Here is a 141,131-nt window from a genome sequence, read left to right as displayed (position 1 = left end):
TGAAACTTCTATTAATAAAAATTTTAAAAAGTAAAAGTCATTTACATAAACATTACTTCCATTAAAAATATTATATATACCCCTTCTCGATACGATGTAAAAGAAAATTTGCAAATTATTCATATAAATAAATTTATAAAATTTTAACCCCTTTTCCATTGAAGGTCTGTTACATTGCATTGATCAATGCAATGGTTTTGAAGACGTAACACTTTGAAAAATGCAGAGTTTAGTTCGCAGAGTGGTGGTGGAACAGCACCCCCATGGTCACGCCAAATCTCATAGTATCTTCCACACCTTCTCCTCTATTCTCAAACCTTCACAACCCCATTTGCATCAACGCAACCACATTCCCTCTTCCTTCCTCACTCACCAATCTCTTCACTTTCACTCATGTCGCTCATTTTCCTCCAAACTCCGCCCCTTTCTCTCCCGACCTATGATCTCGCGTTGCTTCGCCTTCAACTCTCTCCTCGGAGTGCGCGCCAGAAGCCTCTTACTAGATCACAGGTCAATTTTTCACTATTTTCGTCGGCACAACTTCAATTTCAACTACAATAGTGAATTCTCCCGGCGTTCCTGGTAATTATCGCTTCGTCTTTTCTTGTTCCAGTGGCCTGGGTTTAATAGTTTTTTTTTTGTGTCATTTTCTTCTTATGTTTTCTTAAACAAAGTATATATTCCTTGCCTGATTGTACCGCGAGGTTGCATGCTCATTGGGGTCATCATACTGAGTTATTCTTTGATTAACTAGACGGTATACTGATGAATTGAGCATCACATTCTAGTTAAAATTAACTCTTATGCTTGAGCTTTTAAAAGTTAAGTTCAACCATCCTTCTAAATGGTTGGTTAACGAGTTACTTGACCTAGACGTGAAGAAACCAAAAAATGAAGATATTTTATCATTGGAGAGATTCTACATGACACAATCTTAACTTCAAGGAAAGTTTCTTGTCAGTTTCTTTAACATCACTGTTTCTTATATAACAAACTATTTTTTTTCCCCTAAACTAAACAATTTCCAAGTAGAATATATTTTTTTGAAATCTCTTACTCATGGAGCAAGATTGTTTATGAATTTCTTAAAATTAATGTGGTACTATAAGAATCCCGGAAAGTAGTGCCGACCACAAAAAGTGGTTTAAAAAATTCTTGTAAGAAATCTCTCTATTAGAGAAAGAACTTTGAATTTAGCCAATGAAATGAATTTAATTCATTTTACCTTTTTATTGTCTTCTTCTCTATAAGTACTTGAGGCCCAAAACTGCCTAACTTTTTAAACATTAATTTCATTTCGAGAACATGACATTTTTAGCATATAATTTAGAAAGGTCAGGGTGTCTAAACTGTAGTACACTTGTTTAGTCTGTTTGCAATTTTACATATAATATGGTCATTTCAGTAATAAATTTGATCCTGTTTGCAGGAGATCATGGCTCCGTGGGCTAACATCTAATGACGTGGTTTTGGGCTTGATTATAGCTAATGTTGGTATTTTTTTATTGTGGAGGATAGCAGATGAGAAGTTTATGATGAACAATTTTACCGTGAGTTTCTTGATTTACAACTTGATTTTGCCACTAGTAGAAATAATTTCCTGAGATTTGCTTTGGCTCACCTGTGTTGGTCAATCACTTGTTTCTTAGCCAACCTTCATCATAAGATTGTGCTATAGTGGCATAATATATCACTAATGTCTTTGCAGCTTTATCAACGCAACTTTTTTTATCAAGGACAGAAAGGGAAAATCCTAGAGTTTTGAAGCTTTAATTAATTCCTGACAACCATTACATCCTCATTTTGAAGTCGAAGTTTATTTTTTAGAGATACTATGGGATGCTTGAAGCAAATTCACACCTGATGTATATATATTAGTATGTGTGAAGATTGATTCAGTAAGGTCTTGTTAAGGTTCCTAGACCGTTTAACTATAATAGACCCTCCAACAAAAGATATGCAACTTCTAGCCTATGTGGTGGATAGTCTCACTAGAACTTCTGTCTGAAGAAGCTGCCTAAATTGACGTTTCAAATTAGTAGGAGGAAGTACTCTTCGTGTGTCTTCTCTCATTAGTTCAAGCATGTTTCACTAAAGTTAGTTATGGTTGTTATGTTGAATAAATAGGAACCTGTACCTACAATTATTGTTAACTGAGAGTTGTTGTCCAAGTATATTAACAAGAAACCGTGAGAGTTGAGCTAGAATTCACTGAGAGAAATTTCAAGTTGTAATCTCTATTCATAGCAGATTGTGTCGTTGATGTACATTGAAGTTTGTTAACACTTCAATTGAACCATGTTATTTTTGTGTAGATTCTTTCCTGTCCTTCCTTAGTTTAAATTTTCGGATTCTCTGTTATTTGTGTATCATTTACGTGGTAAACACTTTTGGAATGAGTTTGATTTAAGCTGTTTCATGACAATATGGATTTTGTTAGCACATGCAAAAATATCTCATCATATCTTAGATTATCCTCTACGCATGATTATTTTCCTTATTTCCTTGTTTCCTTATTAGCTCTTTGAATTAGGTATTGCATTTCATCTTATCATAAATTGTTTCCCTAATTATAGGATTTTGATTAATATATACTATAAATAAAGATTAGTGTGTAGGTTTTACAAAATATAAATCACACTAGTATATTAATATCATTATGTGTTTCAATCCCATTTATCTTTCTCCGCCACTTTATACCTAAACCTTGGATAATTTCAAATGATATAATCAAACATCAAAGAGTGTTGCACTTTATCCGCTGTTGAATGATGGAATTGAGAAATGTATTGTTTCAACCTTCAATGTTATTGTCTGTATGGATTAAACACCATCTAGACTTCTAATTACGTCTTGTGAACAGATCTCTTTGGACAATATTAAGAGTGGACGTTTGCACACTCTGATTACCAATGCATTTAGTCACGTAGATACCTGGCATATAGTTTCCAATATGGTTGGACTCTACTTCTTTGGATTGAATGTAAGTGGCTACTTTTGTATCATTATTTTTCACTAGTTTTTGTCTTCATTTAATGCTTGTTTTTTTTTTTTTAAATTCTATTGTCGTATTAATAGGTGTATCTCTTCCTTTTTGTTGCCAATATGTGTGTTAGGAGTTAAATTACTACTATATGTTAGAACTTGGAGTTAACCTTTGGATCAATAAGATTTGAAGCCATGATTTAAAAACAAGAAGGATATTATTCTCATTGAAAATACACAATAAATTGATTTAATTATTATTGGCAGATGTACTCTACTATATGGGCCTAGATCAATCTCTATTTAAATAATGTGCATTTTATATACTGGTGGAAACACTAACCACTAACGCAATAGCGTATTTGTCCACATTAGGTAAGATAACTGAAAATAGTTATCGTAACATAAAAGTAATTACCAAAACTGTAACATTTAAAAAATTTTAAACTTAAACAAAAAACCTTTACATGAACCAGAGAAAACTGACACCAATCTTCCTATTTTACGCTTTAGCTCCACCGTTTCCTAGCACCTGCTCACCACTGACATCCCCCAAAGCTTACACTATTAAGGTGATCATTACAAAAGAGAAGACAAAACACACAAACAAACAACACAAAAGTAAGGGTAAGTTAATATTAAAAGAAACAAACACAGGATATCAAAATTCATCATACATAAAGTTCATACCAAATTAAACAAACATCCTAGGCATACCATGAACCATTACTGCTCTACAGAGCCATTACCAATGGGTTTCACCGTACCATATTCACAAGGTTAGTCTGTACTACGTCTTAGGCCATACTCGAAGCACCTAGATTAAGACCTCCTGCTACTCTTATCACATGTATCACTTCTCTCTAATTGAGAATGAATAATCATTAGAGTGTCAGGATAACTCCTAGGACTGAGCTCCCTACATTCATACCAACAACACTGTAATACAACCATTAAGAATTCTCCTTAGAACTCTTACAAACCTCTCATCCATCCAATCATATGTTCCAAACCATACCACAAATCATAAAATTAACCATCATACCATTTAAAACTATGCACATAAGAGAAAGGAAGTTAAAACAACCAATCAGACTCAAACCCACTCGCCCAGCGCTAGAAACAGAATTCCCAACGAGCACAGGCTCGCCCAACGAACCAAACCACTTGCCCAACGAGAATAGAGGCAGAGGGCTTCTCCATCCCAACGAGTTGATTCGCCTAGCCTCTTAAACTCACTACCAAAAACCCCAACAATTGTCTAGCGAGCAATATCCACTCGCCCAACAAGAGCCAAAACAGTGAGCTCCACAAGCTCAGTGAACTGGCTCGTCTAGCCATTGAAACTCACTGCCAGAACCCTCGTATACTCGTGCAGCGAACCCCTTTTGCTCGCTTAGCCACTCTGCATAATTCTGCAGCACCAAAGTCTGTAGAATTTGCAACCCTCAACCCCTCATGACCTATCCTAATCACTTTTACCAACTTCTACCACTTCTACATAGAATTCTAAGCTACAATTGACCTAACCAAAAGTGTATGAACCAAATTAAACTAGTTTTAAACTAAGTTTACAACAAGATTCCAACTCAAATTAACCAAAACCTCTCTTGAGAGACCATAATTCAGTTCTACAAGTTTTAGCTCATGACTAAACCACTTAGGGGTCTGAACAAGTCATAAATGACTCAAAGACAGACCTCAAATACTCAAACATGCCTGAAACCTACCAAAACAAAATCTCATTCTCCAAAACCCCTAAATTAATTCTAAAAACCTTCCTAAACCACCCTATTGACTCATACTCATTTCCGTATCAGATTTTTAGCCACTCAAGCTACCAACAAGTCTCAATTGTCCCTACAACATGTCCTAGATTACAATTTCTCTCCTTAGACCCTTACTTCTAAAACTCACCTATCAAAACCTCCATTTTAACCCAAAACAAATGACCTATAACTCAATCTAACTCCTTTCTCTTCAACATTCAAGTCCAAACAAAAACATCAAAGTCCATAAACAATCATTCAACCAATTACATGCATCCAAACACACTTAATACTAAAAACCATCATTTCAGGTATAATAATCAACATACATTAATTCCACGTACAATTAACTATCAGTTCATGCTTCATAATACAAATTAAAGACAAACAAATTAGCTTCCCTTACCTTTTAGAAGACCAACTGCTCTAGAGAACCCTATTCCGCTCACACAGCTCAAGGAGCTCTATCTGTATCCACAGACAACAAAAATACGATCAGGGTATACTGTTAATATCACTGATCAATAGAGAGTCTTATAGAAGACTCGAACATTACATGCAAAATGAGCAGCCCACATGGAACAGAAGAAAGAAAGGATTTTTACTTACTCAAACAGAGAAACTGATTGATCTAAATTGAAGAACTCGTCGTCAAGATCACTCCTACGGTCTCAGTTCTTCAATCAGATGAATAGAGAAGAACTCCTAGAGAGAAATTAGAAAATTCTAAAAAAGTGGTTTTTAGAGAGATAGTGTGTTTTAAAATAATGAAACTTGTTTATAACTGTTAGAAGTGGACTTTAAGCCTAACTCAACCCCACAAAACCGGCTTGTAGGGTGAGGTTTGCACCCACTTATAAACTATGAATTGGCCTTATCTCTAGTCGATGTGGGACTTCCAACAATAACAATTCCATTTATATTAAAACCTTTTAATATTAAAACAATCGAGTCTCACTATTTTTAAACCACTACCGTTTCTAAAACAATTTTCTAGGTCTTTACAAAAACAAGTGTAAAATTGTACTACAAAATGTATATATGAAAAACAGATATCAAAATTAGTTACAGAAATATAGAAATAGAAAACAATTATCTATAGAAGTAGTTACCCAAACAATAAAGGTAAATTGTACAATGAAATGTGTATACAAGAAGCAGGTATCAGAATTGGTATCCTCTTTATCTATTAGCATAGATAACAAAGTCATTTGTTGTGCTTGAGACATAGGGGTTCCATCATTTGACTTTCTATCATTTATTCCTACATGATATCTTGAGCCTAGTTGAATTTGTGCCCTCTTGGTAGACCCATTGCTTATCGATGCCATTTTTTCTTCAAATATCATGTTTCTTTCCAATTTTTGGTATCCTTTCTTTGTTGTGCCTTCTTTTTCCAGCCATTTTTTGCCGTTTTCCACTGCCACTATCCATTGTCGTCATCTCCAGCTTTCCAACCAATGACCCCACATTAGAATCGCCCTACCCAAATGACCATTGTGCTGCCAAAGTTGGTGACACCATAAGGCCTCATACTCGCCTAGAAGCAAGCAACTTTTTTCTTTTTCCCTCACTGAAAGTCACCTGTGGTGGGGCATTTGGCATCGTTTCAGCCAACCTCACTAGTGCCAAACTCATTTGTGATAACCAAGGTTTTCTTAATATTGCCTCAAATCCAATATTCCACAAGAGAACCAAACATATTGAAATAGATTGTTTCTTCGTGCATGAAGAGATTGTATTTGGAAATACTACTACTTAGTTTGTTAACTCCAATGATTAGTTGGAAGATATCTTTACCAAATCACTGTGGGGTCCTAAAATTAATTATATTTGTAACAAAGTTTGGTGCATATGCTAGCCTGAGGGGAGTGCTAGATGTATTTTACCATATGGACCTAGGCCTCTATGTAATACAATGTACATTCTATATATAGTAGGCTTTTTCGTGCTTGAGACACACAGGGATTCCATCATGTAGCTCTATCATTTATTCCTACAATTGTTCTTGTAGCATATAGCTTGGTTAGTTGGCTTGTTAAAAAAATCAGTTTAATTTAGATGCCATCACTTTGTTGATAAGCTTTTATCCTGCTTTTCTTCAATAAATACTGTGTTTTAAGCATCTATTACTCTTTAACCATTCCCATTGGGTTTTGGGCAGGTTGGAAGAAATTTTGGACCCGAATTTCTGCTGAAGCTGTATCTTTCAGGGGCAGTTGTTGGAGCTGTTTTTTACTTAATACACCAGGCCTTTAAAGCGCAAACATCAAAGGTCCCATGATTACAATTTGAATGCAATGCCTCTTGAGCTATTCTATTATTCTTTCTTTCCTTTTTCAGAGCAAATAAATCAACAAAAAAATTGATTTCTGCCTACTTCATAAACTACTTGAAATCACAACCTTTCCCAATATAATTTATATATTTTACTTTCATTTTGATTTACGTACATGTAAGGTTGTAAGTTTTGAAACTCATGAACTTAAAACTTTTCTTGAAATGTTTTGTGCATTTAATTTAGATCAAAATTCTATAAATGATTTTCCAATAAGTTGTTTTACTATAGTATGCAATGGCAAATTGATAAACATATTTATGCCTAGGTGGTGATTACTGGCTAGCAAATAATTTCATCATATGAGCAAAAGTGAATACTTTATCTCTTATTGAATTTCAAAGTTGCTCTGCTTTCTGTTTGCAACAGGACTTGGCAGCTATGATTGCGACAAGGGAATTAGCATTGGTAAGCTTTTAGAAACTATATAATGGGTTCCTCTTCTTTAAGGAATATAGGACGTGCTTTGTGCTTAAAGACGTTTTTGGTTTGACTTACCAGCTATGTTTTCATCGAATTATGTTTTACCTTTTACTTTTAAACTTTGTTGATTTCTTGAAATAATTTCTATTCAGAATCCAATAAAGAGGATATTGCTACATAAATTTAATTTTGCATGGGTGCTAAGTAAGACAGGGCAGAAAAATTCTCTGGTTACATTCAATGTAGTTAATGATTTCTTTCCATCTCGTGCTCTACCCTTTTTTTAGTACATTATGGCATTCATCAATGTGTACGAGAGTTGGCATTTCGTACCAGCATTGATCTACTTTGTGTGTCCATTGCTCTCAATTGCGTTCTCCTAGTTGAAGGAAATGTCATTTTTAATGTTCTCTTAAATCTTAAATTGTTCCTATCATTATAACTAGAATATCAAGTTATTTAAGTATAGACATAGAAAATTACCGTTTTTGTATAGCTTAAGACATTAGTTAAAATCATTGCCTGTGATTAATTGAACTAGAACTTGGCAATCGTTAGGGGGCAAGTGGAGCTGTGAATGCTATTATGCTACTTGACATATTTCTCTTTCCAAAAGCAACCCTCTACCTCGACTTCTTTATACCAGTTCCTGCGATCTTGCTGGTATGTTCTTCTCAACCTTTTATCATGTTAAGCCAAGATTGTGAAGTTTATGATGCAGATACTTACATATCCTTTTCTTGTCTTATGACTTCTTGTTAATTAAGGGCATCTTTTTTATTGGGAGAGATATGCTCAGGATACTAGAGGTATGGTGAACTCCAAGGCTTACTCTCGCTCATAATATTTTCCATCTTGAGTATTTTTGTTGTAGAGATGATCAAATGCTAGAGTTGTAACTAGTTCAATGACATCAGCATAATTTTTGCAGAATAAGTCACTAGGATTGGGTTGGTGCCTTAGTTGTAATGGCTTTGGGTAGTTTAGACGAGATTCACGGCTCTAAACTTATTGTCACTATTCTACTAAAAAGTACAATTTGTTTCAAGATTGAATAGGTGTTGTCCTGTCTATGGTAGACAAGTAGGTCTTTTTGTTACAATCTAGTTGCCTTAACATAATGGTTAATCACAAATAGCCAAGCCAATTAAGGTTTAGAAACAATGAAAAAATAGCCTTATACATATATATCATACAAATGATGTTTAACTCCTAATGCGATAGTTTTAAACTATGAATTGTCAAAACAACTTCATCATCAGTCACATGGTGGTCATTGGGTTGATCATAAACCTAATTCTTAAGAGTATTTACAATGAGATCCCGTGTGATGTACTCTCCTCACTGGTTTTCTTTGAGCACGTCCAAACCATTTTAATGAATTTTCTTTGATCATGGTTTCCCAAGAAGCTGCCATGTTAATATCATTTTGTAGTTTGTCCTTTCTTGTGTAACCACACATATTTTTTAACACTATCTAAAGCTGATACTTTAAAAACGCATTGCACATAAGTAATCACATGATATTATTTGAACTACAGTTGTCGTTTATCAATTATGGCAGAATACTAAAGAGTGTTGTTGATTGTCAAATTGCAGGGAGACAGTCGAGTATCAGGATCTGTTCATTTGGGGGGTGCTGTGGTTGCAGCCATAGCTTGGGCAGGTGTTCGGAAAGGAAGATTCTAAATCCCTTTTCAAAACTTGCAAAACTGTGTGTATCTTTCCTTTCAGGTTTACTACTTTTCTTTTCAGGTTTGAATGATATATTATTAATGTTAAACACTTTAGTCTTCTAAACTGAAAAAGAGAATGTTATCCCATTTATCATCATCCAAAGAAACATGTTTCCTCCTCAATATTTTTGCCTACGTTAGACATTTAAATTTACATTCTTTAACTAAAGTAGTTTTTAGGGGTTATTCACGTAGTTATTTCTCTTATATCAAGTTTTGAATTTGATTTTTTTTAAATGTTATCCTTACTTTTAATTCCAATTTGATTTCAAAATTAAATTTTGATATTATCATATTGATGGTATTTTATTTTCATTTTAGATGAGTTAAATAATCATCTTAATTAATTTAATTACAAACCAATTAATTTTGATATTTATTAACAAAAGTATCAAATAATTTGATTTTTAATTTTGTTCTCTCTTTAAATATGTTTAATGTAATATTGTAAAACATTGATTAGTCCTTATTAAACAATACCGCTTTTCATTAATTGCAATTTAATTTTTATAGAATTTAGTTAAATTTCAAAATTGTCAAAGGTGTCCCAAAAATTGTCAATGGTTTTTTTTTAAAACTATTTCTAGGTTAGAGTTTTGAATAGATGATTATCAATAAAAGTAAGGTTGTGTGATGAAGAAAAATAGGTTTTGGTCTACATTAAACTTTAAAAGTTTAATCCACTTTTAAGAGCTTTTGATCGGACTATTAGATTTTAAAATTTCAAATTCTAGAATTAAATATTAATTTTATATTTGGATTAGAATTGAAATAAAAGGAAATAAAATAAAAAACGTGTTATTTTAATTAATAGAAATAAAATGAAAGAAATGAAAAAAAAATCCTTTCAGTTCTTTAGATGAGTGAAAACGTAGAAAAAAATAAATAAGCCCATCAAAAATATTCTCATACTAATTAAAAATAATTTTTTACCCAACTATTTTTTCTTAACATAAGATTATTTATTATTTTTAATGATAATTTATCCTGAAAAAAAAAACTTATTTATAAGAGTATAAAATAAATTGTGCAAAAGTAAATAAACATTTACATATTTCACTCTTAGTAAAAAAAAATATTGTAAAAAAACTTTAATTATGTTAGTTTTGATTGAATTTGGAAATACTCGTGTTAAAAAGAAAAGGTTTAATACCTCTTTTGGTCCCTCTTTAGGGGGTAATGTTCAAGTTCGTTCTACCTTTTTTAAAAAGTTCAATGTGGTCCCAACTTGTGAAAAAAGTGTGCAATTAAATCCTTTTTGGTTACGGTGTTAATGTTTTAACGGTTCAAGTGCCTTCCTGGACAAAACATAATGAGGTGTCCACTTTTTGTGATTGCGTGGCACTGGAAAGTTAAATGACATGTTCAGCGAGAGAGAGGAATCTGTGCGAGAAGAGGGAGACTGTGAGGCTAACGAGCTCTTCGACGAAGTGAAGAACGCGTTCGGCAGCTGTTGCGAAGAGACGAAGGAGCTCGTTCCGAGTGGTGATGCGCTGTGTGTCATCTCTGACGATGGCAGTGGAATGGATAGCGGCCCAAATCTTGCAATTTGGGATTAGGGTTTTCGAATTTGGGTTTTTGTTTGATTTGAGTTTGGGTTCCTTTGAGAGCTAGAATCCCGGCTGTAGAGCTACGATCATTGGGGCAGGTGGCTACGGTGTCGTAGGCCCTGACGGCTTCCTCTACGATGAAGCAACCCCAAAGACGCTAGCGGACGCCTCTGAAATGGGCCTCTTTGGGTGGCGGCGGAGCATGGGTGAGCAATCTATCCCATTCTGAAGAAACACGATTAGAAGCACATGTCCAAACTCAACACTTTTGCATCCAATTGTTTGTTGTTGCTAGTGTTGCCATGAAGGAGTTTCCTTCTTGTTTTGGAGAAAATGGGGTTCAGGTTGCTGACTCATCCTCATCAAGCACCACAAGAGCGGCTCAAAATGTTGTCATGTGTGTGTACCAGTGCAAATTAAGACGCCGTTCATGTCTGATCATGGTCTCCTGGACCAAAACTCTGATGGGTCAAGGCTTGACCGTGGGAATTGATGATTTGGGAAATCATTGTCTCTCCAAGGTTGAGATAAAGCCATCGTTATTCTCAAAGAGAAAAGGGTCCAAGAATTTGGAAGTCCAATCTGGTAAAATTGATATCTTTTAAGATTTGAGTTGTGCCGAGTTTGGTTTTGGGCCTGAGCCGTTGGAAGGGTTCTACTTAGCGGTGGTGTTCAACAAGGAGCTGGTGTTGCTGCTTGGGGATCTGAAAAAGGAGGCATGCAAGAAGATGGATAGTGATTGTGCTTTTTCCCACAATGGTACCGTTTTCATTGCAGCGGAAAGCCGCATGGCCACCGACAGGCTTGATTCGAAGGCCGCTATGGAGAGCGAGAGATTTTCCATGGCGGAGTTACCATAAAGCTTTGATCCATGGCAAAGTTATCATAAAGCTGATGTGTGACAAGTAAATTGTTCTTTTAAAATTCAAAATTAACATATTATATTCCACGTATGAGAAAAATAGGACAGCTTATTAAGTGTTGGCCAACTAGGCAGCTCTACGGTTAAAATTTTGACGCCGTAACCAAAAAAGATTAATTTAATCTGATTTTTCACAAGTTGGGATCACATTGAACTTTTTAAAAAATGTACGGACGGACTTGAACGTTACCCCTGGAGGATAAAAAAAGTATTAAGTCAAAAGAAAATTAAGAAATCAACCAAATAAAAAAAAATAACAACAATGTTTTCCTATATTCCTTCGTGTTTGTTCCTGGCAAAGCCTAAACCTTATCCCTCCAAAACCCCAATTTTCCTCTGCACCAAGCAATTATCTTTCATCTTCCAGCTTCAAATTCACTCTCACCTCCTTCTTCCTCTTCTCCTTCTTCTCTTCACTCTGCACCCTCTCTCAGAGCAGCGACATGTTCACTTCTTCAACCCCCACTTCCCTCCGCACCCCAATCCTTCATCACCCACTTCCCTCCTCACCCTTCCGTACCAACTTCTCCCCTCTCACCCTCCCACCTTTCCACCGCACCCTCTCCTTCCTTCCCCCTCCGCCGCTCCTCCCGGAGGTTCCCGCCATCTCGACCGCCGCGAAGGCGGACAAGTCCGGCGAGCAGAAGTGGGTCCACGAGGGCCTTATCATGGAGTCCCTCCCCAACGGCATGTTCCGTGTTCGCCTCGACAACGAGGACCTCATCCTTGGCTACATCTCCGGCAAAATCCGAAAAAATTACGTTCGAATCCTCCCCGGTGACAGGGTTAAGGTGGAGGTCAGCCGCTACGACTCCTCCAAAGGACGCATCGTTTATAGGCTTCGCTCCAGCACCCCCTCCTAATACACCCACAACCTGTTTCAAAAATTCACCAACACAACGAGTACGCATAGTCATTGCTGTATAAAAAAGTTGCAAAAAAGAAAATAATGATAATGCTTCGTTCTGTGATTTGCTGCTATTAATTTCGTTTTAGTTTCTTCTTTTGAGTCACTCTTGTCTTGTTGGTTGTCATTATAGTGGGCAGTATTTTCGATTCCCAATCCTTGACGCTGCGGGAAATTACAGAAAATTACAGACCAATGTGATAACATTGTGGAGGCCCCGAAAACACTGTCAGTGCCATAAGATATTGCGGTTCCAGACCGTTTTTTTTAACCTCCAGTGATGTGTTTGTGGTGAAATTGGGTTTCTTTGCATTAATTGAAGCTTCTGTTTTAGTGTTTAAAACCGTAAAGGTTAATCATTTTAGTCTATATCATCGTTTTAGCTTCTGACTTGGAAAAGGTTCATTCATTGTTACAAGATTTTCTGATAGGAGGCAATATGTAAAACTTTAAGTTAGTTTGTTAGCTACCCTTAGCTTCGTTTTCTGATTATGCTGCACTTCAATTTAAATCTTTATTAGGTGAATTAGTGAGAGGAGATTTCAGTAGTGTGCCTTGATAGAATGAAAAAGAAAAGGAAAAGGGATCTTTTGATGCAGAATTGCCTTGCTGAATGTGTAGCAGTAGGGTGTACCTTTATGATAAACTTGAAAGGGTCAGTTTTTCTTCTACTGCTACCTTCGGTTTTTAATAAGTAGTACGATGTAAAAGAGGTTTTGCGAATTTATATTGACATAAAGAGGAAGAGTAGCTATGTGTGGTTTTCTTGAGAACTGAATATGTAAGTACCCTTATCCAATGATCTATATAAATCAGGAAGCATACAATTTATTATTGCTACATGCATCAACTCTTTACCTTTTCCAATTTTGGCTCAGAAACATAAAAAACATGTGAATCACTCAGTGTATGCATTAAATTTCAACCTTTGAAGAAAACCAGCATGAAAAATATGTAACAGTTAATAAATTCAGAGCTTGCCAAGACAACCGATATTACCCAAACTGCACTTAGATACAGGCTAAATGAGCATAAGAGAATCTTCATCGAGTTCATAGTTCAGAGCTCAGAGCTCTGACTTTTGACCCAAACTGCACTTAGATACAGACTAAATGAGCATAAGAGAATCTTCATCGAGTGCATAGCTCATAGTTCAGAGCTCTGACTTTTGAAACACGAGAATAAGAGAAACAGTGAGTTTGATAAGAATATATTTTCAGAGAAATGTTCATCATAAAAGTTGCTAAAATTACTGGTACATGAGAGTGTGGTTCGGCAGGTTTATATTCAGTAGAGTTGAAGTGAAGCTCAAGTCAAAATTAGTAAGCACCTATACAAAACAGAGTTGACTTCTGTAGCACAAATTGTTATGTGGAAAACTCTGGTTTTAAAAGTGCAAGTCTGGTCTTTTTGAACTCATAGAAAAAGATTTTTGTTGGTATTTTATAAGAAAGCATAATTCTTTTAACAGGGAAGGGAACAATAATGAACAGAAACTAATAGGAAAAAATATTGAAGAAGAATGAAAACTTGTTTTATTAAATTAGAAAATATTACAATTTATAAAACTTTAAAAAAATGCATTCCTTCAAACTAGGAAAATAATTACAATTAAAAAAATAAAATAAAATAAAAACAGAATTAAAAAGTGGAAGAACATGTTTCCTTGAAGTATTTTGGTTTAATACGTATTTTGGTCCCTCTTTTTGTAGGGTCTGTTCAAAGTGGTCCTCCTTTTTTTCAAAAGTTCACTAACATCCTACTTTTCGCAAAAACGATGCACGTTAGTCCTTTTTGGTTACGGCGTTAAAAAGACTAACGGCACAGCTGCCCAGCTGGCACAAAACTGATGAGCTGTACATTTTTCGTTGAGGTGGCACTGTGAATTGGTGATTCATCCTGAAAGCAAAGGATTCATGGTTGTTTTTCCCAAATTAAAAATCAAAGTTAGGGTTGTTGGTGATAAACTCCACCTAAAATCAGTCGTCACTCTCCATCGAGCTCTCTCCACCGCCATCGCGCCACCATCACTGTCTTCATCTCTACTAGAGCGTGTGGGGATTTCTCTTTCCCCAGTTTCTTTGGCGCCTTCCACCATTTTTATGTGCCAATATCACCAATTCAGCACTGTTCAAGCACCGTCAACGCCGCCGCCAGAGGTCTGTGAACACTTCTGTCGTCGTTCCTCTCGTCTCTACTCGAGTCTAATCATTTTCTACGAATGCGACACCAAACCTTTGCTTGGGTTTTTCTTTTTGCAGCGTCGCTGCCATTGGCGCACCTGGTCAGCACCGGGATTGCAACTGGAAACATCACTAGGAACCACCATTGACAAAGCCGCTGAGTCTATTGCTTCATTTGCCCTTTCAATCTTATTGACCGTACTTCACTAGTTTGAATTTGGTTTTGTATGGTATTGGTTGACGGATCGGTGCGAGGGAGAAAAGTGGTGATGATGGAGGCAGATGTGTTCTCCACTAGAAGAAGATGGGAGATGGAAGATGCAAATTATATGTTCTGGATCCAATGATTTGTGTAGGCCAAGAATTGGTGAAAAAATGAGAATAGAAGAAAAAGAAGAAGGAGTTTTCTTAAGGTGCTGGAGATGATTTCCAGTGTAGGACGAATGAGGTTGGTGAGGGTGAATACGAGTTGTGTGTGATGGAGGAAAAATAGGTTATTGGTGTTGATAGAGAATGGAGAGGGATTGGGCGGAGAAGGTTATCCAGTAAGTGAGTGGGTTCCCCCTGTGAGAGTTTGGCTTGGCGATTGGAAAATGGTAAGAATGAGCGATGAAGGTTGGGGTTCGAAGATGGATTTTTGTGTGTTGATCTGTTATAGCGTGTACGAGAGGGAGGCCGAGGATTCTTGAAGGTGAAGGTCTGATGTTGAGGAGTGGAGAGAGAGAGAGTGATGGGAGCTGTTACAGGGATGGGTGATGAAGGTGTCCCCTTAGGTGGCCGTAGCGGTGGTCGTAGCAGTGGCCGTAGCGGTGACAGTGGCGGTGGTGGCCGTAGTGATGACAGTGGCGGTGGCCCTGCTGCAACTTCAAGTGCCTACCTATTACGTCATTTTTAATTTTTTAAAATATTTAACAGTGCAACGTGCTACGTATTCATCAAACATAACAGCTCACTCAGATTTGGCCACAGTGGCATCAGCACCGTTAAGTTTTTAACGGCGTCCACGAAAAGGACCGAATTGAACATTTTTAAACAAAATATGGGACCTTACTGAACTTTTTCAAAAAGTGAGATCATTTTGAACAAAAACCCCAAAAGTAGGGACTAAAATACGTATTAAACCAAGTATTTTTCTAACAATTTTATAACTAATGCTGTTCATTATTTTATATTATTGTCCGCAGTGTATGTGCCAGACGTCACTTCCTTGACTGCAATTTCTAATATTGGATCGTTGAAAACTTAGCAGAAGGAAAAATCTTCAATCTTCAATTGGATAATAGGTAGACCTAACATATTGATCATGGATAAAAAACAGAAAGAAAAATAACAGAAAAGTTCAAAGATTTTTTTTCTTTCTAAATAATAATAATACACTCCCACAGCAAGAATAAGAATCATTAGTCATCCTTGTTGTAATTTCAAAATAATTATTACAAAAAATTAAACATTTTCATATATAATTTTTTGTAGTTAAATGATAATTAATGTATCCAGCTTTATTCTTTATAGTTAGCCAAATAAAAAAGGGTGTTGCTTCCTCCACCTTCTCTTTATTATTTTGCTCCTCAATAAAATTTTATTTTTAGGGTTATTATTTTTTAATTAATAACCTATTATATTTCGGTATATGAGTAAAATATTTTTCTTTCATTTTAACATTATATTTCTTCCTTTCTTTCTTTCGTCGTTGTGAGATACTACAAGTTGCAAAGGTTAGTGGTGGTGGAAAGAATTATCAAGCAGTCTCCCTCTCGTGGTGTAGTGTCTCTCTCGTGGTGCAGTGCGTGGAGTGGTGCAATGTGGTGCAGTGCGTGTCGTGCTTCCTGCAGGTGCGTAATGGAAGCTTTCACACCACGGCGACGACGCTCCTTCACACCACGGCGGTAATGGAAGCTTTCAAACTAAAAAAAAAACTGGGAAGAAAAAAGAATGGAAGTGCGGGAGATGGGGAGGTGAACGGAAATGGGGAAAAAGGAAGAGAGTTTCGTGGGTGGATACTGGGAAAATAAAATTAAGAATTCAAATTATTTAAAATAGGATAAAAGTAAAAATCTTTTTAACTTAAAGATATAATTGTATTTAAAATAGTGTGGGGAAATGGAGGAAGTATAGGGTGGTGGTGGAGGGAGCAACACCCAATAAAAAAATAGTATGAATTAACTGAAATGTATATAAGTTTTGAAAGAAAAACTATAAAAATTAACAAATTTATATTAAGAAAACACACACATATTGTATTAATATAATTTCTTTTAAGTAGAAGTATAAAAACAATTTCAAAATCTAAATTAATAATAATAATTATTACTATTACTATTAAACGTATCAAAACATATATCGTTAAATTATTATCAAATCAAATATAATAATAAGTTCTTAATATCTTATCCATGATTCTCACGCAATTTAACCCTTTGGATTTTCTTAAATAAAACCTTTTCTTTATAAACTTATACCGAAACCTATATTTTAGAACTCTTTAACTGCATTTTCTATTTACTCATTATCATATATTAAAGAAAATTAAGGAAGAAAAAGGACGGCTACTTTTCGTGCCACGTTTCACAATGGAGATCCATCAGACGATAAAAAATTGTCCAAGTCTTACCCAAATACCCATCCTTCTTCAGATTCACCCCATCTCTCTAGTTATTTTTTTTACTGGCCTCGTACTTATCGGTCAAAACCACACTTTCTCTCTGATTTCTTTGATTTGACATTCTTTTTTCAAATTTTCCCCATTCGCAAGTATGTCATCTTCCTCTGTTTTGATTTTACCCTCGCCCTCACCCTCACCCTCACCCTCACCCCGTTTCTTCTTCCTCATATTTTCCAATTAAAAAAATCCGAAAAATCTCTCTTTTTTTTTTTAAAATTATATTTTATCGGGCTGGGGAGAAAAAATTGATTTCTCTGTTTTGTCGAAAATGAGGTGGGAAAAGGTTGAGGGGAAGGCGATGGGCACAGAGGGTGGTGGAGGTGGAATTGAGGTGTATGGGCCAGGGAAAAGGTGGGGTCACACCTGCAACGCCGTCAAAGGTGGGAGACTTGTCTATGTCTTCGGTGGATACGGCAAAGATAACTGTCAGACCAACCAAGTTCATGTCTTTGACACTGGTAACTGCCCCCACTCTTTTATTTAATTCTTCTTCTTCATGTCCCGATGCCATGATGTTTTTCTTGTTGGAATATGTTTTTTGTTTTCATTTGATAGGTTGTGTGCAACTGAAAAATGGATACTTGTTTTGTATTCGATGTTGATATAGAGTGTATTATTTTATGTTATACTTTTCAGTTTTTTTATGCGTTTGTTGTTGTTCTAGGGCTCTCTCTGGCCGGCAAGATAATGTGAAAATAGTTTGTATTGTTTATTTTCTGATTCCTCATTTGTGATTTGCAGTGAAGCAGACTTGGAGCCAACCCATTGTGAAAGGCTCCCCACCTACTCCTAGAGACAGCCACACTTGCACAGCCATTGGTGATAATCTGTTTGTGTTTGGGGGTACGGATGGGATGAACCCTCTCAAGGATTTGCACATATTGGACACTTGTGAGTCTTCTTTCTCATATCTAAATCATCCACCCATCTTTGTCTTCAAAAGCCATAATGTATGTTCTTTAGCTCAAGTTGAAACAATGGTCTATGTGTAATTAAGCCTGGAAAGACGTGGTCCCGGACCTTTGATGGATAATGACATTGAAATCTACTGTTTAAGTTAAAATCTGAGAATGTCATGCAGTTATGTATTTATCTATTTACTATTTCACTCACTGAGGTTAAATCATGGTTAGCATTGCATACATGGGTTTCTCCCACCATAAGAGGAGAAGGGCCACCGGCACGTGAGGGTCATAGTGCAGCAGTTGTTGGAAAACGCCTATTCATCTTTGGTGGTTGTGGAAAATCTGCAGATAGTAATAATGAGGTCTACTACAATGATCTTTACATACTAAATACAGGTGACTTTCTCATATCATAATGCCGGTTATGGGACAAGTTAGTTCTACATGATTTATTCCTCTTGATATTTAAATGAGACCTCGGTGAAAGTGTTAAAATTGCCTAGTGTTTCCAAGTTTGTTGATATTTTTTTTTGAAAAAACATGTCTGAACTTGGCACAATTGTATATTTCCTGCCTTGCTTTTAGAGGCTTGTCTTGATATCAGTTGAGAATGAAATGAGACAGCTCTTGTTTGACACCTCAGAGAGAAGTAGGGGTTCCGACTGTGGAGCTTTTGAGCATTTTAGTTGGTTTTCCATATATTTTTCTTCCCCGTTTACATTTGTATTGAAAATTCGTCTGTTACTTTTTGATTAATGACTACATATTAGTTATGCTGATAATTCCTTTGTAGAGACGTTTGTCTGGAAGTGTGCTACTACATCAGGCACTCCACCTTCTCCTCGTGATAGCCACTCTTGTTCATCTTGGAAAAATAAAATTATTGTAATAGGAGGTGAAGATGGACATGATTATTACTTGTCCGATGTCCATATCCTTGATACTGGTATCGATCTGTTCCATCTTTTTCTTTCGATTTTACTGAATTGCAGTATCTGTATTACAAATATAAATGTACAATTAAGCGTTCAAATAAAGGATTTTTATTCAGAATATAATGATTTTCTTTGAAATGCCTGTAATTGTTAGATACTTTAATCTGGAGAGAGCTGAGTACATCAGGCCAATTGTTGCCTCCTCGAGCTGGTCATTCAACTGTTTCTTTTGGCAAGAACTTGTTCATTTTTGGGGGATTTACAGATGCACAAAATCTCTATAATGACCTTTATATGCTTGATATTGGTATGTTCTTTATAGCCTATACAATTTTTTTTTTTTCAATTTTAAGATTTTGTATGTGTTGTACTGTGGTTTAACTGTTTAATTAAATAGAACCTTACTGTGAAGGCCATTGCTGTGACTTTTATAATTCTTACCTATTAAGTTGAGAATTTAGTCGTGATGGAGCAGCACTTCAAGTGACAGGTTGTTAACAAACTTATTTCTGCACATTTCGTAGGTGCAAAAAGCTTTCCACATTTCTTCAGAAAATATTCAATCATTTAGATGATGAGTGGTTGCGTTTGTCATTTTAGCTTATAAATTAATGTTGGGTCTTGCTCCAACTTTTCCCAAATTACTGTTTCAGTGACAATTATGTTATATATATATGGTAATTTCTCAATTTTTAGAAAGACTTGTACTTAATTAATTAAGCAATTCCTATTTTCTGTTCTGAAATTACATGATTGTTTGTCTTTTTGATCAATGTTGATTAAGTTGGGATTCCTCATATAAACTTTCATTTCTTATTAACCATAGACACCGGCGCTTGGACAAATGTTACATCTTCAACAAATGGTCCGTCTGCTAGATTTTCAGTGGCTGGTGACTGTTTAGACCCTTTTAAGGGGGGAGTTCTTGTGTTCATAGGTGGTTGTAATAAAAGTCTTGAGGCCCTGGATGATATGTATTACCTATATACAGGTTCAACAAAGTGTCATTTTTTGCCAGTATTAAATTTTATGACATAACCTTTGGTTCTGGTATTTCTATAGTATCTCTAACTAATTGTGATATATATCTTATTTTTAGGGATTGCTCGGGAAAGTGAACAGAGACCAGAGAAGTTATCTTTAAGGAAGCAATTGAAATTGAAGTGCCAAGAACAAAATCCCAATCCTAGCCAAAATCAAGTTCTAGCAAGATATGGTGTTGGTTCTGATATGGGCCAGATCATGTCAGTGTTGAACTATAGCCAGCAAAGTAAGAATTTTTGTTGTCTTTATACAAATTTCTGATTCATGGATAGTAAATTCTCATTTTTCTCTTAGAGTCCATTTGGTTGAGAGAAAAGAAAAACAGTGGATGGAAATGAAATAAAGTGAGTGCAAACATGTTAGAATTAAAGTGAAAATTAAAGGTGTTTGGTTAAAAGTAGTGAACAATAAGGAAAAAGATAGAAAGATAAAGGAAAATTGGTGAGAAATAAATGTGAAATCAGTGCGTTCCACTATATTTCCGTTCAACCAAACAACCAATATTATTTTCACTCTTTCCATCTATTTCCATGCTATCTAACCGGGCAATAAAACCCTGTGGCTTTAAACTAAGATATATGGATAGATATAACCATGCCATACTGTACGTTTATAAGATGTTGATATGCATATTATATGGCTGGTTTCCTTTGCCTGAGTAGGATATACGATATATGGATAAATGGATTTGTTTTATTTTGTGCATATTATCACACCCATTTTCTACATTTTTTAAAAAATATATCATATGTACCCCTATCTGTATCTACCCACACAACTTTTAAACTTTTATCCTATCAATCTTAGTATGTGAGAGTGGGATTCAAAAAGTTCTTCAACGTTCTATTGGGGCTCACAGTTAAATATTAGTGTAGTTTGGCTAATTAAATTTAAGGCAGCAGGAATTGGTATTCCTCGTTGGACTCTCCGTGACATTCAATTAGTTAAGTTTCTGTTTGTGAAGATCTAGTTCTTGCATCTACTATGTATCAATCTCAGATATGGATTGTAGTTATGGCAATTAATAAGTCAGTGATGAATAAAAGAATGATTCCTTGAATAGTTTTTTATTTCCGATATTTATGAGCGAGGAGCACAAAAAAATTAAAATGATAATGACTATTTATATTTTATAGTACCACTCAGGGACAATTAAATATCCACTATCATAAATGCAGGTAGGCTAAATATCCCAGTAAACCAATCCCTACCTCCTGGAAAGAAAATGTTTGAAGCCAAGGTCACTGAAAACATCTCAGAAGGATATACTATTGAAACTGTTATTGATGGAAAGCCTCTTCGTGGAATACTGTTTTTAAACAAGCCAAATTCTCTGTACTCTTCTGCCCATACTCCCAGTAGGTATGTTTTCTAGAGTTCTTCCCCTCCCCAGTCTCTTTCACTTTCAATATGTTGCTAAATTAAGTTCCTTTTTTATATAAGTTTATTTAAACTTATGCTTATATCACAAAGCAGGAAAAGGACTCTTAGTGAGATTGATAGTGTTGTCTTGAATGGTATACACTCTAACCAATTAAAGACTCCTAAAGTACTCAAGCAAAATCAAATGGAAAACCAAGAAGCATTTTGTGGAGACAGTTCAGAATCTCATGAACACCGCACTGAATCCATTGCAGTGGTAATGTCAAGTAACCCAGTGACTGCCGATGCTTCTGATACCCATAAGGTGAAGTTGTTCTCTCTACTTCTGTTGTTTAGAATTATAGAGAAAGGCCCGAGTAATGATTCCTATATTTTTTCTCTAATTACACCTGTCAGAGATTGGCAATAGAATTCTCAGAAAAAACTGTTGTTGATGCAATTCATTTGATATATAAGTGGGACATCTGTACAATGATGATTTTTTCCTTGCCAATTTTCCATGGGTTAAAATATGTTCAATTTTATATATAATGTAAACTTTCCAGTGATAAACTGTTGTTAGTTTCGTAGTAATAGTTCGTTTGCTTAGATCCAATTGTGTACATGTTTGAAAGATCACCATCTTGTGTTGGGAAATGAGAAAATGAGTCTCATCAGATGATTTGATGTCAATCAAATAACTTTGTATCCTTGGAAACATTGGGGTGATATTTTTATAAAGTTTATTTTATATATAGTTATATCCATTACTATCTGCAGGTTTCTGCCAACCAAGAACCAGAAGCTGCTGCTTTGAATCAAAATGACGAAAAACATGAAACACCCATATCCTTAAGTGAAAACTTGAAAAAAGATGGTGCAAATGATGTGATATGTTCCAGAGATGAGGTGCAAACAAATGATCAAACAAATGTGCCAATTTCCAACTTTGAACTTACAAGACATGATACAAAATTTGATGCTCCAAATTACAACGCTGAATTTCAGAAACCTGCTGCATCTGAGAGTGTTTTGTGCCTGTCAAATCAAGGTATGAAGTACTTTGTCCACTTAGTCTTTTTCATTAAATCACTTTTGTTTTGGGGGGTTAAATCATTAAGCTACTATTCCAAAAATTAAACTGTTAGATCTAACATACCATCTCATGCTACATGCCTGTCTGGGCCCAATTGTATTGGACTGATGGGAAGGGTTGAACATTTGCTTACATAATCAAAGGCTTTAAAGACTAGACCAACTCATGAACCAACTATCACTGAATCATAAGTTGTTACGTGAAGGCATATTTTCAGAGGTAGGGTTTCAAACTGGCTTGGATAGGGAACAAACATTTCCAGCTTGAATCCGGAGACCCCTGAGGGTCTGTTTTTACTTTAGCAAAGAAGGAAGTGTGTGGATTTGTGCTAATCGTGAGCATTTGGAACTGGTGATTTGCAGTGATTTCGTAAGAATGTTTAGTGGGCTTCACGGTCTAAATCATCATGTTATTTTGGTGAGTTGACTTGTGGTGAGTTGTCGAAGATGCAACACAATTTTGAAGAGTTTTTGTATGTATTATTTATTGATTATGGGATTATGGGCCCACCATAATCGACTGAGTGTTTTTTTTTTCCAATAATAAAAATAATAAAGAAATCATTAGTAACAGATAAAATCATATTACTTTCAATTCATTCTACCCCCTCTTTGGCATAAGGAGATATTATTTTGATGGTGGATGCATTTCTCTTTTTTTTCACATGTGTTTTTGTATTACTTAAATCCTGGAAACTCGGATTAAATATTCCATTGCGGTATGGAACGTGCCCATTTCCCTGAAAAAAATGCTATTTTTGGTAGACTAGATGTTGATCGTGCATTTAAGTTATGTGTTGTATTGATATGCAACCACAAGTTTATCTATATTATTTTTGAGTTAAGATTTCAAAATAATTAATGTTAAAAGGGGGTATTATGTTGAGAAGGTAAGTATTATTTAAGAATACGCTAAAAAAGAATAGATTTCTGTTACCGAGGATTTTCTATTTTATTTTGATGTTATTTCTTTTTTCTTGTCAATGTTTATGCACCCTAATTCTTCAGTAAGATTAATTTTTCAATGACTGTTAGGTGCAGTGGTGGATTCCACAACTCCAACAACAGAATGCAGCGAAGCAGCAACATTAATTTGAACACATAAGATAATGGCTGGTGATAATTTTGTCTGCTAGGGATTTGTACATTCCTCTTCTCAAGGTGATCGTAGAGGTCAATATAACTGACTGGTGAAATAGGCTAACATGTTCCACTGGTGCTCATTGACATCCTTTGGTCTGAACTTTTAATTGAACAAACCTTTATTACTTTTAGGTTTAGGTAGTCATAGAAGCAGTTCTGTTTTACTGAGTTTCGTCATGCCTGCCTTCATTTATTGCATGGAAAGAAAATTTTGTTTCATTGGTGCCTGGGCATCAATATTATTTCCAAATGCAGCTTTACCTATTAAATTGCAAATCTCGAGAGTTACTCTATTGTTCTTTCTTCATCTTGTAGGACTCTTTCTTTTATCATATTTTTCTGAAGTTGAATTGAGACATTCGTGTCTCTGAGGTGTAATAAGCACCGTTATTTGTTGCTAATCTGGCGTCCTGTCCTTGTTGACCAAGTTTACTGCACTGAAGCAGCAAGTGGCATAGATGAGGATTTACTGGGTAGATTAAAAGTGGGAAAACGGAAAACAGAACTCAGTATGAAATTGGAAAGAAAAGGATGAATTATCTTGATGCTCAGTTTTAGCAAAATTCCAACCACACCATTATCCTTAAAAGAATGTTCATGAACATTTATCCTCTTCATTAATATTCCTCAATTCCTCTATTCCTATAACGTTTTATTTTATATTTTGCCTAATTTTTTATTTATTTATACTTTGAAGGTCTCAAGTATAATTGTGGTGTCCACAAGTATTTGCTTTCTTTCCTTAAAGCTTGGGCCATGAATGGAAGGATGCTTCTTAGTGTTTGAGTCAGCGTCTACCATACAAATTTCTATTTGTATATGCTTGCAACAATTGCAAAACATACCTTTCCTGTGCCCACATATTTGATATGTTTTCATTGTTCAAGCAGCAACATGATGGTAACAATCCAACAAGTAAATAAAAATCACAAGAAATGCCATATTAGAAGTGACACCGTACAGATCTCTCTGGCTTCTTCTCCCAATCCTATTTACTAACTAAAACCACACAATTAGACGGTGATTTTCTGTCTAATTTCTTGAACTTGACATGTGCTACTAATTCAGAACTAATTCATCTAAACTTTGTTGACTATTATCATTGGATATTTACTTAAATATTCTAAGGTCTGTCATTAAATAATGGCGGACTTCACCCGTGACAAGGCAAGCATGTTATAATTGTTTCCCTGGTTGAAGTGGGTGTGTAGAGTGTAGAGATGAGTATTGGTGGAGCAAGGTCTTATAAGAAAGTTAATAAATGTTTGGTGGAAGATGGGGTCGAGATGATTATGATAGGTTAGCTGGTGTTTATGGACGTGGGGTTGGATTCATCTGCTCTCTCTTCATTTTTCTGTCACCATATTTACAATCACCGTCACTTTCAATTTCTCGACCCTACTCAATCAACTAGCACCGCAGATAAATCAATGCAATCTCTGTGATCATCATATTGCCTGCGTGCACATACCATTAACTCATTCAATGTCTTTGGAAATGCGATCAACTTGTACAATCAAGTCAAATCAACAAAACTCGCTTAAATTATAGATGAACACATCTTTTCTTACTATCAAAACTATTCTTTTTTTACTACTTTTCCCAATTATCCCTCATTGTTCAACTTATTTGGTCACATAACACCCATTTATTGTGAGACTAAAGGACGATAATTAATGTAAAGTCAAGGCTATAATTAATACAATTGGTCAAACCAACTCTTAAACTGACACGAAACACACAAAAATGTCCAGCATTCTACTCTGGTGTTTTTTTTTTCTTACTTTCTACCATAAAAGCTTCCTAACCACTGCATAAGTCATCACACCTATTTCATTGCAACTACAATATCAACCTGCATAAGTAAACCTTGTGACTTTCTACCATATTGTTACTTCTAAGCAATGGTGACCTCCACCATGTTCTACACTGGAGAAAGTTTATAAAGGTAAAAAATATTATAGAGAGGAAAAGGAGAGTGAAAATTAATGAATTAGTAAAAATATACAGTGAGGAAGAAACTGAAACTTACAAGGAGGATTTTGAAATAAAAGATGGAGAAAAAAGTACAGGTAAAGTTAATTTTCTCCTTTATATGAAATTAACATAGAGCAAGTTCGGTCTAAATATAAAGTATAATTCATTTTCAAAATAGTGAGAACTATTTTAATACTAAAAGATACTTAAAAGTATATATGTTCAAGATCTCATCTTAATTAATTATAATATTAATTTACAGTATATAAAAATATGTAAATTTTATTTTATAAATCAATTTTATATAAATAATTAAATTAAATTTAAAAATGATTTTAACATCAAAGTTATTTAGAATTATACTAATAAAATTTATTGTTTATTAGTCTATTATATTATTCATTATCAAATCAGGTATAAATATAAATACAGTGAGTTGTAGATTTAGAATGTAAATGGAGTGACTATTGAAATGGAAAGAAAGACAAAATAATGTCAATTTTGTGCTAATATGATATTATCTTTGACTTGACAGAACAAAAAACAAAAAAAAAAACATAATGGTTTCTCGCACTTTCATTTCTTGCTTGGTGCAACCTCGGAGCAAAAGGGGTTTAATTTTTTTTCATGATTGGAAAACTAACCTTTTGTCGTTTGAAAGATTAAGATTTGCATCAAACAACATTTGCTGACATACTTTGAAAGAAAGTCCAAGCTTTGGATCTTGGGAATAAATTACTACACCACAACTTTCAGAGTATATTTAATGAATATGATTAAAATATTATTGTGGTTATTACATATCAGTTCAGAATCCTACTAGCTCTATAATCAACCTAAAACATCACTCTCTTTTTAATTCACTCACTTAACATTATGTCATTATGCTAAAACTCTCAATATCATAACTGCTTAATTGGATACTTGTGAGTAATTTTATAAGAATTTTACACTCAGTGGAGTGATATGTTTAGTGAATCTCGCTAAAACACATGATATTCCAAAACACTGTTTGGTTGAATTAAATATCAAAGTTTTAATAGTATTGTTTATAGGAGTGACAAATACATTTTTAAGAAAATAACTTTATCAGTATCTTAATCTAACTGTAAGATATAGCATTTAACTCTTTTTTTTTCCATTGAAAGATTTTTTTTTTCATGACATCAAATGTTTCTTCGAAATAAACTTTATAGGTTTTCACTAACAAATAAGATTACCAATATTGATATATGCAGGTGGAATGGTACACATTAGATCAACAACAAACACAATATCAGAAAGTTTAGTTTTTACATAATTGAATTAGTAAAAACTCATTACAGGACAAAAGTAATCTACACAAATAGAAAGATAGATTTTTTAACATGAAAATTTTCAATTAAATTTAAATTTACTTTTTTGAGCTAGTTCGAATCAAGTAATTTAAGACGGGTTGAAACATACAATTTGCTAAAAAAAGAAAAAAAAATGTATTATGGAATTAAACTCGTTTTATATTTTTTTAAAATGTATTTAGTTGAAATTGTTTAAAAAATATATATCTTTTTTACGCAAATGGTCCCCTAACCTAATTGGTCAGGGAAAGAGAAATAAAAATGGCCAGTCGTATCTCAGTATGGAGGACAACTGAATTGACCCACTAAACTTTTCTCAATTTTGTTGTCTTTCTTACAATGAAAATGCTATATATAATATATAACCAAAACAAAAGACATGGACTTTCTGACCAGCTCTGACCAGATTGGGTGTCCATTTTCACCATTCTCTAATTGTTCTCTCAGGAGAAACATTAAGACCATCTTCTTGGATATGCAGAAATTCACTTGCACTGTATACTGAAACTAGTTCATTTAGTTGGTTCAAGCTATTGTGTGTGTATTTGTTCCACTGCGTTTTTTTTCTGCAAATTTAAGGAGCATTGGCTCTTTTTAATTTGCCTGTTTCTTTATTTTTTGTAAAACCAATACCCAGAGGATATTACAAGTTCTAATTGAAAATTTTAGGAAAGACGGTACTGTCGGCAAGACTTACTCTATTTTGTAAGGAACCAAATCTATATTATTTGATGAAATCAATTAGAGAATATTTGGCATGAAATATTTACCGTGGCCCTGTAATTTAGAAATTACTTTTTTTTATGTGTAGCTACGATGGAACTCAACCTCTTTGTGAATGCTGCATATGGAACTGCACAACATAGACCTGGAGAATTGCTCCATTGACTTGTAGTTGTCTTATTAACTGTGTCTGTACTAAAGTTTAGTGAGCAAAGGGTTTAAGCCCAATGGATTGATTTTTCGGAAGGTAAGGACTAAGGACCCTTTGAGCTGTCTGAAATACTGATTCTGTGTTATACTAATTGTTGCTTAACTGACTCTGCAAGCTTCGTTTGCACTTGGTAGTGTTGGTAGATTTGGAGTACAAATCATGAAGCTCTTGAAGAGGGAGTAATTGTAATTGATTGTGGTAGTTGAGAGGTCGAGTTTAATTCGAGAAGAGGTAGATATGGCAGCAAAGTTCTTGCATTCTTTAGCAGATGACAACCCAGATTTAAAAAAGCAGATAGGATGCATGACTGGGATTTTCCAACTCTTTGATCGTCATCACATTATTTCCTCTCCCCACATTACCCAGAAGAGGCATCATACAGGTAATCCTTTGGTAGTTGCTAGTCACGTGTTTCTATAAATTTATTTTATGTCAGCATGGCTTTCATAAGTTGATCTTTTTTTTGTTTTCTTTCTGTTTTCCTTTCATCGGTTTCATATGTTTTATCACCAGTGCTGTTTCTTAATGGTTGATTTGTCACAAGGATACTAGTCTCATGTCGTAGTCTTGGGTTTCAACTCTTTTTTGTTTTGTTTGTCTTGGTCCCTTTGAACTTCATTCGATTCTTTGCACATATTACTAAATTAGGTCTCCATAAAATAATTAGCTCATGACCTTTGCACCACTCAGTGTTGGTTCCTGGCCTTGTTTATCTATTTCATTAGAGTGTTCGAATCTAACGTTTCTGTTTTTGTCTTAGGTTATTCCCTCTTCAATTATGACAGTCTGGAAACAGGTTCTAATATCATACACCAGCCGCAATCAACAGCTGTAAGAACCTTCCTTTACATGTTTCACAAATTGTATACCGTTTATGCTTCACAAGTTCTTGAATAATATTTCAATTTGAGGAATGGAAGTTATGCTACCGGATCAAATTTTGGGTCGAGTAAATTTGTACTAACTACTTGTGTCAGATGTAAAAAGGCTGAGAATTGGTTGTTATCTTCCTGAAAATCGTTTCAGCATTTGCTGATTAAGTTTAATTGAATGGAACTAAACTTAGGCCATTTCGTGAGTTTGTTGCAGGATATGAGGGGTATGAGTGATAAGCACAAAATTTCAGCTGAATCATCGAGAACCTCATTCTGTTCCTCTTGTTCATCATCCATGTCCTCTTTGGACTATAAAGCTGAAGCAGATGCTCCCTTTGACCGGATTGGTTTTCCTGAAACTCCTATGAGGGACCCAGTCATGAACCAAGCAAGTACCTCTCCCCATTTAGGATGTCCATCCCTTGATCTGAGGGATGTGGTGAAGGAATGTATATATAGGGAAGCCAGAGGACTGTGCAGAGAAAGGGATTCCCCTAGACAATTTCAGATGTCTAAATCTGTTGATAGAAAGCAAACTCCTATTGATCTAAAGGAGTCCTTGCGAGTCCTTGCTATACTTAGAGAAACACCTCGGCATTATGTTGAAGCTAAAGAACTTCCTAGACTATCAAATGAAGTAAAAGATGGACATTGGCATTCCATTTCAAAGGATGCTCCTCGGTTTTCTTATGATGGAAGAACAACATGTGAGGTATCTTTTGACTCGCATGATACCTTGAAATGCCCACAAAAGCTAAAAGAGCTTCCTAGACTTTCACTGGACAGTAGGGAAGGTTCATGGCGCTCAAACGGCTCTGATTCAAAACTCAGTAACCTCTCAAGAAATTCCAATACAGGTGACGCCTCCACCTCAGTTGACAACATTTCTAGTCTACAACAGCGTTCAGCATCTCAGAGACGGCCACCTGGTATTGTAGCAAAGTTAATGGGCTTGGAAGCATTGCCAGAGTCCTATGTGGCTAGTGATACCAAGTCAAGTTTGAGTGAAACTGACTCAAGTAAAGGTAATAATCAGTTTGGGAAAAATGGATTCGTTACACCACTTCCAGTTTCTAATTTCCCTGAATTCCCATTGAAAGAGAAAGAGATGACTTCCCCACGGTGGAAGAATCCCGATTTGGTTGTCAAACCAATATTGAGTACAAGGTTTCCCATTGAACCTGCACCATGGAAGCAGCCGGATGGGAACCTAAGCTCTGAGAAACTAACTTCCAGGGTCATAAAACCTACAGCAAGAACCCCGGATTCATTTCCTTCAGTTTATAGTGAGATTGAGAATAGATTAAAGGATCTTGAATTTAAACAATCTGGAAGGGATCTCAGAGCACTCAAACGGATATTAGAAACAATGCAAGTAAAGGGTCTATTAGAGAGCAGAAAAGAAGAACAAGCTTCAAATGTTGTTAGAAATAAAAGAGACTATGAACTAAAATCGACCTCAATTCAGCATTCTACGAGGCAGGAAACAGCCTGGGAATCTGATTCTGCAGTGGCTATAGAGTCACCAATAGTGATCATGAAACCAGCAAAAAATGTTGAAAAAAGTGGACCTTTTGCTTCTTCAGTCTTTCCAATTCATGAACTTTCTGATTCCGACAAACTTCAGAGTGATGGTGTACATGTACGTGGTAAAAAAGGCACACCTTCCAGTCAAATAGCCAAAGACCGGTCTCCTAGAACAAGTCCCAAGGATGCTTCTACCAGTTTTAGCGAAAAGAAAGCGAATAGTATCAAGACTATAAAATCAACACAATCCCTACCAAGGTCTACACAATTTCCAAAAGAAAATGGTCCAAGCTCAGTAAAGAGTTCAGGATCTGCTAGCCCAAGAATGCAGCAGAAGAAGTCAGCATCGGAGAAGCAATCTTGCCTTCTTACCTCATCATCAGATTCAAATAATCCCAGAAGGCAGTTCTGTAAGCAGACAACACACTCAGGTTCTCCCAGTCAAAAACTGAGACCTAAAGTCCCTAATTCACAGAGCAGTGATGACAGACTCAGTGAGACTAGCAATGAACAAAGAAGTTTAAGTAGCCAGTGGGATGAAGTATCTCTGCAATCAGACAGTATGTCTTTCGACTCAAAGATGGATATTGAAGTTACCAGCAATTTACAATCTGCTGAAGTTGTTGATAGCCAATGCCCATCTAGGAAGGCTGTTGAGCATTTGGTTTCAGGATCCATGCATAAGGTTAGAACTACGATGATCTCTTTTCATTCAATATTTCTGATTAGTTCAATGAGAACATTAAAACTTTTAGGAGTAATATATTCCAATTATCAGTCGATATCTAATTTTTACTAAATTTTGCAGAAATCAACTCCGAGGTGGGATGAGGATGAGTCAATTGCAGAACTTACAACACACGCCTCAGATCATCCAAGTCTCGGATCAGTTGTTGATGTCTCAGTATACAAATTCGGTATGCCATCCCCAGTAAAGAATATATCCTATTCTCGTAAAGGTAATATTTCTGTCTTCCAAATCACAATAAAAAAAACGGAGTTTTATAGTCAGATTAAAAAAGACAAATTCCTGGCTTTGTCAGTCAGTTCATCCTCAAGATTGATTACAACATTATGTTTAAAAGAAATTTTAGTCCTTTTCTACCTGAAATGCTACCTCCTGTAAGAGATTAGAAATCCTTTTCTTGTGATGGATTGACCATAACTAGAGTTGACCATGCTGATATCCTACAAAGACGTCAAAGTAATTTGTCACTTAGATATGATGATGATGCATAACTGTATTTGAGCCACTGATTTTTCTGGTTCGTAGCCATCCTTATTAAGTAACGTTCAAATTTTCTCAAAGGCAAGTGCGATGAGCATCACATTCAAGGTGTCTTAGGCTTTATGTTTTCTTCCTGGCATAATCTTAATTTTCTGATAAAATTGAAGCAAGTATTCACTAGAAAAGAAATTTTAATGTGTATATTTCACATGTAATAGTCTAATATAATTTGCAAGATTTGTACGTTCCTATAGACTATTTACCTATAAGCTCAAATTCTGCAGTTGAAAACGCTCAAGAATCTAAAGAAAATTATCATACAGATCAGTGGAGCCCAGCAGAAGGCCTCTTCATTAACAATACAAGATATAGAGAGATCAACCACAAGAAATTGCAAAGCATAGGTCGCCTTATTCAAAAGCTTAGACAGCTAAACTCAAGTCACGATGAGACTAGAATCGATTACATAGCTTCCCTTTGTGAAAATACAAACTCAGACCACAGATACATTGCTGAGATACTATTGGCTTCAGGTCTACTTCTGAGAGCTTTGAGTTCTGAGCTGCTGACATTTCAACATCACTCATCAGGTCATCCCATTAATCCTGAGTTATTCCTTGTGTTGGAACAAACCAAGTTAAGTAGTTTGCTTTCGAAAGAAGGGGGCAGCGATGGAAAAATTGCTTACAGGAAGCCAAATACGGAGAAGTGGCACAGGAAACTCATCTTTGATACTGTGAATGAGATTCTTCGTACAAAGCTAGGCTCTTCTCGTGAGCCATGGTTCAAGCCGGATGGACTTACAAGGAAATTCGTCACTGCACAGAAGCTTCTTAAAGAACTATGCTTTGAGATACAAAAACTTAAATATGTAAAACCAGATAGCAAAGATGAAGGGGATGATCTGAAAAGTATGCTAGGGGAAGATGTGATGCGTCACTCGGAAAATTGGACAGGTTTCCCTGGTGAATTACCCGGGGTTGTGTTGGATGTTGAGAGACAGATATTTAAGGACTTAATTGATGAATTTGTGATTGATGAAAGTTTGGGAGTGACGTACAATAGGCACAGCAAGCTATTTGGAAAGTAGTTCATTTCATTTGTTCATTTACAAATAATATTTTTTGTATCAAATCCATGAAAGTTTAAGGATTAAGAGCTTTGATTGTTTTTGCTAAGCTGTGAAGCAAGTAACTTTAACACGGATTTACATCATAAGTATTCTCAAAAATTGATGGTGGAACTTGTGTGGCAGCTATAACTTTGGCTTCTGAAATTGAGTTTGTCTTCACCAATTTCCTTGAGAGAAAAATATTGAAGTTGCATACCTCAATGAAAGTGGAGAAAAAAACTGGCAAATGCCATGCACATGTCTCTTGAAGAATCCATATTGTAGGCCAACAAAAGGGTTCAATGTCCATCTCCTTTTTACTGTAAAATCTGCTACATTCTTGTAGAAAGGAATTGATGTACCAAATTCCAAAGTAGCTATAAGGTTAGTGATAAAAGTTAGAAAAGAGGGCAAGAGAGGTTGTGGTTTAACTCTCCCATTAATATTTGGGAGATATAAAATTGATTTGAAGATTTGGAAAGAAGAATATAAGAGATTATAGATACAACTCCTCCACTAATAAAAGAATACCAAATTCCAAGCCATGAAATCAGAATACTGTTCCGGATTGCACTTGTGACATTCAATAGTCATCAATCCAAAGACATATATGCAAAATTTAGGCATAGAATCAACTTCACTGAATTCTGTACTTAATGGTTAGAACTGAAAATAACTTATGCTGCAAACTTTCTTCGGAGTTGAACGGTTAATGAAAAGATAAAATTAATTAATTAAAAGGGTAGGTAGTAGAGAAATTAGAAGATAATGGCTATAGACCGAGAAAGACAAATAAATCAATGTGCTTATATTTTATTTGATAAATTTAGACATGTTGCTGTTTTGCAAAAAAATAGTATAAAATGAGAAATAAAAAGCAAGAAGCATGGGGTAAATTTGGGATAATTTTACTTTATATATAGTTTCCATCAATAATATAAAATGAGAAATAAAAAGCAAGAAAAACGAGAAATCTCTTATTACCTTGATTAATAAATAATATAATAAATACTAATACAAATCCCATATATCGACCAGCCTCCGTAGCATAGTGGTAGTGCGTTCGCTTCGTAAGCGAAAGGTCGTGAGTTCGATCCTCGCCGGGGGCTTTTCCCTCTAAATTATTACTTTTGATGTTTTTATGCTTTTTACTTATTTTCCATCTTCAATTATTAATCAAATCAAACACACTTATTGCGCCAGTCTGATTATCAATCCTATGCATAATAAAATGTAAAACAACATGTTTTTAATTTAAAAAATAAATAAAAAAGCACCAAATTAGTCCCGCGTCTCATTTATTTTGAAACTATTTTTATATTTTCTAATTACTTTTTCTGAAATATGAAAAAAAAACACACCCAAAATTATCAGTTTAAGATATAAAAAATACATTTGGCAATGACTATTTGGCAATGTTTTAAAAATGGGATGTGTCAATGAGTTCAGTAATCCAGAAACAAATTAAATATTCTAGCCTGTTTACAAATTACACTTTGTATTTGGTAACCAAGAAACACCAATAAATAAATAAACAACAGAAAAATGAAGTATTTAAAATGTCATTGAATTCTTGTTAAAATGCATAAAGAAAAGAAAATGATATAATTTGAAGAAGAAAAGAAAGAATTGGAGGTAGCATGAGTGGTCCCTTATCTATCCAATGTTCATGAAAATCAACAATGAAAATTTGTTTGTTGGCAAAGAGTGCTCTTTTGATCTGCATGCCTATAAACTGTATGCAACTTACCTATATGCTTCTGTTTTTCCTTTTTCTTCTAACTCTATATGGATTATGGTCAATTTGTTAGATACAACAAGTACTTCTATGCCACACAAAAAATAGTAAAACAACAACAACAAATAGGACCACTTCTATATTCAAGCCTTTATATATATATATATATATGCTTATAGTGCTACAAAATGACATTATTCCTATTATAATATTATACACTTCATTTCTTTATTATCATTATTAGTATAATTATAAGAATAAAGAGAAAAGTAAAACTTTATGTATGCTACTAAGATAAATTTATGTTTTGTTTGAAGTTCTAACCCATTGAAATAATATCGTTAAAATTAATCATTTTATATAGGATATCTGTTTACCGTTTATAATTTCTTCCTGATTTTATTTTTAAAAGATATTTTGAATATCCAAAAGATAAATATATATTTATTTATTTTTAATCTTAAAAATATAAAATTATTGGATATATTAGAATACGTTTTTATTTCTATGTCAATTTATTTTATTTTAAAAATTAACTAATTAGTAAATATGGTAAATGCTAATGAATTAGCAATGGTTAGAAATTAAATTTATATGTTAACGAATTTCTAAGAAAATCTTTCCTTTGAATAAAATTAAATGAATTGTGTTTGAAATTTTTATTATTACAATTATAGTAGAATTTAATTAATATGCATTCTCAAGCTATTATGGTTAGAATAGATTGTCAATATATGCATGATTTTTTTGCAAGCTGAATTTGATTGAAATAAATAACAAGTTGGCAAACATGTTTTCAGAGAAGGCATTATTGCAAAATATAAATTCTATAACACATTGTTTATAGTAGTTGTTAAACAATCGATGTTAGCAAAATACAGTAACACTTGGTAAATAAATGCAACTTTATACACGAATTATAATTTAATTAATGTAAATCATATATTTTACACATCGGCTTCAAATTGAAGTTATGGCTCCTACCCAAAATCACCCACCCCACATCGTTCTAAACTGAGGAATTTGTTTTATTAATGTCAATTGAAAATCTTGTAAGATTTAGGATTTAGGTTTTAGACTGTTAGATTTTTTTTATATAATTAGAATGTGAGTTGAGTTTGTAAAGTCTTGTTTATTGTAAACACCACTTGAAATATGACTTGGAGGTAATTAAATGAAAACTTGAGTTGAACTAGTAATGTGACTTTGTGAAACTTTAATTAGTTTACCAATAACTTGACCTAAACTTAGTGATAGATAGATACAAACCATTATAAAAATTCTTTTTTTTTGTGTTTCTTAATTTTATTTAAAAAAAAGGAAAACAAACATGGTTGTTTGACAAAACCAAAAAAAAAAATATACGTGATATTTGTTAAAAGATTTTTAAATTAAAATTTAATTCTTGTAAATTTCTGTATTAATACAGGTTAAACAAACATCTCCTCCCTTTTAAAAAAAGTGGTCATTATACTTATCGAAATACAGTAAAAACTATGTATGTGAGATAATATATCTAACAATACTTAAATATAAGGAAATTTCATCTACCAAATTTAAGCATGGAAATCATCACAATAAATACTAGGAAAATTTAGAAAATACATATTTTATTTTATGAAATCAAGAATATTAAATAAACTTAACTAACATCCTTAATTAGTGTGAAATTACGTAACTTCACTTGTATGCAAGTCTAGAGGTAGTAACCTGACCAAATATTTAAATTGTCATTATTATTAAGCAAGATGATATAATTAATATCATAATTTCAACCATGCAATGACATGTATCTCACAAAACTAAACCTATATATATATATATATATATATATATATATATATATATATATATATATATATATATTCACCGAGTGTACTAAATTGAGGGAAATTCTCTAGAACTAATGAGCTTGAAACTCAATTTTTCTATTGAAAATTATTCAAAACATTAAAGTTAGCACAAATGGTTAAGTGTTGCACAAATTAAGCAATACAATCTGGAAACAAAAAATTATATATACAATCTGTAAATTTTTTTAGAAAAGATATAATAAAGTAAAATATGAACATGTGTACTACTAATTATGTAGGTCTACATCGAAAACCAACTATACTGAGTTTCTTGAATCAAAATCGAAACAACTTTTACTATGTCCAAAGCTTTTGTGATAACTAAAATATTTTCTGATATTTCATCTTGAGATTATTAAGTGAGCTAACATGTGAGTATTCTGTTGAAGAATGCAGTTGATAATTTAGGTCAGTCTGTTGTTTACTTTTTTACTTTAATGGAGGAAGCTTTAATTATGAGGGTGTGCAGTAATTATATAAAAAAAAATATAGTAAGTGGAGGGTAATGCGGCACACCAAACTTCACATGGCAGTGGTAACTGTTGTAAGAAAAAAAAATGGCATATCCATAAATGTAACTGCTTCGTCTTTATTTCTTTGATAGTAATAAAAAGCTTAGAATTGGGACCACCATGTAAATTTTGGCTTTTTTTCTTTGATGAGAGAGCTTTAAAAACCCAATCTTGGATCTTGTGATATATTATTGTCTACAGGCAGAAGAGGAGAGACTGCTTTCAAGATCAGTACTCTGCTTCAGATTTGATGTTGCTTCCTTTTCATCATCAGAAAAACTGCAGATTCCAATACATTTTCTCACTTTTTCACTTTGTGTTACAACCATGCTTCTATCAGTTCCATGCCTTCATCAATATGCTGTTAAAGAGGCTACAAAGATGAACCCCTTTTCGATTTCCTATTTCCCTTCACTATTTATATCTTTCTCCTCTCGCTCCTGCACCATGCAAACAAACACACATTTTATCAACCTTATCTTTTTTTAACTTTTAAATTACCATATTAATTTTAACCTAAAGTTGTTTAATAGTTTTAAGAAACATATATTTCCAACCTTATGTTTTATTCTTAAGAAATCCTTTTAAGAGATCCTTTTATTTTGAAGAAGGACGTTTTTACAAATGCTTTTAATATCATAACATCACATACTGTATACACTATCTATTATTTTCATTTGTTTCCATTTAGATAGTAAAAAGAAAAAAAAAAACATGCATTCGTTAACAATAACATATTTATGACAAACCAATGAATTAACCAACCATACCACACGCTTGCATGTATATGATGTAAACGATGAAATTAAACGCATAAACTTAATGTACATACACGCATATATTTACTTACATTGCTACTTACCTTTTTTTTTTGTTGGGATAACATAACTACATAATCTTAGCCTATGCAACCGTATCACTAGACGAAAAAAAAAACGTAAATGCGTATTTTACTTTTATCAGAAAAAGAATTTATAAATGTAAACCATAATGAATAAATGCATATATTTATCCGTAAATTCTGTTATAAATAAAATATATATATTTTTATAGGGTAGTTGTAGGTATGAATGAATAGGTTCAGTATCCCTTTATAGACAAAAATCTACATTTATCTAATGAAATGAAAAGTGTATCCTCCTCCCTTAATATCTTTTCCCTTTTCGATTGATGAAAATTCTTTTGTGACGAAAATGTTTCAGTTAGTTATTTTTGTTTATTCTATTATCTCCTCCATCACTCGTGTCGTGAGAAGAGCACTTTGCTCTATTTGTAGACTCATGAGAATCTTCGTTCTACAAGTTCTTTTATAACTGGGTTTCTTAGATTTTGCTTTTTGGTTGTAGATATTTTTTAAGCAATACTATAAATGATGAAAGAAAAAACACAAAACCTTCTCACGAGGTAATTATTATGGCTGTTAGGCCGAACCGTTGCGATCCTTTTGCATCATACGCATGTCTTGGTTTCACTCAGCTTAAATCTGACATTCTGAAAATAGCAATTATGCAGAAAGCTTAAATATGAGTGCATGGATGTGTACAGGTGAGAGAAGCGTTCTTGGGATTGATTTCCCCGAGTCGTTCAACACTTCCTTGGTCAAATCGTCCGTAAAAAGCAACACATGTTAGGAGAAAAAAGTTCAAGAGCAGCAGCGTTAAATGGCAAATAAAATAATATATTGCTCATCAAGACACTTGGAGTCATTTCGAAAATCCCCATTACTCCTATAGCTTCCATTTGAAATGAGAGGACAGCATGCAAGTGTGTGAGAGTGAGAGCACGTAAAGTTCAAAAAAGTAAGAACAGTGTATATGTTGATCAAGCTACATCAATTATGTATGCATGTTGGACTTCATAATTAATCAATTGTACTCTTTTCAAACAAACATTACCATATGCTCAGTACACAGTGATCTCAATTAGATAGCTGTGAAAATAGTACCATTTTAAGCTTCCTTTTGTACTCAAATGGGATAATAGCATTTTGAATAAAGCATAATATGTCAATGAAAGATGGAGTACAAGGCTACCCCACTTTCACGAGTTTTCTCTTATAGTACACTGATGACTTCACTTGTATTTATATATTACACCTTAATCTGACTTTCAACGTAATCATCAATTATCACTTATAACATGAAAGATAATCCAATCTAAGAGATTAAATCATCAGATAAGAAAGTCTCATGTCTGCACAAGAAAACATTTGAGGCTGATCAGTTTCGGGGTTACCTTGTTTTGATAAAATATTTACATTATGATTATTTTGTCCAAAGTTAAACCATTTAATATACATGACTCAAGTTTGTGTATATGGTGTCATGAACCAAAAAATAATTCAAGTTTAAACGAAAACACTAGAACTATTTGGACTTGAAGTCTAGTTAACAAGAGTCTACCTATAATGAAAATGATCGAACGCGTCCCACTCGGTTATTTAAGAGTTTAAACTATTAGATTAAATCATTCCAACAAATTCATATGAAAGATCTAACACATAAGCACATGAGCACTAATTCAGAATATTTTATTATACCTCGTATTCATAATGATTAATCAAATCAACAAGGTATCTAAAGGTTGCAACCACAAAGTTCAATTCAAATATAAATATTGTATATGTATAGCCAGCATTGCCATACTTACAAAATTAAGACTCACGGCTGAGTGCGAAAATTTAATTCATGTGCTTTAGCTGTTGAATACTGATATGAAGAATATCCTGGAAGGATACTACGTACCCTTATATCTTGCTTGCGTTGTTGACATCGTTTGCGACAGAAAGGGAGATGATGAGGAGCTTCAAGAACGAGTACTGCCCTTACCTTGTTGGCTACGATCGCTATTATCTGAATCAAAAAGCTTGGAACTTAAAGATGTTGCAAGGCGTCTAAGAGGTGAAGTGGTGGAATGAATAGATTGGATGAGAGGATGAGGCATCATGACTTGGGAACTTGAGCTAAAGATCTGAACACTGTTGGATTGTCTTGGATCGCTTTCCACCGAGTAAAAAGCAGATGGTGTAGCAGAAGGTGGACAAAAAAGTAATTGGGGACCGGATGCTCCACAGAAATTAGAAGATGAAAATTGCACACTACTGCCACTGCTTGGATGGGAAGGAAATAATTCATGGCTTCCAAGGTGGGATAAAGATAGAGTTGAAGGTTCAGAATGATGGTAGGAGTTATGTGTGATGGCATTGTTTGACAAACCAGGTAAATAAGAGCTATTAGTCCCAAGGGGGAAGACCTTACAATGAGCTGAAGATTCTTCTCTATTGCGAGTACTAACACCAACAATTCCATTTTGATGATTTTCTAGTTCATTTGGTTTGATCCAGAACTTGCCCTTCTGGGAGGTTGAGACACTTTCAGCTAACTCCGTACGGTTTTGAGAATCTAAATCCCAATACCTTGTTGACTTTGTCATGAGGTTTTGGTTTCCCCCATCCTTTAAAAAAGAGGAATTAACACCATCATACAGGCTTCCAAGAGAGAACTGAGAGGTACCTGACAGTGGAGTTTGCTGGTGAAACTGAGCAAAACAGTGAGGAAATTGAAGTGGTGGGAGTTTATCAATATCAGATTTGGTGACTTCAAGCAACCAATCTACCACCTTGCTAGGTTGGTTCAGTCCAAGCTTGTCTTGAAGATCATATAACTGAATTGCTGTTGGCACAGACAGTCTAATCCTTCGGTCCCTCAGTCCCCTAATGGTGCAAACCTTGCTGTGCCTATCTTTTCCTCCCAAAGAACGAGACACTCGTACAATTCTTGGGTTTCTGAATGCTGACCATGATCTTGAGGTGGAGGCTGCCTTTGACAACTTTTCAATTTTAATGTTCTCGCCCTCTTGTTGATTGCCTTGCTGAACTTTACTTGAACTTTCATTCATCATGTTTCTTATAATCTCATCATTTTCTTCTTGATAATATCATACAATAAGATCAACCTTTTCGATATCATGCACTGCAACCAACTAACCCCGATCTGATAAACAAGAGGAAAGGAAAAAGTTATAATATCAGAAAACTTTTTTTTTTTTCTTACTGCGCAGTTTTTAAGTATACGTTTACAGCAAAACTATATGTGCTAAACTTGTTGCTTACTTGACTGGAAAACATCCCAGAATAGATTAAAAAATTAGAGAGCCAAAATCATGGGTCAGAAAGAAACAAGAAGATAGTGTAAAAAGTTCAACACTGAAATCAGCTTTACCAATTGTACAAGAGCACTGAAATTATGGTGGTCGAAAATTAGGGCAAAGAGAACTCTACTGAGTCAATTGATAGTGTTATGAAAGTGAATCTAAGGCAGAAAGATGAGTTTGGAGGAAAAATTGAGACATGCATGGTTAGGTTTTGAGTGAAAAGATTAGAAGCATGAGTGTGAGTAGTGAGATAAGAAGATGAACTTACGTGAGAGAGGAAAGTGTGGATATAAGGTTTTGAGCATAGAAGAAATGGAGGAGACTGCAGAAGTAGAAACTTCGTACAAATCTTCAATGTTAACTAGTGGAGCAGATGACCTCAAGTTTCGACTTCAGCCTTTTTTTTGCTGCAAAGGAATAATAATGTTGCATCGAATTGAGAATTTTTGTAAAGAAAAGGTTAGCATTTTACAGCATCATATGGGTGTAAATGTCAAAATTAATAATAATAAGAAGAAGAAGAATTAGTTCACCTTCACCATGTGGCATCCTTGTCAAGTGGCACGTCAACCATTGCTTCTCTTGACTTTCTCAATCTCTTTGCACCACATGCTCATCAGCAATTAATATTAGCCTCTGCCTTAATTAATAATCACTCTTAATCAAACTCAACTCTTAATTATTAACTTATTCAAACTTCCACTCTAATTACATTACTTTTTTCAAACTGTTTATCGCTTAGTTACTCCTTTAAAATTACAAAAAGACTGCAAAATTTACACTTTCTGTATTCTTTTTGAAGGTGAATATCAGATATTTATATCTTTTTTTTTTAAAATTAACTTGATGACTAAATTAACAGTTCACTAAAATTTAAAACACTGAATATATATATATATATATATATAAGAGGTTTTCTCTTAGTTATTAACTTATACATATACAAGAGGTTTTTCATAGTTATTAATCATAGATAGCTTCAGTGTCGGACTAATTTAGGTTTGCCTGTGCCGGCTAGCCCAACAGGACTGACAATGAAAAGTTAGGAAAAATATTTAATATTGTACCTTTATTAATCCATTTACTATTTTTAGTTCTATTTTAATAATAAATAAAAAAAGCATCAGCAACAATACATTTTAAACATAAATTTCTTAAAAATGTAGACACAAAAATATGGAGCTCTTAATTTGTATGGTCAATATTTTAAATGCAATTAACATTTTTTTGTTTGGGATATTCTTTATTTTTATTAAACTTACTAAATTCCTTGTCATATTTAAGAAAATAAACAAATTTATAACATAAATTGTTAGGAAACTATATATACGATGTAGTTTTAATCGTCTCTTGCATTATAAATTTCAGTTCTATTTTTTTTTTTAATTGTAAAGGCGTTTTAATCATTTTTATTATTTGATACGTGACATTGTTATTTATGTATTATATTTTGAAAATTTGAAATGATTAATTGTTCCTTTTTACGATAATATTTGTCTGTGTTAAAGTTTATTTTTATGTCAAAATTTAAAATTCTGAACTGGTACTTTAATTGTGGAAGTATTCTAGTTTTGTTGGTTAAGGATTGCATAAATTATTCTATACTCTTTGATATGTGTTTAATTTGTATACATGAAAAAAAAAATCTAACTGTAATTACATTTAAATTCCTCTTTTCTAAATTAGAACCTTTGTTGTATTTCAAATCTTAACTACGTACCCATAATTTAAAATTAACTTTTACAAAGACTTTTTAAAGAAAATCCCGTTTTCCTAAATTTAAATTACATTCTTTCAGAATTTAAAGTTACCTATACATAATTCCCTAAGCTTAAATTCTTACATTTTGTATTAAAATTTAAAATGTATATAAACACTTGCAAAATGCAAAGTAGGGATGAAACTCGATGTTATATTACATAGGAAATAATTGCTATAGTTTTTATTTATTGAAATGTCAAATGTTAATTAGGTCAGGAAAGAGACCGTGAAGGGGGACAAATGTTTTGAATCTATGTTACAAATTACTTTGTTCCTATTTTTAGTCTTTTTCATGACCAGTTAACGTATACTCTTTTAGTAGTTAAGTTATTTAACTTTGTTCACATGTCCCTTTTTAATTGAATGGCAAAGAATATAAAAAGGGATTATTTGAGAGAAAGAGAAAGATTCCTATATATAATGTCACGATTTATTAGCATTTTGCTATGAGCTACGCCATCTTCATACAACAATATTTTACATTTTTTCTCTTTTGTCACTTTTAATCGCTTTTTATGCTTGACAGAATTTTACAGATACAATTTATTATATCCCTTTTTAGTTTCAGAAGAGATTGTTGGGATTTAAGAAAATGAATTCTGAAAAGTAAGAGACAAAATAAATAGTGCAGTTAGATAGAAGTATATATGAAGAAAGTAAAAATAAAAAATAAAGCCTCACAGGTAAACTTTGAAAAGTTATGATGTATGTTGTTGGATTCTGATCGTTGTATTAGATGATATAGATCCATAGCTGTGCTATAGATGAGGGACCAACTTAGCCTCATAAAAGCATCCACTCAACTTATAGCTGGAAAAAAAGAGAGGGACCACAGACATATGCCAGTGAGATTTGCACACAGCACAATTAGAACTCTCTATATATGTGTATATATATACATACATATCACTCACATTGTAATAACTAGTTTGATTTCTTCTCTAATTATGCTACTTAGTTTCACAATATTAATGTGTATACTATAAGATTAATGAGTTTCTTCTACCTGAATATACTAATATTACAAGCTTTCTAGCTGATATATATATGAAGTTGCAGCTCAGACTTAGTTTATCACAGATGAACCAAAAACTAGAAGCATATGGTTCAGTAAATCAAGTATAGAATATCTAAACCGTTTCCTAATTAGGTTTTTGTGTTATATGGTTCAGTAAATCATGTCGTTATATGCATATAAGAGTAATTGATGTGTATTAGTTGGCCTTATAGAGAGAATATGTTGCTTTGAAAAAGAGAATCACGCGTATGTTTGTAGAGAGCATATGTATATGTAGAATCCCTAGCTAGCTAACTCTCGGGTGTTCTGTGTCCAAAGTCGAAAAAAGAAAAAAACATAATGAATCTTCTTTCTAATGTTGTGTACTGAGGTTAGAGACAAGGAGTAAGAGCCTTCAGCTTTTCCCTTCAAAATATCCACAAAGTAGGAATCTTCGCCTAAATTATTGAGAGTTCATCATCAGGACACACTGCAACTGCCATTGTTGAGTACTGATCAAAAGCTGAACCAATACTTTTAAACTCAAAACCCTAAGTGGGGTTAAGACCTTGTCAACCACATATATATGAACCTTGCAGTAATAAGTAAGATGAAAATTTAATATTTCTGCACCCACCTCTTACACGACATACATTAGTTTCAAAATCAATCAGATTTAAAATAAATAAAAAAATGCAAAAAATGGTATTATTTGCGGCAGGACACAAGAAACCCTAAAATTTTTTAGAACTTTGTCATTTGAGATAAAGATGGCCCATTTAAAGTATTCAGTTTTCGTTTGCAGAAAACAGAAAATGATGACTTCGAAGATTGTTGTCAATTTGTTTCTCTTTCTCAAGGGTTTTTTTAGTTTTATGTGCCCAGCGTTATCCTTATGTCTGCAACCTATTGCAGAAAAAGTAATGAACTCAACAATAATAGGAGTTTCTACTAAATACTCCTATTTTATATATGATGATGATGTAATTATTTACCCCCAGTTCTTTAAGCATTGAAATAATTATTTGAAAAATACCCCTATTACCTAGATAGGATTCCTTAATTTATAATTAACTTCTATTAATTTGAATGAACTTAATTAATGTATAATCAAATTTTGATTACTCTAGACCAAATACACACCCAAATAGTAGATAAAATTGCATTTGGAACCTTTTGAACTAAATACCAGAGTTACCATCTATAGAGAGAATACACTATATATTGAGTTGTCTAAACTCTCTGAAAAAGGTTAAGTTTCTACAAATAAACCAGTGTAATCATAGACTATTTTTAATTACAAATGTTTTTCTGTCTGATTTTTAATTCTCTCTGTAGGTGTACTATGTATCTACACTTTACTTTCAAGACTAATATGAAAACTTCCTCTTTTTCTAACCTAGACCTGTATATAGTTGAAATTAAAGTTTAGCTAATAGACATATAAAAGTAATGTTTTGCTTCAAATGTTACAGGGAAATTGGAAGAAAGATAACGTTTCCTTTTAAGCATGTAAGTTTCTTTATTTGTTGTTGATGTTGAAAACACTGTTGCATCACCATCAACACTGTCGACTGAGTAGTAGTGAGTAACTCTCTAATGAATGAATATATATACTATCACTGTCAAGGACTGCGAGATCTCTGCTATTTAGCTTGAAGATATGACTGAGTTAATAAATGAGTGGTCAGAAATCAATAGATAATTCAGGAGGATTTGCATGAATGACAAGTTTCCCATTGTGGATTGGGAATAGAGGAATCTATAATTAATTATCAATAACACTAAAAAATGTGTGTGTAGTCACAGAAATAAATTTAGGTCTTAAATTTTGCATAACTACAAAATTTTGTTGGTTCCTTGCAGCTGCGGAGTAGTTAATGCTGTGTACAGAGATCTGCAAAAGGTAGTGACAAGAGGAAAGATATCTGATGAGAAGATAAAAGGAAAAGTGATAAAGATAAATGGTATAGAAGGAAGAGAAATGGTGGTTAGGAATGAGGTTGAAAAATTGATAGAAAAAGTGGAAAAGAATGACAGGTTCTTCTTCTTGTAACCATTACTGGGTATTAAGGTTAGCAGTGACAGCGTGAATTGCCAAACCTCTGTGGTGTGTCCATGTGAATGAAAGTGACTGAGAGAGCGAGATGTTTCGGTCATTGGTGTGGCCTATACCTTTACTTCTGCTTCTGCTTCTGCTTCATGTTTATTATCGTATGTATAAGGTCAACAGATGAGCTCAGTTTTTTATGCTAGCCAGCACCACTCTTTCCTTTAACTTCTTCAAAAAAAAACTAATATTATTGTGGCCAATTAAATGTTCCTTTTATATGTTTTTCAAAAATTTTAGGTCAATTTAAAAGATCAAATATTATAATTGTATTAATTAATTATTAAGTAAGTAAGAAGTAGACATAAAATAAGGACATGGTTAATGTTATTTTCAAATTTTAAAAGACTGCAAATATATATATATATAATCAAGAGTTTTGTTTTAAAAATTCACACTTCAAAAAAAGTAAAGTAACAAAAATATTTAATAATTCTGCGTCTATGAAAACATTTTCAACCTAATGATTTTAAATCAAATGATTAAAGAATTATTGATAGCATTAAATAAAAGAAAAGAGTAGATTTTAGTTTATAAGTCAAAATAAAAACAAAAAGCTTAAAAAGAAAAAAGTTTTGCACACAAGAGTACATTTGTACATGTTCGCACTAAAATATCTTATCTTTCCAAGATTAACTATTCCTAAGAGTACATTTGTCCATGCTCCCACTAAAATATCTTATCTTTCCAAGATTAACTATTCCTTTCTTAGTTATTAAATAAATTTTTATCTCCTCGTTTTCAATTAAATGATCAATTAAAATAATCATAATGTAATATTCATATTTTTATAAAGAAAAATTTGAAAAAAAAATCATGTTTATTGACTTGTGGACCATGAAAAATAATCAAATTTTCTAAGTGCATCCTAATTTCAACATTATTAGAAGACATTGTGAAGTTTCAGTTAGAATGTTTTGAAAAGACACCTGTGTGTAATACCTTAATAAAAAATAATGTAGAAAAGCCTTTGTATGTGAGATGTATATGTTTTTGACAAATTTATTAATTGTATTAAGGTTAGTTAATGTTAATACAGAAAATTGGTGAACTAATAAAAGTTTCATTTACAAAAGGAAAGTGTATGAATGAGTGTGAAGTGCAACTAAACATATATGTTTGCCCAATTAATTAAATATTATATAGTAAAGAATTTGAACATTGTATGTGTAAAGGTGTGGGATATCAAGCTACAAAATGAATGATGATCTTTAAGAGGATGATGACAACACAGAAAAAATCTTCTTGGCACATTTTCTAATATATAATTGTTTGTTTGCTGATGTTAAACACTACTCATGATAAACCTTATAGGCATGATGTGATAAATTGTTACACTATATAATTAATAGAAGTGACAAAATGACTCAATTTAATCTAAGTTTATTTTTTATTTTGTATAGTTAATAAGAATGATAAAATCAGTCAATTCAATCTGTTTTTGACTCAGATCATCTTTTATTTGATAAAAACGGATTGGAATTGACTTGTTTATACAACAAAGGCTAAAAATATTCCATTTTGAGATGAGTTGATGGGTTAACGGATTACTCCATTGGACCTAGTTTTTTATAAAGAAAAACTTATGTTTTTTTAACACTGATTAAACTTAAAATTTGTGTGTTTATAACTTTGTTTTTTAACAAAACAAAAGTATCTCCAAGTTAATGCAAGAAAGATATGTTTCAATTTTCAAACTTTGAAATAATTAGCATGTACAATCATAGGAAGACCATCTCTACTGGATTGAGAGTAGGGATGTCAATTTTACCTGCGGGCACGGGTATTCGCGGGTAAAATCCATAGCGGGTAGTAACTATTCGTAGATATTTACTATTCGTGGGTAATGGGTAGCGGATATTTTAATACCCGCTTCTAAATGGGTCGGGTACGGGTAGTATACTACCCGCCCCGCGGATACCCGTTACCCGCAAAAAATTAAAAAAAAAATAATTTATATATTTTTTAATTAAATTTAATTAAAAATAAAATAAAATTACATTTTATTAGGTTAAATTTAATTAAAATAAAATTACATTTTATTAGGTTAAATTTAATTAAAATTAAATTTTAATTTATATTTAATTTAATTTATATTTAATTTAATTTATATTTTTTTTTTGTAATTTTATTTCAATTTTATTTTAAAAAAGTATTAAATATTTTTTTTATTTTTTGCGGGTATCTGCAGATACCCGCAGGTATTTTTTAAATGGATACCCGACGGATAACGGATACAATTTTATCCGACGGGTCGAGTTGTGGGTAGACACTATCCGTGTCCGACCTGACCCGTTGTCATTCCTAATTGAGAGTAATCAACGATTAACAAAATTGAAATTAATTTTTCTGATTTTGTATTTTTATTGACACTTTTTAGCGACTAAGCTCACCAACAACATAGTACGTCACTCATAGTTGTGAAGCTGACGAATAATGGTCTCAAAATTTTTTTTCTTCTTCAATCTTATTTCTCTTCCTACTACAAGACTTTGTAACGAGAGTGAGTCTTGATCAGAATTTTCTATTGGCCTGATTTTTACATATTGAGATTTTGGGTTGGATTAAGATTTTTACAAATATGGATTTTAGTAACATGAGTTAAGTTCTCAATGTAGAAATGAAAATGATGAATAAAAAAAGAAGAAAGGAGGCTCAAAATAATGAAAAAAAAAAGTTTCAATTATGGTAAAAACCAAAATTTAATATGAAAGTTTAAGCTTTATTTCATAACTGAATCCAAAAATCCTCCATTTTTTATCTTGTTTTTTTATATGTTTTGATTATTGAACCGAAACACAATATCCAAAAAAATAATGGATGTTAAATCTGTTCTACACTGGTGTTCTTAGTTTTGTTTAAATTTAATAACTCATTTTTGCTGCATAAAGTTCAAGTCATTTGATATTCACCGAGTTTACTAAAAATTTTAAGATATTTTTCATCGTTTAAAAAAGTAATAGATATTATAGTTGTCATAAAATTTGAATTATGTGTCATTTTTACTATTTTATATAGCTTCATAAAATTTATGCAATTTTTATTTGTTATTCTATTTTAAGATTTATGTAAATAAGGACTTTTAAATTAAATTCTTAATAATATCATGTTTTTTAATTTGTTTTAAGAAAATTATTTAATTTATTCTAGAAAGTACAAATACAGACTTGAGTATAGGTATATGCCATATTGACTTTGAAGAATTGATCTGATGTCTCTGTTATATTTTTTCTTGTTTTTTTTTTCAGAATTCATGTAAAAACTTGATTTTAGTAGATTGGCTTGGGAAAGATAATTAAAAAAATTGGATGTAGTCTTATTTGAAAGATGAACTGTCTAAATTATGAAAATCACAAAATGAGCATATATTCCAACTAACTAAGAGCAGGTAGGATTCAAATGTAAGTTGTTACTTGTCAATAAAAATTAATAAATTTTTTCAATATAATTTAGTGTCTTACATACTTTTTGAAATATAATTTTCAAAAAACCTGTACATTTATCCTCTTTTATATACAAAGAAGATACATTACTTCTTTGTGTCCTTTTATTTTTTCAATTTTATCTTCTTAAGTACTAATTTTTTAATTCGAATAATTATTTTTTAATTTTATTATTTTAGTAACTACTTTTTAAAATTTAAATAATTATTTATACTTTTATTATTTTAGTAAGTACTTTTTTAAATTTAAATAATTACTTATAATAAAAAATAATTTACATAATATTTTTATTTTAATAACTAAAATTTATTTTATATATAACTATATTTCTATTTTTGTCTTTTTAATTATTATTTTTAAAATTTAAATAATTTATAGATATTTAAAAAATATGTAGACATATTGCTTCTGGATTTACGTTAGTTAATGATAAAAACTGTTTAATAGATAACATTATTTTGAAATATATCTTAATCCAAGTTTTATATTTTTATTTAGAATTTAATCATACATAATAGTAAGATTTATATATTATGTTAAAACTTTGTTCACTCTGTTTAATCATGTATTTGAATCTTGACTTTAAATTGGAATTTTAAATGTCTCCATCAAAAATTTAAATTACATAAAGATAAAGTTATTTGGAAACGGTACTCTCTCTTTCCTACATAGAACAAGCGATCAATTAGGTCCAATTAATCAGGAGTTCATGAACATAAAAATGATTGCATATCATCTAAAACAAGTGAAAACGGAGGCCCTTTAATGGATCCAATATGTAACTATAATAATAATTGGTGGAAATAGAGGTTACAAATATCAGTTAGGATTCAACCATTTATGTACATTCGCAATGTATGGGAATGGATCTCTCCAGTAACATTTTCATTAGATCATATCTGTACGTTTCAAAAGTTATTAAGATAATAATAATTTTTATAAAAACTGAAAATTTTAAATAAATAAATAAACAAAATCGGCATTCTTGAGAATATCTCAAGGTAATTTTGCACGTGAGAGAATCCTCTCCCCATTTATGAAATAAGGGATGTGGTCCAATCAAGTGGCACGCGCAGTTTCAAAAGGAACAACCAAAGCTTATATTTGTTCACTTCAGTATGGAACAAGTTGGCTGAGTGGTTTCTATATATTATAGGCAATTACATTCCTGTGTAGCTGTTCTATGTGAACAATTATCATGTGTCTTTAGTCATGAGTCAAGACATATCATACCGTATACTGAATGTAATTTTTATCACTGCACCCATCAAATTTCGTCCTGCAGTCTATCAGTCTTCCGGAATGGGATAAGTATCTTCTGAGAAAAAAAAATATTCCAGCCAATAAAAATGCAGGAAGTCCTTGCCTTAGAAGAATGGAGGCAACAGATACTTCGATGTCATTTTAGAAACCCAATTTGTCAAAAGCAAATAAATGTCTTAGGTGAAGGTACGATTTTGTAGCTACAACAAGAATAAAGCTTTAAACAAAATATGGATTTCATTTCCAAGATATGTGTATGTGTGCTACACGCTCCATCAAGTTGCCCTGAAGAAATTTTGAAATGACGTTCAAAAACTTCTCTCGTAATCAAAATAAACAAGGAAATTTCGAGGGCAAGTATTCAATTTACCCATTATCAAGTCATTGAATCAATTTACTTTTTTATCCCACATTCACAAAGTAAACAAATAGTTAAACTTAACCCCAGCCAGCTACACTTTATTGATATCAAATGTTTACACGCCTCCTTAAAATGGACGGCCGCACAGGCCGGTGCTAAAAGACTAATAGGATCTTTTTTCCATTGACAAAAAAACAGAAAGTTGACTGGGCCAATAATGTCCTCATTAAGAGCACAAACCTGTTAAAAAAAAAACAGTCAGAGTTATGATAGCAAGTGTATACTGCGATTAATGCATTATAGTTATACGACTGAATAACAGAATCCAACCACAGCAAGAATGATTTCATTTTCTTTCTTTCCACACTAAAAGAATGACATACACTAAAGCAGCAACGCCAGGTGCATCATAGTTTTCTTTCTTGCTTTGGTATTTGTTTAGACCGTTTATTAACATGGATATCAGAGCAGAGCTACCAACCCAAAATGGGGGAAAGGTAATTTTTTTTTATCAAAAGTATGTCGATATAAGGCATATTTAACAAGTCAATAACAAGAGGCTAAAGCCGAGGATAAACAGAGGTTGTCTCACAGTAAAGAAAAAAAGGATAAAATTGTAAAAGAATAGAAGTTGCAGCAAGAAAAGTAATGCAAGTATGAACTATGAACAAAGTCAGGAAGAAGGTATACTCAACAGAAGTTAAGGAGCTGCCTGAAAATTTTGAGCTGCTGGAAAAGCAAGGCTTTCACCAGAAGAGGCATTAGCAGCCAATGATGGAAGATGCAAGAAAAAGTAGTAAAACCCGGCATCATTCTTCAAAGAATGAAGGGTGTTTCAACTCCTTTGTATTCTGATGGAAGAAAAATTATGAAATTTCATAAACCACCTCAATCTGAGTAGTAGAATCAACAAAAGGAGCGCAAAGCAGGAATTCAGTGAAATCTTAGACATGGTGGCTGTGACAGTCACCATACAGGCTGCTATCACCACTGCACAAAAACATAATGAAACACCACTTCCAATGTGGTCAGACTGCACGAACAAAGGACTTTCTTATTTAGTTGTGCACACGTACACCAGGTACCCACTATATCCCCTCCTAAGAAAATATTTTCCCACGGAATTTCTCAGACTAACCCTTCTAAACTTCCCAAAATCCAATTGGTGTTGCTCCTCTAGCCCTATTTGGGGAGCAATACACTTTCAGGTAAATATTTGTTGGTTGATGACAAATTTTAGGATGCTGTCATATCTCTCTTTTCTAGCTTCATCACACCAGAGTGCCAATGTTACAAATTCTAATGTGTCTAGTCCCTTGATATTTTCACCAACCCCCTTGGTTTCTTGAAGGCACATAGATCACCCTTTTCTCCTAATCATGGCATCAACTACGTCCATAGATCATCCTTTCTTGAAGTATCTATTATTCCCAACTCTATCCCGACACTTTCTTTACTTCTCAATAATTTTTTACCCAGAGCAACATCATTCATCAGTTGCACCCAGAGCTTGAGTATATTGACCTAATAGATGGTAACTACAATTTGAATGCTATCAACCAATTGGCCACCAGGGTGAGCTAGAGTGCAGAGGTTCTTCGGTGGTGAATATCAAAATAGATAGCATGAGCTATAGTCCCCCCGTTTGATGCATGCCAAAGACCAAGTGGACCAAGGGTAAGGCGTGGACTACCCTTAAGCCTTCCTCATTGTTTCAGAAATTAGGTTCAAAAACACAAAAAAGACATAATAGCAATACGGAATTGGGTCTGACCCACAATGCTAAGGAAGAATTCCTTTTAGAGACATTTGATACAACTCAATGAACATCTGCATGATTAAGTGAACCTAATATATCATCAAATATAGTATGGCCTGCAGGATGGTGCTCTCTATTAGCCAGGGAATCAGGTACACCTCCTTTCAACAGAATCATTATTTTTCTTCAGTGGATTAAGTTCATCCAATAGATAAAAAGGTAAGACATTTTCTGTAATTTAAATCCTTCCCCTCCTTCCTTCCTCTGATTCTTACAAACTCCTCTTTGATTCTTCACATGACTGTAACCAATATTTACCACCTTTTAGAATTTTCAAGCTCAAGCTTTCCTGAAATTCTATCCCAGCGTTGTTCCACCAATACTAAAACTTTTTCAAGGTCCTATCTAGCCACAACAAACCACACGATCTACGTTCTGCTTGTGGAACAACATTTTGTATCTTTCAGGAGTTCTGCATCCAAAAAAGGGGCTATTGCAATCCAGGAGCAGTTTCCTCTTCCATCCCTACCCTCTCCCTTGGGTCAAACCTACTTCCTTCACCTGAATAATTGTAATTTTTTTCTGTATAGGTTTCTAACGTTCAAGATGTTGCTTCTTTGCTCAAGTCCTCAGATCAAATGGTTCTTTCTCTAATTCACTTCCTGCTTGGCAGCTTCCTCATTTGAAACAAATAGCAATATCATCAGGATACTGAGGTCAAAGCCACTTGAAAACAGCCTTCACAAAGGTCAGCAAATTTGCTGGTTACGCCTTTTTCACCAAAGCCACCAACAAAGACAAACAACTCTCAAAGCCCTCACAATATGTTCTGATGGCATCAAAACACAGCTCAATGATAATTAACCAACAAAAAGCCTCCTTTCCAACAATTGGAATTATCCTAGACATTCAGTAGCTTTGACTCCCAGACCAGGAGCACTAATAATGCTTCATAGATACTGGTATGGATTGTAAAGATTAACCAAAAGAGAAATTTATTCAACATTCTCCCCCAACTCTGAATCCGTGGAATTCAAGGTGAGCAACAATGGCTAACAACAGAATCAAAAGTTTGGTCTCTCCTGTTGGGAAGTCTCACGTCACCTATCTCAATTCTTGGAGTGCGGATTATACATCTGTTGGACAACTTCACTTAATGTCAATTGGTTTTAAGTTGAAATCTATGATGGATCAAAGTATGTAGCTTATCTTAGTAATTCTCTATTCTAGTTAGCTCGTTTGATTTGGCAGACATATGTGGAAGGGGGGTGTTGGGAAGTCCTACTTCGTCAGCCTCAATTCCTGAAGTGTGGCAATTTCATTTAATGTCAATTGGTTTTAAGTTGAAATCTGATCTTTTACACCCAAAACTAATTAGCTAACTAACTGAATACACCTATATTCACTAACTCTGTCTATCCTGCCACAGCTACTACAGTTAAAGAGCTAACTAAGAGCGGCGGGCCTATTTGGCTCTTTAGTGATTCATCATCTACCTGATCGAGGAATGAAAGACTGAACTTGAAGATAGCACCAACTTCCTCGTGGGCATAAGCAGAATCAGGCAATCCAAGGATCTAGCCATTTGTAGATTCTCATAGAAGATAATTCATTGGCTTTCTACTGTTATACCTGCATACCTGACGAACCAATGAAGAATAGAAGAGTTGGTAGACTTTGTCACAGCATTAAAAGGAAAGTGGGGAAGAATATGCCTTCCATCGTCAATGGTGTTTCCTTCATCATAGATAATGGCTTTTGGGGTATATACCATCTCTGAGGCTTGAAGAGATGGCTCGGGTCATCCTGCTCCAACCCCAACCACCAAGGAATAGTACCAGCAGTAAGGAAAGACAGCAAAATAAGACGGACAAAAAGGAGACGGATTGACAGAGATCTTGCTTCAAAAAGCGTAGCAGATATTTCTACAAGAATTCCACGTATCATCTAATACTTGCTTTCCTAACTGGGTTATGTCGCTAATAAAACTTATCATTTGAGTGTATAAGACTAGCATTGGCAAAATCCTATTTACAATCCATTTCATAAATTCAACAAAGTTTTACACAGAATCCAACCAGCCTAATCTATTTAACCTCTTATTTCATTTGTACTTCTGGCTACATAAAGTTTAAGTGAAAGCACAACGAAACAAAAAATAACCAGCTTCGTTAGACCTTCTAAAAAATAAATTGAAACATAAGAAGGAAGAAAAGGTTGAAAATTGAAATTGAGTTAAATAACTCCATAATCCAAACACCAGAGAGATCATTAAAACAACAAAAATTCCCTGGTTTTTGACTCAACCATAAAGCTTCCCAAACATTTGGAAGTGATGAATCCAATATTAGCTTCTGAGGCTAATCACGCGAATCCAAACACAATAACACGAAAACCCCTAATTAACGGAAGCGGGGAAAAGTGACCTGAGAGTCATCCCTGGTATCCGCCGCCGATAGTATTGATGTCCTCCTCGACGGCGGAGTTGAGATAAACGGGGGGAAAGTCAGAGACAGCGAAGGTCTGCTCCTTGGCGAGCTTCTCGACATCAGCCTTCTTCAAAACGGTGCGGCGGATGGGAGGGCGGTTGCGGCGCTGGTCGCGCGAGAAGTATTTGATATCGTAGACGGTCTCGGGGAGGGAGTTGGGGATGCAGGGTTTCTCCTTGGTGGTTGCTGGGCACTGCAGGCGGTATTCGGTGGCCAAGGGCACAGCGGATCTGTACTCAGGGTCGGCGCAGGGACCCGTGATCTCCCATGGCTTCTTTATGTAGCGCTTCAGAGTCTGCACCAGTGAATTCGACGCCGATTTCGCCATTAAACCAACAAAACTACGAAGACAAGAAAACTGGGTTTCTCAATCACCGGATCAAATCAAATCCCACTCACTCCCTTTGATTTTCATTCCTTTCAATCCCAAACATATCCGGGTCCAGACCCGGCTCGAACCCGGATCCAGAACCTTAAGTATGTAACTAGAGGTGAAAATTATGGGCCATGAAGTGTTTATTTTGTTGGTGGGTGTATAAACTCCTTTAAGAGCTAATTTCTATAAAAAAATAATAACTTCCTTTAAACAAATGAAATAGTTATTTCTAATGATTTTCTTAACTAGTATTTTGATTTTTAGCTTCTACGATGCATAGGATAGATGGTTATTTTATATAGTTAAATTTTTAAATAAATATTTTACATATTAAATTCTATTTTGTTATTGAAATTTAAAAAAAAAACTGTTGAAATTTAATTTCGAAATAAAAGTATTATTTTAAAATACAAGTATTTAAAAAAAAGTACAGAATAATGATAAAAGAAGAGTGATCTGATATTATTAACAAAATTCCCTAGTTAAATCAAATTACTATAAAATAAAAATTAAGATTAAAGTTGAAAAAAAACAAAAATGCTCTAATATATTATTGTATAAGTGTAGAAAACTATTTCATAAATATAAATATAAATATATATATATATATATATATATATATATATATGAAAGAACTTGACAAAGAATTATAATTCAAGAATTTATAATAAGTCAAATATCAACTTGAATTTTATAATATTTTATAAACGAGAGAATTTAATAATCATGAAAATCATGAATATAATTAAAGAATAATTTAAAAAATTAAATAAATTATAATTTTATTTTAATTTTACATAATATTAAATTCGTTGGATAAGTCGATTTTTTAAAGTTCAAGTTTGTCATTTTTTTTCCGTTATTTTATGTTTTGGGTTTTGAGTTTTATTTTAGACTTTTTAGGTTTTCTTAAATTGATCTGTCAATATAGAGATACTAAAAGTTGATGTAAACATTTTTTAAGTTATATTATATATATTGTATTTTTTGAGATAAAATTTTCTTGATTCTTGGATTATAACTTTAATTCTTATCAAATATTAACATATTTGTGACCAATATTCACTTTACTTGTCAATTTACACATCTTTATTATTGTCTTATTTTGCATCCTTTTCTGATTTATTTTTGTTGGGTTTATTGAAGATTTAAATTAAAAAAAGATCGTACTTTTTCTTAGACAATATCGTATCATGTGGTATCAGAATAAGGTTAATGTTTGAATATCCTCTTTATCTTATTTTTCTCTCATATTAAAAAACAATATTTTATCCAATTTCATTAAGTTTTAATGTTTCATGTCTTTCATTTAAATTGTGTATTTTTACATTTGAACCCTAAAAAGGATCTATTTTTTGATTTTTCTATTAAGTGTAGTTCGAATTAACTATTTATCTTCATCTTGCATGAGTTTTTCTTTTTTGTTGAACTGTTATTGAAAAAAAAAACAACAAACCTGTGTAAGACCCAGGAAAATTCAATGCAGTAAGAGGATAATGTGAACATGTTAGATGTTTATTAATAAGAAAAAACATGTTTTACACAAAGGTTCTGTAGCTCAATTGGTGAAAGCTCTTCCGTCAGTTAAGCAAAAAAATAAGAAAAATATTGGTTTAGAGGAGAAATTAGTTTCTAAAACTAATCAATTGGTTTTTATTGGATGATGGGTTTTTTAGGAAATAGGGTTTAGTAGGCGATTAAGGTATAAGGTTAGGCTGAGCATAAGTTATTAATAAAAAAAGTCTTAAGGTGAAGTTTGGCATAAAAACACTACTACTGTCATGAGTGAGTGAGAGTTGTATTTTCACTTCTTTGTTTTGTCAAAGAGGGAGAGGATCGTGTGCATGGAGACCAAATAGAAGGAGTCTTTGTGATGTGTTCTGGAACCTTAAAGGCTGTAACTTTTGTTTGTTTAAAAGGTATGGGGAATTATCCTTATTGATTGTTTTGTATCATTCTAAATGTTTGTTGTGATGTTTGTAAGGGATGTTAAACCTTGGTGTGTTTGGACATGAATATTTCTTTGATGATTGTTGTATGTAGATTGGGTAATTATTAGTTGTGATCAATGTCATATTGTATTAGATAAATTTAATTCTGGTGTTTAAGAGTTTATCAGTGCAGTGGAATCAATCTAGGTATGTAAGTTGACTTTGGTATAAGAGTTGTGATTTGTTGTCAATTGGTCTGTTGTGATATTGAAACGAGGCTACAAATGAAAGGTATTTTAGGTTCAAAAACTAAGGGTTAATTGTTGTTTTTGGAGGCAAAATTATTGGTGCTAGAGTGGTCACGTTTTCTTTGGTTCAAAGTTTGCAATTTGGTGTATTAAAAGGTTTTAAGTTTTAGAATTTTCTTTTAGATAGTGTGCGTTGGAATTGTAAGTGCAGTGGTTGTTCCCAACATTATTAGTTGGTGTAATGAATGTTTTAAATGTCCAATTAGTTTTAACATGGAAACTTATAGTTGAGAATATTTCTTGATGTAGTGTTGTGCTTTAAGCGTGTACCTAAGTTGTTAGACGTTGGGTCATCTGGAGACGCTAGGTTGTTTGTGGGTGTAAGACGTTGGGTCATATGGGGACATTGGATCGTTTATGGATGTTGGTTCATCTGGAGATGATGCAACTGAGTTGTTAGACATTGGGTTGTCTGAGGGTGTAACTGAGTTGTTAGAAGTTGGGTTGTTTTGAGGACGTTGGGTCATCTATAGGTGTAACTTAGTTGTTAGACAATGGATCGTATGAGGGTGTAATTGAGTTGTTAGACATTGGGTCGTCTAGGGATGTAAGACGTTGGTTCGTCTACGGGGGGTAAGACGTTGGTTCGTCTAGGGATGCTAGGTCATCTAAGGGTGTAATTGAGTTGTTAAAATAGGTTGTCTGGGGGTGAGGACAAAATGTTTGTCTTGTGATGATATATGTGTCAAGTTGTTGTGATGACTTTGATGTTTTATGAATGTTATGCCTTGTTGCAGTACTTTGTAAATATAGGGTTGTACCTTTCATCTTCCAAGGCAATAGAAAGGTAGTTACAATTCCTCTTTGAAAGGTATAAAGATGAATCTTTTTATCTATAAGAGACCATAGAAGAGATAAAGTTTGAGTACTGCCCTCTCTTCTTCCGATGGGATAGAAAGGGAAGAATGTCTCGCCCAAAGGTTTATAACTTCAGTTTAGTATAGTGCCCGTTGTGAGCAATAGTGGAGTTTTACTCATATGTCCTTGAGAAGCAGGGGAGATAAGTCCAAAGTTGTAGTGGAAGATAACTTGAATTGTCCTGTTTTGGTGAACAGGTTTTGTATGATAGAGAACGTTTTGGGTATGGCTTATAATTGAGATGACCTTGTTTGATGTGTCATGTTGATAACATTAAATGTTTATTGTTTATGTTATTTTATTGGATGATTATTCTGGTAACTCATCCTTATTGTTTATGTGTGTTGCATGAATTGTATAACTTGTGTTGTTATATGAGAGCGTACGTTCTTATATATGTCTCTGCTGATGAGTACAGTGATAAGATGCTTCAGAAGTGTTTGAGGAATTTTCTAATTTAGGTTTTTAAACAGTTTAAGTTAATTTTGATGTAATGATTTTGGATTAATATTAGGAAGTACTAATTCATTTTGTTTTGTTTTGTTGCCTAAGGAAAATTTGTTCACCAAGAAGCAGTGGCACCAACAATGGAAGAAGAAATCATGATATTACCTAGGAAATATTTATTCATCAAGGAATAATGACAACAAAATGAAAGGAAAAAAGAATGATAGAAAAGGAAGACATAAGCTCGAAATTCGATGAATTTGTGTTTGATACTCCATGACCTTCTTTATCAATCACTTTAGAAAGTCAAAGTCATTTTATTTGTTTGGACACAAACTTAAAAAATAGTTGCACATGAGTTAGTTTGTTTGTCCATTCCCAGCCAAACTATGGGTAAAGATGCAAGTTTGGAAATATAAGTACACGAGTTAGCTTACTTGTCCATCTATAAGCAACCTAAGGACAATCAAAGTCATACTTATAGTTTGAGTGTTTATTTTGGCAACATTGTTTTGAATTTCTTTGAGTAGTGCATCTTTAATTTTAAAATGTTTGATTATTTGTGCTAGCGGTTATTTGATCCTAGAGATCAACCTTTAAAGTCTTTGATAATAAGAGATTGGCCTTCCAAGATCCCAATCTCATTTTAGTATAATTTCTATTTTGGATTATTTTATATTTGTGTCTTTGATTTATGTTTGCATGTGATCTTTTAGACCTTGGGTCGAATTCTTTCCAAAGAATGATAAAGAATCCTCAAGTGATACAAATTTGAAAATAAATTCTATTCAAAAAGAAGATATGACAGAGGACTATCTCATGAACATATATGAGAATAATTTAAGGAAGAACATTTGTAATTCAAATAATCTATAAAAAAAAAGGTAAAGATCAATATTAATCTTATAATGTTTCCTGAAAGGAACTTAAAACAATATGAAGACCATGAACACAATTGAAGAAAAATGTAAGAAATCAAATAAATTGTGATTTAATTTTAATTTTATATAATATTAAATCCATTGGACAAATAGGTCTCATTAGGGGAAAGTTTATGTCTATAATTTTTTTATTTTATCTTATTTTTTATGTATTTTGGACTCACTAGTGTTTTCATTCTTATTTTATGCTGTGATTTATTTTTATTGTGTCTTCAAATTTAGAAAAAATATTTTTTTTGTTTTTATTATGAGGATTCAAAGTTCCCAAATACATTTTATTTAGAAAGAGGTCATAAAAGGTTGCGTTCTCTTAGACCTTGTTTACTTGAATGAATTTCGAGGAGAGTGATTGAAGAGCTTTTAGAAGATTTGAAAGTAAACTTTTTTGTTATTTATTTGAGTGGATTTGGAGGCAAGTGAGAGTGAATTTGAAAGTAAAGTTTGTGAGAATTAATGTAGGATTTGATTGACGTGACAGATTAAAAAAATTTACTTCCAAATTCACTCAAATAAACAACAACAAAAACTAAAGGGTTGTTTTTAAAATTATTAAGCATCACACTGAGTCAATCACTCGTTCTGAACTTGTAATAATTAGTTGTGAAATTAAACGGAAATTTGGCTGTAAAAGATACGAAGAAAACCAAGCCTTGTCTTCTTCTGTCTCCCCCTTTCACTATCAATATCCAGCCAAAACAACTGCTTTCAATCATGTTTTTTCCTTATATATTTTTGGTTTTGTACATTGTGCTTTTGGGTTGTATTAATTTATAATTGATTTGTAATTGAAAAATTAAAATCATTTTATTGATAAGTGTTCCAATAAATTGAGGTTAGATTCAATATTTTTTATTCAGAAATTGAGATTGCTCCCGCAAATGAAATATTATTTTTATTGACATACCTATTTTCAAAGACAGAACTATGATCATTGATGTGTTCAAGTGTGAGTGATCTTTTAGTTTCAAGAATTTATAGGAGTGGTGCAATAATTCAAGACTTTGAATGAAATTAAACTTACGTACAGAAGGCAACTTATCGTGATTTGATAAGAAAATATGTAAAATTCAACATTCTTGAATATTGACACAATTTTTTTTAAACGAGCTGCTAGTATTACAAATAAAGCAGACAATTATACAAATCTTAACTAATATTAAGAAATTGATTTTAAATCTAATTAAATTTAACAAAAATCAAATTATAAGATAAAATTTATATATTATTGTTAAATATATTATTTTTTATGTTACTTTTATTTTTTATTTTTAATTAAGTTATTATTATTATGTATTTGTATTTTGGGTTTAATTTTTATATATTTTATTATAAATAAAGTATCTTATATGGATCAAGTAGATATTATATTTTGTATTTTGGGTTTAATTTGATTTTCAATTGAGATTTAAAGAATAAAAAAGTGTTTATATAAACTTTTAAAATTAAAGAAAAGTACTTTATGAATCATATGATAATATTATCGTTAAAATTTAAAAGGATTAAGATGAAAGATTTTATATTAATGATCATGAAAGAAAAAGATAACAGTGCATCAAGTTTCGTTTAACTTATGTAAAGTACAGTTAAATTATTACAATTAGACTTAAATGGCAAATCAATGGCATCAATTTATGCCAATTAAGAGCATTGCTTTCAAGTAGAAGGTGAAAGGAAGCCAGATAAAGATATTTTTAGAGACTAACCTAATAAATTAAAAACTTCCAAACCATTTAACTGCAATAAAATAGAAAAACAATTTTTATTTTTTATCAATCTTGTATATGATATTTTTTTCTCTTCTCTCTCTCTCCCTCTCTCTCTTTCTCTCTCTCTCTCTCTCTCTCTCTCTCTCTCTATATATATATATATATATATATATAGTAATATCTACATATGTGATTACATATATGTTTGAATAAAACTTTCTATTGAATGAAGAGAAGAAAAAGGTTAAGTTATTATAATAGTTTCCTGTTATTTTTTTGAATCGTTGTTTTCAAATTCTTAAACTCACTTAATTGGTCTAAAAGTAAATAAATTTTATTTATTTTTGTATTTTTTTTACAATCATGTTTTTTATTTCGTGACCGCGTCAATCAGAAGATAAATAATAGAAAATAATGGTTTTTGTTTGGTACCATTGATCTTGAGCTATTAATGTTGTTGTATCCAATACAGTGAAAAGTAAATTTGAATTATCTATTCAATTTTTAGTATTTTTATAATGTACCTTTCAAGTATATTAATTTTGATATATTAAAATATCTACAATATATTGAAATATTTACTATATATATTTCAAAATTATAAAATTAATATATTTTAGAATCATAACAGCAAAATTTAATAAAGAATATGAATCTGTGAGAATATACCTCATTATTCTTTTAAACAGGCTTAATTATTAATTTAGTTTATATTTAATTATATAATTTACTTTGATCCTAATATATTTTAAATAAATTTAGTTTGGTTTTGTTATTAAATTAACGTTAATATAATTTAAAAGTATCATGGATTAAAATTTAAGTTATTTTTTTATTTGATAATTTTCTAATTTGATATGTAATATATTCTAAATTTACGCGCCAAAGAACGTTAATATCAACTTAACATAACGTACCAAAATTAACTCTATTTAAAAATATTAAATGAAAATATTCATAGGAATATAAATGAATAATAGAATATTAATTAAACCTTTAAAATAAGATATTTTTGCAATTAAAAGTTATGCAACAAAATACTTCATAACTTAAATTTAGGAAGGTGAGTTTTGCTTCTCTCTCTATATCAATCTTTTCTATACAAACTCAAATAAATGAATTTACCTCACTTTACTTTTGAAATTAGCCATTTTCCAACTATGATGTTATTTGTGTGTTTCCTCTCTCTCACTCTTATGCAATCAACACGTCAAAGGTTTGAAAAAGTATAGGACAAGGTATCATCAATAAAATACTAATTTACATAGAATTAGAAACAGATCTATTAAAAATTTAATAATAAAACTCAGTTAAAAATGAAAATGATATTTTGTAATGTTACTTTTATATTGTTTAATATTTCTCTTTTTCGTTTAAAGTTGTTTTAAATAAACTAATAAGTACAACGTTTTTTTTCTCCATTTTTTCATAAAATATCAATAATTTTATTTTATTTTACCTATTTCATTGTACATCACTATAAATTATTACTCTTCCATTTTCATTTATAAAAGAATAAATCCATATAAAATCATTAAAAGTCTCTATGTTTGTCTTCGAAATATCTTCTTCATCAATATAGAAAGAGAGATTATGATAATAATAATATAACCAAAAGGTGGCAAAGTCTTTTAATAAAGGAGTACTTTGAAAAATAAAAGTTATCTCTATAGTTATATATATATATATATATATATATATATATATAAAAGGACCACATCAAGAACACCTACCTAAATTTGTTGTTAATTTCCATTACAAAGTATACAAAAATCAGATTGAAAGTTACACACAGCTTAATTAATACGCGTCAACAAGTCCCTTCAAACAAAATGTAACCAAGGTCACACCAAATACAAAAAGAAATATAACTTCAAAATTATGGATATTTTAATAGAATTTAGGGAAAAGTCAACAACAATAAAAGTTTACTTGGATTTTAGAAGTAAAAGTTTCAAAGATCTCTTTCCCATAACTTTATTTTTACGCAAATTGTAGTTATTTTTCTTTGGATTAGCCGAATTGAAACATTATAATTATATGGGTTTTGTCTTTTGCTAGATTGTTTGCTTTGGTTAATTTTTGTTGTAAATCTAGTTACTTAATTTTTGTTCTTTTTGTTGAGTTTTTTTTTTTCAAGTTTTAGCATTTTGGTTTGATTGACTCTTTTCTATGTATCTTTTAATATTTTGGTTAGCCTTCTTAAAATATTTTTCTTTCAAGTTTTACCTTTTTTTTATGTTTTTATTTAGTAGTTTTTTCTCTTTAAAAAAAATAAATAAATCGCTACAAATACTATGTTAATGTGTTTCTTTGTTTAAAGAAATGCTTTCTTATTGGATATGTCAATCAAAATTATCAATTTTTTAAAAGTGAAATAAAGTAAGTCACAATTTTTAACATTTTTTTAGTGTAAAAGTGTAAACATTTTGGGTTTTGACACTTAGAAGAGTAGAATTTCACTCTAGCAAAACAGCATAGTTTTTATTTTTCTTTTTTCCCTTTATTTTGTTTTAATGTCTTCAAAAAAATTCTCCCCTCAATTTAAGAGAGACCCCAACATTTGTTTGCAAATAAATTACATGCAAAAATGAAATAGAAAAGCATAAGAAGATGAATAAAAACTACAAAAATAGATATATTGGAAAAATTATTAATGAATAGACAAAAAAAATGGAAAGAAAGAGTACAGAGGAGAAAAGGAAGATAAAGAATATCAAGAAATCATTTTTATGAAAATGAAATATCCATGATTTGGTTACAAAAGTACATAAATCATTCGAAAGTCCTAAAAAAAACATGAAACAAAATAACGTTAGAGGCTTCAAATGTAAAAGATATAGACATACTTTATGACGAAAATGACATAATTTGAAGAAAAACTTAAAGATTATTTAAAAGAAAATACATTTTTTGTGATTTGAGAAAATAAGAAAAACTAGGTTACGGTCATGAACTTAACAATTTAGTAGTTAGGAAGTTGTAAATTCCTCATGTTCATCATCGTGGAATGCCCATACCTTCATACAATGACTTTGCATTGGTTTGTTTCTTGTGCTTATGTTTATGCATAAATGGGTGTATCATTGACTTTGTTTTGTGGAATTTGATGTTAAATTTGGTAAGACATTAACATTGTGTGATGTTTTTTATGTGTAAGTAATTCATCTTAATTATGCATGCTAACTATAAAGTAGAACAGCCAGAGATAAAATGGCATAATAGTATATTATTGTATGCTAATAATTATGTTTAATAACAGTAAATAAAAAATAATGATAATTATATTCCTAATGTACAATTTTATTACAAGGTAAACAAGTCAAACACATGTTTTCATGACTTGATGAGATAGAAGTATTATGACCAAAATATTATTCTATGTGCATTAATTAATCAACTGAAATACAATGAAAAAGATACAAAGAGACATAAATTGATTTTAAAAATTATTGATTTATGTGACCCTAATTATTGTTATGATTTGTTTTAATAAACATTAAACTTAGAGAAAGTATATTCAATGAAACTACTTGAAATTTCACCTCACATTTAATTCAAATCATATCTTTATATACTAACAAATTTATGTAGTTGTTTATGGAATAAATTAGATATGAAAATGTATATGTTAAATTTTATGTTACATATAACACATAATTTGAACTCACAAAATAATAACCTTTTTTATAATATCATCATAGTTAATCCTAACATTAGAAGTTTGCATGATGTAGAACTCCGCAACCATGTAACAACCATGTTTTATTTAAAACCTAGATTAGTAAAGAGTGGTGTATATAAAAATTAATAATATAGAAACTAAAGTAACTGAATAAATTAGAACTGAATCTAATTAAAAACTTATAGATTTCCAGTATTATTATAACTTTTTTCTACCAAACTTTTAATTATATCATAAACAAAATATTTAAAACATTTAATGTTTTAAAACTATTTATACCCATTATACGCGAGACGCACTAGTAGATTAGAATATATTATTGTTATTGATTATAGATAATAAACGTGGGAAAGGCATCTTAGAAAAAAGGAAAAAGCAACAGCGGGAGTCATCGTCTCTTGTGATCTCCGAACACAACACAAACACATACTAAGCTTCAGAATCTTTACTCTCTCTCTCTCTCTCTCTCTCTCTCTCTCTCTCTCTCTCTCTATCTATCTCTTCCCACGCCCTTCAAGGACTCTGTCTTGTTCGATCTCTCTCTCTCTCTCTCTCTCTCTCCTTCATAACTCGTGTCTTCAACCAACCAGGTACGCACGTGCGTCTATAAACTCTTTTTTGCCTAATAATAGTTGTCGGATACGCTGGTTTTCGGTTATGGTTTTTTTTACTAGCTTCCTTCCTACCTGATCTGTCAATACCGCATCGTTTTGGACCAATTCCTCTCCCTTTCAGGATGTACGCTGTTTTTCGTTCCAGGCTTTTCTCACTTTTTCAAAATTCGTTAACTCCTTTGTTTACTCTCCACGATTCCAATGGTTCCGATGTAGACTTTCATTCTGTTTAGGGTTTTTACTAGGATTTTATTGTTCTCGTGATTTGTGGGTTTCCGCTTCTAAGTCGTGTAAAATTGCTTAACTGTTCCAATGTTCACGTTTCTAAGTTAGGATAACGAATATAATGCTCTTTAGTGGCTTGATTAGGGTGTTGTATTGCGTTAGCACTTATATGCTGTTTCAAATTTACTGTAGTCCTCGCACTTGACCTGGAACCGGGACATTGGTTTAGGCATTCTGATCTTCACAGTACCTATCTTCTCGTTTTTCGAACAGCTATTGGCAGCGTTTCGCCCTTTCGCGTGTGATTCATAACATTCAGCTTCATCATTTGTTTTAGGGACGATTGGACGAAACAACATGTGGTGACACTGGCTAGCAGTCTCGAGAGTTTCTTGTTTAAGGGATTCGTGTGTTTTATAGTTAGTGAATGTGAAATTTCATTCTTGTGTATCTCTACCTACATTTGTGTTTTCCCCTTTATTTGTAGGTTCTGATCTGAAGCTTTGCAATTCTGTTCGCCCAAAATCTTGATTTGAAGACACCTAGTTTGTTTTTGGATTAGTTTCTTTTGTGATTTTTTTTGCAGATTTTTAAGAGTGTTTTTGTAAAAAAAAACTATTATTTTTTTAAAAGGATTTGTTTTTTGTCCTTTTTAGGACATATAAGTTATGCAAATTCTTTTTGTTTGTTTGAGATGGGGTGGCAAACTTATATATCTCTCTTACTTTCCATAATTAATGAATTTTTCTGCTTTACATTAATGTAAAATTTATTGCAGATGGCAATGCCGGAAACCATCCCTCTGACTACTCCCAGTGCTCAAGTTGTTGGAAATGCCTTTGTGGAGCAATATTATCACATTCTGCACCAATCTCCGAACTTGGTGCACAGGTTTTATCAGGATTCAAGTTTCTTAACCAGATCGGACAACAATGGTGTGATGACAACTGTGACAACTGTACAAGTAAGTACATAATCTACCAGGTCATGCATCTGTAGTTCAGTTCTTTGATGATAAAACCATATATTGTTTACATACAACGACATCTAGAATAGTTATCCAGATAAATATTTTTAAAATTGTGAAAGATATAAGGAGACAGAATGCTGGGAAATTGTTATTAACTCTTTGGAATATCTGTGACCGTTTTGAAAATAGTTCTTTTTGACATGCGACATATTTTATATTATGCCTTTTATCTTAGCACTGTTTATAAAATAAAAATTATTGAACTGATGTTTCTTTTTAAATTTTGAATTAAAACTATACAAGATTAATAGGAAGAGGATATGGAGAAAAATTTGTAATCGAGTTTGTGTAAGGAATCTAGTATATGAATCCTGACGGTTGTTTCTTGCAGTAATTTAAGAATAAGAGATGAATTTTCTGGGATTTATGTAGAATTATTATTATAATATACTTAATAAGGAGAATTAATTGGTTGTTAGGTTTATTCTGAAATAAAACTCTAAACTTAACAATGCTTCAGATGTCATCCATAAGATTTTTCTTAAAGGTATGATAAATTGCTCTTTTCAAACAAGATGAACTAAGTATTGGTTGGTTCAAAGGAGGGGAAGCGAAGGGAGGAATGGACACCTGTACTTGGTTTGTGAGTGGAGGGGAACAAAAACAAAATATTTTATCCTTGTACTTTATTCTTTTACAATTGATATTAAAATGATCAAACTTAGGTATTCAAAATAAGGATTATTTAGTCAGCACAGTTCACAGTGTTTAGGCTTCCCCTGTTTCCAAATACGCCTAATATTGGAGGGGTTGGGGGCTAAAAATGGGAAGGAAAGGATTTTATTCCCTATTTACCCTCCCTTCATTCCTTGCCAACCAAATATTATGCAAGAAATCTGACATGAGAAGTCACGGTAAAGGTATGTTTGGAACAAAACTATAACAAGGCTAAAGAATGCTAGTCACTGATGACACTTTTTTTTGTCACAAAAGTTGTGGCCTTGAAGCACAGGCTAAATTATCGATTTCTTTCTGCCTTTGTATCACAATGTTTAGGCAACATGGATACTTTACATTTGTCTACGTTAGATGATTACTATCAGCCCATCTTGTGTCAACTCTTCTATATGTTTGAATCATATTGTTTCATCTATAATTTCTCTATCTCCCTCTATCACTATTGATAGGACTACTATCCATCTAATTTTCACTATGAATTTGGGGCGTGTACCACTTTCTTCAAAATGTTCAAACAGCCTATGGCAATATTCATGCTTTTTGGTATACTTAGCTAAATACTTTTATAATGTGATATAGCCTGCTTGCTCCCTTGCTAAATACATTTGTGACGTAATGTGTAGTTTGTGTTTGTGTAATGTTTATAGACCCTATTAAGCTGCCTATTAGTGGCTTGGTTTCTGATGAATTTCCTTGCCTAACTGTTGGATCAGGAAATCCACGAGAAGATTATTTCCCTGAATTATGAAGATTATACAGCAGAAATAAAAACTGCAGATGCTCAGGAGTCACATAAGGGAGGTGTGATAGTTTTAGTTACTGGGTGCTTAACTGGGAAGGATAATGTGAGAAGGAAGTTCTCACAGACATTCTTTCTGGCTCCACAAGAAAAAGGATATTTTGTCTTAAATGATGTCTTTAGGTACATTGAGGTGAATGATGCACCGCAGTTAAATTCTGCCTCAGTAAATGTCATCAGTGAAAATGCTGAGACAGTGCATGAGCCAGAATCAGGTTTGCATGATTTTTCTCAACACACACCCACAAACATGCATATAATATCTATGTTTGTATATATTCAACTGTTATTTGGTTTACTTAACTCTCCATTCATAATTTCTTCTTCTGTACTTCTAGAGGAAACACATGCTCCCAAAATTCTTGTGGAAGACACTGCAACTTCATCAGTGGCAGAGGATGAAAACCATAATAATGGCAGTGAAGTCTATCATCCTCAGGATGAAGAAGAAGGATCAGTTATTGATGAAGAGGTCGCTGAACCCCCTACCGACTTAAGTCAGAATGAAATTGTTACGGTTCAAGATTCAACTTCTGCTGCTCAGGATGATGCACCAAGGAGATCATATGCATCCATTGTGAGTTTGTTCTTATATTTTCTCGCCCTATGTTACTCTTCTGCTTGTTTATATTTTTATTAGATTAATTATGTTCATTTACATGAAGGTAATGAAAAGTAATGTAGCATCTGGCCATGTCTACGTTCCCAGCCGAGCTGCTAGAGTGGCATCTGCTAAATCCAGTGAACAATGGTCTACTACTGCCAAATCAACCCCTGTGCCTGAGTCATTTGCTCCTATTGGTGATAGTGCACCTGAGAGTAGTGACCTTCATGAAGAAGGTATACATTGGTGCTCATTGACATGCTTGGCAGTCATTTTATTTTTCAGATCAGTCAACTATGATCTAGACACATCTTCCTCCTTGGCTTACTTGTTTCATCTAAAAATAACTTGTGAGCAGAAGAGATCTAAACAAATACCTGAAAGAAAAGGAGGCAAAATAATTGAAGTTTATAACTCCATATATACTGTTGTATCTAATTCTACTTTTAAAATCAATTTATCTGTTTTTTACTCTTAACAGTTGAAGGTCACTCCATATATATACGAAACTTGCCATTTAGTGCAACAGTTGAGCAACTTGAAGAAGTCTTTAAGAAATTTGGTCCTATTAAGCATGGTGGTATCCAAGTCAGAAGTAGCAAGGTCTGTGGATTTTACTGTCTGCATTTTCAAATTAACTAAGCATTTTTTTGAGGCAAGCTTATGAGCTATACTATATTTTTGGTTTCTTGCAGCACGGATTCTGTTTTGGCTTTGTTGAATTTGAGGAATTGAGTTCCATGCAAAGTGCACTTGAGGTACATATTGTTTATTGAGCTTTTGATCTTTTAGCCATGCAGTGTTGTTTGTTTATTTGCCCACAGAAGAAGTAGATGTCCATAAGATTATACTTTTAATATCTTTTAGTTTATTAATTGTGGTACAAATTAGCATTAGTGTGTATCGATGCTGCCGGTAATTCCCTAGCTTTAGCTTGAGTTGAGAGTATTTTCTGCATCATTTGCTCATAATACATTCCACATTGGTAGAAATCAGATTAAACCAATATGTGAATGCCTTTGGAAATGGAATTATTTTTTCTGTGTTTAGCATACAGGTGGTCTTGTTAGACGTTTATTGAGCATGTTTGTGTTGTAGTGTTATGAAAGACGTCAATGGATCTTATGATTTAGAAGTAATAGGGGATAACTCAATTTACACATTAACTGAGATAGAATCCGAGAAGATAATATGAACAGGAGACAATCCTGACCTCACCAACTAGTTTTATTGGTCAAAATCCAAGTTATCAAGTAATATCATAGTCTATCCTAATTCCACTAGAAGGGTACGCATCAAGTCAGGTAAAGGGATGCATTGGAAAAAATTCAAGTCTCACATTAACAAGATATAAGACTCAAGTATGAGTAGGGTGACACTTCACAAGCTAGTCTTGTGTGATTGAACTCAAATTACACGGTGGTGGCAGAGCACATTTTAAATTCTTTAAAAGGATCACGTGGCATATTCATTATGGACCGTGTCCGATCCGAAATCCACTATGCCTTGAGATAGATTTTATACTACTGGATGGGGTTGCCTTGCCTATATGATTTAATGAAACATCATTTGGCTCTGGAAATAAAAAATTCAATAGGTTTTCTTTTACCTTTTTCGTTGGAAACTGTCCCATTTAATCCACTTTTCTAACTGAAGCGTATATTAATTAGTCTTTTTCTCACATGATTGAATTACCATAGGCGAGAGTTTCAGTTTCTTACTTAGTAAGCGCCATTTAAACTCGCTCCCTCTCTCTGATACATCTGATCCTGAACTAATCTTCTCTTCTACCTCGTGTCTTCTCGCCCACCTCAGCATTCCCATCACCGCTACACTTTTCTGTGCCCTTGCTGACTCTTCATTGTCAATACTCACCACCATAGGGAAAAGCTAGTCTTATCGAACATGTATAACAATTTCTTTTGAAATGGTTTAGAAGACTCAGAGTGGTTAACAAGTAAACTTAATAATCAATTTTCTCTTTGTTTGGTAAAGTGATGCAGATAATTTGTCATAATTAGAAAACTATGTACAATGCTTTCGTTGTTGCACTACATAAAATATAAGTTCACTTTTAATGTTCTGGGCCCTGTGAATTTTTGGTGATAGGCCCAGATGATTTTAACCTTCGAAAAAAAATGTGATACGAAGCCATAGATTCCTTTGCCTAACTGTTTGAGGAAGTAGCTTGGTACTGTGCTGCGGCTTGACTGTATGTAGGCTATTTATATAGATGAGACCAAGTGGGATTTGTGATGTTGTGAATTTGTATTCTTGCTGATACATTAAATCTGCCAAACTTTCTGATACATGGCATCTCTTTATTGTTTTGCTTCTTGCCTGACGCATTTTATTGTTAAAAAAATTGTTCTTTTATAATTTTTATTTGCTTATTGGTGTACGTGTCAAAAAGGCAATAATCCCCCACCCCCCAATCACATGATTTATATTTTCCATTCTCTCGTCATTGTAACACTGTTCCTTGCGCCAACCACAAAAACAAGTCAACCAACTTTTTTACTTTTCACCAGTGCCTATGCGAAGTATCATTTTTTACTTTTTACTTTTCTCGACAAAGTATAAGATATATTTGCATTTTTTTTTCTGGTTTTACCGACATGTTGCTGATCTAGGCACCTTGCTAAAAACTAATTTCAGGCTTCACCTATCTCTGTTGGTGAGCGACAAGCTGTTGTTGAGGAAAAAAGAACTACTACACGAGGTACATTGATATATTTTCATTTTTACTTTTATATTGAGTTAAACATGATCATTTTTAGACGTTGATTATACTTTTTTTCTTCTTATTCTAGTAAGCGGTAGTGGGAGAGGGAGGTATCCTCCAGGAAGAGGTGGTTTCCGAAGCGACAGTTTCAGAGCACGTGGGAAGTTTGGTGGTGGACGAGGTTATGGCAGAAATGAATTCAGAAACCAAGGAGAATTCTCAGGGCAACCTAGGAGTTCTCAACGGCCAAATCAAAATGGAGGTGGGCGTGGTGGTGGACGTCAAGGTGTGGGAAATCGTAATTCTACACCATCATCTTCAGCAGCATGACCATATTGGCTAATTAAATAAGAAAAAAGACAAACAAAAACAATACAAAAGAATCTGGTGGGTTGATTATTTTTTATAGGAAAAGGAAGCCAAACACCTTTTTCTTTTCCCTTTATTTAGGCATGAGTTCAGGTTTCTGACTATCATCAGTGCAATCATTCAATGGAAGATTAGAGAGTTCATTAGTACTTGCAGAGGTGTTTTGGAGATAGGTCATGTATTTCTTTTTTTTCAGTACCAATGCTCTCTTCTTCCATCTTCCCTTTTCCCAAGTTATTGAGCAACATGTGTTCCTGCGATTGAGTTGTTACACGAATCTCTATTGTGGAGGGTTTATATGTAAATTGGTACTATGTGTATTCTTTTCCTTTTTTCATAAACTTAATGAAAACTGTCTCTACGATTTTAACCCATGAGCAAGGCCGAGTGTAACACTACAATGTGCATGTTCTCTTCATCGGTTAACACTGTCAATTTCTTTTTCATAATGTTTGTTCGAGAGTGCGTGCTCTACTTTAGACGTTCTCAGAGACAGATTATTTCATCTGTACAGCAAAAGAGGTTGCAAATTGCAATGTTACAGGAACCTACGAGAGATGTCGTCGTAACTTGAACAAACATTCAATTGTTTTAAACCATCCATTAGGAAATTTTGATGATTACAATCTGATAGAGCATAAAAGTAGAATATACAAGGATAACCTTAAGTACACTGATGTAATATTTAGAGTGCATTTTAATAAAAGGAAGATTATGATAAATGGTGAAAGATGATAGCAATGATGCTAATATTAATTACAATAGTAATGGTATTGTTTAGTTTGGATATTATTGAATAAGAAATGTATTGAAACAATCCAAATTTTATATTATTTTCATATAAAACTAAAGATAGTGTCAAAATATATAAAAAGAAGTAATTCTCTCCCCCAAATAACTTTATTTTACAAAATTGAATTAAACTTACATTTATTTATTTATAAAAGTAACAAAATTAATAATGGTGGTATAAATAATTATAAGACATGCTGATAGTAAAAATAATAATAACAGTAAAAACAATACAGCAAGCAAAACTATAATAACAAAATATTGAGCAAAGGTGATACTATGATAGTAATCTATACTTATATAAAAAAGGAATTTTCTTTTTGATATTTACATTTTTCTTTAATTTTATTTTTAAACGACATTTTTTAATTTAAATATTTATTTTTAAAATTTAATATTTTTTTTAAAATTAAATAAATAAAAATTATCTGTAAAATAAATAAAAACTAACTATAATTAATGTGTAAAAATTATTTATATTTATTTTTATGATTATAATTTAATTATATTTTATCATAGAAAAAGTAAACACATGTGTTTTCACTCGTTATTATAATGAAAAAAAATTCAAATGTTAAACCACCGCATTAATTATAATAAGAGTATAGCAATTACAAGACTTATAACTGTCACAACAATGATGAATATTATAATAATTATAATTAGGATAATGATACTTGATAATATTTTGTTGACAACATTTTTTTAACAATATTTTAACATCATTTACGTGTTCACGATTAATAATAAATGACACGTAAATGATGTTAAAATGTTGTCTAAAAATTGTTGTCAAAATATCATTATCTAATAATTATAGTTAAAAAATAATAATAATATTAGTTGAGGTGATATATATATATATATATATATATATATATATATATATATATATATATATAAGTAATAATTTATAAAAGAATATAAGAAAAGCGGTGAGTTACAATTATTTTCTAATTTAACTCTAAAAAAACCTGAAATGTGATGTACCCTCGATATATTAAAGAATAAAGACATCTTATTTTACTGTAATCTAAATAATTGATAATAATAAAATGTGAAAGATGGTATGTGACTAACAAAGAAACTTGTAATCCTCTTTATAAAGAACTTTAGTATTATTTTAATAGAGGATATACATATATCAAATTAACTCTTGTAATATAAATTTGTCGTTATAAATTTAAGGTAAACTTAAAGAAAAATATTTATTAAAATTATTGTTATATAAAATGGATAGTACAGGTTGACATTAGTCAAATGTGAGTTCTAAGTACGTAAAAATGATTGATTAAAAAAAAGTACATAAAAATTTGGGTAACTATGCATATCATTATCAAATCCAGTGAATTATGGATAAAGTGAATTCCTTTCTATTTAGTTTTTGAAACCATGAAGACTCTGATCTAGTTGTTCAACAAGAAAAAAAATGAAGTAATCACGTCCTCATAATTAAGATTAAAATGTATTTTTATATCTAAATTGACACTGTGTAATAAAATTTGAAGATTAATTTTTATTTTTCGTACAAAGCAGAATTGTTTATTCAAAGTTTGAATTGACATATACCAAACATTGAAAAAAATGCACAATGTTCCTTTTCCAAAACAAACATTATTGACATTCAATTTTGAATTAAAACATTTCATAAATTTTAAAATTATTTAAACCATTTATATTATGTTCTAATATATTGAGATATCTTTAATAAGTACATGTGTTCATCAAACAAGTTGTCATCGTACATCAATGACTTCTTTTTTATTTCTTTAATAATATCGAGATTTTTTAAGTCTGAAAGATTAGGATGCTTGCTGTTACCTTCCAACACTTTTAGAAACATATACATCGTAATAAATACACTAATTAATTGAGTACACTAGTAAATACACTAATTAGACGATCTAGGTTAGACATAGTAAAAATAATTTTAGAATATTCTAATTTCTTCTAATCTTTAATTAAACAATATTTATCTTATTTATCACACCAATATTTTTAGAGTAATTAAATCGAGATGACATGTACTGACCACATCATCTAAGTTTTATTCTTTATATTTCAAAAACAATAAATAGACATCTTTTCCTAATAAGTTATTGATTCAATACTCCGTAAATGGCACACATATTTTAGAAATAAAAGAAAATTTTAGAACATTTTACACACAAATATTTTAAGAAAGTATATTTTCCAATACAAATGTTTTAAAAAATATTAAATTCAAGAACTCTTTTGTATAAAAACTCCCCTTAAGACATGTCATAATAAATATCTTAAAATTAAAACTTAATATTACATAAGATCTTAAAATATAAAATATTTTGATATCAATATATATATATTTATAATATTATTTTCAATATTTTAATAACTTTTTAAGTTACGAAAACTTTAATACGAATAAAAAATTATAAAACTATTAGTTGTTACAAAACTCAACTGCTAACATAATTTTTTTAAAATTATAACATTAAAAAAACATTACATAATAAAATAAGATCTTATATGAATTTATAAATTATTCATTTTAATAAATTAAATATAAACATTTATATTTGCCCCAGAAAGAAAGTATAGAAAATAAAAAAACAAAAGAAGCTATAAAGCAAAGATAAAAAAAAATAAAAGACTTAAGAGCGGAAAAAGCAAAACGAAAAACGCAAAACCCAGAACCCTAATACCAATCTCTCGTTTGTGGTGCTTTGCTTTTGCCTTTCCTTCCACATCAATGGCCGACTCTGTAGTTTCGATTCAGTACCTCAAGGATTTCTTCAATTCTCAAATCTACGACGATGAGAAATGGGCCTTCAACGTGGTAATCTCTCTGTCTAACGCATTCTTGTATTCGTTTCGCACCCGTCCCGTTCGTTTCGTTATCCTTGCGTTCCTATTTGTTTTAAAACGTAATTGGTTCCAATATAGATTGGTTTGATTGCTATGTCATCAAATGAAACTGCTAGGGTCTGTACCTTGTTTTTGTTCGATACAGGAGAATGGAATCAAGCAATGGTCCCAAGAGTGTTTTGAAGTTTTACAGTTTTTATATGTGAAATGAGACTCTTTTTGAACTCTAGCTGTTCTGTGTGTTTTTATGCTAAGGTGATTAGGAAGAAACTTGATTTATTTATTTATTGTGGTAATGGGTTGTCATTATCCCCGCCGCCCATGTTACTCATCGTTGCAACATAATAGCTACGTGACGAACCCATGATTTTATACCTTGTGGTGTTGGATCAGTTGTACCTGTCATTTGGTGGGAATGCTATATGGAGGTGGTTCAATTCTTGATTGAATTCGAAGATCCCATCCGAATTTATGGATTCTTTTGGGTTATGAAGCAACTGTTGATTGCATTTGCATCTGTTCCAATTACACGCCACGCCTTTATAAGTCGTTGTGTTGATGATCCTGTGGCTTTTGGGTATTTGTTCCTCTGGCTAGCTGTTACCGTTGTTTGTTATATTATATTACTTTAATGTTTTGAAAATGTCTGTCCTCTTCTCATTGACTGCATCTTAATGACAATGGCATTGCCCTTTGTTCGTCTGAGAGAGAAAATGAATGGGGAAAGAAAGAACATTTTGAAATTTGAATTGAAGAGAAAACCAAAGGAAAGAATAATTTGAATTTTTGTTTCTAACAGTCAACTTTTCTCCTTTTTCCCGTTTCTATATTGTCTCTTCTACTGAGCATAAGAGAATACATCATTGTCCAGTTTTCCCCTCCTTTCTATTTCTCTTTTCCTCTCACCCAAAGAGAGCGTTAGTTTCGTAGGAATTTAGGCGCACTCTGTTGTGAAACATTATTATCAGTTTTTCCAAGAAGCTCTTAAGACATGATGCACGATCTGTGATTATTGTAGAAAATATAGTATGGGCAGTTGAACCCTATAAATTTCTTATCCTAGGAGTAATGGATAGATGCTGTAACTTATTACCTATACTAGGCAACCACCGAAGTTTCTGGTTAATTAGGACATTCATGAGCTTAGTTTTACAGGAAATGCTGGTAGTAAGTGTGGTTGTAGAACATGAATAAGATTGTTGCACGGGCTATTTAGTGATTATTGCCGTTTAGTTTTTACTTAATTGTAAAGGTATTTCTTCTTTAAGCTTGATTTATCTTGAATAAATGTTGATTCTCTTCTTTATTTGGCATGTAGAAATTGCTGCGTGCTGCGGGACTTTTTGGAGGATCAATAGTACTTATGCGAAATTATGGTGACCTTATGGCAATCTGAAAAAGTAGCACAAATGACAAGTTCTCTGCCATGAGTTGCTATTATCTACTTAAACAGTATTGTGATGTCTAGGTTTTTTGTTTTTGCTTTATTTTTCAGTAATTTGAACATGAAGGAGCTTCATTGGCATGACCATGAAGCCTTTGATGAGCGATGACGATGCTTTTCCGAATGGTTATGTTATAGTACATTCACATTTCCTTTGGCAAAACATGTTTTGGATATAAAATAACTATTTTGGATGTTCATAGATTTAACTCAATTTGGTGTATAAAATATAGTAGAAAGAAAAAAAAATTATTATATAGTAGTTAGGTCAAATCTCATCTGTACAAGAAAAAACTCTTATATTTAGTAAGTTGTTGTTGGTTCTCAAATCAAAGCTGTTGTATTGGCATGAAAATACCCTGCTGCATATATGCTGCATATCAACTTCAACTATCATAAACTATCAACTATAATTTAGGAATCAACTTCAACTATATCAACTGGGAATGACAAAAATGGTCAAGTCTGATAGGCCATTCCACTAGTCCAGCCAAAAAGGCAGATTAGGACAACTTTTACATTCACTTTGTTTAAAAAGTTGCCCGGTGACAATTTACTTCCGTCCTTTATTATTCCCCTTTCATCTCATATTTCGAACCCTAATTTGCCATTGCCTCTCATTTCTCATCTCCTCCAGACTAGGTGCGAGGTCGGCAAGCACCACCACATGAATAGGTTGACTCACATTTGACATCATTAAAAAAATTGGAATTTTGACATAATTTGACATCACTTTGTTTAAGTAAGTAGTCGTTCAATTAAATTAGGCAATAAGATACTAAATATATAATGACTTACAAAATAACTAGAAGTAGAAATAGTTTTTATAAATGACACTTAATTATTTTATTAGAAAGTCAAATTATAAATAGAAAGATAACTTAATAGAACCACATGTTATAAAAGTTACCATTAGTCTAGAAAACCATTATCTTCCCCTTTTTTTTTACCCCTTTTCTAAATTTTTGACATCTTTGCACATCGATTTGAAGATCATATATTACCATAGGAGTCTTAGCTTAAGCATAATCCTTTTGTTGATCAAAACCTCCAACACATTTTTCTCTTTTTTTCTTGAGTCATTATGAGAAGATTGCATGCATTTCAAAAGGTTCAAGATGAATTTTTGTATGTAATCATTAGTGTGTTTCATTGATAATTTCTTTATAGGTAAAGTATCATGTGAGAATTAAAGTCTTTAGAGTATAGTTGAGTAAGAAGTCTAATTTAGGTAAGAGAAACTATTAATTTTCTTAGTAATGTTTTGATTGAATAATCTAATATAGGTATGATATGATCTTTGTTTTGTTATGTGAATTATAACATGTTGATATGTTTGTTATAACTAAATTGTTATTGAAAATATGTGGAGATGTTATATGTTTGTGTGGGTACTGGTTTATTTATATATATATATATATATATATATATATATATATATATATATTTAGTCAATTTATTATATCTTAAGGTACTTTTGAAATAAAAGATGATACTTTTGAAATAAAAGATGATACTTTTGAATTGAGAAATGAGTACAATTGTCTAGAAAGTCCAAATTGATTATCTAATATATTTGAGGTTTACGAGATTATGCATACTCGTTGGCATTGTTGCATAAAATGAATTTATAAAAATTTAGATAGCTCAAGTCATGATACGTGTTAAGTAAGCTTTGTGAAAAAAGGCTCTCAGGAGTTTCCATTACTGGGCGAGTACTGGTTGAAATTCTGTAATTTTTTTTCCCAATGCCTGATTATTGGGTGACTCAATTCCTTCAATTGATAAAATAAATTAATGAAAATCTAATAAGCTTAAAAGGGACTACTAGTCATTAGATAAATTAGGACTCATAAAGCGAGTAAACCTCTAGGAGTGTCTTGTTAAACAAGTGTGGATGCTCGTTAGGCTAAGTAGAGATTGAGGTTTTGCAAAAATCTACTATGAATGCTCGTTAAACAAGGTTATACTAATTCTACTAATATTAGACTCACATAGAAAAAGAAATTAATTGGTGAAACTTGATGGATGATCGTATCACCTCGAGGGACATTATGAAAAAGGATATTGTCTCATAGATGGAAGGAATTTACTTTGTCATATGAAAAGGCTTAATTTTTTAGATGTGACTTTATTGAGTAGGAGACTATATGATGGGTAAAACTTCTAAATTTAATTCAATACAGTAGTCTTTCGAAAATAGAATCGAATATCTATTTATTTAGAATTGTTGATTATAGATAATACGAGAATGAAACAAGTAAACTGATAAACTTAAATATATGACTTTGATTGGTTGCTATCAAAATGTTATTTGCATAAGATTTTTGTGTAATGAAAACTAAATTACTAATGTTTTATAAAATATTAATTTATTCTTTTTTGTGTTTATATTGGTTTTAGTTGTAATAAAATTATAATACACAAGAGCATATGATGTTTTAGATGACCGAACTTAGTAAATTGAAAATTATTTTTTGTTTTAAAAGAAAAATTAAATAATTTTATTTTAAAAGAAATTGTAAATATTATTATAAGATAACTCTTAGGTACTATACAAAAAAGAATCTATTAAAATTATTTAAGAAGTGTATCCTTATCCATAGCATCCATTAATTCTTATCCATATTATTAGATAGAAATTGACTTTTTTTTTAAGAAAACCATTGCTTGTATCGAAGTCTCAACGAAAGGAACATATACACTCATACAAAAAATAGAGTTTAATTACAATGTCCCTGTAGAGGTAAAGCTTTTTATGCCAGAACTTAGATATAATAGTATTTTCATCTTAGTAATTTTCGTAACGTGTGTTATTGAAATGAAACTACAATTTAGTATGATATTATATCACTTTTTTTACACTCTTTAATTGTTAAAAAATTATTGTTAACATGTTTTTTAAAATGATTATTACAAAAGCTAACAAATTTATGAGGCATGGTTACTTAAATACTACACACTAAACTTCAAACTAATGGTCAAAATGTGGGAGTTTCTTTGTTGTGTAATTGCTTATTTGTAAAGGTTTAGAAGGCCATTCAACGTCAATCAATCCAGCAATGCCCTCGTTGCTAGATAAATTCAAAACCTAATACACAAATATAAGTAAAGAAAAAGTGTCACGCTACTAAAACAACTCTCTCACTTTTGTATTCTATGAAATAATGTTAACAAATTAATTAAAAAAAAGTCATGTTTGAAAATAATTTTTATGAAAATGAGTGAAGAACCATCACATACTAGATTATTATGTGAGAAAAGGCTTTTTATGTTGGTTTTTAAACAAGTATAAAAGAAGGAGTATAAAAAATATTCGATTTTTTATACGGGTTCTAAATCAGTTGTAAAAAATTTCACATTTATACCAATTATTTTGAAAATATATATAAAAATTTTTTGTACTTATTATTGTCAGAACATGTATAAAAAGTCTTTTATACCTGTTACTTCAAGAACAGATATAAAAAGTCTTACATTTTAGACTTATTATTGTAAGACCCATGAAAAATATTTATAGTAAATTTTAGTATTTTATTAGTAATAATAATTTTAATGGATAGAAAAATATAAATTTTGGATATAAAATTATAGTAATTTTATAAGGAGAGGTTAAAATTTTTGATAACTTATTTAGTATTTTTTTTTTTTTTTTTTTTTAAGAAAATCGAATAGTAAAAAGTGAATAGTGAATAGTAAATAGTAAAAAGTAAATAGTAAATAGTAAAAAGTAAATAGTAAAAATAAATTTTCAGCATTTGGATTCCTTAGCATGGAAGAAAGTAGTAGGTAGAAATTAGGATCAGATTTGGTGAGAAAGTGATTGAAATATTATTTTTAAATAATATTAAAATAATAAATAATATTAAAATATTAAGGAATAGTAAATTTTTTTTTACTATAAATAGCCATGGGAGGGAAGGGTATTTGGCACCAAGAGAAGAGGAATCAAGTGAGAGCTTGAGAAATAGAGAAGAAATAGTTAGGGAGAAATTTTTAGTTGCAAGAAGAGTAGAGGTTCTGAAGAGTTTTCGGGGAAACAAATTCGGAGCAGGAGATTAAGTCTGGAATAGAGGTAGGGGAGCTAACTTTTCTAAGCTTTTATATTATGATTTAGTACTGTTTTATTACTATTCATGTCTTGAAATTATGTATGAATATTGTTAATGCTTACTGTATGTTTATCTATATTGATATTCGGTGTAAATATTATATGCTGTTGTTTTGAATCTGTTAATAAGAAATTTGTTAAAAACTAGTTGAGGAACACTTTGGCTAAGGAAAGACTTGGTACTTAAGTTGTCCATTGTGACGCACCTCTCTTTCCTGGAAGTCTACTCGACAGGTTTTTAACTTAAATCTTGTGTACAGATTATGTACTGTTAAATTATTATGTAATATATATTGATGGAATATATTCAATTTGTATGATTTCTGAAATGATTGAAGTTTATTTGATTTGAATTTATGCATCTGAACATGTATGAGTATTACGGGGAAATGTCGTAAGGGTATAATATGAGTCGAGGAATGTGAGTATGGTATGAGTCTCGCGGAGAGATTCTGTAATGTCATGGTATGTGTATGAGGATTATGGGTAGATTTCGTAAGGGTATAATATGAGTTAAGGAATGTGAGCATGGTATGAGTTTCGTGGAGAGATTCTGTAATGACATGGTATGTGCGTATATGTTGATGTTGAGGGTCATGAAGTTGGAGGTTATCCTGATACTCTAATAATCATTCAGTCTCAAGTAGAGAATGATGAATTATGTGGTGAGAGGGGCAGGAGGTCCTGGTCTATGTGCCGGTTTAGGACATAGTGAGGGGACTAACCTTGTGAATGGTATGGAGGGCAGAATGTCCTGGTCTATGTGCCGGTTTAGGACATAGTGAGGGGACTAACCTTATGAATGGTATGGAGGGCAGAATGTCCTGGTCTATGTGCCGGTTTTGGACATAGTGAGGGGACTAAGAATGACATCACAAGTGAAAATCCTTCCGTTGTATCGCTCATCAACATATCGTTGGGATAAGTGCCTATTGAATATCGTGGGAATAAGTGCCTATTGGGTATTGTGGAATGAGTGTATATTGGGTATTGTGGAATGAGTGTTTATTGGTATTGTGGGATGAGTGTTTATTGGGTATTATGGAATGAATGTCTATTAAGTATTATGGTATTTATTGGGTATTGTGGGACGAGTGTCTAATAGGAATTGTGGTACGATGGTATGAGGGTGTCTGACATAATTATTATATGATGTTTGTATCGAAGTAATTATGCATGTCTTATAAATGATTTGTTGCATGTTAGCTCACCCTACTTGTTTGTGTTTTGTGTTTGGGTATGTGCGATGATCGTATAATTCGTTATACGGGAGCAGATGAAGGAATGTCGCCTCACATAGTACCAAGGAAAGGGAGGAGTAGAAGAACTATAATTAGAATCTTTTTACATGTATAGACTTATATCAACTAGGAAATTTTAAAGGGTGAGATTACGGAATGTTACCGTAAATGTAATGTTAATTATCAAGTGTGAAAATTTGGGATGTTACATTAATGTGAAAAGTTGGGATGTTACATTAATGTGAGAATTTGGGATGTTACAATTATGATAACACTCCTCCTAGTTAGGTTGGACCAAAGTTAGAAGAGATGTCATGGAGATGGTTAAAAGGGTGATATGGTGCGGAATTTGGTGGGGAAAATAGCTAAGGCTCTCAACCAAAGATGATTTAAGATGGAAGGGAGTGGTGTTTGATAATGTTCAAAAAAATGTTATGCCAACTCTTGAGGAAGGTAGCTAGAGGAGACCACTTGAGATGGTAGCGTAATAATATAACTTCAAAGTAAAGTCAACACATGACAAGCTTGTTCCAAACTGGGAAGGATAATAGTGAAAAACTTGGGAACGACACATATCAACTATAAACTTAGACGAAAAGTATACCAAACATGTGGAATACCACATACATCAAGTAAATAAACAACATGTGCATTTGTCAAAACTAACTTATACATAAATATATTCAATACATAAATTAATAATATGAGAAAAAAACTAAGTTATTAATGGTCTATGACTAACAATATAATAATGATCTAACTCATCTTTTAAGAAATCTATGACAAAACTTCAATTTTGAAGACCAGAACTTATAAATAAATACATCAGATTCAAATTTAATTTTATCTTGGCCATGTGGAGACGTATACAACAACTTTGTTTTTATGAAAAGTAAATAAAGGACATGTGCATTTGTCAAAACTTTGAAAAGAAAATCGTACTCCCTAGTAGTGCTCTTTCGTTCAACACCACGTTTATCATTTCATTCCCATGTACCAAAGTTCGAATAATTCATTTCCACCTCCCACCCTTTTTTAACCACAATAATATATTTACAAGGAAAAAAACATAATATTCTTTTTTAAATATTTAAGAGAGATTAATGCATTTTTCACATCTAACCCATCAACATTAAAGTAATCACAAAGAAAAATAAGAAACACTTATAATTAAAATCGTCCTAAGCACACTGTGTCTAAGCAAATATTATCGTTAACTAAAATTAAAAATATATATATTTTTTCAAATAAATCTATTTTTCTAAAAATTAGTTAACTAACTATTTTAAAACTTTATTTATATAAATAGATCCGTTTGTTGTTTATAGGTCAGAGTTCGGCTCTTTGTGAAGAGTTGTTATTCATACCATAAACTTCTTACCGATCATTGTTCACATAGAATTTTAATTCAACATAAATAATAAACAGGTTTGTTAGAGTAAATAAAATTTGGAGGGTTGACTTATATATATAAGTTTATTTGAGAAAAAAAATGAAACATAATTACAAACATGGTGTAAAATAAATTTGGCATTAAAATAATGACAGAGAAATTGACTATGGATTAATTATTTCTAACAAGAAACATTTTTTTTTTAATTTTAAACTTTATTAGTTTGAGTAGACCATCATAAAAAAAATTCAAACTAGACGTTTTCTATACTTTTTAATATTTTCTTTAAATAATTTTTTTTATAAATAAACCTAAATGTTTTACATTTTTATTGTTAATTTTTAACTTTACATTAAATTTCTTTTCAAATATTTTCACTTACAATTATTATTTTATTTTATTTTTCTTTTAAAATCTTAATTTGGTCTTCTAATATAAAAAATTTAATTAGATTTATTTGGTTATTTTTTGTTAAATTAACGTTATTAAAATTTATATTTGATATGTAAATTTGAACCAAATAAAAATTATAAATTTAATTGAATTTCTTTTATAAGAATTAGATGACCAAAATAAGATTTTAGTCTTATTTTTCTAACTTGTTACATACACTAAAACTTTATTACATAAATTATTAACCAAATAAATATAAATTTATCAAAATTAAATTTACAAAAACAACTATAATTGTAATATTTTATTGTGATAATTTTTCTATTACCATAATTATAATATATTTAAATTATCTTATTTATTATAATAAATTTTCAAAAAATTTATTCTCGATTAATTTATAAATATAAAAATAAATATATTTTCTAAATTTATATTCACATAAATTTATAAAAAATTATAAATTTTTAATAAAGTAATTTATTATAAATAAACATACATATTTATAAAACTAAAAAAAGGTTATTAACAATTCATTTATCGAAAAATAAGATTTCAACAGCAAATAATTTATAAAAAAGCGATTTTGAAAAAAAAAAGATCTAATAATTTATTGAAGTTAATAAAGTTGAAAATGTTATGAGAGTGAAAAAGTGAAAGAAAAAAGTGAGAGTTTTCCACAGATGTTGGTGCTTCTCGAATTTAACTTGACCTTGATACCCCTACCATGTTTTTCAAATTAAACGGGAACCTCGTACTAGGGTGAAGTAAGAGTGTCGTATTGTAAGCAATGACAGTGACAGTGAGAAACGATTTGAGTTGTGAGAAGATGCGTGTACATTGCTTAACACGTGGAAAATTTGAAATGCGTTTTGAAGTTTCACGGCTCTAACAACATGACATCAACTCCCACACCATTCTCTTCTCCAAATTAGTATGTCCTCACCAACTCAACATAATTTATCATCACACTTTTTCACAGTCTGTCAAAATATGTGTAAAATCAACTTCAAAGAATTTTTCATTTTCCTGTTTCTAGGTCACTTCCTGAGTACAATGCTGACATTGTGTGATCCATATCCTTCTCTTTTTAATTCTTTCGTTTCTCACAGTAGTACCCACTTGTTTTTTGTGGATCGGATGTTCGCTCCCTAAAATCAAAACAGAGCTTGCGTTTACATTTTGACTTTCCTCTTTTATTTCCTTTGCGTTATTATCTTTTGTGTCACATGTACTATATAATCCTCTCAACAACACTTTTTCCCACTGTGGAGGAACCGGATACCCTTTCATTTCCTCCTAAATTTATGTCTCTAACTTCTTCAAAGGAGTTCTTCTCTTCTATCACTTCACCTTTTTCTTCCATTTCAATGGAGGTGACCATAAACCACAAGAAAAAAAATAATATAAAGCTGATAACTTGATTTATTCATTCATACCAGAAAGTGACGGTCTTTTCTTTTTCTTTAGCAGGGATTTTATTCTGACAAATGGTACACTAATTCTGACCAGATAGACCTTACTCTCAAGCTTTCTCCCTCCGGTCAAAATGCAGAGGAAAAGATGGTTGGGGAGAAAGCCCAGAACAGAATGATGGAAAATCAAGAGAATCCCTTTGTTGTTTGTCTGGCAGAGGGTGAGATGGGTCTGGTGAGGTTTGGGGACTTGCAGGCAATGAGAAGAGTGAGGACTGGAAAGAGACTATTGATGAAGAAGATGCAGATGGCTGTGGCTGCGGCTGCTGATGCAGAGAAGCCTTTTCCGGTGTCTCCGCCTGGTGTTCAGCCACTGCCTCCTTCAATTGATGGTAATTTCAAGATGTTTGCACATCCTTCATTGGATCCATGGCATGAAGGTAACCCTTTTGTTTACCATGTCATAAGTACACACTTTTTTTAACATAATTCATGCAGTTAGATTTAAGTTAACGCTGAAATGTTGCTGAAAAAAAATTCTAGGATTGCTTATTTACAATCTGATAGACCAGAGTTTTATGAGTACAGATTATAGTGTTGGTGGTGTATCCCACGTGGGTAAGTGGGATGATAAGTATGGAAATTATGAGGAACAGAACATGCAGACAGAAAAACAACATTGCTGATGTGAAATTGTTGTATGTTCTGAGTAATACATGACCATAGTTCCATCATTCTTCTCTGTAAAATAGATCTCATTCTTGTAAATTGAAAAAATAACCAACTTCACTGATAACAGACTCACTTCTTTTTTCAAATTGAAAAACGTTACCTATCTCGTGGAATGGTCGAACTATATACGTGTGATGATTGTAGACCATACAATAATTTCTGATAATCGAGATAGTGAGGTAATTGAGACTATGACTTTGAACTGGGGCAGTTCCTGAAATTAACACCGGTTACCATAATCTAAATTGTCTTATCAAGATCAGAAATATGACTAACATTTACAAACTCCACAAATTTCCGTGCTAAATCTGCCTCGTTGGCATTTTCATTTAGCTTAAAACATTCGTAATTTTGGATTCAGGGTGGTTGTTCTGTACATGACTTGTATTTGGAATTATATCAGAAGTTTCGTACAGAACATTATAATAACTTGCAGATATATGACACTATATTACTGATAAACAGTTTTGTGTTGTTATCTTGCTTATACTGAAGGAGGAGTTAGTTCGAGCTTCCAAATATCACCAAAGCAGGAAATTGATCCCATGGTTTCCCCAGAAGCAACGCAGGAAACGACAGTGTGGCCATCTGAGTGTATGGTTGAGAAGCCGGCGAAAAAGCTTAAACATAAAAGTGATGCAATGAACATTGTGAGAGAAATGCCTTGCGTGATTAGTGCTGGAGATGACAGAACAGGGAAGAGAATAGAAGGGCTTCTTTACAAGTATAAGATAGGGCAAGTTTGTATTGTATGCGTCTGCCATGGCCGCTTCCTCTCACCCACAGAATTTGTGATGCATGCTGGTGGCAAGGAAGTGGCAGATCCCATGAAACACATCGCTGTTTCTTCTGATTCCTTTTATGTCAATGGAGATGGGGCTGGTTTTATCACACACCCCTTCTAGAATGTTTTGAAGCAGTTAAGAATCCTTAGTTTTCCACAATTATATATCTTATCCCTGGTTCTTATCATGACAGTGTAAAACATGGTTTTCCGCATTTGCTAACCTTCAGATGAAAATAATTATAAATATGGACCAAAACTTGGATAATTAAGAATACAAAATACTCTCTCAACAAAAAAATAATTTGGTTTTAATTATATAAAATGGTTTTGGAAAAAAGTTTTCCAGAACACATGAAATATTCCCCGAAAAACCTTTTCGAAATGGATTTTGGCAACCCTGGAAGTGGCGGCAATAATGGAATTGGGAGTGTCTGCAATGCAATGGTGAAAGATATTCCTTATATTGATGCAGGAAGAAATTGATGGAAGTGTAGAAGCAACTGCCAAAAAGGAAATGCAATATCTTGTGCTTGATTGCTTACTATTAGGACAACGGACCAATTAAAAATTTATGACACTTTTGCCTGCTCATATTGTCTGGCTGTTTTTTACTAATTTTAAAAATAGTCTTATATGTTATCTTTTATTTTAACAGATTTTGAAATCAGATGAAAAAAAAAAATCTTTCATTAAATTTCAATTTAATGAAAAACAAAATGATGTGGAGAGATTTTTGAATTGGAAAAGATAGGTTTAAAATTATAAAAAAAATTGGAAGGATAAGATAAAATAATTGGAATACAAAGTGAAATAATCATATTATTTTACAACAAAAAAAATAACACGATAATTAAAATTTGATGAAGTTTCAATGCTTATATTGTTTTATGAAGGAAAAAATAGGTTAATATTTGTAAATCCTTTCAAATATCTGAGAACATGATAAACAACTTGTATATGAAGTGGTCTTAGTTGTAAGACATGAAGACATGATAAAATCGTTCTCACCAATACTGACCAATCGTTCATCATTATTTTATCCTTATAATCTATGTTATATAACAGTTATTGGGCTTGAGATTGAAGTGAGGAACATAACATAATTCGATGGCGTCCTTACCCTGTAAGGATCTTTCACTGTTCAGAATCCTTTCATCTTTCTTTTCCGCAGTCTTTTTCTTTTCATTTTGTATCCCTTTATTTCTTCCAGTTGATCTTGGCAAGATGGAAATCTGGGTACATGTGATCTGTAACCGTTGTTTCTTCCGCAGTCTCTTTCTTTTCATTTTGTAACCTTTCAGTCAACGTTCAAATTTACCATAATATCCATGCCATTCTCTTCGTTTATTTTCTTCTCTTCAGATGTGTGTTTTTTAACAGGTTTTGCTCCTTTTGTGTTTCTATTTCTTGTTATTGGGTGCACTGCAAGGCCTTTTTATCCTCTTCCCAACAAAGTTGATGGGGGAAGTAGGAAGCCCCTACAAACTTTTCGCCCATATAACATTGCACATCGCGGTTCAAATGGAGAGTTTCCTGAAGAAACTTCTGCTGCGTATACGGTGAAGACTATTTTTGTGCAAAACTATATTCTTTTCCTTTATCTGTTTCTGATTTGGAAATCGACTATAATTATTTTTTCAGTAATTATGCGCAAACTATTATTAGGTAAAATGTTGATGATATAGGAACCATCATTTCTATCGTTGGCTTACGGTTGCCCAAAAACGAATGTTTCCTGCAGAAAGCTATTGAAGAAGGTGCAGACTTCATTGAAGCTGATATCTTATCATCCAAAGATGGTGTTCTTATATGTTTCCATGATTTCTACCTTGATAATATTACTGACATCGCAAGTCACAAGGAGTTTGCTGATCGTAAAAGAACGTATGAAGTCCAAGGGGAAAACTCCACTGGGTTCTTCACTGGTAGAGTAGCTAAACTTGCTATACTTGTTCAGCTTCTTTGCAAATTTCCTTAATAAAATAATTAGGGGGTTAATATGATTGATACTGTCTATGACATAAATGCATAAGCTTGAAATTCGCCTCTGATTTCATTGTTTTTAGTAACGTGTATCATTAAAGGTTTGCGTATGTTTCAAGTTCTCTAGTTTTGTTGAAAGTCCTATTTACCGTCTAAACAATGTTTCTTCATGTTGTAATTATCGAATTTTCCAAAATAAGTTTACTTGTTTGTATATTTTCAGTTGATTTCACATTGAAGGAGTTAAAGTCATTGAGGGTGAGACAGAGGTTTGAAAACAGGGATCAACAGTTTAATGGTTAGTCCCTTCTTCCACAGAGTAGTCTCTCATTTTATTATTTGCCATTTTTTTTTGCTTGTTTGACTTGTTCATTCATTGATTTGGAAATATCATGTTACCACTAAGAAAATGCAGTAAAGACAATACAACCACTGAGACACAGACTCTGCCCTCGCTGGTCTAAGGCACCAAATCCTCTCCACTATCTCCCACCCTCTCCTTCTTCACTTTTTCTTTCCTTCCCCATCTTGCAATTTTTTTTTTCTCCTCTTCAATGCCTTGCTGCTAACTGTGCACTGTGTTGCAGTATTCCCTACTCACTGAAGAGTAGACTTATTTTCCTTCTTATTTTTAGGGAAGCTTACTGCTGATGACTTTTGTTTTCTTGTGATTCGTGCATGGAACTAATATTGCTTTTGCACACATAAAAATCAACCGTTAGTCCATAACTTTATACCGGTAATCTATTTCAGGAAAGTTTCAAATCATCACTTTTGAAGAGTTCATTAACATAGCACTGGATGCACCCAGAGTTGTTGGAATATATCCAGAGATAAAAAATCCAGTATTTATCAATCAACATGTGAGTATTTCTTTGTAGAATCCAACAAATGCCTAAATGTTAGGAATATATTCGGGGGGGAACGGGGTGTGGACTTGAATCGACAAAGATTAAGTTGTTATGAAAGGCAGAGCTATTGATATATAATTCATCTAACTGAAAAATATAATTGAATCCACCAATTTCCAAATTAAGGCTAATGAGTATTACTGGAGGTAAGATTATGTTGTTGGAAGTTTCTAAATGCAAATTACATTAAGAATTCTTAAATGTTTTACCAAAAATCTTACAATGTCATGCTTGCTAATTTCGTCTTAATAGTATAATGTTTTAGCCAAGTTCTTTAGGGATTTTGTCTTCTTTCCCTTCATTAAGTCGAATTGATACAATCAACAGGTTAAATGGTCAGATGGCAAAAGATTTGAAGACAAGTTTGTGGAGACACTTCAGAAATATGGGTTAAAGGGTTCCTACCTGTCAAAAAATTGGCGGAGACAACCTGTATTCATTCAGTCATTTGCTCCAACTTCACTCGTGTATATAGCAAATAAGACGGATTTGCCCAAAATTTTCTTAATTAACGAAGTTGTTATTCCAACGGAGGACACCAATCAGGTTTGTAATACATTTTACCCCATATGTGCAAGCTTCTGTAGGATTATTGAACTTCTCTTCTGTCTGAAAGTTTTCAGAACAAGATGCATTGTTAATGGAGTTAGTTATACTAGTGAAGTTAATAATTTATATCATAACTCAGACCTTAAAAAATTAAACTATAATGAGAAAGCATAAGTACTCCCCACAGTGGAGCTATATTCAACATTTTCTTTCTTATTCTTGTGCAAATGGGGGAATGTAAACTAAGTATTCAGACTACCTTTTCGATTTCTTCTCTTCTATTTTCAGCTTTCCATTGTCATTCTTTCCTGTACAGTCAATGCTAGCTTCCTTAAATAAAATGTTGAAATTGGAGAAAAAAGCCCTTTCCTAGGAGTTTATCCATTCCTAGTTGACTGATCCTGGGCTATCCCTATTTCTTAGCAGCATTTATGTAATCTCTACCTTTTCAGAAGTAATACTGTCCCCATTTTATGTTATACTGCTGTTTTGATTGCCTATATCAAAGTCTAACAAAATAGTACTGTGATGATTATGTGCAGTCATACTGGGAGATTACATCTGATGAATACCTAAACTACATAAAACAATATGTTGTGGGAATTGGACCATGGAAGAACACGTTGGTACCTGTGTTAAATAATTATACGGAAACTCCTACTGATCTTGTCTCCAGGGCACATGCTCATAATCTGCAGGTACAGTTCTTTGAAGCTTTTCTCATGATTTATGGATTTGATACCTTTTGGAAGATTAAGCGGATTATTCCTTTATTCTGTTGCCTTATCTGTTGTGACATTTCTCCTTTTTAATTTGTAATCTTTGTATTGTCTTCCATCAATGGTTTGGAGCCAAACAAATGGCAATATAAATTGCTATTGTTGGTGCAGGTGCATCCATATACTTACCGAAACGAGAACTGTTTTTTGCCCTTCAACTTTAGTCAAGATCCGTATGTGGAGTATGATTACTGGATCAACAAGATAGGTGTTGATGGTCTGTTTACAGACTTTACTGGTAGCCTCCATCGTTTTCAGGAATGGACCTCTAAACATCAAGATGATGATGATGATGATGAAGATGAAGATGCATCCAGGCTATTGCATAAAATTGCATTGTTGCTCTCCTCTTATAATTGATCTCGAAAGTTCAAATATTGTAGTTAGAGTTGGGATTAATTTACTGTGTTCAAAAAAGCTTATATTAATATTTACAAGTGAGTTCTCGAGTAGAAGGTTATCTGACAATTAAGCAAAATTAAGCATCACTAATCACAATATAAATCTCCACATAAAGTTTTGGAATTTCTCTAATAAAGATACATACTGCCTACCGTACTTATAAATTAAATTTTATTGTTGGTTAAAAATTATTAGAAATATAAACGAAGTTTGTTAAATAAAATAAAAAAAGTAAAATCGCTATATTATATGATTTGTAATAAATTTCAACGAATAAATACTAGGATGTTTGTGGTTAAAAGTGCGCAAAAAAAAGGGTCCCTCTCAGCTATAAGGAGGTGTTTTATTTCAGGTGATGCCTGCAGAAGCAGAGTTCTACAACATACAATTCTTTATAAGCAGAATTCTGCGATTAACAAGTGTTGCCACTCAAATTTTACTAGAGTCCAGATTTTATTCTGGTTTTTTGTTTGTTTTCAAAATATATTGATTTTTAATATTTAAAAATATTAAAATCAGTATACAACAATACGTTTTGAATGTAAAGGAGAAACAGCACCAAAAATTAAGAAAAAAAAAAATACAGAGACAAGGAATACACCAAGGAAGGGATGTTTTTACTTGTATTAATTTTGTAGCACCTTAAATGAAATGGAGCGTTTCAATGTTATTGTACAAAAAAAAAACATACTGAAAAAACATGCTGAAGAAAAACATAATAAAATGTATAAATAAAGATGCCAAATATTTTTTTTCTTGTAAATTATTTATTACTTTTTTAAGATATCAATGTCAATATTAATTCGCCAATTATTAGTAAGGTAAAAGAATGGCAATTCTAGAACTAAAGTAGTTTACTGAATTATTTAAAAAATAAAAAGAGATTTTATTAAAAAAGGTAGTGAGTCTAAGTTTATATTTAACAAAATTTATATTTAATAAGGTTATAGCTAATTTGAATTTGATTTGTTGTAAATTTCTTTACACGTTTTCTTATATAGATAAAAAAATAGTTTGTAGCCCATTAGCATATAATCTTTTTTTAATATATTGCATGTTAAAGTCTAAGTATTCCAAATCATTTATATAAATTCAGGAATAAGAAATAGTTTTCCTTACTTTTTTTACTAAAATTTCATCTGAATTCCTCAGCTCACAAAACTAAAATGACCACAACAGATTATAATAGCAAATACATAAAATAATTACCATTTATATCATCTGATGTCTCTTCCAGTTTTCCAAAACAAACTTATAAAAACAAAAGAAAACAATTATATATGGGCAGTGTTTGGAATAATGAAGTTCTTTTAAAGTTGCTCATAGTTTTAAAACACGAATATCTTGAATTTCTTTATTTATAACTATCTATTATTAATTATTTTTTATAATTGTCACATATTTTAATTTCACTTTTCAAATTCATTATTAGTAATTATTTTATTTCAATTTAGATTAATAAGATCCTTAACTATTCCTCAATAATAGCAAGAAAAAGATAAAACAAAGAGGATCTATTATTTTTCTCTAATTGGCTTTTAAAAGGTTAAGAAAATATATTTGTATACAAACATTTGTTAATATTATGTGAGATGTTAATTTTGTTTTATGAAGAAAAAAATAGGTTAATATTTATAAATCCTTTCAAATATCCAACCACATGATAAACAACTTGTAAATGAGGTGGTCTTAGTTGAAAGACATCTTGACTTAAAACGAAACAAATGTTTAGACAATAATTAATCAAATAAAAAAATATTATATAAATCTTCTCTACTTAAAGAGATTATCCAATACTAAACATTGTTTAGACAAGAAAATTTATACATGACCAATCAATATAGAGATTTTTTATCAAAATTGAAAAAGAATCAAATAATATTTGTGAGGATTAGTTTATTTATTATCTCTAACTGTGGCAAAAACACTTAATATCATTTTTACTCGAATTAAAAATTTCATTCTTGAATTAATGTTAGACGTTTTACTTTAAGTCAATCCTAATGTTATTGCTTTGAAACATACTTTATATCCTCATAAATTTTAAATTATTGTTTATATGCTAAAAAAACATCATATTTAAAAGAAGAAACAATTACCTACCAACATGATCTCGTTGGTAGAAACTATTATAGTTATAAACATAAATCAAGTGAAGGTGTCACAGTACACCACTATTTTTTTATAGAAAACAATAATATTAAAAAAATTGATTCGTATGAATGAAAATAAACATATATGAATTTGTGAACTCTTAAAATATTCACCTCAATAAAATAATATCAACAAAAACTTATATCAATAATAACTTGTTCAAATTAAAGAGAAGATTATAAACTCTACAAGATTTTTTTTTTAAATAATAATCAGTTTTAAAAACTAAAAATAATTATTCACTATAATAACTAGTTTAGATATCAATTTATAAAGTAAAACTTATTGATATATGTATTATGAATAAAAAGTTATAATTATTTCTAAATTAGACATAAATTAACCAATAATATTAATTATAAGATTGTGAGTACCAAACTATCAAATGAATTATTAAAAAATTAATGTAACTTGTAACATTCCAGAAATTCACTCCTTTAAAATTTCAAAATTTAAATATTGTAATAATACAATTACGGTAACACCCCAAAACCTCAAACTTAAATCTAAACATGAATTTTAAGCTGAGAGTTATCTGCAAAGATAACATTGAATCCTTCTAATTTGTTCTTCCATCTCTTCCTTCCTTTGCACAGGGTCACGCGACAATCCTTCATCTGCTCCCGTATAACAATTACGTTATACGATCATCGCAAAAATTAAGATTTTCTGACACAAGCAAACAAATAAGGGTGAGCTAACATGCAAAACATCAATTATAAAACATGCATAAATGCTTTGATATAAACATCATATAAAATTTATGACAGACATCCTCATATACCATCATACCACAATTCCTACTAAACACTCATCCGGATGATACGTTGATGAGCGGTCACGGGAGGTTATGCACTTGTAATGACTTCTACTTTTTCTTATAATTTCACTTCCAAAATACTTCATACCATTCACAAGGTTAGTCCCCTCACTATGTCCAAAACCGGCACATAGACCAGGACCTCCTGCTCTTCTCACCACATAATTCATCCTTCTCTACTTGAAACTGGATGATTATTAGAGTATCAGGATAACCTCCGACTACAGGACCCTCAACATCAACATATACACTAATACCATAACATTACAGAATCTCTCCATGAGATTCATTCCATACTCATATTCTTCAACTCACATTATACCATTACAAAATCTCTCCATAATACACATATCATGATCAGATGCATAATTTCATGTCATACTATGCATAGTACACTTAATTCCACATCAACACAACAGTAACTGAAATTGGAACCAAACACTAAGAACTCTGACCGAACGTTAAAGACCGAACGCTAATAGCCTAACATTATTTAGACGACTACTGTTTGGACGAACGCTATGGACCGAACGCTATCTGCTGAACGTATTTTCTGAACACCATTTGACTGATCACTATTTGGACGAACGATAGGAATTCATGCTGTATTGGTCGAACACTAAAAGACAACTTTGTATTGACCGAACACTCTTAGAACGAACGATATGATCAAACACTAGGCCGAACGTTCAGAACCGAACGCCAGATCAACCCGATTGGAACGAACGTTCAAACACCAAATCTCACCGAACACTATAAGGACGAACGCTAAGCTTGAAATTCATTTAACCTAACACTATTAGGATGAACGTTTTGAGTCTTATTTGAACATCTAACGTACTTTGCCAAACACCTAAAGTACTGATCGAACGTATTCAAACTACACCTCAAGTTACCAAATTTAGATCGAACACTAGCTACCTGAGAAAAACTGTCATCAAGACTAACGCTCGCTATTACTAAAGGACGTTCGCTATCTGAGAACAAGGAACATCAAGACCGAACGCTCTCTAAAACCTACGGACGTTCGCTATCTGAGGACAAGGAACATCTAGACCGAACGCTACAGATTCCTTCATGAAAATACTTAATTAAAGACGAACGCCCTAATTTACTAATTCGCTGTATACAGTTTGGACGAACGTCCAACATATTTCTAACTTTACCTAAGGACGAACGTTTCTGGACGAACGCTAAACAACAGGCCGGACACGAACGCCAACAAAACGCTAATAAGACCGAACGCTCAAGAATTCCAAACTTAAGATTTATTGAATTAGGACCCAACGCTACAATCACTAATTAGCCATAGCGGACGTTCAAGATTCAAGCCTGATAATACTAAATTATGTCGAACGCTATAGTTACCAATTTAACAACGAACGTTCAAGATTTAAAACTATAAATACCAATTTAACAACGAACGCTCAAAGTTCATTATACACTCAGACGAACGCTCAAAATCCATTATACATTCAGACGAACGCTCAAAATCCATTATATACTTAGACGAACGCTCTAAATCCATTATATACTTAGACGAACGCTCTAAATTACTATTAGAGACTACCCAATTAAAACCGAACGTCCAAGATTCAAACCTAAGAATACCAGCTTAAGGATGAACGCTCACTAACACAATTGAACCAAGGTCGAACGTTACACTCACAATGAAGGACGAACGCTAACTATAACACTTAAGGACGAACGCTCAATATAACACTTAAGAACGAACGCTCAATATAGCACTTATGGACGAACGCTCACTATAACATTTAAGTACGAACGCTCAATATAACACTTATGGACGAACGTCTAAATTACAAACGAACGTGAACGCTCGTTACCTTAGAACACCATAACCGAACGCTTAACCCATTCCTGCCGACCACTAATTGGTCGAGCAACTTGGACGAACGTCCGATTTTGACTCATCAAAATTGGACGTACGCGCGTTCTGCAGAATTCTGCAGAATCGCGAAATCCAGAAACCCAGAAAAAAAACCAGAAACCCAATATTCATCCCCAAATTCCATATTTTCATTATAAATCAACAATTAAACAAAAGATCTAACTCCCCTTACCTGGTTTTTCTCCAAGCACAACCATCCTACAGCCAAGAACTCTGCCCCGATTGGAACGACGTAAACGTTCGGTTGAAATGAAGCCCTCTACTTCACGAAGGCCATGGTAGCATCAGAATAGAATTCCTACGGTTCAAGGTGCTGGAATCTTAGAGAGAAGGGAGAGAGTTTTGGAATGAAGTTTTAAAGAGAGAAGAAATGTGTTTGGAAAAATGAATACCGGCCTCCCTTTGCTAAGCTTCCAGTAAGTAATAATGCACCTCTAATAATGCATTCTAATAATGCAAGGAGTGGGTCCCCTCATTGCTTCTAAACATACGGTCCTCACATAACTTAGTCACTAAAATAAAATAAATAAATACTTTGGAGTAAATAAATCATGCTAAAAGAGAAACACACAATTTATATCAGCTCAAGGTGCTAGTAATTGTTATAAAAAATTTGACATATTTTTAAAGAAAAATTTTAAAAAATTACGTTTATAGATTTGTCACCTTTTTAATACCAACATCATATGTAGGGGTTGATACTTAAATTTGTCACTTTTATCAACATCATTTTATAAAAAATTAAAAAATAAAATAAAAAGGGAAAATTATAGACTACTTACAATAAAAATTTAAAAAATATCCTTTAATATATTTAAATTATTATATTCATTTATTTTTATTTATTTATTATTTTGTTCTTTCTTAAAAAAAATACGAAAGTTTACATTTTATAATTATTTTATTTTTATATTATGGTATGTGTTAACCGAATATAAAATTGTGTTAAACGAATATAAAAACGTGTCATGTAAAGATTACTCTAAAAATTCTGTTTGTGAAAAATGCTGAGAATATTCGTGGAGTCCTGTATTTTGGGCGCTAATCAAACACCACTGACCAATCATTCATCGTTATTCATTCATTCTGAAGATAAAATCGTTCTCACCAATACTGTTATATAACACTTATTGGGCTTGAGATTGAAGTGAGGAAAACAACATAATTCCATGGCGTCCTTACCCAGTAAGGATCTTTCACAATTCAGAATCCTTTCTCCTTTCTTTTCCGCAGTGTCTTTCTTTTCATTTTGTATCCCTTCATTTCTTCCAGTTGATCTTGGCAAGATGGAAATCTGGGTACATGTGATCTGTAACCGTTGTTTTTCTTAATTAATCAACTACCCTTTCGCATTTACTTTCTGAATGGATTTTCTCTCATGGTAGATTTCAGATCATTGAATATCGTGCCACAGTTTTATCACTAGTTTGAGTCAACCTTCAAATTTACCATAATATCCATGCCATTGTCTTCGTTTATTTTCTTCTCTTCAGATGTGTGTTTTTTCGCAGGTTTTGCTCCTTTTTTGTTTCTATTTCTTGTTACTGGGTGCACTGCAAGGCCTTTTTATCCTCTTCCCAACAAAGGTGATGGGGGAAGTAGGAAGCCCCTACAAACTTTTCGCCCATATAACATTGCACATCGCGGTTCAAATGGAGAGTTTCCTGAAGAAACTTCTGCTGCATATATGGTGAAGACTATTTTTGTGCAAACCTATATTCTTTCCTTATTCTGTTTCTGATTTGGAAATCGACTATAATTATTTTTTCAGTAATTATGCACAGACTATTATTAGGTAAAATGTTGATGATATAGGAACCATCATTTCTATCGTTGGCTTACGGTTGCCCAAAAACGAATGTTTCCTGCAGAAAGCTATTGAAGAAGGTACAGACTTCATTGAAGCTGATATCTTATCATCCAGAGATGGTGTTCTTATATGTTTCCATGATGTCAACCTTGATATTACTACTGACATTGCAAATCACAAGGAGTTTGCTGATCGTAAAAGAACGTATGAAGTCCAAGGGGAAAACATCACTGGGTTCTTCACTGGTAGAGTAGCTAAACTTGCTATCCTTTCTTCAGCTTCTTTGCAAATTTCCTTAATAAAATAATTAGGGGGTTAATATGATTGATACTGTCTTGACATAAATGCATAAGCTTGAAATTCGCCTCTGATTTCATTGTTTTTAGTAACGTGTATCATAAAAGGTTTGCGTATGTTTCAAGTTCTCTAGTTTTGTTGAAAGCGCTATTTGCCGTCTAAACAATGTTTCTTCATGTTGTAATTATCGAATTTTCCAAAATAAGTTTACTTGTTTGTATACTTTCAGTTGATTTCACATTGAAGGAGTTAAAGTCATTGAGGGTGAGACAGAGATATAAATACAGGGATCAACAGTTTAACGGTTAGTCCCTTCTTCCACAGAGTAGTCTCTCATTTTATTATTTGCCATTTTCTTTTGCTTGTTTGACTTGTTCATTCATTGATTTGGAAATATCATGTTACCACTAAGAAAATGCAGTAAAGACAATACAACCACTGAGACACAGACTCTGCCCTCGCTGGTCTAAGGCACCAAATCCTCTCCACTATCTCCCACCCTCTCCTTCTTCACTTTTTCTTTCCTTCCCCATCTTGCAATTTTTTTTTTCTCCTCTTCAATGCCTTGCTGCTAACTGTGCACTGTGTTGCAGTATTCCCTACTCACTGAAGAGTAGACTTATTTTCCTTCTTATTTTTAGGGAAGCTTACTGCTGATGACTTTTGTTTTCTTGTGATTCGTGCATGGAACTAATATTGCTTTTGCACATATAAAAATCAACCGTTAGTCCATAACTTTATACCGGTAATCTATTTCAGGAAAGTTTCAAATCATCACTTTTGAAGAGTTCATTAACATAGCACTGGATGCACCCAGAGTTGTTGGAATATATCCAGAGATAAAAAACCCAGTATTTATCAATCAACATGTGAGTATTTCTTTGTAGAATCCAACAAATGCCTAAATGTTAGGAATATATTCAGGGGGAACGGGGGTGTGGACTTGTATCGACAAAGATAAGTTGCTCTGAAAGGCAGAGCTATTGATATATAATTCATCTAACTGAAGAATATAATTGAATCCACCAATTTCCAAATTAAGACTAATGAGTATTACTGGAGGTAAGATTATGTTGTTGGAAGTTTCTAAATGCAAATTACATTAAGAATTCTTAAATGTTTTACAAAAAATCTTACAATGTCATGCTTGCTAATTTCGTCTTAATAGTATAATGTTTTAGCCAAGTTCTTTAGGGATTTTGTCTTCTTTCCGTTCATTAAGTCGAATTGATACAAACAACAGGTTAAATGGTCAGATGGCAAAAGATTTGAAGACAAGTTTGTGGAGACACTTCAGAAATATGGGTTAAAGGGTTCCTACCTGTCAAAAAATTGGCGGAGACAACCTGTATTCATTCAGTCATTTGCTCCAACTTCACTCGTGTATATAGCAAATAAGACGGACTTGCCCAAAATTTTCTTAATTGACGATGTTGATATTCCAACGCAAGACACCAATCAGGTTTGTAATACATTTTACCCCATATGTGCAAGCTTATGTAGGATTATTGAACTTCTCTTCTGTCTGCAAGTTTTCAGAACAAGATGTATTGTTAATGGAGTTAGTTAGATTAGTGAAGTTAATGATTTATATCATAATTCAGACCTTAAAAAATTAAACTATAATGAGAAAGCATAAGTAGTCCCCACAGTGGAGCTATATACAACATTTTCTTTCTTATTCTTGTACAAATGGGGGAATGTAAACTAAGTATTCAGACTACCTTTTCGATTTCTTCTCTTCTATTTTCAGCTTTCCATTGTCATTCTTTCCTGTACAGTCAATGCTAGCTTCCTTAAATAAAATGTTGAAATTGGAGAAAAAAGCCCTTTCCTACGAGTTTATCCATTCCTAGTTGACTGATCCTTGGCTATCCCTAGATCTTAGCAGCATTTATGTAATCTCTACCTTTTCAGAAGTAGTACTTTCCCCATTTTATGTTATATACTGCTGTTTTGATTGCCTATACCAAAGTCTAATAAAATAGTACTGTGATGATTATGTGCAGTCATACTGGGAGATTACATCTGATGAATACCTAAACTACATAAAACAATATGTTGTGGGAATTGGACCATGGAAGGACACGTTGGTACCTGTGGTAAATAATTATATGGCAACTCCTACTGATATTGTCTCCAGGGCACATGTTCATAATCTGCAGGTACAGTTCTTTGAAGCTTATTTTCTCATGATTTATGGATTTGATACCTTTAGGAAGATTGAGCGGATTATTCCTTTATTCTGTTGCCTTATCTGTTGTGACATTTCTCCTTTTTAATTTGTAATCTTTGTATTGTCTTCCATCAATGGTTTGGAGCCAAACAAATGGCAATATAAATTGCTATTGTTGGTGCAGGTGCATCCATATACTTACCGAAATGAGAACATTTTTTTGCACTTCAACTTTAGTCAAGATCCGTATGTGGAGTATGATTACTGGATCAACAAGATAGGTGTTGATGGTCTGTTTACAGACTTCACTGGTAGCCTCCATCGTTTTCAGGAATGGACCTCTAAACATCAAGATGATGATGATGATGATGATGATGAAGATGCATCCAAGCTATTGCATAAAATTACATTGTTGCTCTCCTCTTATAATTGATCTCGAAAATTCAAATGTTGTAGTTAGAGTTGGGATTAATTTACTGTGTTCAAAAAAGCTTATATTAATATTTACAAGTGAGTTCTCGAGTAGAAGGTTATCTGACAATTAAGCAAAATTAAGCATCACTAATCACAATATAAATCTCCACATAAAGTTTTGGAATTTCTCTAATAAAGATACATACTGTCTACCGTACTTGTAAATTAAATTTTATTGTTAGTTAAAAATTATTAGAAATATAAACGAAGTTTGTTAAATAAAATAAAAAAAGTAAAATCGCTATATTATATGATTTGTAATAAATTTCAACGAATAAATACTAGGATGTTTGTGGTTAAAAGTGCGCAAAAAAAAGTGTCCCTCTCAGCTATAAGGAGGTGTTTTATTTCACGTGATGCCTGCAGAAGCAGAGTTCTACAATATACATTTCTTTATAACGGAATTCTGGGTTTAATAAGTGTTGCCGCTCAAATCTCACTAGAGTCCAGATTTTATTCTGGTTTTTTTGTTTGTTTTCAAAATGTACTGATTTTAATATTTTAAAATATTAAAATCAGTATACAACATACGTTCTGAATGTAAAAGAGAAACAGCATCAAAAATTAAGAAAAAAAAAATACAGAGAGGCAAGGAATACACCAAGGAAGGGATATTTTTACTTGTATTAATTTTGTAGCACCTTAAATGAAATGGAGCGTTTTAATGTTATTGTACAAAAAAAAAACATACTGAAAAAACATGCTGAAGAAAAACATAATAAAATGTATAAATAAAGATGCCAAATATTTTTTTCTTGTAAATTATTTATTACTTTTTTAAGATATCAATGTCAATATTAATTCGCCAATTATTAGTAAGGTAAAAGAATGGCAATTCTAGAACTAAAGTAGTTTACTGAATTATTAAAAAAATAAAAAAGAGATTTTATTAAAAAAGTTAGTGAGTCTAAGTTTATATTTAACGAAAACTATATTTAATAAGGTTATAGCTAATTGGAATATGATTTGTTGTAAATTTCTTTACATGTTTTCTTATATAGATAAAAAAAAGTTTGTAGCCCATTAGCATATAATCTTTTTTTAATATATTACATGTTAAAGTCTAAGTATTCCAAACCATTTATATAAATTCAGGAAAAAGAAATAGTTACCTTTACTTTTTTTTACTAAAATTTCATCTGAATACCTCAACTCAACCAAAATGACCATAACAGATTATAATAGCAAATACATAAAATAATCCAGATTTTAAAAAATTAAAGACATTCATTCAAGTTGTATACAAAACAAATTCATAAAATAAAATTTATAAATTCTAAATAAACAATTTCAAGTTGAAACCAATGTTTCGCACACCGGCCCTTAAACTTCCAAGTTTTTTGTTTCAATTAACTTTAAAATAGTAAGTGAAAGGAAACAACGAATTAATTACCATTTATATCATCTGATGTCTCTTCAAGTTTTCCAAAACATAGATTGGTAAAAGAATTATTATATTGTGACACTAAATAAAAATCTAGTAAAAACATAAAGGGTGCAAATTATTCACTCTAGTACCTAATAAAAACATAGAGTCATGATGAAAAATCATGAAAATGTGTATGACTAAAATTTCGCCAATATCATACCACATGAAGATGTCAGCAAAATGTATGATAAACCACATAAGGAATTAATAATTACAACCAGTAACATTACTCAAAAAGCGTTTAAAAGGAATCTACAAACTGTAAATCTGCGTATCGATCTCTTATGCTCTCATCTTTGATATTTCTTCCAGCATCATCCTTGATTCAGCAGCGAAGTCAACAGGAACAACTGCTCGAACCGTTATCCTTTGCCGCTTCTCGTTATTATACTCGTTCTGGGTAACACTGACGCGGAAAAGATGCGGAACCCAAGTTCCTTGCTTCAATTTCAGATTATAAGGATTATCTTCTCCTTCCTGACATTAACAAGCCATGTAACGTTAAATAAAGCATTTTATCATCGTGTTTCAACATTTAACGTGGTAACTGATCTTACTTGTGATTTAAGGTCATCTAAAGCATCTGCAGAGCATCCAACAATCTTCTCAGCTTCCTGATTAAAGACGGAGAAGAAAGCCTCACCACTTGTATCGCAAACCTTGGCAACCATAATATACCTGAAAGGACAATGAAAACTTTAAATGCATGCATCAGATAGAAAAGTTAACACTAAAGATGACAAGTGTGCTACCTTAAACTGCATTGTTCATCGCTTTTCTGGCATCCTTCGCACCAATATCCAGAACCAATGTTTTCAGTAACTTTCTTATTGCATGTCTTACAGGCACGATACCACATTGCTTGGTCAGGCTTTATGAAGCTTATATATCCTCTAACGCTGAAAAACGCAGGCTGCTCAAAGTAACATAAGAGATTACAAGTCAGATTAGTGATTCACGTTACAATCCTTTCAAACTTCCAAGAATTTCAGTAGTATGTTGCCCGAATGCTAATAACCAGATGGTACCGTCTTAACAATGTCCAACATTCAAGAAAATTAGCTACCAAAATACCTTCGTCTCTCCCAATGATTGGTCGGAGGTTATGTGAGCAAGTGGAACACGATCAGTGTACACTGATCTAATTCCATTATTAGATGTTGGACTTGAACCAGAACCTACAGAGTCCATTGAAGCATCTTTGCCTTCAGATTCATACCTGTGAGCCAAAGCAGACATATAAGTATGACTATCATAAAAATACCATAACAAGGCAACAATTGCATAGCGGATATTGGTATACCAGCTTCTGAGTTTCTTTGCTTCGGGTACGTCTGGGTTTACCAGAATTACACTTCTGCTTATAGTTGACAAAGAAACACCTGAGACAGATATTCAAGAACGGTAAAGATATGAGCCTCTCGCACCAGTGTCAATAGTGCTTATCTAAGCGTAAGCCTTATCATACCTTGGAAGTCCCCAACCCTTAGAGACTTGATTGCAACAACTGGAGATTGATCAGCAATGTCCAGTAAATCTTGTCCTGTGTTAGTAGCAAGATCATTCCACAACGACACAACTACCGTCTTCTTCCTGAAATGTCAGGCATGCACATTTAAATCTACACAATTCAACAAACCTTTATCCAACAAGGTGAGTATCTAAACCTACATTACAACCATTCAACGCAATTAAAGGACCTCAGATGCAGGGGGGAAACATTTTTTTAACATATGAACACTCTTAACTCCTCCCTATATATAAAGCTTAATGGGAATAATTCTTTAATGCTTGAAGAGATAAACACTCCAAGTAATAAGTAATAAATACTCACGTTTCATCAGCGATAGTAATGTCGCGCTTTGGAATGCTCTCATTGTCACTCTTCCTACGAATGCTCATTGTTGAAGACACATTCTTAACAACTCCAATTACATCTGAAATTGCACTATATACAATCAATAATGAATCAAGGTTAAACCACGACAATTAAAGCACGTTATATACAATACTTACCCACAAGTTCAGACTTGTTGACATAAGGGCCTAGCTGATCAATCTGGACAAAGCTAAATTTTGTTTCCGGGACAAAACTTGCTTCACCCGCCACCTCTTCCACCTCAGAATTCTCGTTGAGCGTCATTTCATAATCATTTTGAACAGTTTTGAACTGTTTGTTGGCAACTTTTAGTGTCCCCTTCGAAATATAATAAACCTTTCCCAGAACAAATTTGTCGTAAAATTTTCTGGCGGCATCGTTAAACATGGTTGCCTGGATCTGAGTACCCTGAAATTAGGTGGGGAAATATCAACCACTACACTTAACAAGAAAAACAGCATCTAATTCCCAAACAAATAAAACAAACAACTCTTACTTCTTCGTCCGTCAATTCAACATTGAATACACAACCTTCACCCCTAGCGTTCTTATAGGTACGCATGTTTCCTTTGTTACTAACGCTAACTTTTATCGTCCAATTACCCTGATAAGGATTCAACGAAACGAGTGGACGCACCCTACGCGTAATTGCCAAGCGTGCAGCAGGAGCCGAACTAAAATAAAAGAGAGAAAAATTTTTAAAAAAAAAATCAAAATGAAAAACCCTTAAATCTCAGAACGATTTGAAATGAAACAAGAACACAAGAATACTGCTCACTTTCTATGTTGATCATTTAGAATCTGCGCAGCAGATTTTGTCACCACTTCCTGCTTTAGCTTCAAAACAATACCAGCATCACCGTCAGTCTTCAATCCAACCTCTTCTTTGGGTTTCAAAAGAATACCAGGCTCCTCGCACTTGATCTCATTTTCAAGAGCGGGAGATACCGGCTCACATTTCGTGACAATAAGGTACCTGAAACAAAATATACACAACGAAAATCAGATACCTCCAATCATCTTCAAAGCTAGTATACAAAGCGATAACTGCTACGAAATTAGGTCTTACTTTTCAGATTTGTTAGGGATGTCATTGAGAGTGTAATCAAGAATTCGAACAAGACCTAGGTTTTGAATGTTCCCAGAGAGAACCTCGGAATACATATTCGAAGGAAGAATTGCCCTCAGTTTCTTTTTCCCATCACTGGCCGAGAACCTAAATTGTCACATAAAATACATACAGTAAAAAATATTGCAGGAAATTACAGATCCGAAACAAAAAAGGGGGAAGAGTAACTAAACGTGTAGATTAGAGAGTACAAACATGTATCTGTTGCCGCTGGGCTTGAGATCAACTATTTGAACAACAATGTCGGGAAGATCCGACAGAGAATCTGGGGAAGGGTTGGCGAGGAGCGTCGAAACGCCGTCGGGTGTGATCGATTTTGCGGCCATTGGAGAGAAGTTTTGGAGAAGAGAAAGGAATAAAGTGAGAAGAATAAGAGTGAGAGTATGGTTGAAAGCCAGAGAGAGTGGTTTTGTATAGTGGAGAGTGTGGCGGGAAAACGCAATTTTGTGTGCGGCGTTTTCAATTCGAGGGCTTTTCGCGCTTCGATTTTGCAAACTTATCGCGCCCTTGTTTATTTTTTCGTAAAACGCGCTCTAGATATTTACCAGTGGTAATAACATTGTTTTGTGTATGAACAAACGATAATATATATATATATATATATATATATATATATATATATATATATATATGTGTGTATGTGTGTATTTGAAGTTATGCTATTAGATTTTCAGAAATAATTTTTTTTAATATTTTAACTGGAATATTACTTTAAATTTATCTAAAAGTTATGTCTGGTTAAATTTGATAATTTTAATAATATTTTTTTAAAATAAAAAATAAAGTTTTAATAAGGTTATATTGAACTCTCTTTTAACAAAAAGAATACACATTTTATAAATATAAAAATTATCTTTTTTAGGAATAAAATATGATTGAAAATATCTTTTACAAATCTTGTAATAAATAAATAAATATATTTATTTTCGTATTTCTAAAGATGCAGTAGAAACCCGAAAAACATGTCTCTATTGTTTCCATCTATTTCCGGCCTAATTGTACCTGAAAATATAGAACAGATTAAAACGGTAGGTGTCACTGTATATTTAAGAAATGTAATGCTTTATTAGACTTGATTCTAAATTGCAAGGATATTCACAGAATGGATCGATATTTTGTTATTGTAGTTAAGATTGGATATCGAATTTAAATTTTTAAAATAAGACAAATTTAATTTATTACATGAATGTATATACTCTTATTTATAAATTTATGATATTCTTCATGTTTATATTTTTATTAAGTTTGTCAGATCACTTATACTTATTTTTGTAAAAAAATTAATAGAGATATTTTTATAACTATTTAAAAATATGTATATACATAAAACAATTAAGTTGCATAATTTTCTTAATAGTATATATGTTTAGAGCATTACTCTGCAGTTGGCTGTGTAATCATTATATATGCCTTGTAAATTACATCTATTTAATAATTCAAAATACTTTTAATTATCCTTCTTATATCTATTATTATTTCTTAAATATTTCTCTATAATAAAATAATGATGTAATTAAATTTAAAGCTTTTAATATATTTGACTATTTTTAATTGATTGTTTTTTTATTAAGTTTCTGTAATTTATTGAGTGTAAAGAAAGTATAAATTTTAAATTGAATTTTTGTTTTTTAATTATTATTTTTTGTTATTTTGGTGATGTCATATTTTATTTTATAATTCAGTTACTATAATTTTTCTTTTTTTTCAATGTTATCAACAAATCATTAACTTCATATGCAATCTCTTAATTGCAAAAAAAACTCCATATCATTTATCCATTTCCATCTAAACCTTTTAACAATGTCTTTTATAGTGACATTTTTGTTAGATTTCTTAGCAAAATCTCAATTTCAACTCTATACAACATGTCCAATGGATGAATGTTATGCTATATGAAAATGCTGCAAAATGTATAATAATTTTAGTTATCACATTGGTAAAACCTTTCATTTGGTTATTATAAATCATTCATGGGTGCTTGTCTCTCTGGAGGATAACGCTTTATTTGAAAATTTTCCTTCTATCCTAAGAAAAGTATTGAAACCTTAGGTGTTTTCATTTTCAAGAAATCAGCTTAGCTTTTCTGTTCTCCACCTCTGTGTTTCATGAAACTCATATTCAACCATTAGTGGATTTTCTATTAAGCAAAGTAGGGAATACGTTAGCGTTTTGGAGATTTGGACATTCATAAGGGATAGTTTGTCCCTCGTAGTTGACCATGTTGTTGTTATTTGATGTTTTATTTTTATTTTTTTTGAAAATTCTTTATTCATTATTTGTAGAAGAAATGTGTTTTAGTTTTTTTTACAAGTTACTGTAGTAGAGGTTGAGAATGTAAGTGATAATTATAAAATTATTAGCAACTTAGGTTTAATACTTATTTTTGTCTTTTATTTGTTATTTTTATTATGGTTATATTTTTGAGTTATTTAAAGTGGTTTCATTTTTTTCTAAAAATTATTTAATTTTGTTATTTTCGGAATTTAAAACGCTAAAGACCTTAATCAATATTGGATTATCTATCCAATTTTAAAATAAATGAGCCTGTGATAATTGTAAAAACCTTTATTTCACTTTTTATATATTTTATTATTTTTAATAGATTCACATATTCTTCTTGTTAAACCCTCCATCAACTATTCCAACAATCACCATCTTTCTTGAGCCACCACCATGGAAGTACGAGAGAAATCTTCATGACAATTATTCAACCTATAAGAAATCACCACAAAATCTAAAACTGACGGGAAATCCGTGATCATTTTCTTATTGCTAATAACAATCAAGCTAAATTAAATCATTTTTTACCAACCACTTTAAACAACTTAAAAAAAACTACTTCTAACAAATAAAAGAAACAAAATAAATATCAAACCAAAAACTTAATTATATTTTAATTCTCTAATTTGAAAACTTTTAATTCGGTCTTGATATACTTTTACAGTTAGTTAATGAATTTATATGTGGTTATTATATTATCAAGTCACTTAATTGCGACATATCATTTTATTATTTACTATTTTATAGCTTAATAATTTTATTAATTTATAATTTTATATTAAAAAACTACAACAAACAATTATTTAACAACTCGTTATACTAATATTTTAATAATGTATATTTCATTTATAAATTAAAATTTTAATATTAATATATATTATCGAAGTAAAATTACATAAGAATTTATTGGATTGATGGTATCAAAATATAATTTTTTTATTTTAAATTTTCAATTATCATAAATGTTTTATCATTGAAAATTAATATTTTTATAATTATATATTTATTTGATAACTTATTTTCAAGGATAATGTAATTATCAAAAACATATCTTTATAATTAAAAAGAAAAAGAACAAAACAACGAATGTAAGTGATTGTATAAATTTATTTGAAATTCATGGTATTATTGTGTAAAGTAAATAAGAGTGAAAAAAATTTGTTTGAGGATCTTCTTAAACTCAACACCTCTTTAATAATATAAATATAATCAAAACATTATTATTTTGTAGTGTTAAATAAATTAAATTTTGTGTTTTGTGATGTAAAAGTATCATCCGATAAGAGGCATTTCAAATGACAAGTCTGCAACATAATACCACAATAATTGCCTCTGTTATTCCTTTGTGAGCTAAAGTATCTTACAAAGTTAATCAAAAGTTTCGTCCCTGATCAACTAAGATGTACAAAATAAACAACACAAGTAAAATTAGAATTAAAGCTAACTAGCTAGATCTATTCTGCTATTCAGATTACCCATGATACTAGCTTAATTAGACGACGTGAATAGTTAATGGCTTTGTAAGAATACAAAAAAACTCAGATGTGCTGATTTCTACGAGCAGCACGAAAAGCAACTCCAGCCGTTTGATGCATCTGTGGTTGGTTTTGGGGCCTGATCAGCTGTGTTTGATGACTCCTGTTGTTCTTGTTTCTCTCCAGCACTCAGGGACGAAACACTCTTATCTGGACCTTTCGACGACCTTCATATTAATTCAAGAGGAAAAATCATGCATGTCTCATTAATATTCATCCTTTTGCTCATACATTTTACAACAAGCATGTAAGAAAAATTGTAAGACAGTCCTGATCTTTCTGAATGTGTGATAGTTGTTTTTCAGTATTTGAATTTAAAACAATTTGATCATTACACATAATAACAAAGTAGTCAGTGATCAAAGCTTACTGTTGAAACGCATAGGAATTGGTGCTGTCATTTGATTGGCGTTGAGGCTCGAAAGCCTTATCATCTCCTTTACCGACATTCTGTGTGGTTTGACTACTTTCCATTATGACCTCCCTCATTGTCTCGGCAGCTTTTGCTTCAGCATTTTTGGAACTAAGTTCGTTCTGTAGTTCATGAGTTCTTTTGCTGATAGCATTGAATTTATTTGTTGAGGCAGCTAGATTCTGAGTTGGCGAAGCAGAAGGCTGATCCTGCACGCTGACATCACCGGGCTTATCCAACTCCCAGGATTTAAAACAACCTAATTCGTTTGAGAAGCTCGTGTTTCCCATGTAGATGCTAAACAATGATTCATTAGAGGCAGTGCTCCATTCCACTTGCGAGTTTGCAGTACTCTTGGAGAAGACATGAGATGGAAAGGTGTAATTGGGAGAGGTGTTTGGTTCGCCTGGACGCTCCATCATCTGCACTGGAGGGTTTTGTACAACCCCACCTGCAACATCATCGGTAGATTTTGTTGGAGCGTGTGATTCAACTTTTGTGAGAACACTCGTAGAAGGTTGGTTTTGTGATGATTCCAGTGCACCATGGGATGAACTTCCTGGTGATCATTCATTTACAGATGTTACGAAAGACAAACTTGTATTACTTGAGAGCCTAACTTGTATTACTTGAAGAATGATGCGTTTAATCATTATGCACTTATTACCTGTGTTGTTGGTTTCATTACCTATATTTTTGTTATCACCTCCAGTTTCCATCGATCAACGAGGTCCAGGTTTTATAGTGGAAAGTTTAGTTGCTGTAAAACCAAAGTCAAAAAGGAAAATTCTCATCTTAAAATATCATAATCAACCAGCGTTTTTGCGTGAAAAACATAAAGAAGCGATATTTTTGACAGTCACTTGAAGGTGAAAGAACGTATCATTCTCTTAATTAAGCCAAAGAAGATAAACAGCGGGAAGAGAATAATGACTAATAATAATTCCCAAAACTCTTCAAGTTGTGCACTTTGGTTATTAATTTCTTATCACCTTTTCTTTAAGGCATTAAAACTGACATTTTGTCTGAAAAACATCCAGATGGAAAGAGAACACAAATATTTTCCTTATCATGGTATATTATAAACGTCCCAGGATTGAAATTGAATCGACATGACGGTGAAAGAAACAAATCTTCATGCAGAAAGTAAAATTACAACAGAAAACACATGGCAAGAAAACCTCAATTGAAGAAGTGTAGGAAGAATGAGAAGATTACATGAAAAGGCGGCGTGTTCGAAAGACCCAGGAGACTGCCGATCAGGCCCTGCTGAAATCAAGCAAGATATGCCCAAGAACTCAGCAGTCCCAATATTCCCTCAAAGTACTAACAGAGTCAAATTATTGGTACATCAAGAAAATGGTGGGAAGAAAGTTATATCGAAGAAGATGAAAGATTGAGAGATAAAAAAAAAGGTTAAATAAAACGAATGGTGTTGCACAAGTTTAGGAGGTTGCATTCTCTCATGTTTCTCGAGTAACAACTAACGAACTTTGGCTGTCATGCATGCCAACTGTGATGCTGCTCATTTGATCATTGGTCATGCATATGAGGTGGCTTATTCATTGTATGATCTTATGAAAGCCGAAATAAAAGTGAAGCCTAGTTGGCAGTTATTCAAGCAAAAACAACCTCAAACACCATGCCTGTAACTAATTTTCGTTGTCATCACTGTGCAAAGTTTTTACTGTTTCAATTAATTCATGATTTTAGTGGAAAAAAACATATTCTAACAAAAAGTATATAATAAAAAAAATTATAAAAATTTTTTAGTGTACATTGAATTTGTTACAGTAAAAAGTTTCCCACTTTTAGTACTTAATGTTTAATAAATATGTTAATTTAATAATAATTAGTTTTTTTGTTTTACTCCTAACGCCGGCATTGTCTGTGAGAGGTGCTATAGGAAAACGAAACATTAGGAAGTGACAAATGTGTAACACAGATAATTTATGATTTAAAGTATAAAATAGAATTGCCATGTGTTTTCATTTGTTAAAAGAGAAGCATGTGATTCAGATTTCATAAGGTAGAAGATATTTTTAGTCATTAGATTATTTGTAAGAAAATAAAAATAAGAGACGATGAGCTGGATCTCATAGAAAATGGAACACTAAAAGATTTTTTTTATAGTAACATTTATTTTTAACGGAAACTAACAGAAGTTTAATGGAAAAAATTACGCACTCGTATTCGTTATATTTTAATATAAGAGATGAAAATAATACAGCACTACTATAGTTAAAACAAAGAAAAAGTTGTAATTTACTCTATTATATTTTAAAATTATTGCCAATTTTAAAAAATCAAACCTCATCATTAATTTTGTAGAAAAACGTTTGGGTATTGGGTAAAGAAGTTATAAATATAAATTTTGCATCCTCACACTTGGTAAAGACGTTAGCAGAAAATATTTTAAATAACAATCAATTTTGTAAAATAAATATTAATGATATATAAAATAATCTTTATTATAAATAAAAAATAATAATTTGAGTGTGGATTGATTACTAACATTAATTATTAATTATCAAGCTTTTAGTTATTAAATAAACTAATGTCTAAATTTGTTACGAATAGATAAATCTAGACTTTAATTTATTTGAAATCTTAAAAGTTTGATAATTAATATTAGTGATTAATTTAGAGAATAATTCACAATCTAATTATATTTTTTTATTATACTATTTTATATATTTATTATCTTTAATTTAAAAATTGATATCTAAATCTGTCAATATAGTATTATTATTATTTTTTCTAAAATTAATTACTATTTAAAGAATTTGATATTCCTAAACTCCCTCAACTTCCCATTTATTCTAAAATAAAGTTTTTCATAATATAATAAACAATGTATTCCATAAAAACCTCGTTTGAGAAAGAGTGGAAGGGGAATAAGAAATTGATGGAGTGCAGAATGAAACAAGCCCAGACCTAATTATTTGTCCATACATTAATAAGAGTTTTATTTGCGTGGGACTGTTTTGTTTAATGTGAAATAAAACGTTATTGCCTTTCATGATTATTTCTTTTTATTGTTTTATAATTATTATTTTTCTATTAATGTTATCAATGTCAATCTTTTGTTCAAATTTTCATAATTTTTTTTTTGGAAAAATACGCTTTCTTTAGTCCCTTAATTTTATAATGAAATTATAATTTATTTATATAAATTCTTTTAATTTAATTGCGTTATATTTTCTTTACATATCGAATATGTATCAAATATATTTCATGTTAGTATTTCATTTTTTATACAACTTAACACAGCTAGAAAACTTATTTAATAAGAAAAAAATTAATGTAATTTGAACATGACGAATTTGATTTTTTTTACCGAATTTTAGGTATTGCAGAAAACAAAGGAAATAACTTTTAGAGGAGAAAAATATGTAATGCCAGAGTCCACATTTTTTGTTGAGTTTTTTTTTCTATATTGAGCATTAAAAATATACTAATATTGATGTATTAAATTAAATTTCTTTGTAATATATTTTAAAACATCAAAATCAATGTACATATTTTAAATTAGCATATTTTAAGAACTCAATAGAAGAACACAGAAAAAATCCAGAGAGAAAATCTAAATCGGTAATCCCACTGAAAATGAGAGGAATGCTCCCCCAAGTGTGAGGAAAGTTCATGTGAATCCAATTTCTGTACCATATCTGACATAATAGCGCATAAATGATTTACAAATGTAACAGAACCACACAACACTCCTCTCTGCTCAAGCTAACTCTCTTTAATAGAAAATATTTGGGCCTACGGTGATCTATGTCTAGAAAGCCATATTCCACTCAGAAGGTGGATTCCTTCCAAGTTATTTATCCTCATTGTTCTAGTTGTACCACTCTAAGTAAAGTTCCTTCATGTTAAACTTTCAAAACTAGGTTCAATTAACCAAGCCTGCTATTCATGTTGATAGAACCAAATTTTAAGAAATATCACATGCTTTTTCATTTCTGATAAGGAGATGGTTACAGGTCAAAGGTTTTCTACCTCTTCTTTATTTGGCCCTGTCATGTAAAATTTCTTGTTTTCTAAAATAGTTACATTACAATTCAATCACTCTATTTGGCTCAGTACTACTTCCATAGATTTTATTTTATTTTTTTGAAAGTGAATTTCTATCATCTACAAACTTACAGTTATTTATAGTTTAAAGAAAAAACTTGGATTTAAGTGTTTCAATGGAGTGATTGAATGCTATGCTTCACAATTAGCTGGACAAGCAATGACATGCTTTTGACACTGATATGAATTCAGTAGCTAAAGCCATATTATAAACAATTGGCACCTCTTCTACTTTCGATGTCAGGAATGGAATGCTTGCAGTCACAGATCCTAAATCTGCAGTAAGCTAGGCCTTTTCTAAGCACCAACCAGAAAAGAAAAGAATTATAGACCAAAATCAACAAACGGTTAAATAAAAAAAAGCATCAAAATTCGACCCTATAAGCACAACTGATATCTCTCACCTGATGTTTGAGTGGCACAATGGTGGGGGAGGGTAGGTGGTTAGATTCCCACATCTGTATTTCCCTTCGCCATAAGATATACAAGACATCCTTAGAGCTAAATAAGAAGGCATCAAAAGTGAATTGCTATAAAGTAAATATACATTTCCTGAAAACCTTACAGCTAAAGATGGGCATGAAACCAAGATTTTAACTAATAATATTCGTGGTCATGTCATAAGTTCGGTACAAAAGTACCAAACCCAAACAATAAGATTCCTAACCTTAGAACAACAAGAGATTTATAGAACATTGTACTACAAATACTTCAAGTAGGAGCCTTGTCAAGAAATAAAACAACACACCCAGTCCTATTGACACAGGAAGAGCAGGCAGAGCCTTCTGATATAAAGCCAAAAGGATCAAAGTTATGCCAAGACCCGCAATGATAGCAAGATAACATGCATATACCGTCATAAAATCATACATTGCCGCCCTGCCAACCAAAACACTGTAGAAGATAAAATCTCCCAGCCCTAACTTGATTGAACCAGAAGAACCCAATCCAATTCCTTCTAGCATCAAATTCTCACTTGGCACAGCATCTTCCCCCCTACCGTGCTGGACATTCATTCCACGATCAATCAAGGGCGCAGAAAGGTCTGAATCAGTCTCATGAAGGCGCACTGGTTCCTCTTCTGCATTCACCAAACTTATGCAACCATAAGAGCCACCAGAACTATTAGCTGTTAGAATTGCATTTCTAGAGGCATTCTCCCTAACCATGTTTAAGTTATTGCTGGGGCTTCCGTCAGAACCGGAGGGAAATTCAACACTGGATCCATGACCCAACGCTGAGTTGGAATCAGTTTGAAGATTTGAATTATCAACCCTCCTTTCTCTCCATAACCGCCTCCTCTGCACAAGATCCCTGGGACTCAAATTACCATGGTTCACTGGTCTAGCCTCATAAACCAACGCGGGAATTTCCTCATCCCTTGATATTGCAAGCTCCACCAAAAGCCTCAACGGCCCAATTGGTAACAAAACTGCGGCAACATCATACAGCGCCATAGCAACAAGCAAGGCCCAGGTGGTCCACTCAGGCAACATAGTAAACGAATAAGCAATCAATATCCCAATAACAACCAAATACCCCTGGGTCACAAAAATTGCCATTTTTGACATAAACACGGTCAAAACACCCACAACGGCGAAATTACATAGCAAGAGGAAAAACGTAATGCAATCAACGGGGGTGTTAAACTGTTGGATCAAGAACAGCGAGACTTCACCGCCGAGGAACCCCAGCACGATGAAAGTGGAGAAAGCCATGTAGAGTTTTAAGAACCTGGTGCATCGGAAGTAAAAGAGGAGAACCAGGATGAAGGTTGCGAAGGTGACGAGGACGACGAAAGCCAGAGAGTTCAAAAGGGCACCGAGGAATTTGTCCCAGGTGGAGTCCGAGGTTGTCTCGGTGTAGGCCATGGTGACCATGCTCATCGATGCGTCGAAGAGAGAAGAATCCGTGTTCAGAATTGACACCAATATAACGACCAAGAACATGCATATTGAAACGGGTGCGATGATTCTCACGATTTCTTCACCCAGAGAATCGATGATGCTTGAACAGGGTCTCTGGGTTGGTGTTTGTGCCATTGCAAGATTGCAAAGGAGAAAGAAAGACAGATAGTCACACTGACTCAGATCGAAACTGGTGACTGGTAAGTACTGTGGTTGGCTGGCTGGATTCACTTCTCTCATGGGCCGGGCCTAAACATCACAAAAAAAACATTTCTTTCTTCGTCCCCACAATTTCCATATGCACCTCCTTCAATTTTAAATTTTCAAATTTATCCTTGTGGTATTAAATAGCAGTTTAGGATATTCATTGCATTGGTATAGTGTTGTTGTACCTATTTTTCGCGTTTGGACACACTTTCATGGTTGTGGTGTATTCGGTGGTATTGGTAGAAGGGTAGGCTCCATTGGATAATTGGATTTATGGTGAAGAGAAGATACTACAGGAGGGTAAGATTTTCTTTCATTTTGTAGTTTTTTTCTTCTTCCAGTTTTCGATTTTTAATTCAACTTTCAGATTTAGAAATTTAAAGACCTTTTGGATTTGGAACATTAAATGAAAAAAATTGTGATATTTAGATTGTTCAATCTAAAATTGAAAATATCATTTTAGAACACATTTGAATGTTAAATTTGAGTTTCATAATGCATAATTTGAACTAGGATATTGAGTTTCAGAATATGCAATTTAGAATATTAATTTGATTTTAGATTGTACATAAATTAAATTTGATTTATGAGTTGTGTAGTTTAAAAGTGTAAATTATGCGTTTTTTTATAAATCTATCTTACATCGTATAATTACAACACATTGTCAAGTATTACATAACTATGCGATATTTCTTACAATTATTCAAAAATGATTGTTAAATATAGAAATAAAATCCCAAATTTAGAGTAAAACATAAAACGATGTTGATAAGTTATCTGACATGGATAAGTTTGATAGTGTAAACTTTTTAGCAAAGATGAATTGATTGAAAGATATTTTGTTTTACTTTTCACATTAAATGAGGCAAGCAAAATTTTTAACACATAAAAAGACCAGCTTCAATTTCTCTCAATCTTAAAAATAAAGAAACATAAGGATTTTGTAAGTAAAAATAATAACATAAATTCAAATATCACAATAACACCGTAACTCTTTATCTACCATCATATTGAGAGAGGTTACCTATTATATTAGCTATAACTTTGCATATTAAAACAATTCATATATTTATAAATAAAAGGAAGTACTTTTCAAAATAAAAATACATTCTATTACAAGTCATTTATGGATTTGGAATTGTATTTTAGATTGTACAAACAAAAATGTCTTGCAAATGGTCTTGATCAAGGAAGGAAGGAACAATAGTGACACTATATTGGTCATATATAAGGAGAAGAGAAGAAGATAGGGTATATATATATATATATATATATATATATATATATATGAATATATGTCATCAAGGGCAATATGGTCTTTCACCATCATATGAGTGTATATGGAAATTATGGGAGTCAAAAAAAATGGCTCACCAAAAAGGGGCCTAGGCCCGTTTACTAATGAAGCCAGTAGAAAAACAGAGTCTCACGTCCTTAATAAGCTCTACTTAAACCCATTTCCCGTTCTCGTATATCTATTGATATCTCGCTAGGGTTTTAGAAAAAGTCTCAGAAGTGTACACAGGTAATACGATTATGCAATCTTCTTCTTTAACCATGGTTTTCTTCGTTTTTTCTTTCATTTCGCTTGTCATCTTTTATCCTTCAGAATCAATTTATCTGTTTATTTGTTAGTGTTGATCAATATATTGCTTGGAATGGTATAATACGTGTTTTTCTTTTCCGTTTTCGATCGGCGAGCATGCTTTCATCGGTAATCGTTTGATCTCCTGTTGAGATCAGAAAGTTTGATGGTTGGACTTGTTTTAGTTTTGTTGGTTGCCTTTAGGGATTTATCTTCTTGTTTGGTACTAAAACAAAAAAAATCATTTAAGTTTTCATATAGTTCACTTTTATTTCCTCTAGGTTTTTTGACGATGATTTTCTGGTGCTTGAGTTTTTGACTAGTTTTTTACTGTGTTTTTGAGTTACATGCTGTACTCAGAGTGGTTGACGTTTTTTGGTTCCTTTACAGCAATGGCTTTCTTTGGTAGACTTGGGAATTTGTTAAGACAGACCGCTAGCAGACAGGTTAGTTCAGAGTTGCGGTCGTCCCCTTCCTTATTCCAGGCCATACGCTGTCTGTCTTCTGCTCCAAGCTCCAAGCTGTTTATAGGAGGTGCGTACCCTTGAGTACATGCGTTTTATGTTTTTACTTCTGAGTTTTGGTTGAAGTGATGATTTGAGTATATGCAACCATTGTTTGTCTCTGTCTGTTGCAGGTGTTTCGTTTTCCACCGATGAGCAAAGCTTGAGGGAAGCTTTTTCAAAATATGGTGAAGTTGTTGATGGTAAATAGATGCGTTCCGTGCTTTCTTTAGTATTTTTTTCGTAAAAATTATTCAGTTGGGTGGAGTTGATGAAATTCTGTTGACAGCGTTCATGTAAATAATTTTTTTACTCAGTAAAAGTTTCTCTTGAATGTCATGCTTCTTGTAGCAAGGATAATTATGGATCGTGAAACTGGAAGATCCAGGGGGTTTGGATTTGTTACATACACGTCTGTTGAGGAGGCATCGAGTGCTATTCAGGCCTTGGATGGTCAGGTAACACAGTCAACTCGTTCATGCTGTTATGATATTGTGAGTAGCGTGGTTTATAATGGTTGGTTGCAAAATGATCACGGGCTGAAGCTGCACAAATAACCCGTGCAATTCTTGGGAGTGTGCATATTGTGTGTGAAATGCTGATTTTTGTTTACTCGGACTTTCTTTGTGCTTGGCGAGTTTTTAAATTGTGATCATGGTGACCATGATGTGGCCAGAGGATGGGGTCTTAGGACACAAGGTCGTCACAGCCACATCAGGTGATGCAGTCCCATATTCTATTTTTTGTTTTATTAAATGTTGGTTTAAGCGAAGATAATGGCCCTATTTTAGCATACATTTGGGCGATATCTGTCAGAACTGTCATCACTGAAGCTATCTGGGATCATTTCACTGTGCCCTCACTTGTTTATTCTTTGTTCTTACAAGCAAGCATTGCTGTCAATAATAGAACATCAGTGGCTATTGCTGCTGTGATACTACACATCTTGCTGTAGTGGTGTACAATTGAGTTGGGAAAAAACCTATGTTGACCAGGTGATTGCTGTTTAGGCTGTTCAATTTTGGATTCCCCCCACCCACCCACCACACACACACACCTTTAATTCAGAACTTCAGCCCCGTTTTCTCAGTCACTTGAAGACATTTTGTTTTGAAGTAGCAGCCACTCCTTTTCTTTTTTACAAATGCCCATCCATAGCTGACATTGTTTCCAGCATTTTTGGCCAACTCTGACATGTTTCAGTCATTCCCAACACATGCAACTATTTTTTGGTGAACCTGTCACTTTTTGCCATGGACGTGACCTTTGCTTCCTTGCTGTATTCTGTTTTTTATGTCTCTGAATCATATATACCTAAGTTTTAACCCTTATTCTTTTGTCTATTTTCTAGATTGACTGCTTTTTTCCTAAATCTGGGATTGAGATATGCTTACCGTGTACTCCATTATTATGCTTAATAATTAGAAGATCTTTAGGATGGGAAGCCGCTATCCAGGCTGTTATTAGTTTTCCTTTTGCTTGATAGGCTTAAGCAATTACAAGATTTATTGGTTTTACATTTAAGTTTCAGGCACTAAAACAGGTTTGCCAAGGTGTATTCTATCAGGATGAACTTTCAATAACTTATCTGTGATTTATGTGAATGTAATACTTTCCTGGTGATGATGCTTATCAGCTTGTGGTTTTATATTTTCTGTACTTTGTTAACCATTTTGTCGTTTCAATGATGCTTTTTATGATTAATAAGATATCGTTTGTTACATGATGCCGCATCGTTTCTGTATATCATTTTCAGGACCTTCATGGTCGCCAGATTAGGGTAAATTATGCTAATGAAAGATCACGAGGTGGTGGCTATGGCGGTGGATATGGTGGCGGATTTGGCGCTGGAGGTGGTGGTGGCTATGGAGGAGGTGCATATGGTGGTGGTGGCTATGGTGGAAATGTTGCTGGTGGTTATGGTGGTGGCGGCTATGGTGGAAATACTGGAGGTGGTTATGGCGGTGGTAGCTATGGTGGAAATGCTGGTGGTGGCAGCTATGGTGCTGGTGGCTATGGGTCAGGTGGCAATTTTGGGGACAGTGGCTCTGGCAATAACTATCCTGCTGACAGCGGTGCTGGTGGCAGCTACAGTGGGAATTTTGGTGATGCTGGTGGAATAGGAAATCATGGAAGCTCTGCTGGTTTTGGCAGTAGCGGATATGATGGAAGTGCTGTGGATGGTAGCGGGGCAAGTACTGGAAACAGCTTTGCTGATGGAAGTGGAGGATTAGGCAGTGGTCAATTTGATAGCAAAGCAAGCAGCAATGGAGATGAGGATTTTGGAGATTACAGGGATGACGCTGACGATACTGATAATTTTGCCAAAAGGGCTTGATGGAATTTTATGGTTGGTAGTTTTCAATTCGAATTCTGTATCCCGCATGTTCCTAAATCTCTTTGGACTATCACAACCTTATGTGCATTTTTCAGGATTATGGCACAGCTGGACATGGCTGGGAAGGATGTAATGTAGGATAATTTTCAGCTTGTTTCTTCCCCTATTTTCGTAAAGATTCAGCTATCTCATTTTTGTTGCTTACATTGAGGTGATTTTATTATTAACCAAAACGATATCCTCATACAACATGTAAATCTATGAATTGTCGCTAGTTGCAACAATAATCAAAGACTTGTGTGAGAATTTTATGATCAGTTTATTCATTTCAAGTGATGACTTTGTTCTGCACAACATATTGGTTTTTACCGTCACATTCCAAATATTGTGTCTCCCTAAGCTCTCCTTTGGTGGCGCAGGAGAGCTTTTTGTTAGAATGCAATAGATTTAACTTATTCGCAGTTGTTATGTTATGATTTATTTTGTTTTTATTTACATATTAAAGACCTCATGGGTCAGCAATTGCTGAAATTAAGGTGTTGTGTGAACGATTGGCATTGTTTTAACATAATGTCAAGTTTGATGTAATCCAATTTCGTATTTTCCAGTTTAGATTGGTTGTTTTAGTTCTATAGTTTTATATAGTTTTCTATTTTCGGCAAATATTCAATTTCAGTATAACTGACTTTTTAATCTTTGTTTTTTTTGTTTCGGTTTTAAATTTAAATTTTAATGATTTTTTAAAATATCAAAATCAAAGTAATTTTGTAATAAATTATTCTGTTTATTATAAACTTATCATATATTGAAAAATATTAATTGTAGGTTTAATTTGATTTAGATTATGTGAAAGTGTTTTTTCATTTTGTGTAAACCTAAATTTTCAATTAAATTAGACTGAATTTTTTTTCCAGTGACTTCATTTTATATTGCTAATCTATCTCAAGTAAATTGAGAGTTGAATCTGAACTTATTTATTTTTCTAGTATTTCTATACTCGTTTTGTTTAAATCTAATCAAGTATAAAAAGAATAATACTAATTTTGGTTGATTGATTTTAATGTTTATATTATTTAAGACAAAGTCTTGTGATTTGAAAAACGTAGTACAAAGACATGCATATTATTGTTGTTCAAAGTAGGAATATGCTTGAGAAAAATGATTAATTACTTACAAGTTAGCAAATTTTGAACATCCATTATAAACAAATGATATTTTTTTTAGTTTGGTGTATCTTTAATTGTCTCGAGGTGGAGAGAGTCAATTTAAGTTGAATTATAATATTTGGGCTACTCATACACGATTTTAAATAAAAATAGTTGCGTCTTAATTATTACTTATAGTTTTGAGCCAACTTTTGATACAATCCAAAGCTAAAATAATAAATTTGAGACAATTATTGAAAATGATGATGTTATAGGATCACTTGTTTTTAAGACAAAAGTCATATAGACCAAATCATAATCAAATCATGACATTGATTTATTACACTCTTAAAAAAAGTTGTACCATAATTATTAGTTATAATTATGACAAATGTTGCATCCAATAATAGTAAAAAAAAAACAATTTTCTCCTCCCAATAAGCATTGTGAAAAAATGCATCATCTTCCTTGAAATTCTGGAGAAGACTTAGTGTCAAAGGTGAAAAGTGGAAGTAATTTTGTCGCAACTTATTATATATTTGATTTGATGAACTAAATGTCACATAGTGTCCAATTACTGTACCAATCGCATGATCCACTATAAAAAGCTTTTGAAAAGTTGGACAAATAAAAGGTATCAAAATTAAGGATTGGTAATGAGGTTTTATCAGTGTTGAAGGAAATAGAATTTTAGCTATTAAAAGGTGCACAGGTACAAAAGTAATGTATGATGTTTAGGATATACTCAATATTGATCAAAACATGCTATGCTTGAAAATTATTTAAAGCTATCTTTGAAAACAAAAACACTATTTGATTAAAGTTGATAACGGAAAATAATTTTTTAATATAAAAAAATGAGAGCTAAAAATTTGTCATTTCATTTAGGATAACAAATTGATTATCCGATTACTATTAAATTATCCGGACATTCGTCTCAACTACTTAGATAATGAGAATCTTGATGAATGTATTAATACTCAAATCCTAGTTGGACAAATATAAAAAGACTGACTCCTTATTACACTTACTCAATATCTAGGTTTATAAAGTTTTTCCAAATTCACTAAAAAAAAATTCTCATAATCAGGGATGTATATTTCATGGAGAATGAGTAATAGAATTGAAATTATACTGAAAAGATGTTGACTTTTAGCAAAATAAAGAAGCAATATAGTAGTAGTTCAAGAACCTGCAGGACAACAAGCAATGGAGGACCTCAAATGGAGGGTTGTAATGCAAAAGGAGTTTGATATGATTGATAGAAAACAAAGTTTGAAATTTGTGAAAGGCCTCATAACAGAAAAGCTTTAGATACGAAAGGTGTTTAAACAAAGTTGCATGGGCCAATGCTTCCTACACCCCATGTTTTCTTACTGCACTCATATAGCCCTACTAGCCCACCTTAAAATCAATGAAATAACTGAAGACATTGTAAGAGATATACCAAGAATAAAAACAATTTATGTTTTCTTCATTGTGATTTTTATTAAGGTAACTATTATGTTTTATTTTTCAAAGTTGTTTGTAATACTTTAGTAAAATAGAGCATGTTTCATAGTAATCAGAAGTCATACAAAAGATTCTGAGGCGTATTATATTTAATATAGTCACAAAGGTTAATTTCTCAACAACCTTAATGAAATCAAAATCAACACCCCAACCAAATGTTTTTCCAACAAATGTATGAAAGAATCATTTGTATAATTTAACTGAATATTTTCAATAAAAGAATGTGAATAATATGACACTCATTATGCAGAAAAAGGGAGAGAGATTACTGACCTCTTTTACTTCTAGTCAACTAAAAAATATTGATACTAATGCTCATCTTTATCCATAGAATACAATATCCTTGTAGCATTTTGGAACACAGGAGAACCTTTCTTGGTCCTTTCAACAATTTGCCTTATTAATTGCCTTTCCATCTCATAATCACACTCATAATTTTCATCTCTAGTAACACCATTTGATTCATAATTGCTATAACTTAGCCCTTCCAACATTGTTTCCTCACCAGAAGAGAGTTCCCTTGAAACTCTCTCTTCATTAGCCGTGGGAAAAGCAAGCAGATCATTTGCTGCTTCGCATTCAGGAATATGCATGCTTGATGGAGATTTTTCTTCAAAGTCATCTATCTTTATAATTTCTTCATAATAGCTACCATTGTAAGCAGCTGCAGGGTCATCAGATAAATTCATAACTAAGGGTTCAGTCATAGGCTCACATTCATTGCAAGCCAACACATTTCCTTCACTAAAGGAGGATGCTTTTCTTGGGAAAAATTTCTGGGAATGATTATTGTGCTCTGATTCCATAAACCACAGTTTTCTCTGACTATTTTCAAGGGCAATTTCAAGCTCCTGTACACGTCCCTCAAGTCTGGATTGGATAACTTCGTGTAAGCGCAGTGTTAGTTCATGAGGGGAAACAGCATAATTTACAGGAACCACATTGGCACTATCTTCCTTATTTAGTTCTGAATGGAAAAAATCTTTCCCACCAATCACGTTAGTTTGCAATGCACCTTGAGCAAAATCTGCTACAAGGACAGGAACATGCTGCAAGAATTTTAGTGACATTAGCACGCTTTAAGACAATGAAGGCAAACAAAAGAGGTAAACTTGAGGACGTATGAATAAAACAGGAGTGGGAAGTGAACTACACTGGCAAATTAAGAGAATTCAAAGAGGTTATCCAACTGATTCAGAAAATATTTTCTGTAATAAGGTTTATACTTTCTTCCAATTTTTTTTCTCAACCCTTGATGCAAATTACAGCAGGCTGTAAATTTATTGTAAAACCCATAATTCCAAAAATTATTATAAAGGTAAGAAAACAGTCAAACTTTCCTATAGATGATAAGAAAACAGTCCAAGAAGTTTTAGAAGAAAGTGAAAGAGAAATATAAAAAAGGGGAAATGACAACTTTCATGACTTTGAAAACAAGATATACAAATTGGTCAAGAGAAAATATGGAACATATAATGGGATAAAGTCAAAAAAACAATTTCCAGATCATTGCCATATATTTATTAGTTTATACCAATGCAAGTTTAGTGTCAGAAATCCAATTTTAAATACAATAAAACCAATCATGTAAAATAGAAACCCGTACTGCAGCTTAAAACTAATGAAGCAGATTTTCAAGTAACAGTAACAAATGCATTCAGCTACCTTAAGTTCTCCATATAGGTGCCTTAACATAGATAACTGTCCCTTGTATATAAATTTGTTTCACATACTATAATGTATACCTAATAGATCTCTGCATAATTTTGCTCCGTAAAAAAATATGGAAGTTAATTGTCATATGATAAACACTTAGTTTGAAACATGTTTGAAGACTGTTATTCTTACTTAAAGTTCCAGTCAAAACAGCATAATATTGTTCTTCCCCTTTTCCTATTCATATGCTTATAAATACATCAGATGTTTACAACAACTTTGAGCAATGGGGGAAAAGGAAAAAGCCTACACAAAGGGCCTGCTGAAATTCTTGGTGCAGAAATCTCACATCAATTATAGATATAGTAAAAGTAGAGCTTATAATAGACAAGCAAACCCCACGTCATAATTTAGACTTTGGATTTGAATTAGAACTTGTCAAAATTCAACATGTTTTCAGAGTCTATCGTCAAACTACCATTGGGTCACCTTCAACTGTTCTGCTCACACAGCTTACCCAATGCAATATTTAGAACCAAATCAATTCTATAACGTTCATCAACAATGTAGAGGTTTTCAAGGCATATGAAATTTTTATCTCACGAATTTGCTTTTAGAGTTGAGTTAGACACAACAGCACAGATTCAAGATTTGTATAATTTTATTACATTACCATTTTAGTTTTCTTGGTTCTTTTAATTTATTGGTGAGAAATATAAAAATGGTACAACCAGGACCATAAAATCCTTCTTCAAGAAAGTGAGATTATATTTGACAATAAGCATTTATAGTATCCATAGTTTAGAGCACAACATGCATCCGAGATAATTTCACATAGGCAACGCTATTTTAAATTATAAAAGATAACACTATGGGATATGCTGTACTATGGTAACTAAACCAAATATAAAATAAATTATTGATAAAGAGTGCCTTAAAACAAACCATAAAGAGGACACAATATCACAAGGTTTGAAAACAGGGAGAAACCGAGTAATATTAATATAATATCCCTTGGAGTGTAATCAGAAAGCACTACTTTCATTCCATTCTTAATTCTTTGTTGTTTTCAACTCTATCAAGCATGGGGCTAGGATTTCCATAGATGAGAGGCTAAATAATGAAGCAGATTTCAACATAAGAAAAAGAAATGTGCCTATAGGATCTTTTTACTAATACTAGGAAATGGAGAAGATAAACAATTTTGCTTACCTCTACAAGCTCAGAATGCGGTCTTTCTGGGTTAGATTCATTCATGTTTAATCCCAATCTCTCAAGTTCAGCTTCAAGCTCAGCTTCAATTTTGCTCATAGCTTCTGAACTTTCTTCTTCCTTCTGACCATATGATTCCTTGCAGTCAGTTATTGGAAAATTATCCATGTGCTTTTCAGGTGAAAATCCATTTAGCTCATTATCACAAAAGGAATGATCATAAGTACCCTCTGAACCAGAATTGTCATTATGTAACTCTTTCACTCTCATTGAATCTTTCATTTCAAGTTCCTCTTGTAGATCTTCAACAAAGTTTTCTGTCTGCTTTAACAACTCTCTTAACTTGTCCATTTCTCTTCTATTTGCCAACATGGAGGTTATTATCCCAAAAGAAATCCCAAGGCTGAAGAGAAATGATGCATCTGATGATTATGTACGTGTCAACAATAATAGTTAAAGCAAAACACACCACACAGCAAGCAACAGAGACCATGAAATAACTAGAAACCTACTTCATCAACAGGTGAATAACTAACACACGTGACTTGCTTGAGTTAGCTGTAATAAACATGTTAAGCCCGGATAATAAAACCATTTTTTAATCAGTTTTGGTAAAGCCATTTTAGGTTATGAAGTAACATGCAAAGGAACAGACAGTGACACTGGCCTTCTCGGGAAAAATTGGTATGTGAATAGAAAAACCAAGATTCTATAACATCCTTCGAATATGTTTGTAGGGAGTTTAGACCTATTCAAAACCATTTGGTTTTCAAAAACTCATTATATATGAATCTCATTTGGCGAAACTATTAAAATGTAAACCCGAATGACCTGAGTGTGTAAATGAAACAAGATTCCTTTACAACATGTTGTAAGTGTGTAACTAACCAGAGAATGCAGAAGAATCTAAAAAAGTTATATTAACAAGTGAAATACTCTCGTGACAAAACAAAACAAAAATCCAAATGTCAAGGTATTTGCAACACAACAGAGCCTGTAAAGGTATTTGCAAGTCAAGATTGAAGAACCATACCATGTTGAGTATGAATATGCTTTCCACTTAACACATTGCTAGTAGGGCTCAATCTCATACTTCGTTCATTGCCTGCATTGATCTTCATCTTCTTGGCATCATTAGAAGATCCAATCTTGGACAAGGAAGGAACTCCGAATAATACACTTTTATCCTTCACCTTATTGCCTTCTCTATACAACCTATATTCTTCACTTCCGGTGAGAGAATCATCATCATTTGCTCTTCTGATCACTTGGTTTCCATCACCAACAAGAAATGACCTTGTTGCCATGGATGGCAAAAACACAGATTCTTCTAATTTGACTTGCTCTTCGCATAGCTGAGCCATTAGGCAACTTTCTAAGGAGTTTGAAGGTCTACTAATATGCCCATACAGACGCTTAGTCCTGTGAGAGATTCTATTTCTATGAGGATTATGGCCCAATTTTCCTGCAGACAAATCATAGGGTAGGAAACCACAATTGCCAACAACATTGGAGCCTTGCTCATTTCCATAATCATTAAAGTTAGATAGAGAAAGGACATCACTCTCACTGCAATTCCTGAAGAGCCTTACTTTTTCACTTTCAAGCCCTTCGTCAGAAGCCAAAAGACAATCCTCTGAATCCACATCTGAGGCCCTTCTATATAAAGAATCTCTCCCTGCTTGTGTGCAGAAGGGTTGGATTGGGGACACATCATTCTCAAAATAGGAATCCTCTAATGACAAAGGAGATGAACCATCGACATTCTTTGAAAGCTTGTTCAAATATCTAGCCAAACACCCAGCTCCAGCAATGGCTGCAACAACCCACGAATCCATTTTACCTCTTCGACACACACACATGATCACTACTCAAACCCCACAAAACATATAATCCTCTTTGTGAATATCAACGAAAACAAACAGGAAAGGAAGAAACTTTCCATAAATTTAGAGAAATTGGGGACACCACTTCCAGGAAAATAAAACAAATATCCCTGATTCACTGACCAAAGACATTTTTCTCCCAACTCTTATTATCAATTAAGAAACCTGTTATTCACTGTTCCATAAGTTGGTGGACGGAGAATCCAACAAGAAAAAAATAATAAACATAAAGAATAAGAAAAGGGGAATGAAAATATTCACGGGGTTTTGTGAACTTGGAAAACATCCAATTCCAATGGCAGAGATGAAGAGAAAAAACAACAAAAGAAACCGTTACGAGGAAACAGCAAAGAATGGAAATTTGCGATAATCAGAATTGTTCAGTGCAAAATCTTGGAAGTGATCAAGGCATCTGGCAGTTGGGTTTTGATACTAAAATCTATGAATGCCCATGATTACGACACACAACCAAAGTTTACCAAACTTTAAATCCTCAACTTTGGCAGCTTTGATTTCAAACAAACAACGACACGAGCTACCAATATTTAATAATATTATAATAAGAATTTTTAGTTTGTAAACATCACCTTTCAAAAATTTGAATGGAAATTTGATATAGTATAGTAAAGGGAAAAATATTTTTAGAATATATTATTCTTTAATACTCTTAATGTAACGAACATTTTTAACGTTTTTCATTTACAATTAGTCAAAAATAACTGAAAAAAGATATTAATAAAACTTGTTATTCTGTAATTGAATTTTCATTGAAAAATGGAAAGACGGAAAAAAATAATCTCTTCTAGAGAGAGAGAGTGTTCACATTGATTGATGGAAAAAATGAAAAAGAATAGATGAATTTAAGGGTAAGTTGATTATTTTTTTTTTTAAGATTTGGAGGTAAATTTTGAAAGTAAAATTTAAAAAAATCAGTGTAAATTTTGATTGATATGATAAAAAAATAGTTTAAATGATAAAAATTGAAAACTGATAACATTTATTTATCTTTTGTAAAATTAAGTTTAAGAAATTTAAAGTTGGAAGGGGTTATTGATTGTTCCTTGGGAACAATTTCTTAAAACTCAAATTCCCAATTGGCTCAAAAGATATTCAATTAGATAAAGGAAAAATTAAATTTGACTCAATATTGTAAAATAACTTTAGTATAAGAGGACTGATTCATATTCAATGGTGGATGAGTGGGTCAAGTGATGTAATTATAGGAGGTGGCTTGTCATTAATTTAATATTGAGTGAAAATAAAAGAAAACTCGTAATAATTAGGGAAATCACCGATAATTTTGTGATGGAAAAGTCACCCGATTAAAATCTCAATGGAAGTAAATGCAGTTCAAACAAACAATTAATCAAACAATTAAGCATATTATTTCATTGTAAAAAAAAGGGTAAAATATTTGTATTTGTTTGTATGTTATGAAAATAATCAGGTTTATGAATTTAAACAACATTCACTCATTTGTATTCACATGTTAAAAATAATCATAGTGTACTTTATATCCTCAAAAAAGAAACATTATAGTATACTTATTAGTTTTCTTAATTCAGAAATGCGAATTAAGAAAACATTGATTGATGCATCATTATTCTCCATATTGCACCATTATTTCTCTCGCAGGAAGAAAACATCTTTATCCATATATTTAAAATTACATCAGGACTAATGCAATCTGTAACATCCCAAAAATACAGTAAAACCATATAATAGAATTAATTACACTTAATGATAAGTCAATTCAGTTTTATATTAAACAAGAGTACGGTTCTTGGACGAATGGCCTTACATAGGTTCGACAAAAGTGAACTGTACAAGATAAAAGGTAAAACATGACCGAACGGCTTACAAAAGCTAAATTACTGAACGGTCAAATAACAAAAAGGAAAAGGAAGTGACCGAACGGTCACTTCATACAAAATTCCAACTATAACCGAACGCACTACTGTTCGGCCTTCACTTCCACATCTACTAGGTTCGCGTCCCCCAACACTTCTTCTTCAAGCGCCTCTTCAAGTAGCGCGCTTCCATCTGCTCATATCCACACGGATGATCATTGCAAAACAAGACGGATGTACAAACGGACAACACAAGGAAACACAGGGTAAGCTTATGTAATTTAATTCAAGAAAATAACATACGATTCATACATCAATACACATGTAAAGATAACAATATAATTAAAACAAAGCCTACTATTAGACCGACCGTCCGGATTGTATGAATCTGTGTAACTACGACGTTCGTGCACCCGGGTGATGTAGTAACTGGAATTCTCATCAGCTGCCACCCGAGGTTAGTCCTATCTGTCCAAAGTACCCCTAAGGACTAGGACCTCCTGCCGTTTCCACACATGACATACCCCCTCTACGTGAAGACGAGTATTCACGGAACATCAGGATGAATCGACAGCTTAGCATTGCCACAGTCATACTTTACCAAATTTCAATATTCATCCAAGAGTCGTTCCTCCCAGGAACGCTCGTTCAAATCCAAAATCTCATATTCTCCTTAAAAACTCTTCTTCATTTATAACCTTTCACTTAGATACCATTTTCATCATTCTCTCAAAGTATATAAAATAACGAACGTTCTGCTTTCTTGAGAACGAACGAGGGCAACGAGACCGATAAAACCCCTCGTTCCAGAATGGAATAAGACCAAGAGAATTACTTTTAGATTTGAGAATATCTCGAGTACAAAAATATACCATATATAACGAATGTGATTTATGAAGGGAATCAGTTAAATGAACTGACTCTCGTGAATTCAATTCCAAACTCACACAACAATTTAAGTACAGAGTTTAAGACCGAATCAAATAAAGGTAGACTCGTCAGAATATTAAATAACCATTGGCCGGATCCAAATGAATATAGACACATCAATACGTTAAAGAATCATATTTATAATAATTTAATTACAGAAATCGAATGCCGGTTAATGACCGAACGCGGTAAAGAAAATATTATTGAACTTGGACGAACGCTATTTCATTAATATAGATTATATAAGAATCGAATACGAGCGCCTGGTGTAAGACCGAGCATTACTGGAACGAGCGCTAGATGTAAGACCGAGCACTAATTTGTACGAGCGCTTGGTATAAGACCGAGCACTACAAACGACTAAGTTATACCAAAATATATGTATATTACTCTATCAAGGGACGTTCGGATACAACTATGTTTGGCCGTTACCACACGAGGACGCTCGTCCTATACTAGGATTCTCTCCAAATGAAAGAATCCCATTTAAACTAGGTTTACTAGAAAAACCGAACGGTCAATGACCATTCGATGACGAACGTACTTTATCATAGAGAAATTTCATATACAGAATCTTTTACATTCAAACTCATTTTTCTTAACCTATAACTTCATAACTTCAGAACTTTATAAAATTCCTATCATAATCAATTTTCATATCTCCACATATCATATAATTTTCATATATTTCATACATTATCACCTAATTCATTCATATTTCATTTCATACCATCCAATAAACGAACGTTCATTCCATACAGTCATATCAACCATCATGCATCAAACTCATTCAATCAACTAAACGGATATTCAGACAGTTCAACAACAACCAAATCAAATTAAATTAAATAAGCTTCCCTTACCTCTTAAAGTGAACGCACGTCCTTCAGACTAAAAACTCAGTTCACAGAAATAAGATTCTTCTACCCACAACGCTCAACCAAACTCTTCAAACTAAACAAATTATAGAAAACCAAGATTGGTTCAGATAAGGTGACAGCGTGTAACCAAAGCTTGGCTTGCATGCTCATATGAACGAACGACAGAAGAGGGAAACTTACCAGTTTCAGAATCCAGAATTGTTCGGTTTAAATAGAAGCTTGGGACGCCGGTGATGCTTCTACGGTGCCTGAATGATAATTGGAGAAGAAGAAGGGTGAATTTTCTTAGAGAGAAGGTAGGGTTTCTAGTGAGAAGAAGGAGAAAATGAAAGATCAGATTTTTGGAAAGCTAAGGGTGCATGCAGAGAGAGTGGGAAGAAGGTTTCAGAAAATCATTTTTCTTCCCACGTAAAACGAGCGTCTGTTCTCCTGTTGACACCTACATTTCACTATCTGATTTCAGATCCTCGTTTCATGACACCCGGCGTCAGCGCAGAGGGGATTTGGATGCGTTTTAAATGAGTCTGAGCAAAATTTTGGGGCACATTTAATGAGATTAAACAGGTGGGGTTTGGGTGGGTTTTTCGAGGCCTGACACAATCTGGAATACACATTCTGAATTTTTTAAATTTGTATTATAAGATTTAACAATATATAATATAATGTAAATTTGTATTACAAATTATTTAATTTAAAATATAATTTATATTTCAAATTTATTTCCAAATTTGTATTATAAGATTGTACAATTAAAAGATAAATTTGCATTATAAATTATGCAATTTGTAAATTTATATTCCAAATTACATACTTATTAATGTAATTTTATATTTTAAATTATACAATTTAAAATATATAAAATTAATATTTTTAAATTTCAACTTATATAATCCAAAATATTTACGAATCAGAGTATCGAAACTATAATTAAAATACGAAATAAAATCTTACACTATCCTTTCTATTAATTTCAGCAACGGTATAGTTGAAATTATACAAAACATGCGGGTGCAGAAAACAAAAAAGGGGTGCACAAAGAAATTTTCCTTTTAAAGAGAGATTTATCAGAGGCCCGATAAGCTCCCTCGTTGGGCTCCTTTCTGGTTATGGCCTCGCGTTGTGCAAAAAATAATAATTCTATAATATATATATATATCGGAGAAATATTGTTTTTTAACTCGAATTCATAATTTTTTTAAAAAAATTAGTTACATTCAATTAAATGAATTATCATAAAAATATGTAATAAATTATTTTAATTCGATTACTTTAAATTTCAAATATTTTTTATTATTTTATTTTAACCTTTAGACTTAATTATTATTTTGTTCCTCACTTTATTAGAATGTTTCAAGTTGCTCATAGTTTCTTAAAAACATTTCAATTGCATCATAATTTTTAAAAAAGTGTTTCAGTTATTGTCACCTACTAACGGCATCAAAGACATACATGTGTTAATACGTGTTTTTTTTTTAATTATATTTTTTATTTAAGTATTTTTAATTTTAATTTTTGAAAAGAAAATTGTTTCCACATATAAGTTCTTGATGCAACACATAATATTGTCAATGTCACATGGTAAGTAGTGTATTTGTCAAGTTAAAATGTCATTATCTTAATTTTAGTTTATATATATATATATATATATATATATATATATATATATATATATATATATATATATATTTATATTTATATTTGATTCAATTTAGTCTCAATTTTTTTCAAAATAAATTAATATTATTTATCTTCAAATTGAAATAAAATTTATTATTTATATAAGTGTTTTATAGTCAATATTTTTACTTAAAAATTAGCTTTTTAACATATTACATAACTATACATTATTAACTCATGTTTTGTTAATAAATAATTTAACAATTAAATTTTAATATAAATATTAGTATCACATTTATACAAATAATAAATTTATTGACACCTAAAAAACCAAATTTATTATTGATATAAATAGTATTAATTAATTTACTTTTAAAAAGAAATGAATTAATATTTAAATACTTACTTTTTAAAAAATATATATTTATATTTAATTAGTTTTAATCTTATAAAAAAAACATGGATTAACATAACATAGATTAATAATATAAAATAAATATTCTAAATAATTATTTTTAATAAATATATTAATATAACATTTATACAGAAAAATATTATATTTTATTTTCAGAAAAAATAGGACTAAATTAAATTAAGAAGATATGTAATAAAATTAAAATAATGAGAACGGCACTAATAAAAAAAAAAATAATAAAAAAAATGCATATTGACGTGTGTTGTGGCATGTCATTAACGTCATAAGTAATTTTTTTGTAAAGTGAACATGATTTAAATACAACTTTAAAAATTAGGACGTACTTGGATTTTTTTTTTCAAACATTAAAACACGATTGAAATTTTTTTTCAAAAACGAATATCAACTCGAAACGTTTCAACCAAATTGGGATAAAAAAGTAATTAAACTTAATTTTTAATAGTTTTTCATATAGTATTCTATTAATATTATTTTAGTAAAATATATTTATTTTAAAAAATTAGAAGCTAATTTATAATCAATAGTTGAAATCTGGGTAGCTAAAGTTGAGATTAGTTTAGATTCTAATCACAATTTAATTAATTTTTTTATTAATAATAAAAAATATTTTAGATACCAATACTTTTAATTTATAAAATGATATATAATTTAATCATGACTAATTGTTTTTTATTTATATTGCTAGTTAATAATTTTCTTGTAATGAAAATAGATACAAAGTCATCAAATATAAAATAAAAATATTGGTTATTTATAAAATGGCTGATTTTTAAATTAAAAACAACTACTTATTATAAAAAGCTACAAATACACATAATATATGGTTATTTAATATTTAAATTTAACTTCAAAATTTAGATTTTAAATAATAATAATTGATACTCAATTTATACATTTAATTAGAAAATTATTATACATATTTAATTTAAAAGTTACATATACAGGTTATATCGCAGACATTAGTTTTAAATTAAATAATTAAAAATAATTATATAACATTTTATGTTAAAATTTACTCACATGTATTTAAATATTAAAGTTACAACATTATAATATATATATATATATATATATATATATATTTATACCACTATAAATACATGTTTTTAATTATTATTCTCATTTATTACTTCAAAAACACATCACTGATTCTCTCCTTTGAGAATACACGGTTTAAAGTAAAACAATGAAAATAAATGTGATGATTTTAAAATGACAATTTTTTAGTTTTTATAATTATTGTTCAAGTCAATATATGACAAGATTTATTGGAGAGATAAATACAAAACCAATAAAATTTGAATCAAATTACACAAACATTTCTCGTTATCCAAAATCTTAAAATAATTAATTAATTAATTAATTTTTTATATATATAATGTTCTGTTTTTTACTTTTATTAAATAAAAAACTTAATCTCACTCTTAAAATTCTAACAATTATAAAATATAAATAAAAGTCTCGCATAAAATAAAATAAAAATAAACATAAATTTATATACATATTAAATATATTTATTCGATTTGTTTGGAATAGTATAAAAAACAAACCTACTCTAAAACATAGATATTCGTGAGTCCTTCTTTGATAAAACTAACAATTATTTCATTGTCCACTAATCATAATTTAAATTTAAATTTTGTCTTTTCTTTTCTTAAAAATTCTCACTTCCAAGCATACCTAAAATTTACAATAATTAATAAAATATTTAAAAGGTAATTTAATATATACATTAATTATTTAGTTATGAAAAACAATTATCATTAACATTTTCCGTTTTAATTGGAAAAGAAAAGAAAAAGTCCAACTTTTAAGTTTTAAGACAGATAGTGATTCACCATTCAATTGCAAATAAAATATAAAGTTTATTCACCTTAATTTGTCAACAAAGTAAAGATTAAATCACGATTCACCTTGATTTGTCAACAAATTAAACATCAAATCACGAATTCTTCTCCCCTTAATGTTTTTTCTTTCAATAATATGTTAGGTATAATATTCATATATTTTGTTGACTATTAATGTCTATTAAAAGGATTTGACTAATTTTTTTAGTACATGCTAATAACATTTTTCTATTCACGTTATTTGAATTTGATGTTAATTTTTAGAACATTTAAGCTAAATTTGATGTAGATGATCTGGAAGTTGGTGAATTAGCATTATATAATTTAATTATGGTATGATTATTATTTTGAAAACTTAAAAAAGTCATACAAACAGAACTTGTAGCATGGTTAATTATTATGACAACTAAAACTCAAACCTATGAATATGGTTAATTATTATACTTTGTAGTCTTTCTTTGCACACGGTTTTTCTCTCAAAAAAAAAATTAGTTGAGACAAGTTGGCGAAAACGGTGTCAAAACGCATACCAAAGTCAAAGAACGCCGTTGATATTTTATTTTACAGGTATGTTTTTTTTTGCATTAAGCCACAAAAATTAGATCATTAACGAGGAATTAGGATAATCATATAGGGTCTTAAGATTAACAAAATTCATCATTTGTTTGAAAAGTTGTGTTGAAGCACATGTGGTGTTGAGAGTTAGGAAACATGCTTAAAAAATAAGTATTTGCCGTTAAGTAGTCACTGGAGGAGTTTTCAATTTTTATCTTCCAATAATTACCACTTAAACCCTCCAAATTATGATTAATTTTTTTATTTTATTAAAAGTATAAGTGAATTACGTCAACTTGATTCACCCTAATCGATACTCATAAACAAAGTTGTCACATCAATAATAACATTTATCATCTTATAAAATATGAGTTAGTCTTTATTAATTGAACTGGCTTTCATAATCAAAAAGCAATGATTTCGTACTTTAAAATCTCATAAACATATATTCAAACAATAATAAATTGTATCTGGAATACTATTAAAGGACTAATTTCTTTACTCTAATATCTGTATTGGTGAACATAGTCTAAACCATCTGTCAAAATTGACTGAATTTTATTCGATGCTTGTTTAATTGATGATCAAGGTTTTGTAAGAGTTTATATTTAACCACCATCACTTAAAAATATTAATAAAAAAGTACTATATCATGTTTGATAAATGATAGAACACAATTTTAAAAAGGTTACTATTTATCTCGAATTAAATTTGACAAAGATATTTTTTATTTATTTCAAAATAAATTATGTAATGATCTAACTAACAGATGTTATATCGTTAATCACAGACATAATATAATTAATTTTTAGACAATTAAAAGTGCAAATATACGATGCATTTACAATACTCAATATTTTTTTAAAAGAAACTTAAATATTACATATTTAGAAATATATATGTATAAACTTACAATTTATTTCCATTATAATTTTCTTTAGTCTAATTTATTTTCCATATAGATGTTTGTATGGTCATTTATTCGCATATTATTATTGTGAGTGAATATCACAATATCACAAAAATAAAGAATAAATTAGTAAAAATACAATAATATTATACAAATCAATATTACAATTAGTTTAAAAAATCAATAATTAAATATCTATTATACAACGTAACTTTCTTGGTTTAGTCCTCATGCCTAAAACAAAACATAGACATTTGACTTTATTTTTGAAAGACCAATATATTGAACATATTTAAAGACTTTATACCCGTCATAATTTGCTTCCACCTATTAAGAGTTATAGCTATATACATTAAGATGCAAGGTTTATATAGAGTATTACCAGGATTAATTGCTTATATATGTGAGGTCTAATATTTTTTTTATATTGAAATTCCATATTTAGCAACCTCATTCGACCCTTACAATTAGTTAGAGTTAGGATAATCTTCTTACAAAATCTCTTTGAATACACCATCTAACATAAAATGTAATACCTCGTGTAATACTCCCTTTTAAAGGACATTACATTCACATAAACCACACAAAATTCATATTACATTTCAAAAACTTTAACATAAATAAAATGTAAGTATTTTATATCAATTTGTGTTTAAGAAAATAATTACATTCAACAAATTAAAAGACCAAAAACAACAATATTTTTTTAGCTTGAGCGAAGATATGCTCGCTTGAATGAAAATTAAACATAAACTTGGTTGAATTGCAATATTATTTTTGTTTAGGCTAAAATTGTAAAAGAAAAAAATAAACTCTATTTTCACTTGAATGAAAATAGGATTGGGAGTAGGTTCTAGGTCTATGTTATATTTTTTTCCTTAAACAAAAATAATCTACTTGATCAAAACGTGTCTACTTGAGCAACACTTTTAGAGATGTCATTTTTTGTAACAGAGTTAAACAAATCCAAAAAAAGTTTAGCGATATTATTTTTGAACAACTCAATTCATTAATTTAAATCCTTTCAAATATTACTAGTTGGCAAATTTGATGCATCACAAAATTGATGCATCACGTTTATATCAAAATATTTACCACGACTCATCTATATAAACCAGTTTAATCAAGTATACATAATTCAATTATCACATTCTCCTCTTCATTATCACAAATTTGAATACAAAATAAAGAGTGATTCTCCTTACACTTCACTGACTTCATCCTGCACCTCCCTTTTTTTTCTATTTCCAAATGTATCCCTCTAAGAGAATATTTTGGATTTAGAAAAAGTTGGACCATTGAAAAATAAAAATTAAGCACATTTCAGATTTGAAACCCTACACCCCTTCTTTTCCCTTTCTCTTCTTTGTCGCAACTCACCCATTGTTTCTAATGTCTTCAGGCGCTACCCGTCCTCCTCCTCCCTCATATCTTCTCTCGCTGGGTGCTACTTTCTTTCTCCCTGGTTTGATGGCTGGTTTACTGGCTGCGTTTAAGGCTCCGTCGCACTTGGAAGTGTGGATGATGGGTGTCGTAGTCGGAGATGCGGCTGATGAGAGTCACACTTGGAAGTGCGGATGGTGGTAGCCGCAGTTGGAACTGCGGTTTGCGTTCGCCGCACTTGGAGCTCTGCTTTATGTTAGTCGCAGTTGGATTTGCGTTACGGGTTTTTATTGCTTTCCTTTTTCATTTTCTTTTTTCACCTTTGTTTTTTCGGGTTTCATAGTCTTTCTTTTATCTGTTCTTCCTTTTGTTTCTATGATTTGTATTTCTTCCCTGAACAATCAGGCGAATTTATTATGGAAAACGAGCACGGTTAACAGAAACATGCTTTCTGAAGTTAGCTCTACAACTTATTATCTTTCACTGTCAAGTGTTAAAACTTATGGTAAGGAGTTAAGAACGAAATATTCAACAACCGATCATCTGAGTTCAAGAAAACTTTGTTTGCCACGTTTGATATGGTATGTGTAATCTCTAGCAGCTTCTATCTTCTAGCTTCATTAAAGGTTCGTAACGAAAGTCATGGAGAACTGAATACTTATGAAGCAAAAAGTGGTCCAATAAGGACAACTGTCAATAGCAAACTATATACAATAAATTTAAAAACACTTAAACTTGATATAAAGATTTAGAAACATATCATTTGTTACCAAGACCTAATCCGAATAATGGTAGTATAGTTTACCCAGAATATAAGACATTTTCCATAATATACAGTTGCTCAATTGTTTCATTGTGTATTTTTTTCCTTGGGGGATTGGATTATAAGAGTTACCTTGTATTAGAAATATAAAAAATTGAAGCAACTTCTTCTGATCTAATCTAAGCATTAATAACTTGTAATCATTAAATCATCATTGCATTTTTTTCAAATTTTATTACATGAAGGGTAAAACTTTAAATTGAGAGGTGCAGGGTGAAACATGTGAGATGTAAGGAGGAACACTCCCAAATAAATTGTAAATCTTTACTAGTTTCTCTTACGATAATAACTTTTCTTGACACTAAGATTCACAAATCAAGGACAATATTGAAATTATAAGGTTGATCCAATGGTAAAAGTTGAAAGGGAGGATGAGAGATATTATGGGTTGAACTCCCACACTTGGGGAGATATAAAATTGGTTTAAAGACTTTTGGAATGAGGGATAGAAGAGGTTGTGGGTTCAACTTCTAGTATAAACTAAACTAACATTTGCAAAAAAAAAAAAGACATTACTGCTCACAATTAGAGACCTAAAACGAGATACCAAACAAGACAAAAATTCAGTATGTGATAAAATAAGTTCTCTGAATTGTCCTCGTTAGAATTGATTACTAAAACAACATAAAACTAAAAGATAAAAGATTTTATAGAATATACATAACTTAATCTAATCGGTTTAAAATAATTATTTTAATTGACAATGATGATTATTTAGGACTTGTAATATTATTTATGTTTTTTATCCCACTATTTTATTTTCAATAAATTAAAGTTGAGTATTTATAAAAATTTTAATCTTGGATATATAAAATAAAAAACATGTATTATTATTTGTTATTTTATATAAATTTGTTTATTATATATGTAAAAGTTTATAATCTATATAATGTATTATATATATATATATATATATATGAAATACTATATTTGATATATTGTTTCAATCTATATTTGATACACTCTTATTCGATGTTAATTACAGTATTATATATTGTTTCAATCTATATTTGATACACTCTTATTCGATGTTAATTACAGTATTATATATATATATATATATATATATATATATATTGTAAAAAAAACGAAATTTTTTG

At 31.9% G+C, this 141,131-nt stretch overlaps 16 protein-coding genes, 1 non-coding gene and 1 pseudogene across 51 annotated transcripts; 12 read left to right on the top strand and 6 right to left on the bottom strand.

Moving 5' to 3' along the window:
• The first annotated feature begins 142 nt into the window (after positions 1–142).
• LOC108335784 (RHOMBOID-like protein 12, mitochondrial) lies at positions 143–9,374 on the top strand. The gene is made up of 8 exons (XM_017571938.2): positions 143–582; positions 1,430–1,550; positions 2,864–2,983; positions 6,919–7,029; positions 7,462–7,500; positions 8,074–8,178; positions 8,283–8,324; positions 9,115–9,374. Exons 1-8 carry the CDS (start codon positions 221–223, stop codon positions 9,202–9,204), a joined length of 990 nt encoding a protein of 329 aa, XP_017427427.1. The 5' UTR covers positions 143–220; the 3' UTR covers positions 9,205–9,374.
• A 1,729-nt stretch (positions 9,375–11,103) lies between these two features.
• LOC108329727 (uncharacterized) lies at positions 11,104–11,661 on the top strand (annotated as a pseudogene).
• Positions 11,662–12,009: 348 nt separating this feature from the next.
• On the top strand, positions 12,010–13,084 carry LOC108335382 (translation initiation factor IF-1, chloroplastic). Its single transcript, XM_052871570.1, has 2 exons — positions 12,010–12,626; positions 12,764–13,084. The coding sequence occupies exon 1, from the start codon at positions 12,167–12,169 to the stop codon at positions 12,584–12,586; it is 420 nt and encodes a 139-aa protein (XP_052727530.1). The 5' UTR covers positions 12,010–12,166; the 3' UTR covers positions 12,587–12,626; positions 12,764–13,084.
• A 4,386-nt stretch (positions 13,085–17,470) lies between these two features.
• On the top strand, positions 17,471–24,598 carry LOC108322669 (tip elongation aberrant protein 1). 19 transcript variants are annotated; one of them, XM_052867221.1, is made up of 13 exons: positions 17,474–17,933; positions 18,217–18,366; positions 18,609–18,776; positions 19,174–19,326; positions 19,470–19,622; positions 20,142–20,306; positions 20,415–20,585; positions 21,538–21,721; positions 21,833–22,046; positions 22,502–22,772; positions 23,023–23,036; positions 23,180–23,234; positions 23,852–24,598. In XM_052867221.1, exons 1-12 carry the CDS (start codon positions 17,744–17,746, stop codon positions 23,180–23,182), a joined length of 1,836 nt encoding a protein of 611 aa, XP_052723181.1. In that variant the 5' UTR covers positions 17,474–17,743; the 3' UTR covers positions 23,183–23,234; positions 23,852–24,598. The 19 variants fall into 19 exon arrangements, with proteins under 19 accessions (XP_052723198.1, XP_052723181.1, XP_052723183.1 ...); XM_052867223.1 differs by having other exon boundaries at positions 23,180–23,249; positions 23,858–24,598; XM_052867218.1 differs by having other exon boundaries at positions 22,933–23,036; positions 23,858–24,598.
• Positions 24,599–27,651: 3,053 nt separating this feature from the next.
• LOC108332881 (protein LONGIFOLIA 2) lies at positions 27,652–33,466 on the top strand. 2 transcript variants are annotated; one of them, XM_052871212.1, is made up of 7 exons: positions 27,652–27,978; positions 28,085–28,243; positions 28,342–28,589; positions 28,968–29,038; positions 29,297–31,294; positions 31,418–31,568; positions 32,161–33,466. In XM_052871212.1, the coding sequence occupies exons 3-7, from the start codon at positions 28,445–28,447 to the stop codon at positions 32,925–32,927; spliced, it is 3,132 nt and encodes a 1,043-aa protein (XP_052727172.1). In that variant the 5' UTR covers positions 27,652–27,978; positions 28,085–28,243; positions 28,342–28,444; the 3' UTR covers positions 32,928–33,466. The 2 variants fall into 2 exon arrangements, with proteins under 2 accessions (XP_052727172.1, XP_017423702.1); XM_017568213.2 differs by having other exon boundaries at positions 32,122–33,464.
• Positions 33,467–33,985: 519 nt separating this feature from the next.
• TRNAT-CGU (transfer RNA threonine (anticodon CGU)) lies at positions 33,986–34,057 on the top strand. Its single transcript has one exon. It is a non-coding gene; the product is annotated as a tRNA-Thr (tRNA).
• A 3,052-nt stretch (positions 34,058–37,109) lies between these two features.
• Positions 37,110–41,667, bottom strand: LOC108332629 (transcription factor TCP5). Of its 4 annotated transcripts, XR_008246466.1 has the most exons (4): positions 41,472–41,667; positions 39,701–41,043; positions 38,445–38,542; positions 37,110–37,491 (listed from the first exon to the last, which is right to left on the bottom strand). XR_008246466.1 is itself a non-coding variant. In XM_017567950.2 (2 exons), exon 2 carries the CDS (start codon positions 40,949–40,951, stop codon positions 39,857–39,859), a length of 1,095 nt encoding a protein of 364 aa, XP_017423439.1. In that variant the 5' UTR covers positions 40,952–41,043; positions 41,472–41,667; the 3' UTR covers positions 39,561–39,856. The 4 variants fall into 4 exon arrangements, 2 of the variants coding, with proteins under 2 accessions (XP_017423439.1, XP_017423444.1); XR_008246467.1 differs by lacking the exon at positions 38,445–38,542; XM_017567950.2 differs by lacking the exons at positions 37,110–37,491; positions 38,445–38,542 and having other exon boundaries at positions 39,561–41,043.
• A 9,455-nt stretch (positions 41,668–51,122) lies between these two features.
• On the bottom strand, positions 51,123–55,890 carry LOC108321559 (uncharacterized). Of its 4 annotated transcripts, none has more exons than XR_008248314.1 (3): positions 54,394–55,886; positions 51,834–51,989; positions 51,123–51,378 (listed from the first exon to the last, which is right to left on the bottom strand). XR_008248314.1 is itself a non-coding variant. In XM_017553350.2 (2 exons), exon 1 carries the CDS (start codon positions 55,712–55,714, stop codon positions 55,331–55,333), a length of 384 nt encoding a protein of 127 aa, XP_017408839.1. In that variant the 5' UTR covers positions 55,715–55,890; the 3' UTR covers positions 51,123–51,378; positions 55,324–55,330. The 4 variants fall into 4 exon arrangements, 1 of the variants encoding a protein (XP_017408839.1); XR_008248315.1 differs by having other exon boundaries at positions 54,538–55,886; XR_008248313.1 differs by having other exon boundaries at positions 55,324–55,886.
• A 10,090-nt stretch (positions 55,891–65,980) lies between these two features.
• LOC108321538 (nuclear transport factor 2) lies at positions 65,981–73,056 on the top strand. 5 transcript variants are annotated; one of them, XM_017553329.2, is made up of 10 exons: positions 65,981–66,228; positions 66,670–66,896; positions 67,256–67,441; positions 68,899–69,199; positions 69,323–69,561; positions 69,650–69,824; positions 70,070–70,191; positions 70,284–70,346; positions 72,247–72,310; positions 72,402–73,056. In XM_017553329.2, the coding sequence occupies exons 3-10, from the start codon at positions 67,256–67,258 to the stop codon at positions 72,641–72,643; spliced, it is 1,392 nt and encodes a 463-aa protein (XP_017408818.1). In that variant the 5' UTR covers positions 65,981–66,228; positions 66,670–66,896; the 3' UTR covers positions 72,644–73,056. The 5 variants fall into 5 exon arrangements, with proteins under 5 accessions (XP_017408818.1, XP_052736451.1, XP_017408826.1 ...); XM_052880491.1 differs by having other exon boundaries at positions 66,670–66,906; XM_017553337.2 differs by lacking the exon at positions 66,670–66,896 and having other exon boundaries at positions 65,981–66,236.
• A 3,043-nt stretch (positions 73,057–76,099) lies between these two features.
• On the top strand, positions 76,100–77,965 carry LOC108337081 (mitochondrial import receptor subunit TOM5 homolog). Its single transcript, XM_017573530.2, has 2 exons — positions 76,100–76,292; positions 77,640–77,965. Exons 1-2 carry the CDS (start codon positions 76,206–76,208, stop codon positions 77,715–77,717), a joined length of 165 nt encoding a protein of 54 aa, XP_017429019.1. The 5' UTR covers positions 76,100–76,205; the 3' UTR covers positions 77,718–77,965.
• Positions 77,966–81,713: 3,748 nt separating this feature from the next.
• On the top strand, positions 81,714–88,279 carry LOC108329737 (ninja-family protein AFP3-like). Of its 2 annotated transcripts, none has more exons than XM_052868009.1 (3): positions 81,714–81,840; positions 86,377–86,758; positions 87,546–88,279. In XM_052868009.1, the coding sequence occupies exons 2-3, from the start codon at positions 86,467–86,469 to the stop codon at positions 87,953–87,955; spliced, it is 702 nt and encodes a 233-aa protein (XP_052723969.1). In that variant the 5' UTR covers positions 81,714–81,840; positions 86,377–86,466; the 3' UTR covers positions 87,956–88,279. The 2 variants fall into 2 exon arrangements, with proteins under 2 accessions (XP_052723969.1, XP_052723964.1); XM_052868004.1 differs by lacking the exon at positions 81,714–81,840 and adding an exon at positions 86,077–86,279.
• A 546-nt stretch (positions 88,280–88,825) lies between these two features.
• Positions 88,826–92,547, top strand: LOC108334030 (glycerophosphodiester phosphodiesterase GDPD6). Of its 3 annotated transcripts, none has more exons than XM_017569646.2 (8): positions 88,826–88,960; positions 89,218–89,396; positions 89,579–89,762; positions 90,044–90,118; positions 90,574–90,683; positions 91,059–91,277; positions 91,823–91,978; positions 92,171–92,547. In XM_017569646.2, the coding sequence occupies exons 1-8, from the start codon at positions 88,945–88,947 to the stop codon at positions 92,417–92,419; spliced, it is 1,188 nt and encodes a 395-aa protein (XP_017425135.1). In that variant the 5' UTR covers positions 88,826–88,944; the 3' UTR covers positions 92,420–92,547. The 3 variants fall into 3 exon arrangements, with proteins under 3 accessions (XP_017425135.1, XP_017425117.1, XP_017425107.1); XM_017569628.2 differs by having other exon boundaries at positions 88,829–88,960; positions 89,048–89,396; XM_017569618.2 differs by lacking the exon at positions 88,826–88,960 and having other exon boundaries at positions 88,967–89,396.
• A 5,818-nt stretch (positions 92,548–98,365) lies between these two features.
• Positions 98,366–102,140, top strand: LOC108324502 (glycerophosphodiester phosphodiesterase GDPD6). 3 transcript variants are annotated; one of them, XM_017557450.2, is made up of 8 exons: positions 98,366–98,532; positions 98,859–99,037; positions 99,219–99,402; positions 99,684–99,758; positions 100,214–100,323; positions 100,698–100,916; positions 101,464–101,619; positions 101,815–102,140. In XM_017557450.2, the coding sequence occupies exons 1-8, from the start codon at positions 98,517–98,519 to the stop codon at positions 102,061–102,063; spliced, it is 1,188 nt and encodes a 395-aa protein (XP_017412939.1). In that variant the 5' UTR covers positions 98,366–98,516; the 3' UTR covers positions 102,064–102,140. The 3 variants fall into 3 exon arrangements, with proteins under 3 accessions (XP_017412939.1, XP_052727783.1, XP_052727782.1); XM_052871823.1 differs by having other exon boundaries at positions 98,532–98,645; XM_052871822.1 differs by lacking the exon at positions 98,366–98,532 and having other exon boundaries at positions 98,547–99,037.
• A 1,509-nt stretch (positions 102,141–103,649) lies between these two features.
• On the bottom strand, positions 103,650–106,966 carry LOC108332166 (replication protein A 70 kDa DNA-binding subunit B). The gene is made up of 12 exons (XM_017567338.2): positions 106,737–106,966; positions 106,482–106,628; positions 106,191–106,388; positions 105,909–106,086; positions 105,550–105,820; positions 105,368–105,470; positions 105,002–105,126; positions 104,837–104,915; positions 104,608–104,752; positions 104,286–104,446; positions 104,091–104,211; positions 103,650–104,010 (listed from the first exon to the last, which is right to left on the bottom strand). The coding sequence occupies exons 1-12, from the start codon at positions 106,865–106,867 to the stop codon at positions 103,816–103,818; spliced, it is 1,854 nt and encodes a 617-aa protein (XP_017422827.1). The 5' UTR covers positions 106,868–106,966; the 3' UTR covers positions 103,650–103,815.
• Positions 106,967–110,303: 3,337 nt separating this feature from the next.
• On the bottom strand, positions 110,304–111,320 carry LOC108329745 (uncharacterized). The gene is made up of 2 exons (XM_017564106.2): positions 110,727–111,320; positions 110,304–110,523 (listed from the first exon to the last, which is right to left on the bottom strand). The coding sequence occupies exons 1-2, from the start codon at positions 111,188–111,190 to the stop codon at positions 110,376–110,378; spliced, it is 612 nt and encodes a 203-aa protein (XP_017419595.2). The 5' UTR covers positions 111,191–111,320; the 3' UTR covers positions 110,304–110,375.
• A 4,051-nt stretch (positions 111,321–115,371) lies between these two features.
• Positions 115,372–116,934, bottom strand: LOC108331703 (presenilin-like protein At2g29900). Its single transcript, XM_017566583.2, has one exon. It carries the CDS (start codon positions 116,888–116,890, stop codon positions 115,517–115,519), a length of 1,374 nt encoding a protein of 457 aa, XP_017422072.1. The 5' UTR covers positions 116,891–116,934; the 3' UTR covers positions 115,372–115,516.
• Positions 116,935–118,406: 1,472 nt separating this feature from the next.
• On the top strand, positions 118,407–121,705 carry LOC108321741 (glycine-rich RNA-binding protein 3, mitochondrial). The gene is made up of 6 exons (XM_017553594.2): positions 118,407–118,487; positions 118,938–119,081; positions 119,185–119,253; positions 119,402–119,508; positions 120,807–121,400; positions 121,484–121,705. Exons 2-5 carry the CDS (start codon positions 118,940–118,942, stop codon positions 121,386–121,388), a joined length of 900 nt encoding a protein of 299 aa, XP_017409083.1. The 5' UTR covers positions 118,407–118,487; positions 118,938–118,939; the 3' UTR covers positions 121,389–121,400; positions 121,484–121,705.
• Positions 121,706–124,219: 2,514 nt separating this feature from the next.
• Positions 124,220–129,288, bottom strand: LOC108335144 (uncharacterized). The gene is made up of 3 exons (XM_017571090.2): positions 127,947–129,288; positions 126,914–127,335; positions 124,220–125,094 (listed from the first exon to the last, which is right to left on the bottom strand). The coding sequence occupies exons 1-3, from the start codon at positions 128,773–128,775 to the stop codon at positions 124,354–124,356; spliced, it is 1,992 nt and encodes a 663-aa protein (XP_017426579.1). The 5' UTR covers positions 128,776–129,288; the 3' UTR covers positions 124,220–124,353.
• Between the last annotated feature and the right edge of the window lie 11,843 nt (positions 129,289–141,131).

This window comes from Vigna angularis, chromosome 1 (assembly GCF_016808095.1).
Source record: "Vigna angularis cultivar LongXiaoDou No.4 chromosome 1, ASM1680809v1, whole genome shotgun sequence".
NCBI classification, from domain to species: domain Eukaryota; kingdom Viridiplantae; phylum Streptophyta; class Magnoliopsida; order Fabales; family Fabaceae; genus Vigna; species Vigna angularis.
This window is presented reverse-complemented; position numbering and strand designations above follow the sequence as displayed.

What these genes read in the sequence shown, in the direction of transcription:
- LOC108335784 (XM_017571938.2), top strand. Translation starts at nt 221, where the DNA reads ATGCAGAGTTTAGTTCGCAGAGTGGTGGTGGAACAGCACCCCCATGGT. An exon ending in TTATGATGAACAATTTTACC is followed by an intron (nt 1,551 to 2,863) that starts GTGAGTTTCTTG and finishes TCTTGTGAACAG; the next exon opens with ATCTCTTTGGACAATATTAA. An exon ending in ATATGCTCAGGATACTAGAG is followed by an intron (nt 8,325 to 9,114) that starts GTATGGTGAACT and finishes GTCAAATTGCAG; the next exon opens with GGAGACAGTCGAGTATCAGG.
- LOC108335382 (XM_052871570.1), top strand. Translation starts at nt 12,167, where the DNA reads ATGTTCACTTCTTCAACCCCCACTTCCCTCCGCACCCCAATCCTTCAT.
- LOC108322669 (XM_017554850.1), top strand. Translation starts at nt 17,744, where the DNA reads ATGAGGTGGGAAAAGGTTGAGGGGAAGGCGATGGGCACAGAGGGTGGT. An exon ending in TTTGCACATATTGGACACTT is followed by an intron (nt 18,367 to 18,608) that starts GTGAGTCTTCTT and finishes AATCATGGTTAG; the next exon opens with CATTGCATACATGGGTTTCT. An exon ending in CCTTTATATGCTTGATATTG is followed by an intron (nt 19,623 to 20,141) that starts GTATGTTCTTTA and finishes TATTAACCATAG; the next exon opens with ACACCGGCGCTTGGACAAAT.
- LOC108332881 (XM_017568213.2), top strand. Translation starts at nt 28,445, where the DNA reads ATGGCAGCAAAGTTCTTGCATTCTTTAGCAGATGACAACCCAGATTTA. An exon ending in CCAGAAGAGGCATCATACAG is followed by an intron (nt 28,590 to 28,967) that starts GTAATCCTTTGG and finishes TTTTTGTCTTAG; the next exon opens with GTTATTCCCTCTTCAATTAT. An exon ending in ACCAGCCGCAATCAACAGCT is followed by an intron (nt 29,039 to 29,296) that starts GTAAGAACCTTC and finishes AGTTTGTTGCAG; the next exon opens with GATATGAGGGGTATGAGTGA.
- LOC108332629 (XM_017567950.2), bottom strand. Translation starts at nt 40,951, where the DNA reads ATGATGAATGAAAGTTCAAGTAAAGTTCAGCAAGGCAATCAACAAGAG.
- LOC108321559 (XM_017553350.2), bottom strand. Translation starts at nt 55,714, where the DNA reads ATGGCGAAATCGGCGTCGAATTCACTGGTGCAGACTCTGAAGCGCTAC.
- LOC108321538 (XM_017553329.2), top strand. Translation starts at nt 67,256, where the DNA reads ATGGCAATGCCGGAAACCATCCCTCTGACTACTCCCAGTGCTCAAGTT. An exon ending in CAACTGTGACAACTGTACAA is followed by an intron (nt 67,442 to 68,898) that starts GTAAGTACATAA and finishes CTGTTGGATCAG; the next exon opens with GAAATCCACGAGAAGATTAT. An exon ending in AAAAAGAACTACTACACGAG is followed by an intron (nt 72,311 to 72,401) that starts GTACATTGATAT and finishes TTCTTATTCTAG; the next exon opens with TAAGCGGTAGTGGGAGAGGG.
- LOC108337081 (XM_017573530.2), top strand. Translation starts at nt 76,206, where the DNA reads ATGGCCGACTCTGTAGTTTCGATTCAGTACCTCAAGGATTTCTTCAAT. An exon ending in AGAAATGGGCCTTCAACGTG is followed by an intron (nt 76,293 to 77,639) that starts GTAATCTCTCTG and finishes TTTGGCATGTAG; the next exon opens with AAATTGCTGCGTGCTGCGGG.
- LOC108329737 (XM_052868004.1), top strand. Translation starts at nt 86,133, where the DNA reads ATGTACTATATAATCCTCTCAACAACACTTTTTCCCACTGTGGAGGAA. An exon ending in TTTCTTCCATTTCAATGGAG is followed by an intron (nt 86,280 to 86,376) that starts GTGACCATAAAC and finishes TTTCTTTAGCAG; the next exon opens with GGATTTTATTCTGACAAATG. An exon ending in ATTGGATCCATGGCATGAAG is followed by an intron (nt 86,759 to 87,545) that starts GTAACCCTTTTG and finishes CTTATACTGAAG; the next exon opens with GAGGAGTTAGTTCGAGCTTC.
- LOC108334030 (XM_017569628.2), top strand. Translation starts at nt 89,166, where the DNA reads ATGCCATTCTCTTCGTTTATTTTCTTCTCTTCAGATGTGTGTTTTTTA. An exon ending in CAGTATTTATCAATCAACAT is followed by an intron (nt 90,684 to 91,058) that starts GTGAGTATTTCT and finishes TACAATCAACAG; the next exon opens with GTTAAATGGTCAGATGGCAA. An exon ending in CACATGCTCATAATCTGCAG is followed by an intron (nt 91,979 to 92,170) that starts GTACAGTTCTTT and finishes TTGTTGGTGCAG; the next exon opens with GTGCATCCATATACTTACCG.
- LOC108324502 (XM_052871822.1), top strand. Translation starts at nt 98,807, where the DNA reads ATGCCATTGTCTTCGTTTATTTTCTTCTCTTCAGATGTGTGTTTTTTC. An exon ending in CAGGGATCAACAGTTTAACG is followed by an intron (nt 99,759 to 100,213) that starts GTTAGTCCCTTC and finishes AATCTATTTCAG; the next exon opens with GAAAGTTTCAAATCATCACT. An exon ending in CACATGTTCATAATCTGCAG is followed by an intron (nt 101,620 to 101,814) that starts GTACAGTTCTTT and finishes TTGTTGGTGCAG; the next exon opens with GTGCATCCATATACTTACCG.
- LOC108332166 (XM_017567338.2), bottom strand. Translation starts at nt 106,867, where the DNA reads ATGGCCGCAAAATCGATCACACCCGACGGCGTTTCGACGCTCCTCGCC. An exon ending in TTGAATTGACGGACGAAGAA is followed by an intron (nt 105,821 to 105,908) that starts GTAAGAGTTGTT and finishes ACCTAATTTCAG; the next exon opens with GGTACTCAGATCCAGGCAAC. An exon ending in AATCATTGGGAGAGACGAAG is followed by an intron (nt 104,447 to 104,607) that starts GTATTTTGGTAG and finishes TACTTTGAGCAG; the next exon opens with CCTGCGTTTTTCAGCGTTAG.
- LOC108329745 (XM_017564106.2), bottom strand. Translation starts at nt 111,190, where the DNA reads ATGATGGAGCGTCCAGGCGAACCAAACACCTCTCCCAATTACACCTTT. An exon ending in AATTCCTATGCGTTTCAACA is followed by an intron (nt 110,524 to 110,726) that starts GTAAGCTTTGAT and finishes ATTAATATGAAG; the next exon opens with GTCGTCGAAAGGTCCAGATA.
- LOC108331703 (XM_017566583.2), bottom strand. Translation starts at nt 116,890, where the DNA reads ATGGCACAAACACCAACCCAGAGACCCTGTTCAAGCATCATCGATTCT.
- LOC108321741 (XM_017553594.2), top strand. Translation starts at nt 118,940, where the DNA reads ATGGCTTTCTTTGGTAGACTTGGGAATTTGTTAAGACAGACCGCTAGC. An exon ending in ATATGGTGAAGTTGTTGATG is followed by an intron (nt 119,254 to 119,401) that starts GTAAATAGATGC and finishes TGCTTCTTGTAG; the next exon opens with CAAGGATAATTATGGATCGT. An exon ending in TTCAGGCCTTGGATGGTCAG is followed by an intron (nt 119,509 to 120,806) that starts GTAACACAGTCA and finishes TATCATTTTCAG; the next exon opens with GACCTTCATGGTCGCCAGAT.
- LOC108335144 (XM_017571090.2), bottom strand. Translation starts at nt 128,775, where the DNA reads ATGTGTGTGTGTCGAAGAGGTAAAATGGATTCGTGGGTTGTTGCAGCC. An exon ending in GCATATTCATACTCAACATG is followed by an intron (nt 127,336 to 127,946) that starts GTATGGTTCTTC and finishes CATAATCATCAG; the next exon opens with ATGCATCATTTCTCTTCAGC. An exon ending in CGCATTCTGAGCTTGTAGAG is followed by an intron (nt 125,095 to 126,913) that starts GTAAGCAAAATT and finishes AAATTCTTGCAG; the next exon opens with CATGTTCCTGTCCTTGTAGC.